Source organism: Zootoca vivipara, chromosome 9 (genome assembly GCF_963506605.1).
Source record: "Zootoca vivipara chromosome 9, rZooViv1.1, whole genome shotgun sequence".
NCBI classification, from domain to species: Eukaryota; Metazoa; Chordata; class Lepidosauria; order Squamata; family Lacertidae; genus Zootoca; species Zootoca vivipara.
The window spans coordinates 60,603,148-60,747,326 of NC_083284.1; the positions used below are offsets into that span (position 1 = coordinate 60,603,148).

General features: G+C 42.2%; 1 protein-coding gene across 1 annotated transcript; it reads right to left on the minus strand.

Moving 5' to 3' along the window:
• Positions 1-4,406: 4,406 nt before the first annotated feature.
• Positions 4,407-75,401, minus strand: GABRA2 (gamma-aminobutyric acid type A receptor subunit alpha2). Its single transcript, XM_035113167.2, has 9 exons — positions 75,315-75,401; positions 71,628-71,743; positions 46,049-46,116; positions 28,665-28,885; positions 27,436-27,518; positions 15,374-15,517; positions 13,480-13,632; positions 7,399-7,601; positions 4,407-5,055 (listed from the first exon to the last, which is right to left on the minus strand). Exons 1-9 carry the CDS (start codon positions 75,383-75,385, stop codon positions 4,759-4,761), a joined length of 1,356 nt encoding a protein of 451 aa, XP_034969058.1. The 5' UTR covers positions 75,386-75,401; the 3' UTR covers positions 4,407-4,758.
• Positions 75,402-144,179: the final 68,778 nt, after the last annotated feature.

Here is a 144,179-nt window from a genome sequence, read left to right on the forward strand (position 1 = left end):
AGAAATGCAAATGAATAGGTGGTGTGTGAATGCCTTAAATAAAGAATAAATGTTTGTAATAAACATTCACATTTAGCCCGATTTTTAGGCATGTCTTCTTGGAAATAAGTTCCACGATGTTCAAATGGGCTTATAGTTCCAGCTATGTGTGCATAGGATTGTACACTAATGTACAATGATAGACTGTATTAAATAGTTCTGTTTAAGTCAACTTTCCTAGCTTTGGCTTCTGCCTGTTTCCAACAGTTCTGACCAACTTCAACAGGGCTAAGATAGGTCCCTTTGTGCAAACTGAATTTACAAAACGAACGGTTATCCATAAATAGGAATTGCATTTTGCATGTATATTAACACTGATCCAAAGGAAGAACAGGAGGAACCTGCTTGTTTTTGCAGGTTTCTTTATGGGTCTACTGTTCCTTAAGAACGTGTGCCTTACTGAGTAACCAAAGTAAACTCATCCTTCTGCCAATTTCTAGAAGACAAAGTTCTGATTTTACACAGTTTAAGAGAGAAAATTCAGCTGTCCACCTAGATTACATGAAACATGTAGGATGTAAAATATAGTTGTTGTCCTCCTTAATTCAAGGCCCAGTCCTATGCTCTGCTGAGAGCTGTCAGCTCCCATGGAAATTGATGAGATTGAAAGCACATAGCATTTGGCCATAGAAGAGCTTGCACACTGCACACCAGCAACAAAGCTTCCTAGGTGCTGCTCTCACAACCCACTCTGGATCTCCTATGCTCTTTGTAGTGGGAAGAAGGCAACAAATGAACTGGACTGGTATCATATTACTTGGGTAAATTGTGTCTCTAACCACCTGGTCTACCCTTGGAATGAATCTGAGTTGGGTAGCCAAAAAGAGAGGCGTCGTGGCCAACAAAATATGGTAGTTATTTTCTTCCCCCGAAAAGCAGCAGTGGGCTTGTATATGCCCGATATTAATACGGATTGAGAATTCTCCCAAGAATGTCATGTTTAAACAGGACGAGAACTGATGAGATGGGCCTTGCTTGAAAGTCATGCTGTCAGAGCCCTTTGCCAAAATCAAAGATAAAATTGAATAAAATTTTCTATATTACTAGTATTTACAAGTGCTTTACATATGTACATATTTATATATTTATTTGTACCTGGAAAATTTAGCATCAAAGGGTATATTTATATTTTACAAATAAAACATTTTTTAAATGATATGTATAACTTTACCATGAATAACTGTATTTTTTTATTGCTTGCCTTCAAACCTTGCACAACTTTATCACACATTTTTGTACTACACAGATCTACGTTTTATATACAAAATAGGTATGAAAATAAGGAATTTTTTTCTATTTTAATGTTTCAAATAAAGTGCTCATTTCCCCCAACTACTGTTACTGAAGAGGATGAATTGATTAGAGGGGATCAAATGTATACATTATGGGGAGGTAATGTTCTATCCTTTCAACCTTTTCTCATTGTGTTAAGTATCTTACTTGATTTTGGTTGCAACCCTATACACGGTCACCTTTGGAGTAAGTCCTGCTGAACTTGGTGGGGTTACTTCTGAGTTTACATGTAAAGGATTGAACTATTAATCTCAGTAGATCTATTTTACCTCGATGTTCTAACCAATAAAATGCATTTGTGACCTTGCCTTCAATATTTCTCATGCAGAGTAAAGATCATAACCACGTTAAAGGAAAATGAAACAATACAGAAAATAAAACAGCAAATGGAAATATCGTTTGATTTTGTGCATGTGTGTTTCCACCTCTTAAGGTAATTTAAAATTGTTTTAGAAATATTTAAGCAGTGTTGTTAAACTTTGAATATCTAGTTATGCACTATACTCAAGTACTGTACAAAACTGCAATAAATGACACTATACGACTACATATGCTTCTACTTATAAAGACACCATCAGAAAGGTGGATCTTTTTTTAAAGGTCAACTAATAACTGCTAATATGTACGTGAATCAAAATACTTTTGACTAGCCAAATGTATTATTAAAATCTAAATACAGTACACAATTATTTATGGTAGTATGATTTACAGGGCCTTGGGGGGGGGTTATAAGGAATATTTGCAAAGGTTTCATGAGAATTAGTTAATGGATCAATATTAAATATTATACAAAATTTGCAAACAGAGACTCCAGTTTTGTTTCCGTTTGCATTTAAGTACTGGTGATGCACTGAATTTTCTTTTCTTAAAAAAAAGACCTCCCCTTAGCAAAATTATTTCTAATATATAAAGTCATTGTAAATTTATGCCAGCAAAGTGTAAGCTTGCAATTTACAAAAGCAGCAATAATCTTTAATCATGAGGACCCCCTCATGAAGACGAAATCCCAAAGAACGGTTTCCAGTGGCTGCTATGGATACGCGAAGTTAACCTTTTAAGGCAGATTTCATGGAAACTGTACTTCAGAAAAGTTGTATACATAATTTTTTTTATTACCAATAAGCTTTTTTGTGGACATTTGGCTTTTTCTCTCTCTTTAATTTATAAAAGTTTCAATTCACAAGACTGGATTAATACTTAAAATTGTCTCGTGAATGGCTACTATGTGCACTATGTTACTAGGTAACTTTGTAAACCTACAGCTAAGAATCTGGAATGTTGCTCTTCATGAGAATTCAAAGAGCAAATTGAACCATTTGCAAAACATGTTCCCATCTGTATTGGGTCCCTGGAATTTCTGGTGGGAGCACACCTGGAGGAATGACTTGCCTTTGTAAATGCATGGTCACTGCCAATACAAAACACAGCTATAACTTTTCTCACTATCGCCTCAAACAAACGGATCGAATCCAAAGGCCCACAAGCAGAATTAAAATAGCCAGGGCTTATCCACTCAACTTTTGCCCCACCCTTTCCAGGCACAGGTCCATGCTTTAAAGTTTCATGCTTGAGAGCTCTTCCCCCCCCCCGCCCCGGAACATAAACCTGCTCTTTAAAGCTGAGTGCAACAAACAGCAGTGGAGGAAAGGTAAGTGTAGATAAACTCTCACTTGTGTTGACCTGCAAATGTTTGCACAGTAATTTTCCTAGTGCTGTTAACAGGTAGGTTTTATAGCAGCTTTCAAGTTTCCACTACTACAAGAGCTTGCACAAATGGAAGGACGTATTTGGGTTCAGTTTCGCTTTTCTCACACGACGCTCCAGAGCATGGTGCCAAACAGCCCCTCCATGAGCAGAAGACAGCTTCTGCATGTAGGTGGGCAAGCTTTGAATCAATGGATTCCATTTGTACATTCAGCTGCAAGTAGTCAACTGCACAGCAACCAAGAGTAGTAACATGTGAACCAGCCCTAGGACTGCTCATCTGAAAGATCCAGAGTTTATAATTTATTTAGGAGAATAGTTCTCCTTTTGCATATCAACGAATTACAAAAAGAACTCTAATACCTGATCTCACCTCACTGTGCACTATTTACACCCCTGACCCTGAATGTTTATTTGGGAGTACGTTCTGCTTCTCTGTGCAACTGCAGCAAAAAAAAAAAAGGAAATATCCTGCTTTGATTGTTCTGTACCACTTGCCAGACAAGCACCCCTTTCTTGCTATATCTACCTGAATATATCGGAGCCAAAACAGACCATGCAATGCTATGTAAGCTCACCATAGAAAACATCTGTGATTAGCCAAGAAAATAATGTATGAAGACATTGTTATTAATTAACACTGCCCCAATCATGGTTTCTTATATGATTCTTTTTTTCCCCCATATTGAAAAAGAGCCATATGGCCCACCCCTCCTTGGCCCAAATCAGGGAATTGTTAACAGCTAGAAGAACTATTAAGGACTCAATGAAGATTGGCCAGTGTTTTTCACTAGGAGCAAGCAGGTTTGTGTTTTTTACTTTGGTGTACCATCACTTTTTAAAAAAACAAAAGTATGTTGTCAACTTCTACCACTGTGTGGCATGGAGAGGTTGGTTCAGCATCAATTCCCTTGCCCCCGATATCCCTCCCCCCACATTGCACAACTGCTTTTATAAAACACTTTAGCACTGGACAGAAAGAAAGAAAGAAAAAACACTTTTGCTACAATGATTTATATGAATCCAGCTTTGGGGCTAGGCTGGAAACTTTTCTTTTCTTGTGAGGACCTCCCCCCCCCCCCAGCACCCAATCCTTTTGCTTCAGGAGCAGAGTGCTGACTGCACCACAGATCTAACTGTTAATCAGCAACTTCAGTGCTTGACTCAAAAGTAAAGAAGTGCTTAACCCTGACATTCCAATAGCCTTCACATATATCTTGCATTCATAATGGTTGCGAATAAGAGAATACTTGAGCTCACCACACACCTGTAATATTTACATGGGCACTGCTACCGTAAGAAATTAAGGTTACTTCTTATAAAAAAAACCCTTCTCTTTTAAATGATAGTTTCTTTGCATTAAAGTAGAATCAGTCACTTTATAGAAAAATATCTTAAACTTTAAATTAAAAAAATAGTGTTACTAAATAGTTATGTAGGACCATATGCAGTTGTATGGATATAATTCAGCATTTTTTGAATACCAGTTTAGGAGAACTCACACGGAACGGAGAGCGGGCTATATTTGCCATGGGTGCCATCTGTTTACAGATCCCATGAATAAACTCTGTGCACCTCCTTTGGAGATAAATGGACATGATACCTATATACATTCTGTACATATCGGTTCACGGGTTAGCAGTTATTAGTCGTACTGTACATAGGAAAACAATCTGATTATAATGATGTTATACGCCCTCAGCATAGAGTTAAGGTTTGCTCCTAAAACCCATGTAAGACAGGTTCCCTGTTTAGATATGTGGCCCAGTACACTAGGTTGAAAGTACCAAATAAGACTGGGAAAACTATTCTTGACATCCTGTCAATTTTACTAACACTGTTGAAGGTTTTCTTTGCTTCCTGTGGCTTGGCTTCTGGCTTGGCTTTGTTGGGTTCTGTTGTGGTAGCGCTCTTGGAGATTGTTGGGAGAACAGAGTCCTTTGTGATATTTGGCGCATAATTGGCAACAGCCACTGCATAGGCATTGTTTTTCTTAATAACCGATGCCTTTTCTTTTTTCTGCGGGGGAACAAAAAAGGGAATTTGATTACCCAATCAGGGCACTTGCATTATGTCACAATGGTGACTAGTAGTTTTACTTACCCTTGCTTGAGTCCACCACCCACCCACCCCTGTTGGGTGTATGAAATACCGTAAGCTCCTTTTCAGGGGCATGTATACACTGCAACATTGCACAGGCATACAGCAAACTGTTACACTGAAAATCTTGCCCAATGAATACAGTGGTACCTCTACTTACGAATTTAATGCGTTCCGAATTCACATTCGTAAGTCGAAGCAACCCTATCTAAAAATTCGTAAGTAGAAAAAAATCCTATCTAAACCGCATCCAAGATGGTGGACGGAGCTCCATTCGTAAGTAGAAACATTCGTAAGTAGAGTTATTCGTACGTAGAGGTACCACTGTATGTGAAAGCAGGTTTTGCAGAAACTGGAGTTATTGTGACCAGGCTCTCTCTCTTCCCTCTGTGCAAATCTATAGCTGAGTGGGGATACACCCACATTTCACCTGCCTTCTTAGCGGACCTTAGCATACCTTCAGGTCTTGTTGATGCATAGCAGCTCTAATCTCAGGTGTTAGCTCTAATAATGTGGAGCATGTGTAATTCCCACATTGGCTGCAATGTGTGCCTAGATTCAGCAAGCCTCTTGGTAATCCTTCCAATCTTTCTCTTCTCCCCAACACACAAATAATACATATCTACAGAATCAATTGATAAAATTGGCGAGTTGCCACTGACAAATACAGGACAGAATTGAAAATGATGCTTTGTATAAGTGATGCAAAATCCTAAAAGGCTTATGAGGGGGACAGATGTTGCAAGGAATCTGACTGCACAGTCAATAACAGGCTTCCTCAACCTCAGCCCTCCAGATGTTTGTGGCCTACAACTCCCATGATCCCTAGCTAGCAGGACCAGTGGTCAGGGATGATGGGAATTGTAGTCTCAAAACATCTGGAGGGCTGAGGTGGAGGAAGCCTGGTCAATAACAAATGATCTCATAATGTTCCAATGTTCCTTTGGAAACTTCAGAATCCCCCTCTCTCCAAGGTTTTTTGTGAGCTAGTGCTTATGCTCAAACATAAGGCTATGTAGGGTGTCTCCAACAGTTGCTGCTTTAAATGCTAATACATCTTCCAAAATATCCGATTAAGATTTCCAATTTCCATCTTTTGTGATCCATGGGTATTATGGGACATATCCAGAAGACCTTTGTGATGTTCCTAATCTTAGAACTTCTCTGATGTTCAGTAAAATCTGATTCCTTAAGCCTGAAAATTTAATATACACATAAGTTCTACTTTCACATGAGACATGTATGTGGCAAACTAGTAGGCTGAGCAACAAGCTAGGCAAAAAACCCCACACCCTTTACCTGGTTGGTGTGGTGATCAGAGCATCCTGGGCAAAGTCCTGCCTCAGCTCTGACAGTTGAAGAAAAGGATGACCATAGGCCCCTATCTCTGCCTCATAGAATATCCACATTACATTGCCCTAGCTTCTTGGGAGGAAGTGTGGTAAACAACTATAATAAATACGTAATTCATTTGTGTCACACAGGGAAAAATAGCCCCCATAAAGAAGATGAAGTGAAGTGAAAAGTTCCAAATGAGGAGCTGGAACAGGACTCTTAAGTAGGGTTTAAGGCAGCTTTGCAGATTAAAATGGAGTAAAATAAGAGTAAAATTGCTGACTTTCTACCACTGACTGGTTTGAAACTAGCTCCAATGTGGACTAATTATTTTGATATTTTTATGCAGCTTTTCAGGGCAAAAACCCTCTCTCGGTGCAGTTTTCAGAAATAACATTTATTTTTATTTATTTTCATTAAAAAAAACCAAACACACCAGAGAGGTGTTTAAGCTAAAACAGCAAGTACCAGGTTTCTCACATAACAGCATAAATGTGGGACTGAAATATGAGGTGTTGGGTTTCATTAATCCTGATTAAGGGCCGTCATAGGAAAGTAGCTTTGGCCTCATTCATTTTCGCACAACAAACTGACGAAGATAATGAAATGCTGCCTTAGATTATTTTGGATATTTAACAGGCATAAATGGGCTATTGTTTAATTTGTAGACAGCCTTGGGACAATATTTGTTTCTCCAAAATGAAGCAGATGGAGAAGACTCCATATGTACAATTTAATTTCTGCTGAAGTGTGTGCTCAAACTGTCAGCTTCTTTTGCTCTCCTCTCCTGCGTCAATCTGCTCTGCCTTTATATTGATTTTAAGGCTTCAATTATTTTTCAGTAATAGAAAGCTATCAGATGTAGATGCTACTAAATTGATTTCTTAGAATTGGAAGGAACTTTAAGCATGTTTCTTTATCACTCACCTTATCGTTGACTACGCTTTTCCCATCCCACGCCCATCCTCTTTTTGTGAAGTAATTTACAGTGGCAAATTCTATCAAAGCAGAGAATACAAATGCGTAACAAACAGCAATAAACCAGTCCATAGCTGTGGCATAGGCTACTTTGGGCAGGGAATTTCGAGCACTGATGCTTAAAGTTGTCATTGTTAGCACAGTTGTGACTCCTGGAGAGAAAATGGAGGAAAATAAAGTGTTGGTCAGGGTAATTCAGAACGTTTTTTGTTTTTTTCAAAAGAAGAATATTTATCACCAGGGGCAAAAACTAGTGATTACAAATGATTAGTGTAAAGCTGCTGATTGCAGCTGATAACAACACTATGGGGGCTTGATCCAGAATTCAGTGGAGAGAGATAAAGCTCTACAGAAGTCACAGTTAAGATGCACATTGTGACTAAGAAAGTATGCAAGATTATATGCACAAAACTTGATACTATCTTTGTGCAGATACATTGGGTGGTATCCAACTAAACAGTTCCACTTATACAATGACTTTTGGCTGTGCAGTGGAACCCTTTTCCTCTTTCTGCACACTGAGTAAATCTGCCCCGGAGGATTGGGGAATGCACCAGAACAGATTTACGGGTTCTGCAGTGCAGTGTGGGTAGAAGAGAGGACAAGGAAATTCAATTGCACTACTAAGCACCCTTGTTTAGTTGCATACCACCCATTGCTTTTAGGGTAGCAATAATGTGACAAACTAGCACCAACAGATAATGTGCAATTCATGCTGTCTTCCCTTTGTATAACATGCAAAGTGGAAACTTCTGCTTCTCTCCTGCAGAAAAATGAACGAGCTTCACATATATCTGGCAAAATGAAAAGGCAGATGAGTAGGTTTCTGCTTGACGTGTTTCACAAGAACTACAAACAAGGTGGAGGCGGGGGCGGGGGAGGGGAGAGCACAAGTCAATTATTTCAGGAGTGGTTTGAGATATCAGGAGTTACCCCTCTGACCATATCCAATACATTATTTGAACTGCTAATACACAGTGGCTTGAATTCAGTGCTCTATGAATTCAGTGTTCTATGAATTCGGTGTCTTTCCATGCTGAAAAAAGTACAGGGCAAACAGGGCAAAGCACCAAATTCAAACAATATTGAGCTAAATGCATAGGTGCAAATAAACAGTCACACATTCCCAATATTTCCTTGGCAGCCATGTGTCTATTGTGGTGCTATTAGGAGGAGATTCTAAGGTTTAGAGTGCATTCCCAATTATACCTTTGAAACTGCAGCTTTACCAATCCCATATCTGACACCATATGACAGGCACCCCCAAACTCGGCCCTCCAGCTATTTTGGAGCTACAATTCCCATCATCCCTGGCCACTGGTCCTGTTAGCTAGGGATGATGGGAGTTGTAGTCCCAAAACAGCTGGAGAGTCAAGTTTGGAGGTGCCTGCTAACATCAGGTGATGGGCAGGTGGGCATGACTTGCCCCAAAGGCCTTGCAGCCCAAATGGAGAGGCCTGACATGCCTTATTAAGGCCAGAGCTTCCCCATTACTGTAATGAAAGCTCAAGAGAAGAACATGCAGATTTATTTGTTAGGTTGTAGGTATCTGCTATTTGTAAATTGAGGTGGTATTCCCCTCCCCCCCATCATATATATATATTAACAATTATAATTCATATTTATTCTTGGGATCTTTCTGTTGTAAGCCAACCCCATACCTTTTGTCTAAAATTTGTGATTGCTTTATATGTATTTGGGGAGGAAGACTCAAGCTTCAACAAATGAGCCTGCATCAGTTATGTGTAGTTTGTCCATAAACTGAAACTCGTGAGGTAGTTTTCTGGCTGGGTTTGGGAGCACCATTAAATAAATTACTTGATGCCAAGAGTCATCAAGTCTCCTCCAAATGACAAAGATAGTAATCCGAAAACAGCAGAAGTCCAATATTTAATACTCTTTCCATTTTTAGCTGTGATTTTTTTCATTCAAATATAACATACTTTGATTAAGTTTAATTAGACTAAAAAACTCTCTACATTATCTGGCCTCCCCCAGGACAGAGAACTATGCAAAGATGATTTGCCTGTGGCTTACTGTCTGACCTGCCTTTGTAAGAAAATTAGCAATGCTGAGGAAGCAGGCATAATTAGTACCCCCTAAAAAATCTCTATCGTATCACAGAGATGGCAATCTTTTAGAAAAAGTTCTTACCACAAAATATATGTATACCACTACAGACAGACAGACAGACAGACAGACAGACAGACAGACAGACAGACAGACACACACACACACACACGGATTCATTCAGTGAATTTTATAACATGTCTTCATATCCATCTGAGTATTATTTCTAAGCAACTTGGGGATCCTGTTAACACATCTGAAAACTCCAGTTTTCAACTGAGGGGCAAAGAAAAAGAAGAAGCAGCAGTAGTCACTATTTGGTCCTCATATTTTAAAATAGATTTCTCAATGCTAATAAAATTGTGCAATCGAGTTATAAATTCCAGTTCATGCGCTTGACCTCTAAAATTGAAATATTTGTGATCTACTAGTAAGTTGAAGTCTGCTATTTGAAAGAACATTTTGGCCAGGATTGAACAATGGCATGTAAACTGTTCTCTGCACAAAAGGTGAATTTGGACTTGTGCTTCCCAAATACCAATTTGGAAAGGAAGCTATTGTTGAACCGAGAACAGATTATGAAAAGCTGTCTCTGGCATGTCATGGGGTAAATTGCACCTGCTCTTTAAACAAGTCAATATTCAGCACATGTAGCCCAGGACTTTAGATCCTATACCTGAAAAACTACTTTGTGTACTAACAAAGTGGGTGAAGGTTTTGACTTAGATATCCTTTGTGTGCTTTTTTATAAAAAAAATCTAGTGTATTTAATGTGCCTGTATTTTGCAAGTTTCTTTAAAAATAAAATAAAGGTAAAGGTACCAGTTGCAGACGACTCTGGGGTTGCGGTGCTGTACTGGCCGAGGGAGCCAGTGTTTGTCCACAGACAGCTTCTGGGTCATGTGGCCAGCATGACTAAGCCGCTTCTGGCAAACCAGAACAGTGCATGGAAACACTGCTTACCTTACCTATTTATCTACTTGCACTTGACGTGCTTTTGAACTGCTAGGTTGGCAGGAGCTGGGATTGAACAACAGGAGCTCACCCTGTCGCGGGGATTGGAACTGCCGACCTTCCGATCGGCAAGCCCTAGGCTCTGTGGTTTAGACCACAGCGCCACCCGTGTCCCTTTTAAAAAAATAGTTGGCATTTAATTGGCAGCACAGAGTCATTGACTTGCATTGCTGAAAAAACACAAATGGCACAGATACCTTAAGAAATAAAAACAGATTGGAATCTTGAAACCAAACAATTTTGTGCCAGCTTTATGCCTAGTCCCTGGAGGCACAATCAAATGCTTTTCAAATGCATCTTCTATGAAGAACATAGTCAAGATTTATCCAATTAGCAGCACTGCAACTTTTTACACAGGCTAATTTGAAGCAAGGCAAAGACAACAAATCATTTGGTCGTAATTCATCATGGACACTTTAGGTCAGCCATATTAAACAGATGTCATAAATGAAAGGAACTGGAGAGCATGATTATTAAAACTGCCTCATTATCCCAAGTCCTTAAATGCAACCTACTGCTTATAAGTATATTATGTGAGCAAAGTGAAATAGAGAGGGGGGAAAGAGAGCAGATCTCAGATAAGAAATACTCAACATCTCAGTTTTTAAAAATAGTTTCTTTTTAGGCTGCTTCAGGACGTATTCCAATATAAAAAGCAAGCTCACTCATGTGCATAATGCAGAAGAAGAAACTTTTCATGGAAAAGCACAGTTGTAATATTCCACATTTGCTCATACCCCACTATTCTGCAAGCACATCTGCTCTTGGGTTCGAGAATGGTCCCCATGCAACTGTTCTTTTGATAATTGTTCTTGGATGATTCCTAACCCAGTGCTAGCATAGGGAAGCTACCAGGCTTTCCCCCTCCCTACCCCAGGCAAACACACAAATGAAGCACAACTTATGTTTCTCCGCTGTAACTTTAACTCAAGTGGCATCCAAGGAAAATATTGAGATTACTTCTCAAGTCAGAACAGCTAAGGAATGTTGAGGCAAGCAAAAAGAATGCAGATTGGACAGTCTCCTCTTGCCTCTGCATGGGATTTTCACTGCACTGAAACTGTACTGCCCTCCATCCATCCCATGGGAAGGTTGGATTGCTGGTGCTGAAAATCCCTATAAGCCCTGAAATCTCTCTCTCTCTCTCTCTCTCTCTCTCTGTGTGTGTGTGTGTGTGTGTGATGTTTGCAGACATGGGAGTGGTATAGGCTGAGATACAAACAATGTATTAAGTTGAAAGAAAAAAATGTAATGAAGGGATACGACTGGAATGAAAGGCACAAAAAGGAGTTCTTAAAATTGGGCTGAGTGGGGGAAAATGTTATGGGTTCAGTTTAGAAGAGCTTGCCATTGGCAGAAGCTTCCTCAACTTTTCCTGTTCATCCCCGCCCCCGCCCCTCGACCGTTAGGTCCAGTCACAGACAACTCTGGGTTGCGGCACTCATCTCGCTTTACTGGCTGAGGGAGCTGGCATACAGCTTCCAGGTCATGTGGCCAGCACGACAAATCCACTTCTGTACAGCACACGGAAACGCCGTTTACCTTCCTGCTGTAGTGGTACCTATTTATCTACTTGCACTTGACGTGCTTTTGAACTGCTAGGTTGGCAGGAGCAGGGACCGAACAATGGGAGCTTATCCCATTGTGGGGATACGAACCACCAACCTTCCGATCGGCAAGCCCTAGGCTCAGTGGTTTAGACCACAGCGCCACCCGTACTACCTGTAGTGGTACTAGTGATGAAACTCCTCTTGGTGACAGCTGGCTGGCAGCTGTCATTGCACCCTAGTAATTATCCTGGAGGAATACCAAGTCATGATGTAAAGGTAAAGGGACCCCTGACCATTAGGTCGAGTTGTGACCGACTCTGGGGATGCGGCGCTCAAGTCGAGTTATTGGCCGAGGGAGCCGGCGTACAGCTTCCAGGTCATGTGGCCAGCATGACTAAGCCGCTTCTGGTGAACCAGAGCAGCAATGGAAACGGCGTTTACCTTCCTGCTGGTTCCTCCCCCACAACAAACACTCTGTGAGCTGAGGGGCTGAGAGACTTCAGAGAAGTGTGACAACCCAAGGTCACCCAGCAGCTGCCTGTGGAGGAGCGGGGACGCAAACCCAGTTCCCCTATTTATCTAGTTGCACTTTGACGCGCTTTCAAACTGCTAGGTTGGCAGGAGCTGGGACCGAGCAACGGGAGCTCACCCTGTTGCGGGGATTTGAACTGCTGACCTTCTGATTGGCAAGCCCAAGGCTCTGTGATTTAACCCACAGCGCCACCCACATCATGATGTAGTATCGTTCTAATGGGACTTTGGCTGGAGGCAGGGGCACACGGGATGGTAGGTCAGCACTTTGTACACATAATAATAGCAAGCCGAAACATCCACCTTTCTCCTCTTTTAGAACAGGAACATGATTGAGAAATGCCCCTGCTGGTACTCAGACTCTGACATGGAGTCATCTCAATCTCAAAGCTGTATGACAAGTTCCTTATTGCATTAAAACACTGAGCTTCCTTTGGGCACAGGAGCACACCTGATACGGGATGTAGTCTCTACTCGTATGGCATAAAAATGGCAGACCAGAATTCAAGAGAGAAAGCTGGACTTGAAAACATTTACCATTGGAACTTTCCTAAAACCAAGGCACATTTTTTCCTCCCGCATTCCAATGCCAGCAGAATATTGACTCTACATGCTTCGCTTTCATATGTTAATTCCCCTTCTAACTCCCTGGAGCTCTGTGGCCCTTACCTGAAAATAGTATTAGTGACAAATAGCCACAGTTTGTCACACTGCATAATGAACTTCAATCACAAAAAAGAATGTATTCTTAAAAGAAAAGAATGAAAAGATAGATGAACTAAATGTGGTGTAGCTGGCACCTGTGAAGCTGAGCTGCCTTCAATGCTAACTAACACAACATCCAGGTGTCCATCACAATACGCACCAAAGACCGTCCTTGCTGGGACAGATTCTCTGTTCAGCCAGAATGACACCTGGGACAGGATGACTGTCATGATGCAGGGGAGGTAGGTCTGAATCACAAAATAACCGATCTTCCTCTTCAAATGAAAATGAGCTGTCATTACTTTGTATTCACCTAGAAATGAATGGATCAAATTAGGAGGAGTGCTAGAAATAATTATGAATTGCCTCCACAATAAACCATTTTTTCATGACAAGCTGAAGACACCTGCTTTAACAAGGAAAACATACTGCAGATTTCCACACACAGCCCTCTCAAAAAAAGCTGTATGTTGGTAAATCCAAACAAAGATTGAGCCCCACCCAAGCACACCTATAAGTACTAATTTCAGCAAACTTATACTTTTGCTTTCTATGCCTGGTGTTTTATAGTATGATACAGTTACTAGTAATGTTATTGTTATAGTTAGTTACTTTGTTTGATACTATTTTATATATTTGGACAAAGCTTTTGAATATTGGTCATTGAACATAGTAGTAGTAGTAGTAGTAGTAGTAGTAGTAGTAGTTATTTATACCCTGCCCATCTGGCTGAATTGATTGATAGTTTAATTTTGAGCAGCACACCCTCAAAGCATTAAAAGCTGAACCTAAAGCTCACTTTGGTCTAAAAATGGATTTACATGATAGGGTAGAGTACAGAATTAAATGCACAATTCTTTGGATCTCAACATTTTCCTTTACTCTGCAGTCTCTACAAAAGTGAATGCAATACTCTACTATTGTCTCCTTCTTTGGAGGTCTTTAAGCAGAGGCTTGACAGACATATGTCAAGAATGCTTTGATGGTGTTTCCTGCTTGGCAGGGGGTTGGACTGGATGGCCCTTGTGGTCTCTTCCAACTCTATGATTCTATGATTGTTGAATCATCTGGAGCTATGATTCCAGATGCTTCCTAGATGGAGGGTTATTGTGAAGCTTATCCATGACAGGTTTTTTTTTTTTTGTAGTGTCTACCTGACATTGTCATCATCAAAATGGCAGCCCATTTTTTTTAAAAAATATTTAATCCAGATTTCTGCTTACAATGGAAACTCTGTTAAATAAAAATAACCCATGTTCTTGCTCCTTAGCACACTGTTTTGGGCGTGTGGTTTGTCATGTGGTAACTTTTTGGTGGGTAGGCTCATCGGAACACAAGCCAGCCATTCTGATTCTGGTAGCCCAAGAGGTGCAAGCACACATTTTTGTACCATTTCCCACATGCAGAATGCACACCTGAATTTGAGTGATCCAGTTCCAAGTGGACCTATTAATTTTAAAAACAAAAAACACCAATAGAAATAGATACACCCCCCAAAAAAAACCTCGAAACATGGTAAGTAACATGAAACATGATAAGTAAAGATTGGCAATGTTTGTTCTTGTGAATGTCTGGCAATTTATTTATTTTATGTGCATAGGCAAATAAATATCTGTGTACATGCCACAAATAGGAAAAGTTAGTGGAGGGTAGGGAGTAATGATTATGGCAAGGAGCCACAAAGCACAGCACAGAAAAATTCAATCAATGATTATAGGTCACTCGGAAAGAAAGGCATCTAAAACTAAAAAATGGAGTATGTGGACATTCACATTCCAATTAACACAGAGAGAATTATATCTAAATGAGCCATTTTGCAACCTAGAGCTCCCATGGAAGCCCTCTATGATATAGCATATTATAGTCACATCAGTTAGAGACTCTGGTAATTCAGTGGTATATAAATACCTTAAATTAAGCTGTCACATCTATAATTTCCTATGTCCTCAAGTCAAACTGGCAGGGCCACAGAGTGTAGTCTGCATGTATGCCCAAAAGTGCACCAGTGGCTGAAGGGAAAAGGACTCAAACGGTTTCTTCTTTGTCTTACTAACCTGTACTTGATTTAGCTGTTTCTTCTCCAATCGTTTGCCCTATGAGATCATACTGATTCAACCTCGAACCATCCGGGGCCACTTCTACTGAATTAGATGCATTGAAGGTCCACTTGTAGGTCACTTCTGAAGATGTATATGCATCTACAGGGGGGAAATAAGAAGACACATTATCAGCTCAAAAGAGAGCAAGTATTTGGGAATAGCTGCTCAGAGAATTCAGCATAGCCTCTGATATTCACTGACTTTCTTGATCTCTTAAGCAGTAGGAACTTGGAAGTGCTTTGTCTATATAAGACAGGGGGGGAAGAGCCAGTGTGGTGTAGTGGTTAAGAGCGGTAGACTTGTAATCTGGGGAACCCAGTTCGCTTCTCCGCTCCTCCACATGCAGCTGCTGGGTGACCTTGGGCTAGTCACACTTCTCTGAAGTCTCTCAGCCCCACTCAGCTCACAGAGTGTTTGTTGTGGGGGAGGAAGGGAAAGGAGAATGTTAGCCGCTTTGAGACCATAGCTGCCAAGTTATCCCTTTTTTAAGGGATTTTCCCTTATGCTGAATAGGCTTCCTCGCGAGAAAAGGGAAAACTTGGCAGCTATGTTTGAGACTCCTTAGGGTAGTGATAAAGCGGGATATCAAATCCAAACTACTCTTCTTCTTCTTCTTCTTCTTCTTCTTCTTCTTCTTCTTCTTCTTCTTCTTCTTCTTCTTCTTCTTCTTCTTCTTCTTCCTTGCAGGCCATGGCCCAATTTCATGAGGGTAGGGGGAAAAGGATGGGAAGGGCAAAACCTTAAATGGATTGAGTGATGGGGGGAGAAGGGGAGAAGCTGTCAGCCAGCAAATATGTTGAGAGCCCTGGCCCTCTGATCAACTTAGCTGGGAGACAGGGATGGAGACACAGAGAGGGAGGGGGGGGCTGTAAAAGGGAGAAGGGGCTTTGAGCTCTGGACCCACCTATAAATGGCACATGGCTCTGACAGATTGCCAACAAGGGAATGTGGCCCTCAACAAAACAAAACTCCCCAATCCCTGATGTAAGAGAACACATAAAGGATGCAAAGCGGTTCTCCATGTGCAGAGGACAGGATGCAGAGATGGCTACAGATCAGTGCTGGCACCAGTGCACCAACCCATAACCTCCCACTCCCTCCATTGGGCCTGCAGTGTTCTCCAGGGGCCTGTGCTGCTTGTCTCAGCAGAGATGAGAAGCCAAACGGGGGAAAGAGAGAGGGCACAGCCTGGCTCCCTCCCCTTAACTGTCACTCAAGTGATGGCAGGCCCTATGCACATACGTCCAGCTGACACCCGATCAGAAACAGGTGAGAGAACAACATGGGAAGAAAGGGGCATATGGAGCACATAACTGCATCCCAAATTCCTTGCTTTACGAATGTGAAAATACTGGATATCCACTGTCAAAATAGATTAAGCACTGGATGTAACATATTTATCTCAAAGTTGATTTAAAAAGACTGTTCAATGTAAACATCCCCCAAGAACATCTTAGGGCAAGTGTCAGGAATCTCTGGCCGTCCAGATGTTGCTGAATTACAACTCTAGTCAGTCCCAGTAAGCATGGCAGATGGCCAGGTATGATGGGGGTTGTTAGATCAGCAAATCTGGGGGGGCCCAAAGGTTCCCCACATATATTCATAATTTCCCCCCTAGAAGTCTGATATCTGATGGGCCTTCAGGAGATGCCACGAAGCAAAGATATTTAAAGAATGGGCAAGTTCATATATGTCATCCAACAATGCAAAACATGGATTTAGTTGTATAAAATTGTTAGTTTTTTCCTATAGGCAACTGTTAATTTAGATTTAAGGGAATTCATGTTATTGTATCTGCTTTAAATCGCATTTGTTTGCAGTTGTGAAAGTAAGTTACCAGATTTGAATTACAGGAACTTTTGACAGAATAGACTCTACCAGAAACTAACTCACAAAACTTGCAGTGTATGAAATCAAAATGCATTTCCAAAACACAAACAATCCTGTATATACCAAGAAAGGAATAAGACTATTATGTATTAATTTTTATAAATACTTATATGCTACGTATTTCATTAAAAACGCTAAGTGGTTTAACAACAACTATACATTGCTATTACTATAGCTGATCCAGAATCCTTTGACATTGTGAGATGCCAGCTATAGATTCTCACTAACTGCAGCAGAATGGCATATGTCTGATCACTAATAGTAAAGGGCTTCATGGACACATCATTTAACTAGTTGTGATCATCCAGAGAAGAAATTGCTGTTTCAGTATGAATATCAATGTGAAAATCAGCACACCTTAATGTTGCCCAGAGATACCAACATAGACAACTGCAAACTATAAACCTTTAGCATCAGAGTACTTGGATAAATATACTATCATAATTCTTGTGGATGCAAAATTCATCACAATTTCTTTGTGCCTCGATTTCCTTGTGTCCTTATGTTCCACTCGTGAGAAGTCCAAATCAAGGAATTCAACCATAACCTTATCCCCTAACATGATCACATCATCAAGAATATAGCTCCTGAAGACTCAAACGACTTCACAGAATACCACATAAGCAGTACAGAAAAACGCTGCAAGCAGGTTGCAGAACTTCTTATACCATAGCTTGTGCAATTCTCTTCTCCACAGGTACAGCAAACCTAATCTTTGCACCTGCAATATTAGAGCCATTTCCACGTCAGATAATAGAAAACTCCCCACAAAACAACTGGAAATTTGTCCTAAAACATGCATTCCCTGTGTGTAAATTTCAGAAAGCCATAAATAATTTGGTTTTGGCAATGATTATGCTCTAGGACATCCAGCCTTCTACGCCATGAGATCGGTGTAATATGCTTCAACTAAATTGCCCTGATAAGCTAACTGGTTGCCAAATTCTGCACCAGTTGAAGTTTCCAAACCATCTTCAGAGGCAGCCCTACATATAATGCATAGGGGAATAAATCTGAACCCTGAGGAGCCCCACAGTGAAAGCTGCACAGAGCCGAAGAACACTGCCCAAGCATTACCCCCTGGAAAGGACCATACAAGGAGGACTGGAATCACTGCAAAGCAATGCCACCCACCCCCAACTTGGACAGTTGCTCCACGGCCAATTATGTCAAATGTTGCTGGGAGGTAAAGGAAACTTCCCTTCTTTCCTGACAGAAGTCATGATACAGGGCAACCAATACTGGCCCTAAAGCCTCAATCAAGACCCAGACTTGAATTAGAAGTTGGAGGGCTCAGAGAAGCCAACCTCAAATGAGAGCTGAGCTTTCAAAGCCCCTAAATTCATTTCCAGCTTCGATCAAAATGTGAATTCCCAACTTCCCCATTCTCTACCCTTTACTTACTTGTCAAGCAGCGATGGCTGCACATGGGAGAGGAGAAGAGGGAGGTATTCCACCCCATCATAAAGGGAGAGAAAGAAGGAAAACACGATGCAAAAAAAACTCTCCCACTGCTTCTCCTATCTTGGTTGCTGTGGTTCTCTTGCTGACCCCACTTATTGTATTGTATATAGACCAGGCATTTATCTGAAGCCAATCGGATTAAAGTTGCTCTGCACTTTCTATTAAGTTTCATCCATGAATTGTTGTTTCTACAGCAACTTTTCTCTTGTAAATCGAAACATTTTTGTTTCAGTTGAACAACATTGACCAAACTATGTTTTCAGTTTGCTTGGAAATAGAGACAGTGGATGTTTCGTGACCCACAAATGTGGCAAAAGACAAACAAACAAACCATCGGAGGTGTTCAGTGAAACAGCCCTTTATTTAGTTATTTATTGTTCATTTAAATTTACATAAACAATAACATTAAAAAACAAAGAATATATATATAGCACAAGAGTAATTTTGAAATATCTGACCTTTCCATTTTCAGAAATAAAAATGCTTGGTCATCTTATCTCCAAAATATGGCATTACATAAATATCCATGAGCTCTTTATTGTCTTAACTATAAACACAAAGGATCACAGTTACCAGATCAATTTAAAGCAGCATTATAATTTATTAAATATTAAGGTAAATAATAGCATGCTGCAATCAATGTCTGGGGCTTTCAGGGAAAATAAAATGACATTATCCAGGACATGCTGATAAAATCAACTTTGTTGTCCCTACCTTCCAAATGAGTGGCACAAATGTGATAATGAAAATGGTACCCATTAAGTATTAAGATGTTAGTCATGGGTTGTTGCTTTTTATTTGATTAAATAAACAAACCATATCTCTGTGTCTTGTTTGTATCTGCTCATGTAAGAAGCTGAAGCCATTTGGTGACCAGGTCCTTCACAGACATCATTATCTACTTGCCTCCTGTTCCTCAGGTTGACTGCTTAATACGAGTATTTAGTTGGTCACTCTATCTAGCACCAGGAAAAGGTGGGGCTAGTTTGGTTTCTGTATCTTGGGGTGTTTTCTTCTCCAACAAACTCCACTTCCACAGATGGGGGTGCCGCGAATACTTTCTTATCATTCCATTCTGTTTCTTCCATGTTTGGGTTGACTTCGTCTAGACCTGTGCATGAAATAAAGGACTGGTCAGTAGGCTACACCTTCTCTATTTTCAGTGGATAAACAGTGTTCAAGGTATCTTTGGTTTCGGTTGCAAATATGGAAAGCACAGCAGGTTCTCTGTTGTTAATGATGACTCTGCTTGTTTGAGGGAATGCAGGGGTATTTCCGTATTTCCATGAGTATACAGTGGTACCTCGGTTTACGAACACCTCGGTTTACGAACTTTCGGTTTACGAACTATCCTAACCCGGAAGTTAGTAAACCGAGGTGCCGGAGGTCTACTGAGCGTCCGATGCCTTCGTGGAGGCCAGGCCTTCGCTCCGATGCCTCCTGGAGGCCCGCAGTGAAGGCCCGGCCTCCCCAAAGGCATCGGAGCAAAGGCCAAACCTCCCCAAAGGCATCGGAGCGTCGGATACCTTCGGGGAGGCTGGGCTTCGCTCCGATGCCTTTGTGGAGGCCGGGGAGCGTTTCCGTGACTGGGCTGCATGGGCTGCTACCGGAAGCCGGGGACCGCTTTCGCGGCTGCACAGCCCAGTCGCGGAAACGCTCCCCGGCCTCCGGAAGGCATCGGAGCGGCTTCGCTCCAATGCCTTTGCGGAGGCCGGGGAGTACTTTCGCGGCGCTCCCCAGCCTCCGGAAGGCATCGGAGCCGGGACTTCGCTCCGATGCCTTCTAGAGGCCGGGGAGCGTTTCCACGACTGGGCTGTGCAGCCGTGAAAGCGGTCCCCGGCTTCCGGTTGCCAGGGACTGCTTTCGCGGCTGCACAGTCCAGTCGCGGAAACGTTCCCCGGCCTCCGGAAGGCATCGGAGCCGGGACTTCGCTCCGATGCCTTTGCGGAGGCCGGGGAGCCGCGAAAGCGGTCCCCGGCCTCCGCAAATGCATCGGAGCGAAGTCCCGGCTCCGATGCCTTCCGGAGGCTGGGGCTTTGCTCCAATGCCTTTGCGGAGGCCGGGGACCGCTTTCGCGGCTGCAGCCCAGTCGCGGAAACGCTCCCCGGCCTCCGCGAAGGCATCGGAGCAAAGCGGTTAATCCGTTCTAGGGGGTGTTTTTCCTCGTCTAGAACGGATTAATCAACTTCCCATTACTTTCAATGGGAAAGTTCACTTCGGTTTACGAACACTTCGGTTTATGAACAGACTTCTGGAACCAATTGTGTTCGTAAACCGAGGTTCCACTGTAATGGAAACCCTATACTAGTGGTACCTCGCAAGACGAATGCCTCACGCAACGGAAAACTCGCAAGACGAAAGTGTCTTGCGATGTTTTTGGTGACTCGCAAGACAAAGTTTTCTATGGCCGCGCTTTGCAAGATGAAATTCTTTTGCGGGTTTTTTTTTTTTTTGCCACGGCAAACTGCGCTTCCCAAGACGAAATTATCACAAAATGAAGCAACTCGCGGAACGAATTAATTTCGTCTTGCGAGGCACCACTGTCTTTTGTGAGAGATGCATATGCTGCAACGTATATGTAGGAGTTGTGAGCATCTTTTGAGAAACACTACATTCATGGCGCACCTAGGCGTCATGAAGTTGCTGCAGTTTGAGCCAGGTTCTTAAATTTCACATATAACATTGGCAATAAAGCAAGGAGGAGGAGAACATTCAAGAGAGGTGTAAAAAAAAAAAAGACACTCACCTTGTTACTCTGTGAAACTTGAAAGCAGGAGAGGCTGACCAGGACTGAACTGTGGTGTGTGCTGAGACTGCTCTCATCAGAAACCATGTAGAATTAAAACTTCAAATGAGAACTGGAGGTTTAGAGAGAGATGACCCACACATCTGGTTCACCGACATTAGGCAGCAGCAATGTTGGATCCATCTTGTCATTCCAAACCATGGGTTGCCTCTCTCAAGCATCCTGGCACAGGGTACTTTCCACTGTTGCTCTCCAGGATCAACAGGACCTCAAGTGATCCTTCCTAGAGTGATGCAGGCTTTCCCCAGTTTCACCAGCGAGAGCTATATAGCTGCCACTGTTGCCCCACGCCCCTTTACTTCCTTTGGGAAATCTAGTTCTTCAAAAGGGAATGGCACAAAGGAGAGGTAGATGCAGGCAGAGGGTCAAAAAGGCCCCTGTTCACCAATAGCTATTGTTAGAGCAAGCTGCTCACCAGGAGCTCCCCTTACACTGACCTACTGTGTCTTATAGGCTCCTCCAGAATAGTTCCTGGTGCACAACAATCTTCTGCAAGGTGTGCTGCTGTGGCTTCATTGCAGGATGAGTTAGTTGTTGTAAATGAGTGGTTGCCTCTGTTGGATCTGTGCTGGGATACATCTCAAAGTCATCTGGGTCAAGGGTAATTGGCTGAAGACTCATATTGCTGGTCCTTAGATGTTTCTTCAATCGTTGTCTCCTGCTGCACAGGGGTCATTTTTCTACCATCCAACAGGAATGGTGCTAGCTTCTTACAGAGCTTCTAACTTGTTTTCCCCTCAGCCCCTGCTTGCATGCTGAGCTCCTTTTTTTCTTGTTTTGAAGACTTTCACTTTTCCCCATCATGGGACAGAGGTTTTGTAACATCCCATCTTGCACATTTTTTAGGACAGTCAATTGAAAACTACCTCATCCCTGAACTGAGAATGAACAGTCTCCAAGGGCTGGGTTGCTCAGCTACAGATCTCAAAAGCCCCTACCCTATCCTTCAGATATATATGTGCCTTTTCCAGCTCCACCTCCACTCTGAGGCATGAAGCATTTGACAAACAAATATTTGTTCATCTGCCTTATTCTAATCAAATTCAGAAGTTTTATTGTCGTATTTTAATGACGGCTGATGTATTTAATGATTGCAAACCACTTTGTAAGACAATTATTCCGAAAAATGGTATCTGATACTTTAAGATGAATAAATAAACACCATCTCATCTTATTGCTCAAGCTCAGCTTCAATAATTAGGTGTGAAATGCAATAACAATTACATTCCTATTCTATAAAGCATGTTCCAGGTATCTGTGAGTAAACCACAATGTTGTTGTTTAGTCGTTTAGTGTTTAGTCATGTCCGACTCTTCGTGACCCCATGGACCATAGCACGCCAGGCACTCCTGTCTTGCACTGCCTCCCGCAGTTTGGTCAAACTCATGTTCATAGCTTCGAGAACACTGTCCAACCACCTTTTCTCTGTCGTCCCCTTCTCCTAGTGCCCTCAATCTTTCCCAACATCAGGGTCTTTTCCAGGGAGTCTTCTCTTCTCATGATGTGGCCAAAGTATTGGAGCCTCAGCTTCACGATCTGTGAAGCTGAGGCTTCATGGATCAATGCCTTGTCATGGCAAAGGGTCTTGAATAACTCAGAGAAGCTATGAGCTATGCCATGCAGGGCCACCCAAGATGGACAGGTCATAGTGGAGAGTTTTGACTAAACGTGATCCACCTGGAGAAGGAACTGGCAAGCCACTCCAGCATCCCTGCCAAAGAAAACTCCATGGACAAAGACAACAGACCACAATGTAGCATGATTGAATTTTACCCCTAAGTATAACTGGTTCCATAATTTGATCATCCAAAACCCACCTATGCTGGGAAATGCTGTTTTCAAAAGCTAAAACCTTTGCTTTTCCATAATTGAACTTTAAGCAAATGTATCTGAAGAAGTGTGCATGCACACGAAAGCTCATACCAATGACAAACTTAGTTGGTCTCTAAAGTGCTGCTGGAAGGAATTTTTTTAATTTTCTTTAAACAATTGTGTTTACAGTAGATTAAAACTGAGATAACAAAGCATTTTAGTCCACGTAAAGAGCAGAGAGCAGGGGGAAACTGCATAAGATACAAATTTTCCTATTACCTATTACCTGCTGATTCAGAATCCTAAACTGTGTTTTATATAATTGAGTTTTTATTTTGTTCTGTGTATATCGCAATGTTTTTTGTTGCTATGGCCAACGGCTGATGCAAATAAAGTTTCATTCATTCATTCCTATTACCTAGTTTTGGTAGGAGTCCTTCTGGGTCATTTAAGACAGTTCTGGGATCATTTAGGAACAAATTAAACCAAGTATACATCCTAGGTGGCGCTGTGGTTAAACCACTGAGCCTAGGTCTTGCTGATCAGAAGGTCGGCGGTTCGAATCCCTGTGACGGGGTGAGCTCCCGTTGCTTGGTCCCAGCTCCTGCCAACCTAGCAGTTTGAAAGCATGTCAAAATGCAGGTAGATAAATAGGAACCACTACAGCGGGAAGGTAAACAGCGTTTCCATGTGCTGCTCTGGCCACATGACCTGGAAGCTATACGCCGGCTCCCTCGGCCAATAATGCGAGATGAGCGCGCAACCCCAGAGTCAGTCACGACTGGACCTAATGGTCAGGGGTCCCTTTACCTTTACATCCTTGGTTAACTCTCTTGGTTGTTGGTTTATCTTTAGTAAACGTATTGCCACATCTGATTTGTGAAAGACTATTGGAATACAAAGGCAAAAGAAGAAGAAGCAAGAAGTCTTTTATCAACAAGAATGTCATCCACTTTCTGCCATAACTTGACCCTGGAGATATAATCAAAAGCTACCTTTAAATCCATGAAGGCAGCAAACAGTTTCCCTCACAAGGTTCTTGTATATTTTTCAGGAAGGTGACAGAGGATCAGACAGTGATCAAGGGTTGAACAATCTTCTCTAAATGCTGCTTGAGAATCAGTAAGCATATTCTCAGATTCTAAGAAAGAAATCATTCCATTGCTTAAGAACCTGGCATACAACTTCCCCTTCACTGATGGCAGGCTAATAGGTCTACAGTTTCCCAGATCACAAGCTTGATCCTTACCACTATTGCTTCTTCCAGCTAGAAAGGATCATGCCAGAACAATTCATTGTAGTAAAAAGGGCATCCAACAATGGTACCCACCAAGGTTGCCTTACTTTTGTAAGTTTCAGAGGGATATTAACCAATCCTTGGATCCTTCCCATTCTTGATCTGAGAAATCACAGGTAAGACTTCCTTTACAGAAACTGGGTTCCATTTTGGTGTGACTCATAGCACACCATCAAGTAGAGAGCCTAAATAAGATGTAATAATATCATCTGTGTCTGTAAAGTTGGCTCTAAAGTGGTCCTCAGACATGCGCTGAGATAGAGCGGTTTAGAGCTTGTGATCAAGAATGCAAAACTCCTGAGACCACTTGCCAGAAGGTTTTACGGTCTTTATTAAGGGAAGCATTTAGAAGCAGCATCCATGGATCACAAAAACCTGGTGCTTTTTCTGTGGTAATAAGGCCTTTAATTCCCCCCCCCAACTGAAAATAACAAAAGGAAAGATTACTTAGCCCTGACTTCCTATAAGAAAAACAGGAGCCTTTTAGGGCCTTTTCCCATCAAATTGCTCCTCATCAAACCATTGGACACTCTCAGCATTACACATTAGCATTTTCTTCTTTTAAAAAGGAAGCTTCTCACCCAAAGAGACGCTTTGGAAAAAGATTTCTGCTTTACACACTCTCAACAAGAATTCAAATTAAAGATTCAAACACATCAGTGTTTTATACTTTACACACTGCTCCCTAGGTCTTAACCAGAGCACATATTGTGCCTTCTTTAGGTTGTGTCCAGAAATTAAAATTTGAGGCATCCAAAGTCCTTCCTTAACTGACTAGACCAGGGTTTCCCAAACTTAGGTCTCCAGTTGATTTTGGACTACAATTGCCATCATCCCAGGCCACTGGTCCTGCTAGGTAGGGATGATGGGAGTTGTAGTCCAAAAACAGCTGGAGACCCAAGTTTGAGAAACCCTGGACAAAACAATGATCCTATTTAGTCACCAATACCTCCCTTCCCTAAGACCCTTTGAGGCTCTCCTGGTTGTCTGTGTCCATGTGTGGACTAAGAGTGTCAACAAAGGATTATTTCACTATGTAATTCTTAGGTGACTCAACCTATTTTACATTGAAAACTTGATAGAACTTATCCTGGAAGATGCTGGGGTCTTCATTACCGATCCTACATAAACCTCTCAGCTCAGTCAGGTAGAGAGGTCCTTCCCTAAATATCCCTGTCACTCTGTAGGCCTTGTTAATTAAAAAAAAAATCCATGTGACTGGGTTGCCAGGAGAGCTATGTTTTAGAATTTTTTTAAAAAAAGATTGCCCGGGGTTTTAACTGATTTTATATCTACTTTTTTGTATTGTTACTGTTGCTACGATAATTGCTTTTGTTTCTGATGTTTTTAATCTGTTTTATATTTGCTTTATGGTTCTCTTTTGTAGGCTGTCTTGAAAATCTAGATTAATATTTTTTTTTTACAAAAAGATTCACAAGGCAAGAGCATTCACATCAAAACAGACATCCTTTCTCTTGGGTGAGATGAGGTTGCTTAAATCTAACTGAGAGGCTGGTGCCTAAGTTCAAAGCACAATGTACAAAATGTAATTCACAACCACAATAAAAATGTATATTATTACTTGTTTGGTGAAGGACATTTTACCACAAAGGGTTACACAAAGTGTGATCTCCAAACTAGCTTCAAAATAAAGATGACAAAATGTCTGCTCAGATGTCACAACAACCCATGTGATTTTACAACCCATGGTTTTTTGTGTAGTTTCTGAGCCAAGTCTATACTTCTCAAAGGAAGAGCAAAATATTAGTGAGATATATTGTCACCTTTCCACCACACAAACAGAATTAAGCATGGACTCAAACCAATTAGCCTATCCTCATATTAGCCTGGTTCACACATCACTTTAAGCCATAGTTAAGCTTAAGCGCAGTGTGCACAGGGTGCAATGGTTTGGCTCATTTCTTTCTACAAAAAAACATGAACTGTAACCAAGGATTGTTCTTTGCTTGGGTTGAACATAACACTGAGCCAAACTATAGCAAAGCTCCAAACAGCCCAACAGCAGCAGGAGCTGGGTATAAACAAAGGGCCACAATTTTAATCCCATGCGCAATCACTCTACACATTCACCTTTAAAACATAGTTAAACTTAACTTTGACTTAAAGTGATGTGTGAACCAGCTCACTATTTAGTGCAAATGCATTTTCAGTTACACTAATTTTGTACAACTTAAAAAGCATATTTGTTGCATTAGAAGTGTTGTAGAAGATTTTACCTGCTACAGCTTTCATATATGTACAAAAGAACAAAACGTTAAGATAAACTTCAGCTTGTGTAGGGACTGCATTGGCATAATTTCAAAGCACATGCTTTTCAGATATATTATTTCATTTTCCATGCTGCATCAGATATGTAATTATTTTTATCCAGATGCTGTATTAACAATTGTGTCACTCTGCTATGATTTAAACCTATTGGTCAATAAATGACATCACATAGGAGGAATGCTGCAATTAGGCCATAATATCTTCTGGAAAAACAAGAACCCAGGGAATTAGCTAACATGTTCAAAGACAAAAGCACTGGAAATGAATTATTATATATATATATATATATATATATATATATATATATATATATATATATAACCAGAACATACTGTATAATGCAGCACAATGTTGCTGAAGCATACATAAATTGTGAGCAAGTCCAAGAGCAGAAATGAGATGTTGAACTGCATAATATATTTACTAGCTAGAGGCTGCACTTTTAGCCATGTTACTTACAGCTGCCAAATTTCAATGGGCACGAATGGGCATCCATAGGGAAGTCTTCTAAATGCATGGGACATTCAGCCTGGACAGTAAGCCTAAAAGGGAAAAGACCACTGTATACTTAAGTCTGCTATTAAAGAGTCATGAAAACCAATTCCATAAAAATAAACTGAATTTACAGATTGCAGAGATTAATTACACAAAATCAATTAAAACTTAACCCTCTATTCTTCCTTTATTTGTTTTATTTGATCCTTCAGAGGACACTGCCTCATCACAACAAAACGGTTCCCAAAACTATAAGGAAAGGCCAACTGAATGAATTAGCGAATTACGGCACTACAGGTTACCCAGTAACATTCAGTTCAAAAATAGGTGCCACATGAACACAGAAGTCCTATTAAAGGCACGTGCCTTAAATAAAACTGATAAATAATTTAATGTTGATTGCTTCAATAAAAGCATCCCCCAAAAAATAAATGCATCAAAGCAAAGACTCATCTAGCAAAACTAGAAACATGCAGCAAACCGGTTTGCCATGTCAAGCCATGGCTTAGCATGGTTCCCATGTTCCCATGGGCAACACACTAATTCCTTGGACCTCTGGCTTCTGTGCCAGGGCCAAGCCATGCTTTGGCTTATTGATTCATCTGAACTCAGGCTCATAGGTGTTCTCATTCTAGACAAGCCATGTGCTGCAAACAAGGTTTGTGCTTGGTTTACAGCTTGTGGTTGGGCTGAAAGAGTCAAACCACGAGCCTAGGTTCAAATGCTAAGCCCTGGATAGTGCAACAGCAGAAATATCAGTAGAGGAGTGCAGTGACTGCAGTCTCCTTTTTCAGAATCCACATGTTCATGCAAAATGAGCCAATATTTGCAAAATGATAAGTTTAAGTATTTTTTTGCAAATGTAACAGATCTCTGATCCACCTGTATTGGGGCATCTCAAAACTATTCATCTGCTAGTTTCACAGCATGCAATGGGTGGTATGTATGTGTGAATAGGCTATTAGAGAGGTCTTTAGATTATCAGGACCTTGGGGAGGATGCAGTTCTTTTCTGCATCCAGTACCTCTGAGAAATGGATGGCGTATTTTGCCATGTTAGGAGTCTGCTTACCCGAGTGTTTGCTGCAGGATGCCTTGAAATGGGAGTGTGAATAATAGGGATCATGCTGGCTTGAGGCTAAAGTGAGAACAGCTTACCAGGACAGTGATCAAAAGACAAAATAAAATGTGCACCTCATGGTGTATAAGAGAGTCCCGTCGTCTTGAATTCGTAGTAGCTTATTTGGCATTGTCATGTTGTGAGCTACTGACTTCTTTCCATTATGAAAGAATGTATCTGGAGTCCAGATTTTGCTGGCCATTAAATTGTTCAGTCGAAGAATGTTCATTGGACCCTTAAACTTTAATCTCTCATCTTTCCATCTTTGGCGGAAGAAAACATCTATTGTGTATTCCTGAAGTGGGGGGGGGGAATATTAAAAGTGTTTTAAAGTTAGTTACTATCGGTCCATCTCAATAAAGTAACAGTAGCACATTACCAACTTGGAGAAAAAGCAAGGAGAGGCAGGACAATCGATACATATTTAGAAATTGTGTGGTGTGTGTGTGTGTGTGTGTGTTTTGCTGCACATGTCTGCATGGCTCATTAAGTTTGCTGTGTACAATGCTTCCAAACTGTGTTTAAGTTTGGACTTTGGTGAGTCTGTGGTGGATAGTATAGCCAGGGCCGTCTTAAACGCCCCTGCCGCTGTGGTGCGCCGGATCTCTCCGGCGCCCTCCCGCCCCGTTTCCCAGCGCGGTGGGCGGGTGGGCACAGCGGCGGGCGGCCGGGCAGGCACAGCGCGATCTCTCTGGCGCCCTCCCGCCCCGTTTCCCAGTGCGGTGGGCAGGTGGGCGCAGCACGCAGCGCGGCTCCCACAGGCGCAGCTGCGCGGCGGACCGGCGGATCGGCCGGCCAGCGGGCGGGCGCAGCTCGCGGCGCCTTTCTGGCGGGCCGGCGCCATGGTGCCCTGCGCCACCGGGGGTCTACCTAGAGCCGGGCCTGAGTATAGCATGAAGGGGAGAAAATAACCCCAAAATGCTTCTCTTCATGCCATGATTTCATGAGGTTGCTGGTATCATTAAGAAGATATCCTAAACAGATCTGCAAGATCATAATGGGACTCAATATATGTTTAATATCTTTATTATATTCACTTCGCTGCATTCATGAAAAACAGATGCGGAAAAACTGGCCTATACATTAGATGCCATATTTTCAAACAGCAATAAATTTATCCCCTCCTTCAATTTTATTACCTCCTTCAAAACATTTTTCTCAATTCTAAACATTTTTGAATGTTTTGTTTTATTTTATTTTAAAGGGTTGTTTTAAGTCCTTTACTAGGATATCCCCCAAAATATTTACAAAAATATTAAATCCTGCAAAACTATGCTAAAGAATTTTGTTGCCTTAGCTATTCCCCTCATTAATAATACACACAATGATAAACATACAGCTTCATTTTATTACCTAATGTGTTCCAAGTTAATTTTACTTGCTAATGTGATTCTGTGATGGTTGCTTTGCATATCGACAGTCCCAGTTCCTTGCAATTTAGTAGAGTAATTGCAAAAAAAGCGAGGTCTTCTTGTTAATTTGTGCCACAGTAAATATTTTTAATAGGAGTACGGTACATGCATTACAGTGCAACATTTGATACGCTTCCATTCTGCTAATTTTCTTCTGGTAATGCAAGCTTCAGTTTCAGCAGCCTGGAGAACAGGGAAATATCTTCACAACAGGTAAACCTGGAATACAATCCTCCACACACTTACCTGAGAGTAAGTCCCATTGAGCTAAACGAGGCTTACTCTTTAGTAAGAGTAATGAATAGGATTGCACTGTTGGCATGGATATTTTTTGCCCCTCCTGATCCTTTTCTTTCATTTCTCACCTTGCATTCATTTTTCTCTATACCAGGGGTGGCCAACTCCCAAGAGACTGCGATCTACAGTTAAAAACTGGCAGTGATCTACCCCTTTTTGGGGGGGGGGGGTTCGAGTCAAAGTTGTTGAGTTTTTTCAGGGAGGAGGTAAAATGTTCAGCCTTTTTTTAGGGGAGCCACAGTTGTTCAGCTTCTTTGGGGGGGAAGCCAATGATCTACCAGTGATCTACTGCAGACGTCCAGTGATCTACCGGTAGATCACGATCTACCTGTTGGACATGCCTGCTCTATACCAAAAACAGGAGGCTTGTGCTAATCTTGCACTGCAGTAAGACACAAGCTCCTGTGTAGAACCAAATTGTGCAAATGACCCAGAAAGCCGGTATACACTCCATCTTGGTAGTCAAGATAGCCCTGGGACTAGGGTTCTTGTGCTACTCTCTTATCAGCGACTCTCTTATCTGAGAGGTAGATGAAAATTGGGAAGGTGCCTCTAAGCAAGCAGTGAGTTAATTGGGCTATTGTTGCCTGCTTACTTAGTTTGCTCTCTTTTTTAAAAATCAGTATTGCTTAACATATTAGCCCCTCGAGGACAAGTCATGGCAAATGCTCTATGTTTCAGCATCTATCCTGAGCCTGCAATGGCAGCAAGGCTCTGCAGGTTTTTCATAGAATTGTAGAGTTGGAAGGGACCACAAGGAACATCTTGTCCAATCCCCTGAAATGCAGGAATATTTTGCCCAAGGTGGGGCTTGAGGTTAAGACTGTCTTCTAAGTTTTTGCCTTCTTCGAAAGCACGTCAGAATGCAAGTAGATAAATAGGAACCGCTACAGCGGGAAGGTATAGGGACCCAGGTGGCGCTGTGGGTTAAACCACTGAGCCTAGGGCTTGCTGATCAGAAGGTCGGCGGTTCGAATCCCTGCGACGGGGTGAGCTCCCGTTGCTCGGTCCCAGCTCCTGCCCACCTAGCAGTTCGAAAGCACGTCAAAATGCAAGTAGATAAATAGGGACCGCTACAGCGGGAAGGTCAACGGCGTTTCCATGTGCTGCTCTGGTTTGCCAGAAGCGGCTTTGTCATGCTGGCCACATGACCTGGAAGCTATACGCCGGCTCCCTCGGCCAATCATGCGAGATGAGCGCGCAACCCCAGAGTCGGTCACGACTGGACCTAATGGTCAGGGGCCCCTTTACCTTTTTACAGCGGGAAGGTAAACGGCGTTTCTGTGTGCTGCTCTGGTTTGCCAGAAGCGGCTTTGTCATGCTGGCCACATGAGCTGGAGGCTATACGCCAGCTCCCTTGGCCAATAATGCGAGATGAGCGTGCAACCCCAGAGTAGGTCACGACTGGACCTAATGGTCAGGGGACCCTTTACCTTTACCTTTAATAAAGCACTAGCTTTGATCACTTTGGCATTTTTTTACATCCTTCTTGGGAACCCCTGCACCAAGCCACTTGCACAGGTCCTCCTTTTGGCCTGTGGATAATGATGATAATGAAAGTGACGACGGAAAGGCTAATGTTTTATGTCTGATGCACCGGTTCGGGGAAATTATAGAGCAGACACTTAGATTGAATGTTATCGGAACTGTGTAAGATGGCAGCTGCCAACAACGAAAGGACTTTGGATTGATTCGGCAGAATTACCGGCGTGTGAAGAAGTATTGTGAATTTATAGAAGGGAATCAGATGGGCATAAAATCCACACAGAGACATATCATTTGCTTTAATTCGCTTGTGGGAATAATCCAGAGGCTGTGAAGAACGAAGGATAACAACAGAAAGAACTAGAGGAATTATTGGAAGAATATGAAATGCAGTAAAATTGAGACGAGGATGAGCCCTCCAAGCCTTGAAGTCCCAAAAATAAATTATAATTTGGCAGAATATTTGGACTATTTGATATGCATATATATAATTTGGAATATGTAATGTGAATTAATTTGGAAAATTTAATAAAAATGATCTATATGAAAAAAGATAATGATAGTGACGGCAATAACAACGTTATTATATATACCCCACCCATCTGGCTCGGTTGTCTCAGTCACTCTGGGCAGCTTCCAACGCATGCAAAAACATAATAAAACATCAGGACAATAAGCAGTTTTAGCAGGATTCCAGAGTAAGGCTGCGTTGGGGGAGCCATAGCAGCCAGATGGCGAATTCCTGGCTGGAGTTAGGGAGAGTGGGTGGGTGCCTGTGGCAGGGGTGTTGGATGGGCTTGGGGCTTCCTGGGATTGATCAGGTGTCTAAGTAGATCCAGCAGCTATAACCACTGCCTATGAGCGCTGCCTATGAATTTAACCACTGAAGCCCTTGGGGAAAGATAAGCAGCCTCAGCAGTGGGCTGGCTGTTTCTGCCTGTGTTAAAAATGCAGGGAGATGACTTGAAGGCTTTGCAGGAGTGGATGGAGGCCATGGAGGAGGATGTGGCTCGGGAAAGAGATATGCAAGCTACAGTCTGTGAAGTTGTAAGGGGTTCAGGTGGAAAGTTAGAGAAGCAGGAAAAGTAGCTGCTTGCACTGGCTTCTCGATGTGTAAGAAAAGGGGACACTGTTTGCATAGCCCTAGGGTGCAACTATTTTTGGTCAACTTGCTTGGTCATCATCAGGATGGGATGATAAAGCTGAGGAGAGCACCTTGAATGAGGAAGGGGAAGTAGTGATGATGATGATGATGATGATGAGGGAATGAGGCTGGCTGCACATCCTTTGATGCAGGCTAAAGTGAAATAGTGTAGGGTTGGTGCTGCCCCAGCCCCGCCAATCTAGGTGAATACTATTCACGATGATAAATCTGGTGAGCTCATGGAGCTGGCTAAGTAATTTCATCAGTAGTCACGTGAAACACTGTTGGCCTGGCTGTTACATTTGTGGGATGAAGGAGAGGGTAGTTTGAGTCTCTTAATGGGAGAGGCAGTGGGCAATGTGGCTTTACACCACAGCAGCTGCATGGATCTCAGAAGATGCAAGGCAGTCACTGCTTGCTTGATTGTTTTATAGCCATGTATCAAGATGCTTGGGGAGCAATAGTTGAGATGGAGGTAGAACACCCCCATGGCATACTCTTGATAAAGCACAGGCAATGGCAAAACAAATGGGAATGCAGGTGGCTGCTTATTCAACAGTGTTTTGTAGGCCTGAGAATGAAATGTTTACAGCAGGAATGCATACTTGACTTTTATGATTCGGACTTCGAACTCCTACTAGCACTTATGCAAGAACAGCCCCAAGATCTGGGTGGGCCTTTTAAAGCAGTGCAAGTTCTAGCAGGTGTGATAGACCCCTGACTACCAAGAAGAAATGAAACCGATCCTCCAAGCTCCACAGAAGTTGCCCTATCAGGCTGGAGAAAGGTTGCTTCAACTCATATTGGAACAGGCTGTAGTGGCTGCAGTGTCAGGGGAAGCAAAGGGTTTGGCTCAACTCAGTCTGCTGGTGGAAGCTCTCTGGCCAACTGCAAGCTGCTGAAATGCTGAGCCCAGCTGGGACAGCTACTTGTGTAGTACTGGTACAAGGAGACGATGTGCCTAGAATTGTGCCTAAATGATATTTGTCTGCTTGTTCAAACGTTGCACCGGGAGTGGATAGCGGCAGTCACAGCCATCATAATCTGGAGGGTCCCAGGGTTCCTCTACTGACTGTATTCACACTTGTGCCAAGATGTTTCTGTACCTCCTGTAGACCACAACTCCCACAGCGGCAGTGGAAATCTCTACCTCGATTGGACCCATCAATCAGCAGAAAATACTGGCTCTTATAACTGCTGGATCTGCACACAGATGCCAGGGCAAGGACATTGTGGTTTCCCCAACATATTTCAAGCCATGGAATAAAAATGATTATTGTGTGGTGCAAAGTTATTTGAATGCTACGCTAAGCAAGTGCACCCTGTCCTATCTATCAGTACCCCAGTGTGTACAAGAGTTGCTCTCTAATCTTACCTTCTCAGTCAATACAATGAAATGAGAAGGGAAAATGTATCCTGAAGGGATTAGGGTCATACTAAGCAGATGTGGGATGGGTTCATATGATTAACCCCTTTATATGCCATCCCTCAAGCTGGAGGGATTTGTTGGGACCAACAAAATGCAACCTATAGTAGACCTGGTAAGAGGGAACCCATATGGAGCATGGGATCACCACCCTTGGGTTGTTTGCTGGAGCCAGGACCACTACAGACATGCTATGGCCTGGGACTAACTGGACCAGACCCCTGGGATTTACTGGGTGGGAACAAACGGTACCTATTGGGTATGTGGGAACTATGCCTGGCTGTGGTTGCCCCCAGGGTGGCATGGATGATGTTACCTGGGTCTGCCTTGGGTACCGTGTCAGTTGATGCCAGCCCTGTCTAGTGTCAGGGCATTAAATTGGCGAACCTGGAAAGGAAGATGGACTTTGATCAGTTTTTTAACCATGGTGATTATTTGATAGTATTGATTCCACCTGCTGGAATTATGTTCACCATGATGAAGGTCAATGAGTTTGCCGAGATATTGCAGGCAGCTTTAAACACCACTGCATTGGGGTTGCCTGCCCTAAATGAGGAAACTGTGAAAGCAGCTGTCTTGCAAAACAGGCTAGCTTTATATAGGATTGCAGCTGCTCAAGGAGGGCATTGTGCTTTTATAAAGCAGGGGTGCCGCATACATATCCAGATAAACCTAGCTTCCTAAATAAAATGATGCATGCTTTGTATCAAGATAGCACTAAGACAGCCAACTTGGAACAAGAAACGTGGAGGATTGTGATATAGGTTCCAAAGGCTTGGAGGACGGTGGCACCGCTTATTAATTATTATTGTCACAACAACAGTGATAGGGTTGATTTTTTGTTTGTTTTTATATTGTTGTGGATTTTGCTTGCAGCTGAGTAACAAATGCACCACACAACTCCCCTCCTTTGAGACCCCAAGGGAACTGCAGAAGAACACATGCATATATCGTTAGGGTTATCTTGAAGGGGCGGCTTGTGTAGACTCAAATGGTGCAAATGTCCTGGAAGGTCTGTAGACGCCACCTTGGTAGTCAAGATAACCCCGGGACTAATTGGTACGAGCTGTAAAAGGAGATCATATATGCTTATCTGCTTGCTTTGAAGCCTTAGTTTTGGTTTAGTTAGTTGGGAGAGAGGGGAGGTTTCTCATGCTGACTGCCTTATCTGAGAGATGGGTTGGGAAGGTGCCTCTAAGCAAGGGGTGTGTTAATTGGGCTATTATTGCCAGCTTACTTAGCTTGTTTAACATATTAGCCCCTCACAGACAAGTTATAATGAATGTTTGCTGTTTGGGAGTGCAGCAGGGCTCTGGGGGCTGTCTTTCACTCTGATGTTTTTGACATCTGTTTTTGGAACCCCTGCACCAAGCCACTCACACTGGCCCTCCTTTTGGGCTTGTGGATCAGGACAGTTCTTGTTGAACTGCCACCCTCTTCAGTTATAGCACAGAGTCAGACTTGTTCAAAGTCAGAAGTGCTCTCTCTATAAGGTGAAATCTATGAAATTTGGTTGGGCGCACACACGATTGAATTCGAAAGTTGACAACTAACCTAAAAGCATCAAGATGAAATTTGGCTGAGCCTTCTCTACTCCTGTATGCAAAATTAAATATAAGAGATGTTCAGTTTTATGGAAGGTTTGGATGTGAGTGTGGGATATGAATATGTTCCAAATTCAATTCAGTGTAGGCCATGGCAACATTCACCTTTTGTTGCAGATGTTCTGTTATGCATTTGTATTCACTAAACAGCATCTCATAAATCTACTTGGTACAAGTAGATGTGAAATATTGGCATGTGTAAATTTCTGTAAGTGATAAAAGTATATGCCCACCTCCCTTGTGGCTGATAAATCAGAGTGAAATCCAGCTTCTCATCAGTTCAGTTATCAATGCTCTTGGGTGAGTGGATGAATCTGGAGACATGCGAATGACTAGTCCAAAATCACTGTAGCCTCGCCATTTGATGTTAGGGGTGTTTGGATCATACTTTTGGTAAACACAGACATTTTCATATATATTTTGCTTACAAATTATTGCAAACACACACAGTTCCTTGGCATACCATCTTCATAGTCATAAGGCAATTTAGTGAAAAGCATTTCAAATTTAATTTTGCCTTGTTTTAGTTTCAGAACTGTTAATAGCATTACTGTACCGTATCAGAAACATATCTAGGAAGCTAATGAAGCTGTTTCGCGCAAACAGCATTTTCAAAAACAAATGTTCAAAGCACACACTTCTGCGAGGTATCTGAGCACAGATGTTTTATGATATATACCTGAGTGAGACACACTCAGAAAAAGTGGTGTGGCTCCCTCAATTCATTTTCCTGCTGAGTAATTCCTCACTGCTCCCTTTTAGTGAATTCTAACCTTTGTGCCAAACATCGATAAGGATTCTGAAGAAAGTTCCTTAACAACAGTAACTAATCAAACTAGATTTAAGCTTGTTGGTGTCTTTGGTATCTTCTCTCTCTTACATCGTAGATGTTGATTTATATTATGGATGCACATTCTGTATTATTTTATTAATACTATTGCTACATGTTTGTCATGGTCTTTTGGCCAGAACAATAAACTTAAAAACTTGAACAACAGTAATTGGAGATAGACAAATTTGTCAATTTCAGTTTATCACCCCACCCCCCACCCTGGCTTAAATGCAGTTTGCCACATTTCTGCATCAGTTTGATTTAAAAAAAGAAAAGTTCTCACAAAAATCCATCAGCATTCTGCATGGATTAGGTAGGTCCGTGTTGAAAAGTGAACCAAACTGAATTTCTCTCCCATCCTTAATAGTAACAGTGCATTCCTCAACCAGTTCCCAAATGGTGAGAAGTTCCAGGGGTACAGTACATACTGAACTATTCTATACATCTCTCTCATATATTTAGCACAGGGGTCTTTCCAATGTCCCAGTGCACTCTTCAGAATTGTCATCAGGACCTCATAAGCGCCAAGTAGCAAAATTATGACTAGGTTTTCAACAGAATAGAAGTTCTAAAAGCCTATTCTAGTATTACATGAGCAGCGTGGGAACCACTGAGGCACAGTCACACACACACACACACACACACACACACACACACACACACACACCCAATACCACAAGGGTAGAATAAGAAGTCTATGTGGGACGAATCTGTAATATGCCTCACTCTAACACCATCTGCATTGCCAAAACTCTCTAGTGAATTGCCAGAGTGGGTCTAAACTCCTGTCTGGGCAACTGCAAATATGCCTTGCATGACCAAGACTCCTCTAATACACTGAGGGGTCAGTAAAAACCCTCCCTTCTTGTTGCAGTGAAACTGGGGCTTCAGAAAGAATCCAATGCACGATGGATTTAACAGTTAAAATACTTTGGACAGCACCGAATTCCTACAACATGGCAATGAAGACAATGGGGGCAGGAGGCACCAAGACATTTTCTAAACCCACCCTTCTTTTCCCTGATTGCAAGAAAATGTGCTGTACATAATTCTGAATGAAGTGAATATGCAATTAGCTATTTAAATCAGGACTTAATGTTATAGGTTTCCTTTGTCAATTATGGTGATTAACCGTTCAGAGTTACTGGTTTGTTTTTCTGTTTTGTGTTTTAGGGGAGTAACTTTCTTTTTAATTTTTTAAAGTGAACACAGCTTTTCCTCTCAGGCTAATGTCAGAATAAATTTACATCACTGGCCTCTTTGCAATTCTTTAGGGCTTTTTCATCACAACACTAAGCTTACACATTTCATAAAAACAGCTACAAGACAGCTGAATCTCCAAAGGTGCAATCTGCTTTATCCTTGCACTTTGCCTTCCTTTTGATGGTCTCTATTATTCTACATAATAAAGCCGAAAATGATCTCTGCATCCTTCACTCAAAGCATTGTTACTAATGCACTGCGCCTAAACTTGTAAAGCAGTTATTGAAAGTAAGGTTAGATTGGGAAACAAATAGAGACATCTGGCTTACTTCAAAGGAGTCTGGGGGGCAGAATACCATCCAGTTGCATGTACCTAGTACACCGTGAAGTGAAAAGCAAATGGAGAGAAAAGGACTGCTTAGCTTTTGCCCTTTAGTCTACTTCCTCCCGAAACTTCACCACACCACCAAGCAACTTTTATCTCTGCAAAGTTCTAGATCTACTGAGATAAAATGGGTCTACAACATGGGTAGGCAAACTAAGGCCTTCTCAATCCAGCTCGTGGACAGTCTGGGAATCAGTGTGTTTTTACATGAGTAGAACGTGTCCTTTTATTTAAAATGCATCTCTGGGTTATTTGTGGGGCATAGGAATTCATTAATTTCCCCTCCAAAAATATATATAGTCTGGCCCTCCACAAGGTTTGAGAGATGTACCCACGGCTGGTAAAGGTTGCTGACCCCTCGTCTACAATACTGGTGGGAATACACAGCTGAGGAAAACAGAGTTTCACTGCATGCAATTGCAGGATAACATGAATCTCTTTAATGTTCCAGGCACAGATGCATATTCCTGCATTACAGGGGGTTGGACTAGATGATCCTCAGGGTCCCTTCCAATGCTACAATTCTATGATTTCATTACTCTAGGCATGAAGTAAGAGGTGTCTACTAATATGCAGGGCAACCTATATTATTTGACATGGATTTAAGCTCATCTTAAGTAAGACCATTTGGGTTCTTACCTGTAAAGGGGATATCCCTACATGTAAAAAGATGGCCTCAGTGGGACTTGAGCTCCACCAGGTGGTTGAAGGCAAATCTGTAGCTCCAAATAGAATCTTCAAAAATACCGTACCTATCTCCTCTGAAATTCTCAGTTTTCCATTATGACAAGCCAGAGAAGGAGAAGCAGAACAGATAACAGGAACAGCCAACGAAAAACAAACAAACAAACAAAAAACACTCTCTGCTGGATAAATAACCAATAAAAAGTGGGGGGGGACTTAGACGGACTAGACCATGCATAGTTAAAAAAACTCAGGCAGGAAGAAAAAACTATATAACAAGGTGAAGCCCAGAGGTCATATTGTTACATGCACAGAAATCCCCTTCGTGAGGTGGGTAGGAATGTCAATTCCAGATGAAAACCCTGTCTGATGGTCTCCAGGACCCAATGGTCTGACAAGATGGCCTGACATCTGTACAAATAAAGGGAGAGAAGACCTCCTATAGGGTGGGTTTCAGAATTGATGCTTGTATCTTCCGAACTAGTTAAATGAACCAAATCTAAGGAACGTTTCTTGTTGCTGGCTTCTGGTTCCCCTGCGAGCTTTATTCCAGGAGCAATATGAGGACCAAACTTCTCCCTCTTCTGTTGGGTCCTAGAAATCAAAGGGCCTGGTAGGATTGGTGGAGGATCTGGTAGGACTGGTAGGATCTGAAAGGAGCATCTGTCATCCTTCTTACGGGCTTGAGGGCATGGCCTTATTTTCATTCTTTGATTCACAAGCACATCCTGGAGTGTAGCAGCTCTTAATAGTATGCCCCCCCCCCAATATAGATTTTCATAGCTGAACTGGAGCGGAAGAGAGCAACCACCTCCCAGTGGCACAACCAGAGAACTCTCCTTACCAAGTCACTTGCCACCAACAAACAGTCTGAAAACTGAATCACATCTGAAATAAATGCTGCCAACTTCTAAAGCTTAAGAGAGTATTGAGCTTCGGTTTAGCCTCATCCAGCAGGTCCTCCAGTCTCAAGAGAGAAGCTTTGGCAAAGATGGGGGCAGAAGAAGTTGCCCACACCACCGGTGTCACTCCCGCATGCGCTCACTTGAGACCCAAATCCAGTTCCTGCTCTGTAGGGTCCTCAAGTTGTGCATCCAAGTCCTTAGGATGAAGTATGTGATGGGCTGGTCCTGTCACCGGTGCATCAACAAGCAGCAATTTATCCTTGCAACTGATCCATGATTTGTTGCTCCAAACCTTTAATAATCGTTGCATTAGCCACGGTTGTGTTGAAGAGGTGTATCCAGTTCAGACTCAATAACCTTAGGGACTAAGGCAGGCAACTTCACCATCTTGGGCTTGGGTTTAGGATCCAGACATACAGAACTCTGCTCTCACCCCGCTGCTGCTGCTGCTGCCTCCACCTCCCAGCTTGTATAAATTCAGCCTGGACACTGAAGACACCACTGAGGGGCCTTGTCTGGCACTCAAAGATGGAGGGTGGAAAGCTATTTAAAGGCACTCCACGCACCAGAGCCTTGTGAAGCTTCCATTGCCAGAGTTGCTTTTTGATGCAAGGGAGGTGGGAATTAGTGGAAATTACTATGTCTGCCTCTTTTTTGCCCTGCACAGGGGCTGAAGTAGAAGCTAGCTAGCACCATGAGAGCCGAGAGGCCCACAAATGCTGTTTGCAGGGAATGGCAGACTTCTTGAGAGCTTTCGCCAAGTTGTGTGGCAGTAACTGAGAACAAATGGGGTTGGAGAAAAAGGAATATGGAAATGAAGTGCCCGCACACAGATAAGGATCTTCAGGCTGAGGTAAAAACGGCTGGTCCTGCCATGGAGACAGAGAAAGAACGAACGATACTGGGTCAAAGAGACAAAATGAGAATGGAATCCAGGGCTAAGGAAAATGGCTGGCAGAAAGGAAGGGAAGGAGAGAAAACACTTCTCTTCTTTTCTATTCTATTTTTCAGAAACAGAAGGAGGCAGCACATAAACAAACACACAAAAACAGAGAGAGGAAACAAAGAAAATAAAACTACAAGCCTGAACCAACAAATGAAATCTCAGAGAGGTAAGAAGGAACCGCTTTATTGAAGGCAAAATTGAAAACTGGGGATTCCAAAGGAGAGAGAGTGACTTTTGAAGATTCTATTTGAAGATTCTATTTCTTTCGCCTTCGAGCGCTTGGTAGAGTTCAAATCCCACTTGCGGTCATCTTTACAAGCACAGAAAAAATATCTGACTTATGCTACCTCATTTCTGTCTCTCAAAAACATGTAGCACCCATACTCCCCCCTGTTCATGTGGTAGATGTCAGGAAACACAAGCTGTGCATGTCCTATGCAATCTGCACAGGAGGAAGGAAGAGAAGCAACATGGTGAAGCCAAAGCCTTCGCTCCAATTCCTTGTCTCCATTTTCCTTTCCCGCCCCATATATTGCTTTAGGATTAGCTTAAACATATAAATAAGCATGTGTCTACATGCCAGATTCTGGATTTCTTTCATCACTTTTTACTGTATACTGAATACATTTTACTGTATTCAAGAAATGAGAATCCAGGGGAGGATAAGTACAGATGAAGTGGCAAGTCTAGAGAGTGATGGGCTAGTTTCTCTGTGGTTCTCTCTGAGTTCAATAGACAAAGGTTGCAAGTTGCAATCCAAGTAAAAAATTGCCACATCTAGGTTGGAGGGGTGGGGAGAGCTTCTCCTGAACTTCTCTGTTCCCACCACCCATAGGGCTGCCAGACTCAATAGCGGACAGGACTTCTGTGCCTTTAATTGCCCTGCTCTCTTTTAAGTCTGGAACACCTTAAAGAGAAACCAGCAGACCCTTTGCTTGGAAATTAAACAAAGGGTCTGCTGGTTTCTCTTTAAGGTTTCCACTCAAAAGAGAGCAGGGCAATTAAAGGCACAGAAGTCCTGTCCTCTATTGAGTCTGGCAACCCTAACCACCCATCATAATGATAGGCATTTTCTCCAGAACTCTAAACAGTTGTAGCTGTGGGAATGTTCAGGGTGGCAAGAGAGGACATATTGTTTATTAATATCCTTCCTAACTTGCGCTAGCAAGTTCCTTTGCTTAGCAGAGTGCATTCCCCTTTACACAGCAGAAAACGGGTTGCAAACTCATGTGAGTTTCTTAAGACAATGCGCAATTCAATCTGGCTTGTCCAGATTGAAATGTGTTCTAATATTTTCCTGGTAAGACCCCTTGAATCCCTCCTAAAAGAATAAAGACACCACAGTCTTATTCATAAGCAATAAAAAGAAAGTTCACTCACAATCAGGCAGAGCACAGTTTGATCCCTGAAGGCAGGCTGAAGGCTTAAAGTTACAAACGTATAAAAACAGGTTTACCCCATAAGGGAGATGGCCTGAGGGACTGCTTGGCTGGAAGTTCGCAGGACGAAAAGGAGATGGAAAAGGGGAGAGAGTGGTAGCATGCCTTGGCCTTTTACCAGGTCTGGAAAGGTCAAGCCCACCCACTAGTCGCATGCCAGGAAGGATGCTCCAGGCCAGGAGGAAAAGGAAGTTTCAACTAGCTGGACCAAACATTCCCTTGCATTCCCACTCTAGGAAAACAAGGAATGTTGTACTTGACTGCTCTCAGTGGATTACATTCCACAATAGCGGTAATTCAAATAGGGGGAAACATGGCCTTGTTTATCATAGCTTCATCGGTAGCTTACCTGTGTATCCGCTTCTATTTATGTATTAGGCTCACACTTCATTAAAGTGGTTTGCAGCAGCAACCTGTGAGGTAGATAGCTCAACTGGTAGAGCATGAGACTCCTTAATCTCAGCGTCATGCGTTAAAGCACCATATTGGGTGAAAGATTCCTACCTTGCAGGGGGTTAGATAAGATGGCCCTAGTGGCCCCCCTTCTACAATTCTGTGATTCCATGTTTGCCTGACAGATAGTGACTTGACTGAAGCCAATATAGATGCCTTGTGATTCCATGACTAAATGCATATGAAGTGGCTCTGAACAATGGATAGTCAGAAAACCAAGGAAAGACAATGCCAAAATAATAATCTTATGCTATAAAACAAAGAGGTTTTGTTTTTGTTTTTTTAAAATTAAAAAATTAAAAGAAGCAAAAAATAAAACTGCCTACGAAACCTAATTGCGTCTCCTTTCCAAAGAAATATTCATTTTCCCAACTATACTGAGAAGCTGAACACAATATTTCTAAGTCACTGCACACCAAAAGCAACCCTACTCAGAAGATCTCTCATTAATTTCCCTTTTAAAGTATGGGGTATATTATTTCAAGTTTGTCCCTGCATAGAATTATCTGGAAGCTGGCTATTCAACATTGCCAACATTTTTATTTTTAAAAAGTGGAAAGTAACTTTCACGTTTTAGAGTTAATGTCAGCCCTTGGCATTAGTAAACACTTTAACCACTTTTATATAGCTGACTACTGAGACCTACAGCTAATGACTGTGGCTGTCATTTTGAGGCACAGATTTTCATTTCCATAAGTGCTCTCTAGAGAACAATCATTTCCGTAAATGCTAACTAGGATTCTGTTATCCATTGCTGTGTGTCTTATGTTCTCATTTACACCCAAGCAAAGCAAGTGTGAAATGCTGCCAAGTGAATTCTCCACCCACCTCACTAGATTTTTTTAAAAAAAAGTGTTTCACACTTAACATGTGCCGCAATGGCAAATCAAGCCCTCAGTGACCAATATCAATAAAATAAGTGTCCGCTAAAGTAAGATGTAAGGCTTTGTGTCATATGGATAAAATTTTGCTATTCACTTGAGTAACTGCTATCCTTAATCATTATGCATAAACCACATATGCTCTATAGCCAGTTGTCTTCCTGAAGTGCCTTATTCAGTATACGTTACTTCAGCAGGGGTTTGGATAGTGTAACAAGAGCCCTTCCACTAATGAGAAATGCCCTGGACAAATTCAAATGGCATATAGTTTAACACTTGTCAGGTGAAACAAGGGACACTGGTGTAATGAAAAGGAGCTCAACAAGATACTAATATCAATAATTTGTGTTCATGTTAGTGAAGAACGCGTTTTGACTGAAATAAAAACATGTGACAAATTCAGCGACAACTGGTGACAAGAGTTGCATTGGCTAAGTGGAGTCGTTTGTAATTTTTGTTTAACAAAGGGAGCGCTGTGATTAAGGAAGCCAATGCCCTGATCTCACTACCTTCTGTCAAACAGCTGCTTCAGGAAACTATGAATCTCAAAAGCCTTTTCATTCTTATTTATTGCTGGGGTTTCTAATAATGAAATTCATAACAACATGTTGTCAGTGTGGTAGTTTTTATGGGCTCTTGCGGTTGCTTACTATTATATTTGTATTGCACACTTCTCTATAGCATAGCTGCCAAGTTTTCCCTTTTCTCGCGAGGAAGCCTATTCAGCATAAGGGAAAATCCCTTTAAAAAAGGGATAACTTGGCAGCTATGCTTTATAGCAATTATGTACGGATCTGTGGTGTTTCTGACTTTGGTCTACAGACTAGAATGATCAATTACTTTTCCGTGGATGGCAGAAGTATACACTTCCTGGTTGAAAAGCAAATGTCATCATGTAATGAAGCTTCCTAGTCAACAAATTAACGAGGCCGAGGCCGTTTCTTGTTTTTTATTCTGATCCTGGTAAGCTACTTTGCATATCAATTACCCTTCCTTGGTAAAACTGTCACACTCTTCATCCCACCAAGAGAAGCATTCCGACTTCACATTAAAGCCCTTCAAGCGAAGCTGTTAGTTACAACTCTGAATATTTTATTCTTGCCAATAATGGCCTCTTCTTGCGTTGATCAAGTACACTGTCTGCTGCCCATGGTTTTCTCTAGCAGAACATTTGATTATTTCATTAACACCGTGGGATATTAAGATCAGCTTGCATGTGATCCTTATGAGAAGAGCTCAAAGTCTCATGGACTCCAGGATGGCAATCTTCTCAAACTGCCAGATTGTAGATTACTTAAAAGGCATGTCCTAAACTGCCTGCAGGGTCTTCCGTCTTCAGCAGTGCCTGACAGAAAATGCTGCTGTAATTGGATTCTGTGAGCCTGACACTGGGTCAGGCTTGAGTTTTGCTCTCCAAGGTTGAAAGAGTAATTACTACTGGAAACAAATGTGTAAGTGCTAGTTTGATATCTTGGACTTTTACCTGGACTGATATCTCGCCCCTGGTGTGGTAAAAACGGTTGCTTGGTTCTACCTGTACGGAAATGAATCCGTAACACACCATGTGTGTGTCACACATTTGTGTACCATGTGCTTCCTGGAAAGTCAAAATGTCATTACTGATCTTCTTTTGAGTGACTCTTTCAGAAATATTATTTTTTTCTCTTCCCCTCCCACAGTCAATGAATTCACCTCTCCAAGCACATATGCCTGTAAACACCCTTTATAGCTAAGCTATGTTATCTTTGTTATTAGAATCAGACCGTTTGTGTTCTAGCCCCAATTTTAATGTATGCATTTAGAGAATGGTGTCTCCAAATGGTTCATTCTTGGAAACTGAGAGACCTCACTAAATGTTCCTCAGCAGCTCACCAATATATATTGCCAGTACACAGTGATAGCAGTTACAGCCAGTCTATTATTGGAATGGGAAGCTGCCACGCTCAGCGGCTGATTCTCATTTTCATAGAACTAGAAGCCTGCAGCTAACAACACTGGCTGATAAATTCCAGCACACCCATCCTCTCCAACATCCCTACCAGATGCTCCATCTGCAGACTCCTTCACTTTATACCACAGTGGCTACAACTGAAAATGAGGTTGGCCAATCAAAGTCCCTCATCTTCATGGAGCTTTGTTTGATATGGAATGGCAACTGGCCCTGAAGTCCAGAGTGCTTCCCTGATACTCAGATTTCATAGCTATGCCTTGGAAGTTCCTGGACATCATCACGATAATACAGTAATACAATTTAGCATACTGGTTCCTTGTGAAATTTCTGCAAAATGGTGGTGGTGGTGGGGGTTATATCTTTTTAACAAAATAATTTCATGCCAAAATTTATTTTGCTTTGGGGACTCACCATGTCTGTATCTGAAACTGGTCCAAAGCTGGTCACATATATGTTTGTGAAGACTTCAGTTGTACTGTCTGGCATAAGAAAATAAGAACAAGTGTGAGGATGTATGTTTTTCCCTTTTTACAAGTATGCTGAGAAAGGTCCTATGGTGTATTTTCTTCAATAAATGCAACAATAAACAAGCATTTATTATTATTATTATTATTATTATTATTATTATTATTATTATTATTAAATACAGACGTGAGTAACTTGGTGGTCACTGTAGAAGCACATCCTAAAATTGGACCCAGTCAAAATTCTGCACTTCTTGTTGCAGGAAGCAAACAGACTTGAAATATCATATTTGCATAAATACATTGAAAAGTAAATCACCCCAAAGGCCAATAGATAGATAGACTGCACTCATGTTGTTCTGTATCTCTTGACTCAGAATGTGCTATATCTAGGGATAGCCTTTTTAAAATGCTGTAGAAATCACAATATTTTATATAATTATTTTGGGTTCTAGCTTTTGAGATTTAGAATATGCATTTACTATAAGCATATGCCTGGAACAGTAGGAGAGGGAGGCTTATTTTTAAAGTAAAAATTAGGAAAATCAACAAGAGACAAAAAAAAGCTAAAGTGAGCATGCTTCCTCCCTTTCAGGGTACAGTAGAAAAATTCCACACTTTTTCTCACTCTCAGATGCTCCAGTTTAGATTAACATATTTCCCATTTTAACCAACACCAAAATAATTTTCAAGTCTGGTTAGGGGCACTGTAAATCTAAAAATAAATTGCCTGCTATTATTATTATTATTATTATTATTATTATTATTATTATTAACTATTAGATTAATTCAAGCAAGAAAACTTACAAACTAATTTAAATTAGCTAATTTTCCTCATTAATGGCTATTTAAGCATCACACACTTTTTTGGATTTTGGACATTACAGGAGACCGCTGCATTAGGTCAAAGGTCTGTCCAGTTCGGTATGGTGTTCTCACAATGGCAAACAAGATGCCTGTGGTTGTCCGCATGCAGGATTGCGTGTAAAAGTGATTGTGATTCCCAGCTGCTGGCATTCAGAGGCACATTGCCTCCAACCGTGGAGGTGGAAGAGATCCATCATGTACACTTTGCTGCAATACAATTACTACATCTAAACCACAGCTTTTTACATGTTTACATACTGAGTCCCCCCTTCCTCTTCCTCCAGATATCCATGCACTACTTTGCACACACAGCTCCTTCAAAAATGAACTGTTCTATTTCCTTCTATTCAGGGGGAAACTCTGTTTATGCATCCGTAGGCAGCTGGTGAGGCTCTGCCTAAGAAGCAGAATTCATGCCTACACAGATCCACTAATCAGGGTGTGAATGTTGGCTTTTAAAATACCTGTTTATGCTTCCTCAAATATTTGAAACAAGGGTAGAAACAAAATGGGAATCCTACATTTTATTAAAAATGCAATGTAAGATACATATTTATGTTAGTGAGAAGGTAAAAATTTCAATTACAGAAAAAGAGATGTTGCTATGAGGTAGATCAGGCATCCCCAAACTTCGGCCCTCCAGATGTTTTGGACTACAATTCCCATCTTCCCCAACCACTGGTCCTGTTAGCTAGGGATCATGGGAGTTGTAGGCAAAAACATCTGGAGGGCCGCAGTTTGGGGATGCCTGGTCTAAGCTGTAAGGCTCTGGTGCTTGGAATGCCTTTAAATAGCTTTCCGCCCTCTTTGTCTTTGAGTGCCAGACAAGGCCCCTCAGTGGTGTCTTCAGTGTCCAGGCTGAATTTATACAAGCTGGGAGGTGGAGGCAGCAGCGGGGTGAGAGCAGAGTTCTGTATGTCTGGATCCTAAACCCAAGCCCAAGATGGTGAAGTTGCCTGCCTTAGTCCCTAAGGTTATTGAGTCTGAACTGGATACATCTCTTCAACACAACCGTGGCTAATGCAACTATTATTATTAAAGGTTGGAGCAACAAATCATGGATCAGTTGCAAGGATAAATTGCTGCTTGTTGATGCACCGGTGACAGGATCAGCCCATCACATACTTCATCCTAAGGAGTTGGATGCACAACTTGAGGACCCTACAGAGCAGGAACTGGATTTGGGTCTCAAGTGAGCACATGTGGGTGTGGCACCGGTGGCAGTAGGCAACTTCTTCTGCCCCCATCTTCTGCCCTCCAGATGTTTTGGAATACAATTCCCATCCTCCCCAACCACTGGTCCTGTTAGCTAGGGATCATGGGAGTTGTAGGCCAAAACATCTGGAGGGCCACAGTTTGGGGATGCCTGAGATAGATACACAGAGAAAAGCAACTCATCATTTTACATGTAGCTTCATGAGACAGATGATAAGACTTAGCTAACACTGACAAGTTACTGTATATTGACCATTCTAGTTGGGATTCTTGGTTCCATTCGGGGTTTTTTTGAGCTTTTACTTTTTCTTTATCCTCCCTTTTTCTGCCATTGTTGTTTATTTTCACTCAGCATACCCTCCAACATTTCTCCGATGAAAATAGGGACGTTCTATTCAATAGTAGTAGTAGTAATACAGCAATAATAATAACAACAACAATTTTACTATTTATACCCCACCCATTTGACTGAATGTTACCCCAGCCACTCTGGGCGGCTTCCAACATATATGAAAACATAATAAATCATTAAACATAAATAAAACCTCCCATCATTGAATTCAGTCGGTCTTACTCACAGGTAAGTGGAATGAGAATTGCAGCCTTAGAGTGCAGTCCTAACCATGTCTACCCAGAAGTAAGAACCATAGTCTGTGACATTCCATCAGAGCAACAAGGGCCAATTTCCTGGTTGAAGATCAAGATAGCTTCTGAGATATAGAGTTGCAGCTCTTATTTAAGGCTCAGACAGAAAAGGACTGCAACTGAAACATCATTTGACAGGCGGAGGACTAAGGACCCTGCCCTTGCCTCTCTCCACCTGGCCGAGGGTGGGGCCTGGCAGGCTTCATGAGGACTGCAGCTGCTGCTCAGCAAAGAGGGCTCCTCTTTTAAATTGTATTTCATTTTTATCAGTGTCATTTTAAATGAGACCATCTTGGCTGTGAGCCCCAGGAGACCTGCACCGTGCCTTGCTGGCCTTTTCCCATCTGGCTTGGGTGAGTGGAGGGCTGACTGACTCCAGCTACAAAAGCTGAGGCTGTTGAACAGATTCTTGGGCTGGAGTATTGTTCACGGGGGGTTTGAGACAGGTTGTTGCTGTTATTGTTGTATCTTTGGTTTTGGATCTTATGATTTATGTGGAAATTGTTTCCACTTGGTTGTGTACTTTTTGATGTGTTTTATTTATTGTTTATGGCTTTTGTTGTGTTTATAATTGTGTAAATCTTCTCATGCCATAAGCCGCCTTGAGCATGGTTTCAACTATGGAAAAGCGGCATACAATTAAAATGATGACGATTTGACCTCTGGTGCACGGAGCTGTCCAGGTTACCTTGCAGAGGCAGGTCCCTCAAAACAGAACATCCCTAAACATTTTCTAGGGAATAATAAAACTGTTTTCATGAAATCTACATTAACTCCCAATATGTTCTTTTATACACTTCTCTCTTTTCGTTCATGCCCTTTTTCCTATGTGGCTAACACTGTTCAGAGAGGGAGGGAGGGAGGGAGGGAGGGAGGGAGGGAGGGAGGGAGGGAGGGAGGGAGGGAGGGAAACCATGCTAGCCCATAGAAAAATGCCAAAAATCTACAATAGGACAATACCTTTATTAGGACCTTACAAAAAGTCCCAAAATAGTCAACTAGCTTTTGAGTTTTCCAAAACTGTTCATTTCCCTACATGTTAGTCTAACAAGAAGGATGAATAAAAAAATGATGGTGTGATGTTAAAGCCACAACTCTGCAAACTGAAACAGTCTTAAAATGGATTCCAGCAGTTGTTGTGCAGACCTAATTAGATTAGCCGCTGCTGGGTGATAAACAGATTTACAGGTTGCACTAAGGGCTACTAGAACAAACAAACACAAAAGGCTGATTCTGCCATTTTAAAGATCTGCCTATAGCACTAATCGGAACACAGAGATCCCTTGAGAGGCAGAGAACAAAGGTAAGTAAAGATTAACATAGTATTCATTATGTTAGCAAAGCTAGAGATTAATTTCAGGTGTTCACTAGGTAAAAAGTCAATAGAAACTAAATTGGGTTGCCTAGGAAACAGCATCTCCTCCTTTCTTGCTACCTGATACGGATCGCAAAGCCAGTGTAGCAACATCACAACATTGCCAGTCAGTCAGATCTGGTGACCGACAGTTTTCTTTATTACATTTTTTGGGGCTATTTTTATATCATTTTCAAGAAACATTATTTTTTTAAGTAGGGAAAAATTAAAAATAACAACAAATGGGAAAAAATACAATTTGTTGTTGTTTAGTCGTTTAGTCATGTCCGACTCTTTGTGACCCAATGGACCATAGCACGCCAGGCACTCCTGTCTTCCACTGCCTCCCGCAGCTTGGTCAAACTCATGTTCGTAGCTTCGAGAACACTGTCCAACCATCTCGTCCTCTGTCGTCCCCTCCTCCTTGTGCCCTCCATCTTTCCCAACATCAGAGTCTTTTCCAGGGAGTCTTCTCTTCTCATAAGGTGGCCAAAGTATTGGAGCCTCAGCTTCAGAATCTGTCCTTCCAGTGAGCACTCGGGGCTGATTTCCTTCAGAATGGATAGGTTTTTTTTAATAATTATTTTTATTAAGGATTTTCGTGGGTTACAAAGGTAGTGCAGTGTCTCATGCATCATTTTTACATATCAATTTTACTTATTGAGACATCATGAGGAAGGGGGGAAAGAGGTGGATGGGATGGGGAGTTGGGTGTGGTGGAATGTCAATGTTTCTGTTTTTCTTGAGATGTGTAGAGGTTCGGCGTCAGCGTAGCTTGTGCAGGTTCTCTGTTTGTTCGTGCTTCTCTGTTGATGAGAGAGGTTGGGATTCGTTTTAGGGTGCGATTGCTCATTTGTGGTTGGCTGTGATGATCTTTAGTTTCTTGTGTGAGTGGAGGGAGGGAGGATGTTTCGATTAGGTTAGCCATATTGATTTGTATGCTGACGGTACGTTTTTGTTGTTGCCTTGTTGGGTTGTATAAGTGATGAAGGGGAACCATACTGGGGTGAAGGTGTCTTCTTCTGTTTGTCCGCGTGTCAATTTCAGCTTACTGGTTAGTTTTTCTAGTAGGGCCGTTTCCCATACAGCTTGGTACCATTGGTCCATGTTTACCCCTGACAGGTCCCTCCAATGCCTGGCTATGATGTTTCTTGTTGCTGACAATAGGTGGATTATAAGTTCTTTGTGATCCGAATGAGCGTTGTTATCTTGAATAGGTTTGATCTTCTAGCAGTCCATGGGACTCTCAAGAGTCTCCTCCAGCACCATAATTCAAAAGCATCAATTCTTCGGCGATCAGCCTTCTTTATGGTCCAGCTCTCACTTCCATACATCACTACTGGGAAAACCATAGCTTTAACTATATGGACCTTTGTCGGCAAGGTGATGTCTCTGCTTTTTATAAGACGCTGTCTAGGTTTGTCATTGCTTTTCTCCCAAGAAGCAGGCATCTTTTAATTTCGTGACTGCTGTCACCATCTGCAGTGATCATGGAACCCAAGAAAGTAAAATCTCTCACTGCCTCCATTTCTCCCCCTTCTATTTGCCAGGAGGTGATGGGACCAGTGGCCATGATCTTAGTTTTTTTTATATGTTGAGCTTCAGACCATATTTTGCGCTCTCCTCTTTCAGCCAGATGGGTGGGGTATAAATAATAAATTATTATTAGTTCACCCTCATTAAAAGGTTCTTTAATTCCTCCTCACAATACAAGAACATAATAAAACCATAACCTAGCATTAAAACGTATCATTCAAACTCTGACCGTAAATGAAGATATTATGTGTCTGCTTAAAAAGGGCACACTCCCACACATGCCACACAGTATTGAGAAGATGGGGTTTCAAAGCTTAGAGGCCCCCACCAAAAAGGCTAGTTCTGCAGTGGCTACCAACTTATGGCAATTGTCCAGTTAACCTATAATGCTAAGCCAAACGATGGCTTAGATGTGAATGCGTAAGCACGAGAGTATTCACAAATGTGATCATCTTTGGAATGGTCCTGGTTGCAGGTGAGCCCCCAACCCAGTTCCACCCCCACCCTGGCATGGGCGGAGTAAAGCCTTCATGCCAGAGTGGCACCACGATCACCCCAGGCCTATTGGCCAATCAGTTTTGAGTGGAATGATCGTGGGGGGTTTAAAAGCGGTAGCGCGATGTGTGCTGAGCACCTGCTTCATGCTGCCAGACTCCCGCCCACCCTCCCTGTTTTATGTGTGTCCTCTGGCCTTGCTTTGGACTTTGGTTGGTCGCCTGTCTTGGGTCAGGGGCCGGGTAGGATTTTTTTCTATTTGGCAAATTGGCACTGGCCACTTGGTTTTCGACCACCTCTTAGCAATCGTCACAACTTTGTAAGGTTTGGTTGTTAGGCACTGGCTCATTGATTTGTGGGGGAGGGGAGGTCAGCCATCCCCTCCATTTGTTCGAGGGTATTCCGTTAAAGGAATCCAGGGCCTGGATCTTGTCTGAAGTCCGCTTGAGGGGCTAGGGCCATGCCAGGCCTCTGGGAACACCGAGGAGAGCTGCAGGTAGGGTCCCCCAATGTGGCTCCCTCTTGGGTGGTTTACCTCACTTGACTACCTGCAAAGGGGGCAGGAATCGGATATAGTCTATGCCAATGCCTAAGCCAATACCGCTCACTTTTCTGTAATTCAATAAAGTTGGGCCCAAAATTTTGCCCAACAACCTTAAACTAAAAATTCTGTGTCTGTGTGAATTATTTTAATAAGGGGCTGCTTTGAGGCCTTGCCACGCAATAGTAATTATGGCACTTTGCTTCTTTCCCAGTTGTCCTGTTATCATGCTACCCAGAGCTAAGCCATGGTGTCATTTAGCATTACTTCTGAACTTGGTTTCAGAGTTTGTCTCACTCCACACAAACCACAAAGATCATTCTTGGGTAACCACTCATAGTAACCAAATAACCAATCAGATTTAGCTACATAATGAAGCCAATTCAGAGTAAGAGAACCAATCACAAAACTGGAACGCAGGCAAAAGGGGGGGGGAAGAATTCCAGGTGCTTGAAATTATATTTATTTCAGGCCCAAAGCCTTTCAAAGCAACATTTGGGGAACATTTTTAGCAGCAATTCTTACCAAATGCACATGGGCTCTGGAATGAATCTTATTTCAAACATCTCTAGAGTATCTTCCTTGGTTTTTGTTACCAATTCAGAGTAAGGGCAGGAAACATTGCCCATGTTATGAATTGGCATTCTATTAGAAGCCGCATTGTGGTTGCTGCACCCTGAAGACTTCCACCTCTGTTCATAGCCTTTTTTTCTTTCCTCATGAAAAATCATCAAAAAGTGACAAACGTTTCACACGGAGTGAAAATGTTTGTCAATTTCCTTTCAGCCACTTCAGAGTTCAACCCTACTGACAGAAGCAAAAATGGAACCCACCCACTCCCCCATTTTACAATGTCCCTAGAGCTCTTGAAGAAGAACAAATGTACAATTTGCAGCTTGTAGTACAAAGGGAGGAACTGGTGCTAAATTCACAGCTTGGTTTTAATTAGGGTTGAATAGGTGGAGTGAAGGGAAGAACACAGAGGGAAGGGGGAGAGCTGCCAATTTTCGTTTTCATACCACAGCTTCAAAATAATGCTTGGTGATCAAACCTTCTCCCTTTGCCTCTTGGCTCCCAGGCAAAGCCAAGCAGAGCATGAAGCAGCGAGGCAGGGAGAAGAGCTTTTTTGGACTGCTGCGGATTACTCCTCCACTGCTCACCTCTTGGAATTGCAGGGAAGTAGGGCACCCTGTGGGCTTCATGTGGGGAACTGAACCCAGGTCTTCCAGGTCCTGGTCCAACACTCTAACCACTATGACACACTTGCCATGGCAAGCAGCACAGCTGGAAACCTGAAGTGCTGGTGGGAGCAAGGTGAGTCTGCAGGGGGGGAGGCAACAGCAGCACATGTCAAAGGAGTCAGGGTGGGCATGTGCCCTACTTTATAGATGCCACTCCTCTCTTTAAAGTACTGTCCAGTTTAAAGGTAAAGAACCATCAGAAAGGAGATCAGGGGCTTTGAAATTGCCCATCCATAGTTACTGCTTGGACAACAGGCATACAAGTCTTCTCCCACTATCGTGAGTTCGTATTTATTAACCGCTTTGAGTTTTTTCACAATCAAGTGGTACTGTATATAAATCTTATGAAATAAATCTGTTGCTTTGTATTGAATTTATATACTATCCTTCATCCAAAGTTCACAATAACTGCAGTCATTGTTTCTTAAATAAATTAAAAATTAAAAATAGGGCATGTAAATTTTTTTGTGCCAATCTGCACCTGCTTTGGGGATGGTGTGGCTCAAGTGGCTACCCCAAAGGGAGTTCTTGAAGGAAAGGAGGCCTTAAGAAACACATTTCACAAAAGCGAACATAGGAAGCTGCCTCAATAGCTCGGTCAGTAGAACATGAAACTCTTAATCTCAGGGTCGTGGGTTCAAGGCCCACAATGGGCAAAAGATTCCTGCATTGCAGGGAGTTGGACTAGATCAGGAATCCCCAAACTTCGGCCCTCCAGATGTTTTGGACTACAATTCCCATCATCCCTGACCACTGGTCCTGTTAGCTAGGGATCATGGGAGTTGTAGGCCAAAACATCTGGAGGGCCGCAGTTTGGGGATGCCTGGACTAGATGACCCTCATGGTCCCTTCCCACTTTACAATTTTATGATTCTATGATTCTAAACGAAGTCAGACCAACTGCCCATCTAGCTCTGTATTGTCTTTCCTGCATGGTGCTGGCCCTGCAGGGTTTCAGACAAGTTTCTCTTTCAGCCCTAACCACAGGTGCCAGGAATTGGACCTGAGACCTTCTGCATACCAAAGCATGTGGTCTACCTCTGGGCAATGCCTCTTCCTGATGTGCTACCCCATTCTGTTTGGTCAGCACACAAGTCAAAGGAGTTTGGCAGCCTTCGCAGGTTCATCGGCCAGTGGTGCTGCAGGAGAAAGAGAGCAGCTCTATCGTATTAACACTCATGGTATTAACACTTATTTCCACCTTCTGCCTACACAGCAGCCTCCAACAAGACAGGGAAGTGATGGCGATCTAAGAGTGAGCCATCAGGCTTCATGGATTGGAAGCTTAGTATCCATGAAGTAGTCTTGATTCTGCAACGCACCACCTGCTCATAGCTGTCAAGTTTCCCTTTTCTCGCGAGGAAGCCTATTCAGCATAAGGGAATTTCCCTTTAAAAAAGGGAGAACTTGACAGTTATGTACCTGCTCTGTAGCACTGTGTGCGCTGTTCATGATTTTAAAAACAGAAACTTAAAATCGAACATCTGGAACATTATTTGAGCAGTGCTGTAGCCGTAGCAGACTCAAGAAAGACACCACTGCTGGGAAACTATTTTAAAAATAATAAATAATTCAATATCTGCCTCCTGAAACAGCCTGCGTCAACCAGCTACCTCAGTGTTACAGACGGCAAGTTCATGCATTCTTTACTTGATGACCTGGCTATCAAATTATGACATGCATGTATCTGTAGAATAGCATTCCTGTCAAGATATGACAGGTGCCCGTTATCTTCACATTCTGTAAACAGATGAAGACCTCTTCTTTTTTGTTCCATCAGCCTTTCCTAGCTGGGTAAATGGGAATTTGCCACAAGTGTGAACTTGTTAGGGACTTAATCTTGCTTTCAATGTATTGGTTGCTTTTGTGCGTTTAACTGTTTTTAATTATTTTATGTTGTTTAGAAGGTGATTAGTAAATCAAGTCTAATAATAATAATAATAATGAAATGATGATGATGATGATGTATGAAAACTTCCCCCGCTGGTAGAGCTTTCGTAACACCGCAAAACAATATTTTCCAACGGAAAGAGTTCAAGGGCATGATGAGATATCAGGTGATGGGCATGCCTTTGTGAATCAGCTTACAGGCACCATTAATTCTAGCACTGTCTGCTGGCACCCAACTATGTTCCTACTGAACACAAGCCCCTACCAACCAGACTTAAAGGCCAATGTCACAAGTTGCACTTGCTTGATTTAATTTCACTCACGGTGAGTGCAAGTGGCAAGGAATTAGAGATGAGAGTAAACTAACATGACAAGAAATATGAGGGAACAAGGTTAAAAGATACAGAGAGGAAAGAGGCAAATCAAGAAATAAACAAAGAGAACAAAGGAGGAAAGTACAAAGGAAAGGAGGAGGCAGCATCTCTGCTCCTCAGTAATTCCACCATTATTTAAATAAACAGCGTTGTACTGTATGCGGCAAAAGCACCATTTAGCAGGGGAAATAGATATTTCAAATCACGTGTGATTATTTGTCAGGAAGATCTATATTGATCACGCTGGTGTTGCACATTGAATGGCTGTTGTTAGAAACAATGAAACAGACCTATGTATGCATACCCAAAACACAAATATATTTGCTTAAAAATGGAGTGGCTCTTTTTGCATCTATTGCTAGAATGATTATACAGTGTTACCTCAGTTTATGAACACAATTGGTTCTGGAAGTCTGTTCATAAACTGAAGTGTTCATAAACTGAAGCGAACTTTCCCATTGAAAGTAATGGAAAGTGGATTAATCCATTCCAGACAGGTCCGCGGAGTACTCAACCTGAAGCGTACTTAACCCGAAGCAAGGGTGTAATTGGTTCCCGAAGTCTGTTCATAAACTGAAGTGTTCATAAACTGAAGCGAACTTTCCCATTGAAAGTAATGGAAAGTGAATTAATCCATTCCAGATGGGTCCGCGGCGTTCGTAAACCGAAAATTCGTAAACCGAGGTGTTCATACCGTAAACCGAGGTTCCACTGTAATTCATTTTTTAAAAACCGCAACATCTGAGCTTTAAATAATGGTACCGTAATATATGACCAGGAATGGTCTTTGATACTTCCTGTGAATCTTGTAGCCTCCTCCATTGAGATTTCTCCTCCCCACTCTCCAAAATTAAAATTGTTGTGCCTGGTACACTGTTTCCTTTACTATGTTAAATATATTCACTGTGAAGGAAAATGGTTGCTCTCTGAATACTACCCAAATTGTTTTGCTACGCTAATAGAAAATTATATGCAACAGATTTACAACTGTGCCCACCCTATGCCTGTGATTAAGCCCAGTAAGTTGTTTAGTACGAGCAAGAATGAAGTACGAGCAAGAACCTAGGGAGAAGATTCATTCCCTACTTTACAAAAGACTGCAAACACTTTCCATGCTCCACTAGGAAGTGGAGAGTTCTAATTTCAAAGGATGATGTAGAAAATAGAGAAACAGATGAGCAAGACTCCACACCCCACGCCTTTCAATATACACTTAAATTAAAATAACACAGAGATTTCCAAGCGTTTTAATGATCACTCAGGCATTGACAACCATTGCAGTTAATGTAGAGCACCACTTTTCACAAGTTATGTTTTGTTTCATATATCACAGCAACCCCTTCAGCAAGTGTGAGAAAATATGTTTCACTGCTTGCCTGCCTGGATATTAGCCCATGCCACCTTGCAACCAGTATTGGATTTAATCCCATCATGACCTGATTGACAACAGTCTGAAACTCCCACCACCCTGTTCTACCGCTTCCTTCACTATCCCACTCCCTTATTTAAGTCTGATAATTTCATAGAAAGCTATGTACATCTCAACAAATGCTCTCTCTCTGGCCTATCCTATAGCTAGCTCTAAGAGTTATGGAAAGCTATATTAATTTCACCAACCAGTGTTTTGTTTTTTAAAAAATGAAAATACTACTATGTGTTGTAACATGGTGTGCTTATACACTTTTACATAGGAACACATGCACTTCTATATAAATTACACTGACAAGCCTTATCTCCAATCTTGTCAGTTCTACTGACAATGGAAGACAGTGGAAGTAAATGGCCATACCATAAATGCCAGTGAGCATGGAAAAAGTGGGAAAAAATGGCTAAAATCGGGAGCTGTGCATTGCAATAGTGACCAAGAGAAACTTCTCTGTACAGTAGAGACAAAAATTAACATGGGAAAAAGTTCTTCCTAAATGTGTGAAAAAGTCTGTTGGAAGGATGGTGGGTAGATGAAGTGCTTTTAGGGATAATGCATCTGTTCACAGGGCAACCAAAATTAAATATGTTTAAAATGCAGTTATAAACTGTCCTTCCTTCATGCACATCAATTTAAACACCTGAAACATATACATTTTAAATTACATTTATAACAGAAGGAAGTCTCGTAAATGCTTTAAAGGGCTTATGTGAAATCTGTCTGTTTCATAATTATCATGTTTTAAATATCATTTTTAAAAGACTGTAAAATTTCAGAAAGGGGAGTCTTTCTGAATGGGAATTACTATATCAAAGCATAGTTTAAAGGGTTTTTTTACAATTAAGGGTTGGGGCAGTTCTCCCAAATTACACTCTAAATGCAGAACGCCTTACTGCAGTAGTGTTTCATTGCTTTAACAATCTGTTATGCAATCTGGAAACAGTTGGATTTGATGTCTTTGAAAAACCTCTTTCCACAGAAGTGCAGTTCTGCCCCACTTTTGCCTCTCAGCTTTTTGTCTCTCCTTAGGAAAAAAACACCTGCCTTTCAAGAGTAGCATATATTCTGCTGTACCTGATAAAAATCAGTGGGATATTACTGATGTTTTGAAACATGTGAAACATCTATGTCTTGGGAAACAAAAAATATTTATGATTACTAAAATGTTATGAATGACCTGATTGGAAATACTTCTCTCTGAATAAGATTCTAAGTCTCCCATACTTTAACATAAATACTTTAACATAAACTGTAGCCCATATTGTTTTCAACAAATGTTTCCAACAACTTGAGGGAAATAACTTAATACTTATTTTTTGGTTCCCTTCCTAACATTTTGTACACTGGAAAACTGTTCTTGAAATCACACATATATTCCACAGAATTCACTGAACAAAGAAAGTGGATGTTAAAATACAGAACCAAAAAAAGCTCTTTTTTAAAAATGAAGAAAAGCAACAACGATCCTTCTGGGAAGAACATTTTGAGAAATGGATACCCAAATCTATTTCAAAGTACTATGAAAATGAAATATCTATATTAATGAATTGTCCTGTTTTCGTTGCAAAATGATGCTAGAAAAATCTACTTGCTGTTGTGCAGATTTGAAAAATTATATTAAAAACATCAAAGTAGGGACTTGTGGTGCAAGTTGTCCTACCAAGGAAATCAATGTTTACCCTGTTTACCCAAAGTTTGGATTAAAATCAGAAACATCATCTGTAATAATGGCATTTGAACCTGCTTATCCTTGCATGGTCTTGTTGTTTAGCTTCTCAACAAATCATAAAATTTCTACTGATCTCCTGTCATTGGAAGCATGGAAACACTGTACCTTCAAGCAATATCAAAAGCTAGCCTAAAAAAAAAGACTTCAAGTTTAGACTAGATATTTCTGCTTAAGTACACAGAGTATTCTGTGCATCTCAAAAGCTTATTTCCAATTAATTTACACACTGTTGCTAGCCCAGGAAATGGTAACATTTGGACTGACTCTTTCTTCTCTTTCAAGTGGAAGATAAATCAGTAATGAAGTATATGCCTTTGTTGCCAGATTGTATCCATTTATATTCTTGATGCTCATCCTCACAAATGTATCTGCTATTCTTTGTTAAAAGGTGGGGCATATACTTCACAGCTTTGGAAGCAAGAACAAATACTATCTTTGTGTGGCTGAAGAGTACTGTGTTTTCTTCTTCTTCTAATAAGGTATGGATGATGGCAAACTAACATCTGGATGGACATCACACAACTACAGCTTCATGGAAGTCTTGCCGAGTCTTACCAGTACAAAGAATTTTATCTGACCAAAAATTGCAACGGCTGGCAAAGCCCTAACAAAGGATTCTCCAGGCTTTTGCAGACACTTCCACTTCTCATACCATTTTAATTCTTTTTCTTTTCAAATCCCCAAGTACTATTTAAGTTCATTTGACATTGTTCTGACATTGTCATATGATCTCCATGGGCATACTTCACTAATTCTGCCTATAAGTAGTGAAAAATGTCACTCAAAATATGATCTCAAAACAGTTCATATCCTTGAAACAGATTCCCCCTGCCAAACTTACTTCTGAATCAGTTCACTGTGTGCAATGCCCATCTGGCAAATTTGTGAGTGTGGCTGTGCATGTAGCAATTTGCAAGCACCACAGTAAATAGATCAGATAATTTGAAATGGTGAAGAAAACAAGGATAATGAAAAGCTTCATATGCAAAATATTGTTAAATCAGGGGTTGCCAACCTTTCCGGGCCCATTTGCAAACCAAAGAGACTGGTGTTGGCACCACAGGGCAAGGCACAAGCTATTCTATTGGCAACAAGATAATAATTCTTTTAAGCCAAATTTCAGTGTGGCCTGGGGCTCTGTGAGAATCAGGGAAGGGTGGTACACTGTTGGTGACTTCTATGTTCACTTCACATAGAACTAATGTTCAAAAGTTAACAAGGAGAATCATGCAGTTGGCAGAAGATTGTTGAAAGGTATGGCAGTCTTTTTCTAAGACATTTTCCTACAAGGTTTTGAGGACAGCATATTGCTGTGATATACATGTACTACAGATGAACATACCAGGAAGCAAGACACTGGAACTACGATAAATATGTTTGGGATCAGGGTTTAGATCAAAAATAAATATCCTCTTTGGAATGTCAGTGTGCCTATCTCATCCACAAGATGGAGAGTGTTATAATCCTTCAGAATTGCAATTTTATATCTCCCCCCAAAAAGATGAGAAATAGAAATGTGTTTCTTCCTGGTGTGTTTGTGGCTAACTGACTTCCATTTTATAATGATTTATCACTCCAACATTTACTGTGGCTACTTGGCCCCTGTTCAGTTTGGCTGTGAAATAAAAAATATTAGCACCTTTAATATGAAGTGGGATGGCTGAAAACTTATTTGCCTAATGATCAGTATGCAATACTGCCATACTGAAGTTTGAGAAGTAGAATAGGCACATCAACAGAGTTTAACCAGGATGGAGTAACGTGAATCAAGGTACATCCATTAGGTACTACTGTACTTATGAAGGCAACAGACCTATTCGTTTGAACCAGGGGGCTTCTCCAATTATGTATAAGGTAGAACATATGTACAGTATTTTAACATGGAAGGCCCCAAATTCAAGGAGGTCACATAGCAGCTGATGGAAAAGACCTCTGCTTTAGACATTGTAAAGCCATTGCCTTTAAGAGTGGTATTATATAAGGCAGTTTGCTCCAAGAGGCCCAGATAACTCTTCCTTTGATGACATACCATTATACAATTTTCTTGGGACTTTGGCTTGTATGACAGAATGTTGTTGTTTTTTACTTCCTGCTGAGCTTTCATTACAGCTTTCTGTGCCTGTCAGTGAGGTTTTGAACTTTTCTCACATACTTATTCTAGACCCTCCAAGTGTCCCTATTTTCAAGGGACAGCCCCAGATTTACAGAAGCCATCCTGGATTCTGAATTGATCCTGGAATGTGCCACTTTTCCTTATGACATCCCTATTTTCACCGGAGAAATGTTGGAGGGTATGTTACAGTATTGTCTTATACTACACTAGCAATGCAATCCTATGCATGTTTTTTCAGAAGTAAATCCCATTATGTTCAATAGGCCTCAGTTAAATGTACAAAGAATCACAGCTCTATTGCTTTTATTGAGACTGATTCCATCTTGAAAGTGAACGATAGTGACAAGAATAGAATTTAATATCTATATTTCCTACTGAAGAAATAGTATTAGCAGGTTAGTAAGTATTGCTACAGCGGGACTGGCTCCCTCGGCCAATAACACAAGATGAGCGCCGCAACCCCAGAGTTGGTCAAGACTGGACCTAATGGTCAGGGGTCCCTTTACCTTTACCTTTAAATATTGCCTGACTGTGATCCTAGTTGTTGTAGAGATGTGTCATGCCTAGCTAACTGTGGTTGTAATAAAAGAAGCCCACACTTGTCTTATCATAGCCGTTCATGTGAAGGATTTCCTGTCACTAGAGGTTAGCATGAGTACAACATTAGATCAGTGTACAGTATTAATCCCATCTTTAGAAAGCTTGCGGATCCTATTCTGGAAAACCTCACTTAAGGAAAACAACTTCAGTGATCATATGTCCTATGGACAGGGCAATTTTAATATCTCTATTTAGGAACCGGATATTGTATTGATCAGTACACCGCAACTCATAAATCAGTGCGTAATCTTATTTCAGTGCTTCAACTAAACAAAAGTATTTTGATCATATTTTAGGCCAAAAATAAATAAATGTGTAAGAGTGGAAGATACCATTGCTTTTAAAGCTGGCTTCATTTTTTAGTTCTAAAATTAGCAATATTGTAAAAGTAAAAAGTATGACATTTTAGGAAAATAACTTCTGAATTTACCCATCAGCTTCAGCAGCACGGATTTGACTAAACAACATGTAGGCATGCAATGCTAAACTTTACACACACCTTTTTGTTAATTTAAATGTACCGTAGACCTTTGTACAGCCAACCACTTTCTCACTATGTCTTCCTTAACTTGGAATGTTAGCTTTGGATTCCTCAGGTGGATCTATACGAACACTGTTATCAGCTTGGACGCCAAATTCATTTCAAAATGTTTGGCATCGTCAAAGCTGACAGGACCAGCACTAAGCATGTGTTGAACAGGGAAGGCCTCGTGCACAGCAGCATGCTTGCAACAAATTACTTCATACCAGGATTTCTAGAACTAAAGTGCCTTTTTGGGACCACACCAAGAGTCTAGAACTGTGACACAAATTGTCCCGAATGCCCATAGGAAGCTCACAAGAGGGCATGATGGAAATTGCCACACCATTTTGCACGCCCAAAGTATCAAGTACTGTACTCTGAAGTACACCGTCTCTGAATGTAGAGTGTTCTCTTAAATGCTGACAATGGACAAATATGTCCTACGCTTGAACACATCTAATCCTTTCTTAGACAATGTTTTTCACTAGATAAATATTGGAGGAATTACGTATCATCAACCAGTTTCACAAAATTGGCTTTGATGGATTTTGAGTAAGTGTAAAAAACAAGAATAAGTCTTCCCTCTATTAGCTGATTAAAAAAATAAAATAAGTCATGCATTAAAGAACATGGGCAAAACACAGAACAAGATGGCAATTCTCAGAATTCCATAATTAGAAATAATTAGACTATTTAGTATTTTAGTTCCAAAATGCCTTGCCTATTGCTACAAACAGGTTATTGCATAGTCAATGTGTTGTAGAGCAACCCAACAGTTCAGCCATTGTATCTTACACAGCTGCTTGGAGACTGAGGCGCCTCTGTAAAAAAATACTCAACGGCAAAAATGAAAATGTATATTCAGAACTTAGTATACAGATTCTCTAAACTTTGCAGTTTGACATTTTTATCTGTTTGCTTCAACACCTCTCATCTGCCAGAGACAAATTTGTCTATGAAGACAAAGAGCAGCAAGGAATAAGAGGAATGTTTACATATAGTAAGGAAAAGATGATGGCCAACTGTTTGGGAAAGTTATTGGACTTCTCTTCTGAAGGGTTATGATTAGGGAGCAAATAAATCAGCAAAACACAGCTAATGCATAGGGCCATAGACAATGAGCTCCCCTCCATATGTTGCTGTGCTCCAATCAGCTCCAGCTACCATGGCCAACAATCTGGAATGATTGGAAATGTAGTCCTGAAACATCCTGCGGTTCCTATGTTCGCTACTCTGGCATACATTATCAAAAGATGCTTTTTAACAGTTGGGAGACATTTCATGTTCAAGTTTCCTTCTCTTAGTGACACCTAGTAATTTGTGTATAATGCAACACAACATAGACAGCGGCAAAGCACGCCTTCCTAAGCCATAGGCCATGTGGGCAAAAGTTTAAAAAATGACCAAGTTACTTCCAAAAGCATACTGGCTTTTCAACAGTGAATTCTAGTTTACTGGCTGTCATGAGCATTTTAGTTTACACCTGAACTAATTAATTGTGGTGTAATCTACACACTTTTTTTGGGGGGGGAATGCTGTGAAAATGTTTTTTTTTAAAAAAGTTTTGAAAAATACATTGAATTTGGCATGGCTCACTGCCGCCATCTAGTGTCACCTTTGTATATTGCACTTTACAACACATTTAAAATGTTTTATTTGCAGCTGTATAGCTGAGTCCTGTGTTTCTTTTTCATACTGCAGAAGCAAGATATCAACTTAAAGTGAGAGTTACTATAGGCAAGCAGAGTAATGGATCTGGTTGTGGGAAACTTACAAGAGAATTCCTTCACAGTGATTAATTTAGACATGAGTGATTTACTACTTTGCACCTCCACCTTTGCAGTCCCGCTCCAGAAAGTGGCAGATTCTGTAGACCACACCATCTATGAGCAGTGCTCTCTACCCTTCCTATATGCCCTCTATATTCCAGTGCCAACATTTTGAGTACAGCTGTGCAGAGTTTATATATATATATATATATATATATATATATATATATATATATATATATATATATTTGAACCACTTTAAAATCAAAGCAGAATAACATACCACTCATTTTTTCTCATATTAATATAAAGTACAGTGCTTGCTTTCACATGTTAATATGTGCTGCCCTTGATTCCCAGAACTTCCTTCAAGAACACCTAATTCCTGCCTGTCTAACTTCTTCCTCAAAACCGTTTTCCCCTTTGTAACCCAAGAAAATCCTTAATTACACACACACACACACACACACACACACACACACACACACACACACTGTTTTCCCCATGCATTTTTTGGCCTAATCCCTCTACCATCAACCCTTGAAACTAAGTTTCCATATAACTGTGTTTTGCTCATATCAGCCCCATGTTCCCCATGACCCTCTTTCCTTTCCTTCCTTTGATGCTCTGCTCTCCATACAACTGAAAGTTAGGTTATAAAACCCTTGGGACAGGGACACTCCCCTTCCTTTTTTTATTACAGATCATATGCTCATTGTCATGCACATGAATCACAATAATAGGTTTTTATCTTATTTGTTTATAACAACAACGTATTATATAAACAGGCCTAGGGTTAAAGTTCTTAGAGAAGCTCATTCGACTTAAATGGGGAATCTCTCGGGGATAATTTACCCACACTTGTTTTTTTTCTGCTTTTTCACTGGTGCGCCCGACACATTTTGCAGCTCACTATCTGCCACTTGTGATGAAGTGGAGGTGCATGCCTGGGGATCATTGGATCTTGACTGTTTTCATACACTAATACCTCATCCTGTAGAATTCTATCAGTTATGTTTTATCTGCACAATAAAAATGAATTTCAGGAACCAAAATGTGTGGGGGGTTTTCTGTGCTGCCTGAGCAAGAGCAGTGAAAAACATTCTAGTTAATTGTTAAGCAGAGGTTGGGTGGTCATCTGCCATGGGTGCTTTAGCTGTCATTCCTGCATTGTAGGAGGTTGGACTAGGCAACCCTTGGGGTCCCTTCCAACTGTATCTATCTATATATATATATATATATATATATATAAATGTAAACTGGCCATGTCCATTGGTTTCCACTTTTCACCGAAACCGCTTGAGCGATAGCGATGAAATTTAGACACAACGTCACATGCCACTATATGGGGTATACAAATGTCACACCTGCGCAAGGTTAAACCCCATTTTTAGGACCTAAAAAGTCAGCCAGGAGACCCTGTCGAGCATGCTGGGAAAAGAACCAGGTTACAAAACATCACCCCCTAGCGGTGGCTACACTGGTACTGCAGCTACAAAACCTTCACCCTCTATCAGTGGCTACACTGATATTGCAGCTAGAAAACTTCCCTCTCCATAGCACCTCGGCTCGCCTTTACAGACTAGGCCGAATGGAAATGGGGAATCGCCTGAGTGGGGGTTGGGGAGAGGAGGGGGCGGGATACGTCATGGATCAGGACAGCATGGGGGGAATCACAGGGATGAGCCACAGCAACACGTGGCTGGGCCAACTAGTAATTCTATAATTCTATGGTTCACTTACCCTAGCCCACTGCCCTGCTCACAGTTGTGAAGAATATTCTTACGTTATGAATGGTTTGCATCGCCATTAAGAAAAAGAGGTCAGAATAGGCCAATATATTATGGGGACTGTCCCTGGATCTTCTTCAAGTTCTCAAAGCTCTTAACATAGATCAATGTTGTCATCTGAACTAGCCATATGTTTAATTGATAATCAATCACAATCAGCCCATCATTTGAAAAATAAGACTTGCACCAAAATGGCAACTAGACATTCTGTTTTGGTGACTGTAATCTTGGTTTGAAGCCTAGATTATATATCTAAGTTTCTAACTAAAACCACCCTGTTTAGGAAGCCTTTCTGGCCATGAAGGGCCTTTAGTGCCTGTACTGATATGTTTTGGTATTTTAAGTTTGTTGAACTGAACTGTTTTTATTGCTCTGGTGATTTCTTAAGACTACAGCTAAACCCCTGATGTAACTGTGTGCGGTTGGATGGGGGAGGAAACAGCTCTGTCAACCTCCGCTGGCCTCCACCATGCCTCAAATGTAAAGCCCCCCTCCCCTTTCACGTTCCAAAAACATGGTGGGTAGATTTACTGCAGCTGAAATCCCCCCTACTGGTAGTCCATTGAAAGCTCCAAAGTTAGGCATTATGAGGGTGAACCCAGCCCAGGATCTACTGCAGGCTTCCTCAACCTCGGCCCTCCAGATGTTTTTGGCCTACAATTCCCATGATCCCTAGCTAGCAGGACCAGTGGTCAGGGATGATGGGAACTGTAGTCTCAAAACATCTGGAGGGCCGAGGTTGAGGAAGCCTGATCTACTGGAACTTGAGCCATCCCTACCGCCACCACTTGAGAGCAATGTGCTGAATGTGAGTAGGGTTGCCAGACTCAATAGAGGACAGGACTTTTGTGCCTTTAATTGCCCTGCTCTCTTTTGAGTATGGAAACCTTAAAGAGAAACCAGCAGACCCTTTGCTTGGAAATTAAACAAAGGGTCTGATGGTTTCTCTTTAAGGTTTCCAGACTCAAAAGAGAGCAGGGCAATTAAAGGCACAAAAGTCCTGTCCTCTATTGAGTCTGGCAACCCTAAATGTGAGCCTGACCAGTATGCAAGCTCCAGGCTGGCACAGCACATAGCAGGGTTTTGCCTCCCAACCCAACCTCCAACCTGGTCAGTGTGAGCAATGGGGCTGCAGATGCAGTGGGACTAAATGTTTTAAATAAAATAAATGCATTTTCATGGAAATAAAGATGGTGGTTACAATTGGAGCTACCAAGAAGGCCAAAGTGGGGCACTTATTCAGTGTTGAGCTCCATACTGTTGTCAGACATTTGTCTGGCACCTCCATATGGTAGTGCTAGGCCTGGGTGTGCACATATTCACACATCCATCTCAATCACAATTTTTGCCATGAATAGTTAGAATAGCACAAAATATCTAGCTTTAGAACTTAACAGTAAGGCAAGCTTCTGTTTTTTGTTTTTGTTTTTTTAAGAAACTGGGTGTCCCCCTTCTAACAGAAAGAGAATAAATCCAAAGAGACGGGGGGGGGGGGGCAGGAAATTACTGAGCCCTTTGTAGTAACACCATTATCAGTATGAACAAAATGTTAAGACTGTGAGAACATATTAAACCATCTACATTCTTAAACAAAGAACCAGGAAGTTGTGACAAAGCCGTACTGCAGCAGTACATGGAAGAAAACATCGGTTCTCCATGGCAACAGAACTACTTGGTAACTGGAGTGAGGAAAAGCAACCACAGAATACTACAAAAACAGGCATAGTCATCTATATTGCTGCACTATAACATGCTTTGGCACACTTCTAAGAAAAAGAATGAGGAAGCTTCCCCACAAGGAAAACTGGTTTTCTATATTCACCCATCATCAAAGAAGAAATCAATCAGCTATTTCAAAATTGTGCACCAACAAAATATTCTGTTTATTTTATTTTCCCACCATGCTAAATGCCATGCATTTCCAGCACATGCAGAATAGCTTTTGCCTCGCCTCCTTGCATAAAAATAGCACTTGTTGGTTTCAGTTCTATTCTCAGCAAAACTGCTCCAAAGACTGCATGTAGAGATTGCTTACAATTTTTCTGTTTAGATTTCATTGCAGGATTTCCATCAATAAGAAAAAAAAATGAAGGTTCATATATAAGGAGTTAGCATTTCATTTCAGAGTGGGGTTTTTTTTTGGGGGGGGTTAGTACTCTTGGGTTAGAAAAAATCACCTGATCATAGCAATTTATCTAAATTTTATTTAAGCCAGCATAGCAAAAGTGATTATATGATCATTATCCCTTTATGCCCACCTTGCACATTTATAGTATCATCATCTTGACATGCTCATTCATTGCAACTTAAGTACTTCCCCAAAAAAGCTTCCCCCCCCCCGCATTCTATTATAACAGCTGGTGAACCCAGCATCTGGTGCGGGACAGATAGTCCTCTTGTACGTTTCTGATTGCGGACTGTGGTCAGCAAGCTTCTGGGCGTGGTTTGGTTTTGGATATATTCAAGATGAACTTGCAACAAACAAGCTACACTCCATTTTTTAAAGTATCTTTTATGCTTTCTATTTTACATCTCACAACAACTCTAATGGTTTCATAAGCACCAGTAAGTCATTCATTTTAAAGTAAAGGGGTCTGTGTCTTTGGTAAACCGGGGAATGGAACCTGTGGTCCTTCAGGTAATGTTCCATGCCAACTCCTGTGAGCCCCAACCAGCATGGTTAATGGTGAGGAATGAAAGGAGTAACATCTGGAAGGCCACATGAATGTTCGTACTCAGGTCAAATGCAGTGCAGGTCATCTATCTTGAGTGTCACCATTGCTTCATGAGAAGTGAGAGCGTTAAGAGAACACACCCAGGACTCTGCAGCTGTGTGTTGCAAGGGAGGAATTGATAGTGGTGGTGGGCTGCAAGAGTCTTTGAAGGAAGCTTTATTCATCTTCACATTGAGAAACTCCTGATAAACTTCTGAGGAACACTAAGATTCCTTGGAACAATTTGAAAACTACTTAGCTGAGGTAGATTAGCTTGTTTCAGCTAACTGTGCCTGGGTTGCTTTGCTTTTGATCCTTGCACAAGGATAAAGAACAACAGCGGGGGCTCTTTTCTGCTCGAAGGCTCTTCTGCTGGCTGCAACAATATTATGTGCTCTCCCCCCCCCTTTGCTTTGCTTTTGGGGCTGACTGCTGTTTCCAGGGCTGCCATCAACAGTCTGCCTTGCATTTATTTGAGAGCTGCTTTGGCCAGAGGCTGGTGTGGAAAGGGCAGGAGTGGAAACACTTTGAGACTGGAAGCTGAGTTTATTTGTCTTGCTCCTGTCACCCTGCAGGTATGTATGTATGTATGTATGTATGTATGTATGTATGTATGTATGTATGTATTGCTGGATCATCACCTACTCGCTGGATCATCACCTTGTCGTGGTGAGTGGGCTTGCATGTTCCTATGACCCTTGTGAGCGAAGCCATTGGGAATCTCGTACTCCCAGCAGGGTTATCCAAGGCGGTAAGGTCAAAGGGAAGGAGCTAGACAAAAATGATCCAAGAAGTCCTCAACGGCAGAACAGGCGGGTGATAACAAGCAGTATGTTACAATGGCTGTGAAGGCGGATGAAGGCTGCAGTAGATAGGAATCTACTGGTTTGTCGTGACTACTTCATGCCATCAGAACAGAGCCCTACTGCGAAGACTGTGCATTGGTCAGTGTGCACTGATCTACACTCATAAAACAAACTCACGCACAGGCGTCTTCCAACCTTACTATATGCTTGTGAAACATCGACCACTTATAAACGCCATCTCCAACTCCTCGAAAGATTCCAACAATGGTATCTCCGAAAAACTTTACACATCACTTGGGAAGACAGGCGAACTAATATCAGTGTACTGGAAGAAGCAAAGATCACCAGTGTTGAAGCAATGATTCTTCAACATCAACTTCGTTGGACTGGTCATGTTGTGTGGATGCCTGATGATCGTCTTCCAAAGCAACTACTCTATTCCGAACTTAAAAATGGAAAGCGTAATGCTGGTGGTCAACAAAAGAGGTTTAAAGACTGTCTCAAGGCAAATCTTTTAAAAATGTAGCATAAACACTGACAACTGGGAAACACTGGCCTGTGAGCGCTCCAGTTGGAGAACAGCCTTTACCAAAGGTGTCATGGGCTTTGAAGAAACTCAATCTCAGGATGCAAGGGAGAAACGTGCTAAGAGGAAGACACGCTTGGCAAATCCACACTGTAATCAACTCCCATCCGGAAACCAATGTCCCCACTGTGGAAGGACGTGTGGATCCAGAATTGGCCTCCACAGTCACTTACGGACCCATTGTTAAAACCGTGTTTATGGAAGACAATCTTACTCGGCTACAAGTGACCGCCAAAGATGTATCTGAGAGCTGCTTGAAGAAGAGGTGAGAGCCAAAGGGCTCTTGTTATGTAGCTCTTTACCTGTGGTATGCAGCCTGTGACAAGAATCTGAAGAACTTGATGCTTTGACACCAAACTTTGCAGTTCTAGCTCAAAATAGTTTTGATCTTGAATCTATGGCACAAGCAGCTCTGTGCCCTCAAGATGAAAGAGGTTTGGGTAACCTAAACATCCTGCTGTGGATAAACAGGTCCCACAGGATTGGAGGGGGGAGTGACCTAGTTGGTCTTCTTGAACAGTCTGTGCCATTAGCTTATATGTTTATACACTATTTTTTAACCATTGTAATTGATGGAGGCGATTGAATAGCAAGAGATAGGTTGCCATTAAGTTTTAGCTTTTTAAAAAGAAAAGTTGTTTGACATCCAGGAGAAAGATGGACATTTAAATAATTTGTAGGAGCCATTTCCAAATTTCATCCTCTTTCTTTCTGAGCTCAGGCAAAGGTAACCCATAACAGAGCTGCCATTTATTGACCTTAACAAATGCCTATAAAGGGGAGGGAAAAACCACACTGTTATTTCACCATGATGTTATTGGGAATCCTTCCAATGATTTCAGTGGCAGTTTAATGGTCAGAGGCTTGACCCCTGTATAATATAAAGTACCCACATCAGACCCTTGGGGTGATTATACTATTTATATAGGATTACTCAGTTGTAATGATCTCCTGTGCAGTCAAAAGCAAACAGATGTACCTTTCCCTGTTTATTTGTTTTGTAACATAAAAACCCTTAGTAAAAACTATTTTCTTTTAAAAAAACAACAATCAAAATAATGCAGGCCATGAACAAAATGGCAAACATCAAATGCTACAAAAATGTCACACTTTCAGGAATATAAACATATTTCAAATGTTTAGATGCCAGAATCAATCTTCCTGAACTTAGTATCAAAATAGTAAACACCACCAGATTCTGGGTTCAAGAACAGGTCAATATTCTCAGGCAACATTATCAACATGTTAAGCACCAGAATTCTAATTACCCAATGAGGTCTCTTGTTTTTCAAAATGAAGTGTTATTCATTACCTCCTAATCCAGGTCTCAGACGATTATCATAACCATCCAGAAGCCTATCTAGAATTCTTGTAAAGATTGTGATGTTATTTTTTGCTTCATCTTCAATGGGGTCAACCGATGCTGATCTAAACAGACATTTAAAAAATAAATAAAAAATCTGTTAAGTATATTCTATGTACATTTACTACACTGTTAGTACTGATTAGCTTTGAATATTCTGTGTATGTATTTAATGCAAATTATTTGAAGATGCCACCTTTTTCTTAGCGAATAATCAGCGTTCTTCAGCTTTTCATTTTTAGGACCCAACTTTAGCCACCACGCTTCATCATGTGAGCAATGTTAATATTTACCATTTCCCTTTTCTTATTCATTCACCATGTCCTCCTCTGTTTTATGTATGCTTGCTTCTTCAGCCAAGCCTATCCAAAACTTTCCTACTAGATATTTAAATCCCCACCCCAGCTGGGTATGCTTTTTCTCTTTCTTCCAATTTCTTCTCTGGCAATCAAAGAAAATAAAGTGGCTCACCACTGTTGGAGACAGAATACTGGACAACTTGGACAACTTGGTATGACCTAGCAAGGCAACCTGTGTGTGTGTTAAAAAAACTTAAAACAAATGAAAATAGTGGCAAAATCACTGGTGCGACCTATTTTACTTTTGTCCACTTCCTTACAACTTCTCTGAGGATTACAAGCCAACACTTGAAATAAGTGCTGCAAACAAGAGAGGCATCCAATTGTATGTACAGTACCTGCAATACCTGAAGCACGGAGTAAGGTGAAACTTGTAACAGCAAACTCAAGAGTAGATCTTTGTCCACTAAGCCCAATACACCATGGGGCACAGGAAGTTGCCTTATATGGAGTCAGGTCATTGGTCCATCTAGCTCAATGATGTCTGCCCTGACTGGGGATTCTGCCATCCCAATCTAGAGATAAGTACAGGGATTGAACCTGAGACCTTCTGAATGCAAAGTAGATGCTCTACTACTAAGCCACTGCTGTTTTAACAAAAGTTCAGGTCCTTCCAAGAATTGGATCACTGTCAGTCAGGACCTCCTGCTACCCACTTCCTTTTCCAAGAAGCATTGTAGCAAAGCAGCTAACGAAGACTGGAAAGAACTGGCTGGTAGGGACCTCATAGGACTCATAGGCCTCAATGCATTCACTGAGTGACAAGGCCTCAGAAACAACTATTCATATGCATCCCAGTGACATGGGTTGCAAACTGTAAGGTCGTTGCTATTGACACCTGCTACTGGTGCTCCTCCACAAGGAAATGGAGAAATATAAACATATTTGGGAAAGCGGGGAGGACCAGCAGGTAATATTTACATGGTTATTTTTTCTATAAAAATGTTTGTTTGTTTGTTTGTTTTAAAAAAGCAGAACTGCAATGAAACTGGGGCACATACTACATTTGTTGATGAGAAAGACATAAAATACTGGAATTTTGGAAAAGACTGGAAAATTCTGGTCTTCTTTATTATCGTTAAATACAATTGTATCATTAAATACAATTAAACAAAATACTGCAGCTATTTCTTAATAATGAACACTTGCATGGGAAGGAATATCAGGATGTGAAAGGCATGGTTTTCATCCTGGACCACCTTTGCCATCTTCTGAGAAGGCATTCTGACTATGCTTTCACTCAGTGACCATGTAGCACACAAGACATGGAGAGAAGCTGTCGTGATAAAACTGGCTTCTGATGTTTGTAAATCATGGATAGTTGCAATGAGATAGAAAGGCAGCAAACCACAAGAGAGTCTAAAATATGTATGGATCTTAAAACGAATCCTGCTAAATTATTGTAGCAGTAGTGGTAAAAATATTAATTCAATGGATTTCCAGGATAATAAACATTGGGGGCAAAGAAGAAAAAGCTTAAAATTCAGTTTTGAAGATGCCATGGAGAAAAAAGGGAATAAAAAGTAATCTGATCCCCCTTCACCCCATTCTGAAAAACAGCAGCAAACACAGTGACTTTCTTCATTTGTTGTCCACTAAAGGCTGGTGCTGAAAAGCGAATGTCTCTTAAACTGGGAAAATCCAAACCAAGGCCTTGAAGTATTTCTTTGGACGTCACTTTTGCTCCCTGTATGTCTCTTTCCCATGAACCTTACAGCAACAACCAAATTTTTGCTTGAAATTTATTATGCTTAGATGCCCCTTTCATACAAGTTCCAAGTATTCAGCTAGCATAAAAAGAATATGATATACATTGTCTTTCCCCAGCAATCTACAGTTATTTATGACATTTGGGTTTTTTGCATGCATGATTAATGCTATCCTCCTTCTGAGGCAATTTCTGTAATGTGAGCACAGTTTGAATTAAAACAAAGTAAATAATCAAGTAAGACAATACTACTTTTATATGGATAAAACATTATTGAGAAATTTAAAAAATAGGAATATTCAACAACATGGACAAAGCATTTAAATGTTTTTGGGGTGTTGTGGTTTTTTTGCAGTTTGTGGTATTTCAGGACCCTTCTCTTACAAGTAATTATTTGACTCTAGTATTTCACATGTGAGCTGTCAATAAGATTTAAAATACTATCGTGAATACTTGTGTGTTGTACACAAGTAGATATTTTTACCAGTATTAAAAAAATACTAAATTTGTAGGCAAATTATTAGACAAAAAGTAACACTGGTAATCCTATTAGTTTGAGTCTAATCCTGAAAATTATAGAAGAATGTAGTAGTATTTAGGTACACATGTTGACTCCTTGGTAGCAATGAGACTTACTCACTTGAGTAAAAGGACCAGGCCCACTGTGGCTTAACTAATACTGCAGCATCGTTGCTGGCTAGATAAACCGAAAACATCAAAACCTAAAAGCAGCATTTAATTCTAGCCACTGAAATATATTGCCAATTACTTGGCTAAAATTGGATGCACTGCTTTTCCCTATCAGATGAGTTTCTTATGATTTTGAGGAAAATAAAACACAGAAATATGTTATAGTCAGAATGCTACTGCAACCCAAGCTGTGATCTATGAGCAAAATGAAGTTAGAAAGCATCATTAATTGGATGCATAGAGGTGCCAGGTAAAACCAAACCTAAGCATGCATTTTAAGTTGCCTCTTATAATGCTATTGTTTTAGATATATAGCTTATTAAGCAACATCAAAAGTTGATTAATGAATCAGGTTATTGTTTTATTTTATGGGATTGTGGAATTGTATACTATCTCCACCTAGAGGTTTAAAGATTAAATGTCTCCGTGTTCTGTTATGTTGACCAAAAATACTCCCCATTCCAACCCATGTCCACATGCAAAATATCCCATTATCTTCAGTGTTTTGGTTTATTTCCTGTTCCTTATTCTCCATGAGGACTGGCGTGATATAACTAGTGACACAATGACTCCAGAAAACATTGTATAGCTTCAAAGGCTACACAGAAAGATCATATAGTCAGTGCTCTTCTTTCCAGAGGCAATCACGAAACTGTCATTTGGTTTTTAGAAAGACTTGTTTAACAAGTTATTAACATTTCAACAACCTCAGGACTTCCTCCTTTACTTCACCTGTGCTGCATACCAACTAATCTTATATTTAAAGAACAGCTTTTTTGTCCATACCCCAGTGTACATGAACGGAGCACGGGAACACTAACTAGCAGCAAACAAGGCAATCTCTGTTGCTGTTGATCAAGAAGCAGAACCTCCTCTCACCTTGCAGAGAAGCACACCAAGAAAACGAGAAGAACCAACTGCATCATGTAGAACATCAGTTTCCTCTTCATAGCTGCTTCCTTCCCTCTTCCTAATGATGTAAGAAGAGGAAGAGAGAGAGAGAAAAACACTTGGCTTTGAATCAGTTTCCAACCAAGCGATGCCTTCAATTTAAACCAACAAAAAGATGCCTCTTCAATGAAGACTTTGGATCCATGGGTCGCTGAAGCACTCCCCCGCTTAAAAAAACAACCACCCCACACTAACAACTTATTACATCTCCATCCTCCTCCCAGATCATGTGTTGTTCTACATGCAGTGCATAATCAAAACTGACATATGAGCAGATGCAGCAAATGTTGCTTTTCCTCTTTATAAAGAAATCCAAGACTTTCCTCTATCTTTTTCATAAAGTCCATCAGTAATTCCTTGGTTGTTTTCGCTACATCTTCAATAAAAAAAATTTTAGGAAGATGTGGCAGGGGTGGGTGGGGGTGGAGAGAGGCATTTGCAAAGGGGTTCACTGACACTGCTGTGAACCGAGGCAGTCCAGCTCTTTCCGAATGCTGAACATGTTTGACAGCTGCTTAAAGATAATAACTGCCACAGTCACGGAGATGGATGTCCAGAGATAGAATTCATAGAGAGGCGGAATTCACAAACAACAGCAACAAAAACAGTCACGGTGCAGCGCAAAGTTGCAGGAAACCCCCCCCCAGCTTCCTAATGTCTCACTCAAATAGGATGAAGGGGGGGGAGGAAAGATTCAAAGCCAAAGCATCCTCTACCCCCACCCCACCCCCCAATGCAAAGCAGGCATAAACACACATCTCCTTTTCATTCTTGTACATACCCCCTGGAAACCACTCGCTCTCCACTCATTCCAAGGGAGGAGGGAGAGGGACAGAAAGAAGAGGGGAGGGAGAGCAAGTGGGAAGCCTACCTTGGGAGCACCAGGAGGCGCTCAAAGGAGCAGCCAAAACATAAATGATAATAATAATAATATTAATAAGGACTTGGCGAGGTTGAGGAGGGAGTCCTCCCTAGCGAGGCTCCGGAGAGTGGGGGGAGCTCAAGAAGAAGGAAACTTGGCAGAGGGAGGGGGGAGGCTTCCAGACGACTGCAGCAGCCCCTGCGAAGAGAAGCGGACCCAGAGCGGCGGTGTGTTTGCGTGTGTGTGTGAGTGAGTGAGTGAGTGCATGTGCGCGCGCGCGCAAAGCAGGCGAGCAGTAGCGCGAGGCGGGCGTAGGGCAGCAGCAGTCAGTCAGTCAGTCCGGGTATATGGGTATGTCTCTCTCTCTCTGCGTGTGTGCGACCGCGTGCGTGTGTGTGTGAGGGAGTGAGGTCGAGCGGCGAGCGCGCCAAACGCGTGCTCGCGCAGGCAGCGGATGCAGCTGGCACGCGCCCCGGGGGATCCAGCGAGGAAATGCGGGAGGAGGAGGGTGCGTGGTGTTTGGAGGGGGGGGGCAGTGAGGGGGCGGAGCCGCAGAGAGAGAGACCGTGAGGGGAAAGAGTCGTTTGTGCTGCAGCTGGAGCACCGCGGGGCAGAAGGAGCCCCGAGGCACTCGGGAGCGGGGCGGGTGACGGGGCGTCGCCTAGGCCGGGCCCTAACGCAGGGCGTCGTATCGACCCCCCCCCACGCTGCCTTCCTCTTTGCCTAGCAACCGGGCGGCGGTGGAGTCGCCGTCTGGCGGGGCTTTTTTTGGGTGGTGGGGGTGGTCTTTTTGACTGTGAGGGTGAGGTAGACGCCTCCCCGGCGTGCGTGGTTCTAGCTCGCGTGGCAACGGCCCGGCCTGAGGCGAGCGTCGTCTCCCCGTGAGGGAAGGAGGAAGCAGCCGGCGCCGTTCCCCCACTCCTCTTCTTTTAGCCCATGGCAAAGCGGGCAGAGGCAGCGGGGTTAACCTCTCAACTAAACCTGGAGGGGGGGCGGCGGAGGAGGAAGGAGATGGGGAGGCCGGTGGGGAGAGTTGCGCTTCCCACTCCTGCCCAATTGCAGCTGCTCGCCCCGCACCCCCAGCCCCCTTGGCGGTTGCTCGGCTGCTTCCTCGCGCATCCCTTTCTGGCTGATCTATCCAGACAGGTTACTGCAATCCCGGCCGGCCGCTCACACGCCCAAGAAACGTGCTCTTCCAAGAAGTTTGCATCGGCACGAGACGGCGGGAAGCAGGGAGGGAGAAGGTTTCGGGCATAGCTGCCAAGTTTTCCCTTTTCTCGCGAGGAAGCCTATTCAGCATAAGGGAATTTCCCTTAAAAAAAGGAGAACTTGACAGCTGGGGGGGGGGGAGGACGTCCCTCTCCGTGCCTGCTTTGCACTAGCAGCAGTTGCTGGAGAGTGAAGATGTTGGAGAATAGATGGGCTGGAGGAGGAGGAGGCGGCGGCGGCTGGGGCTGTTGCTTAATTTAGCCTTTCACTTGTCAGATCCATGTGCACCAGAGAAGCTGTTTCAGCCTCTCTGGGTCTCCGCCACCCTGTTCTCCTGTGCTTTGCCTCTCTTTGATCTCGCTCCACAAAGTCTCGGTGTTCCCCCCACCCCACCCTGATGAAATGCAAACGAGGGGAAAGTGGGTCTTGCTTGCAGCAATGTAGACTGGCATTCATAAGGTGCACTCAGAAGGGGGGGTGAGCAAAGTATAGAAAGAACTGCTTCCATTGCCTCTTTCATTCATCACCCCCCCCCAATAGCATAACAGGAAGCTGTAAAACATGCTGGTGATGAGAGAACAGAAGACTTAAAAAAAAAAGTATTTCCCCATTAAAAAACATGGCATCATGACCTCCATAAGTGCTGCTGATTCTTCATCAATCTAGTAAACCATGAACATGTATAAAATATTGTTGCACCCCACCACAATCTCTGAGTGGTGCAGGATTCCAGGGGTTCCAGTGCACTTTACCCAGGGTTTGTGCTTCCTTTTGGAAATGAGGCACAGTGGAGACTGTGGTGTCTTTATGAAACATGGTTTATTTACATATACAGTGGAACCTTGGGTTGCGGACATAATCTGTGATGGAGGAACGTCCACAACCACAGCGTTCGCAAGCTGAAGCACCGCGTCTGTGCAGTGTGTGATTTGGCGCTTCTGCACAGGCGCGAGTGGCGAACCCGGAAGTAACCCGTTCTGGTACTTCTGGGTTTCCCGCGGTCCGCAACCCGAAAACACGTAACCTTTAGCAGGCGTAACATGAGGTATGACTGTATATACAACCTATGATGGAGGGGTTCACAGCATTAACACCTGAAAGGGGTCTTGCTTATCCAGTAGTTGCAGTCTTGAATCCAAACAGAAATCAGCCATGGTACCTCTTGACCTTCTACTCCATCTTCTGCCATTTACAGCCTGCAGCTTTTTGCCTTCTGCTTCTACCTGACACACCAGGAAAAAACTTCAAGGACTCTCAGCTTTTGTCTTTCTAACTATGGTAACTAAAAAAGTGGAGGGAGGTGCCCCTCCTATTTGTCCAGTCACAGAGTCCCTTTCATGTAGCTTTCTCAATGGGCCATTACCTTCCTTTTGTCTTATTAATGGATCATCTCCCATGCCATTACCTCTTCAAGAAACTGGTCTGTCTTATATCTTAACTTTTGCACAATCCAAGGGTTCAGTGTTTGGTACCCAGACACTCATAACGGGGGAGTCTAAAACTCATAACACAGGGGAGTCTAGAACACACAAACTCATAATAAAGTATCCCCTTAACTTTTAGACTTGGATGCAATCCCCTCAATGCCTTTAAGTCAGGAGCAACAAATTTGGATGCAGCAGGAATTAATTCTTATTAATGCTCCCTAGCTTTTGTGTTAGGTGTTCCTATACCACAATCCTCAAAGCCAAGGATAGGGAATTGGGAGTTCTTGATAGTAAAAGAGAATGTAGAAATATTATATAGTGTGTATATCAGAAGCTGAGTAGCAGTGAGATACAGCTGTGCCTCGATATGAAATCTATTGAAAGAAGTGTGAAGTGCATAGAGAAATTAATCGAGTGGGCAGAAGAAACAAAGCTATTCCACCCGGAACAGGCTGGCTTCTGTAAAGGTCACAGCACATCTGGCCAATGCCTTGTTCTATTTACTCTGATTGATAAATACCTAAACAGGTTCAACTGCAAATTATACGCGGCTTTCGTGGACCTGACCTCCGCTTTTGACTCCATTCCCAGAGATAGGCTATGGCAGAAGCTGAGTTACACCAACATAGATAAGAGACTCCTCCTCCTTCTAATGGAAATTCATAATGACATATTGGCCAGAGTAAAATTCGGCCCTCTGGGAGCTCTTTCCGATTCTTTCCCTCTGAATAAAGGGGTCAAACAGGGCTGCCTTTTGGCCCCTTTCCTATTCAATTTCTATATCAATGACATTGTTACAACTATGAAGGCCCTAAACCAATCTGCCCCCTCCTTAGAACAGCTCAAGATCCCCATACTACTCTATGCGGACGACATGGTGATACTTTCATTAACCAAGCAGGGCCTAAACAACATGCTCAGAGGGCTCATGACATACTGTGACACCAACTCCCTCAAAATCAATTTTGCCAAAACCAAAATTCTTACCTTTGGCACGAAAACTCGGAAGTCATTCTGGAATTTTGAGGGCCACCCCATTGAATATTGTTCAGCATTCAAATATTTGGGTATCATCTTTCAGCACGGGCTTAGCTGGTCAGCTCACCTAAATATGACCATCCTGGCCGCCCGCAGAACCATCAAAGCCTTGGAGTAATTCTTCTATGCAAAAGGTGGCCAGCTGGTTCCACCAATTAGAAAAGCATTTATCAGCAAAGTCATCCCGATATTACTGTATGGGGTTGAAATTTGGGGGTGGAACTTAAAAATTTTACAACGGCTGGAGATTCTACAAAACTCTTTTGCACGAAAGATACTGGGTCTCCCCAAGGGCTCGGTTGCTGCACAGTTAAGAACAGAACTGGGCCTCCCCTCCATTGTTGCGAGAGCCCACATTAGAATTATTAGTTTTTATTGTAAACTAATAAAAGCCCCAGGTTCCCTATTAGCCAGGCAAGCCTTTTTAACTTGTTCCCATAGCTACCAATGGTCCAAGGACATGGAGACTATAATTACACGCTACTCCCTCCCAGAATTCGACACGCTGTCATCCTGGGACCAACATAAAATCCGGGCCTGGATTCTTACAAGGGATGAGGCCATGGACCGGGCAGGGTCAACCACAGCCCGCCTCTCTACGTGGCTTCCTAAAGTGAAAGTGGTAAGATCACTTGCCAACTACTTGACAGACCTGACGGAGCCTAATTTGAGAAGAGCGTTTACTATGGCCTTTTACTATGGTATAGCTTCCATTCTATACCCACGGCCTTCCTGCAGGGGATTTACTCTAAGACCCCTATTACTCAGCGCCTATGCCCATGCACAATGAATGAAATAGAGGACTTCCTACATTTCTTTTTCTACTGCCCCGTTTATGAGCCAATAAGATCTAAGCTCCTCCTCTTGATCCCGTCCACCATTACATCTAAGGAAGACTGTTTGAAATCGCTTCTTGTGGATGCAAATCCCCAAATTTCACGTGGGGTGGCAATCTTCATAGTGCAGGCTCTGAAACTCAGGGCTGCCCTGACAGGGTAGTGTGTCCTATGCCTGGACCTGTTTTAATGCTCTCTTTTATACCGTGTTTCTCATATTATAAGACATGTCTTATATTTATTTTTTCCTAAAAAAACACACTATGGCTTATTTTCAAGGGATGTCTTATTTTTTTCCTCCTCCTCCTGCCGCGGCTGGCATTGCTGCTGCGCCTATCACTATGTCTTATTTTCGGGGTATGGCTTATATTCCTTGAATGCTTAGAAATCCTGCTATGGCTTATTTTATGGGTATGTCTTAAAATATGAGAAACAGGGTATTTTTAGCTCAATGTGTCGAGCCTATTTTGGGCTATTTTATGCTTCACATATATCCGCATATTAGATTTTTGGCGCTGGCACCTAAACCTTTGCATCATTGTCTTAGGGTAATTTAAATGCTATTACGCCAACAATACCACCTTGTATTATGTTTCATTGCTTGTCTCTGGCATTTTTGTATTGTTTTATTTTGCTATGGCTGTATGCTAACGCAATAAAGATTTGAATTTGAAATATTAAAGGATGTATAGCTCTGTGTGTCAAAGGGTATATGGAATCCCATAAAAGGGAACAAATACCATCATGTGATCTTCGTGGGTGAAAATATTAAGCCTAAAAAATAATATAGTACAGTACTGGAAACATATTATTGCGCCCTAACCCAATCTCTCAAGGTGGTGTCACTGCGGAGAAAAATATTAGGGAGGTAACTAAATAAGAAATGATGGGTGGCTTCAACTACCTACATGTTGGGTAAATGTTCATTCTTGTTATGGCAAACAGACAGCCTTTCTAGATTGGACAACATATGAGTGCTCCATAGAACAGTGACTTATGGAGCTAATGAGAGGGAGAAATAGCCCTTGACATAATCTTCACTATGGCCAGGGTCTGGTACTGAAATGTACATGTAGCCAGTTACTTAGGAATAATGAGCATCGTACTGTCAAGTTCAACACATATGTAAATGGAAAATAATCCAGGAACTCTAGCATTATACCTTCTTAAAAAAATTAAAGGAGGGAACACCAGCTTCTCTTTTGGCTCAGATGTTAGGTAAAGGTAAAGGGACCCCTGACCATTAGGTCCAGTCGTGACCTAACTCTGGGGTTGCGCACTCATCTCGCATTATTGGCCGAGGGAGCCGGCGTATAGCTTCCAGGTCATGTGGCCAGCATGACAAAGCCGTTTCTGGCAAACCAGAGCAGCACATGGAAACGCCGTTTACCTTCCCGCTGTAGCGGTTCCTATTTATCTACTTGCATTTTGACGTGCTTTCGAACTGCTAGGTTGGCAGGAGCTGGGACCAAGCAACGGGAGCTCACCCCGTCACAGGGATTCGAACCGCCGACCTTCTGATCAGCAAGCCCTAGGCTCAGTGGTTTAACCACAGCGCCACCTGGGTAAGTTAGTGTTTATTAAAGCAAACATTTGATAGGGTAGGCCAACAAGCTTTCAAACTTCACGGAACTGTTCACGGAGAGGCGGGTTGGAGGAAAAGGTTTGGTGCTGCTCAAAGATTTACAAGGTAAAGGTACCCCTGACCATTTGGTCCAGTCGCGGAGGACTCTGGGGCTGCGTGCTCATCTTGCTCTATAGGCCGAGGGAGCCGGCGTTTGTCTGCAGACAGCTTCTGGGTCATGTGGCCAGCATGACTAAGCTGCTTCTGGCGAAACCAGAGCAGTGCACAGAAACTCCTTTTACCTTCCCGCTGGAGCAGTACCTATTTATCTACTTGCACTTTGACGTGCTTTCGAACTGCTAGGTGGGCAGGAGCTGGGACTGAACAATGGGAGCTCACCCCCATTGCAAGGATTCGAAGATTTACTACCTGCCACTGATTCCAATAAAACATCATTTGAATTACATTGGATTCCTTTTGTCTTTTGCATTGACTCTTATCTTTATTATTGTATCGGTATGCTGCTGTGATTATGATTAAAGTTTAGAATTGTAATTCTTCCCCCCCCCCTTCTGTTTATTTTGAAGAACAGTTTAAGACTTTCCATATCAAAGAAAAGGTCTTTAATATGAAGGAACAGTTGAAAGGAAGGAGACTGAAAGTGTTAGGATACTTAAATCTCTTCAGAATGGTTGAAGGCTATTAGAAAAGGTTAAACAAAATCAGGAAAGATTAAACATAGGATGTTAGCAAGTCTTGCCCCGGATGAAGAAAATCAAAAGGGGCACAATCTCTGGTAAAAACAACAACATTGTAAATAAATGTTAAAGGGAGCAAAATAGAATTTGCTTTACCAAAAACATTAACATAATAAGCAGTAAAATGTTGTTTTATATATGAAGCAGAAAATGGGTGGGGTAGGTGCAAAGTAGTTGTACCATTATGTGAAATGTAATGAGATGAAAAGGGATAGGGAGATTGCAGAGAAGCTGGATCATTATTATTATTATTATTATTATTATTATTATTATTATTATTATTATTATTGCCATGGGTCTTTACTGGGGGGGGGGAGCTTGAAAGATACATGCACTTGGAACAGAGATGTTACCAAGTTTCATAATTTTTTGACTGGGAACATGAAACTCGTTGATTCGTAATGTTTACCTTAAAAACAAGATGGATTATTATTTCCCTAGAGTTCCTTACAAATGAGCTGGAGAAGAACTCCCACACATACACTCACCCTCTTAACCTGGCTGGCATTCTCCACCTCATTCTTCTCCAGTTTAGATCTCTGATCCCTGGAATACTGTTGCAACCGTGACTCAGTTGCATTGCACCGAGCAGTATTGGATTTTTATCAGTGCCAATATTAAGAACCAGAAGAGTCGATGAGCTGCTTTTCTGAATACTCACTGGAACAGCTTGTAAATACTGAGCCAGTTTTGAGCAGGGCTGAGGAAAGCGCCTGCCCATAGAGGGAAGTGAACATTGAAGTTGATTGAGGCGCTGTGTTGGGACAGGGGCTATTCAATCTATTCATAATGATCTGGAGTCAGGAGTAACTCGGCCAAATTTGAAGATGATAGCAAATTTACTCAAAACGGGAACCCCAAGCAGAACTGGATTGTATGGGCAACAAAATGGCAAATGAGATTGGATTGTAACTAGATGCAAAGAGATTCATAGTAAAAAAATAATAATTAAAACATCAGCTTCACATATAAGTGGAAGGGGTCTGAACTAAGGCAAGATTGTTTGAACATATAGCACCTATCCTGGCCCAATTGCAATGGCAGCCAATTAGTTTCTGGGCCCAGTGCAAAGGGCTGGTTTTGACCTATAAAGCCTTAAACAGCTCAGTACTACAATACACCAAGAATGGCCTCTCCCCATATGAACTGACATGGACCTTGCAATCATCATTCTTTACATTCCTCCTTTGCAAGAGATCCAGAGGGTGGCTCCCTGCTTGTGGAAAGTACTCCCCAGTGAGGCTCACCTGGTGCCTTCATTGTATATCTTTAGTCAGCAGATGAAACTGTTTCTCTATAACTTTTAGAAGTGGGTGGGATTTTTTAAATGTATTCCTATTTCCTCTTGGTTTTAATGTACCCAGGTGGAGTTTAATGTACCTAGGTGGGTTGCCCTGGGCAGGATAAAGCAACTAACAAATTTAATGATAATAACAACAGCAACTGAATTATCTCTTCTTCTTTTTTGCATCTTTTTAATGAATTCCATATCAACAAAACATAAACTAAAACAGTGCTATCAGAAAAGTATCTCTAAAGTAAATAAGAAATGGCATTGTTAGAATATCAAGGAATCTGTATACATTCCAAAAAATAATAATAATCCTTAACCCACTTCCCATCCCCTCCTTCCATGGTTCCTCTTATCACCTCTTTTTCTCCCGTTGTCTTGGTTCACCCCATCTATCTCAACTACTTTTGTAAATTTACATTCTTTCTTGCATTGCTGAAAACCTTACTTGGAAATCCTGCTAAGTTGATTGTTTGCTTATAATACTTTCCCATATATTCAATAAACAATATCCCGTCCTCCTTTTATCTTTTGTCATTTTGATTTCTTACTCTAGTTGTCATCCCTGCTAGATCCGCATACTCTTAACAGTTTATTGTGCCATTCCTAATTTGCCAGTACCCTATCTGTTTTCCACTTTTGTGCTAATAACATACGGCTGTTGCTGCGTATAGGAACAGATTTCTCTCTTTTTTGGTAACTTCTGTTGTTATTAACCCCCCAACAACAACACTTAGGGGTTTTTAAGGAAAGGATTCCTGAAACTTTTTGTAGGAGCCCATCTGGTCCCCAGGCTTTTCCAGATTTCCTCTGGCTTATCACCTGATGTACTTCCATCATGGAGATGGGCATATTTGTACTTTCACTCTAAATATTTCCCAACTTACTTCCCTCTATATTCTCTATAAGTTTAAAGCCTTATTTCTCTTTTTTATACAGATCTGTGTAAAACCTCACAGATTCCTGTCTGATTTGTTTTGGATTGTTTATGTGTACTTTGCCATTTATAAATTCATTAATTACTCTTTATCTACTCTCTTTTTTAAGTAGCCAGGCCAGTAACTTTCCTGGTTTATTTGCATATTCAAAATTCCTTTGTTTTACAAACTTAGTTTTCCTTTCTATTTCATGGTTTACAAGCATTGAATATTGTATCTGTAACAATTTAATCTGTTGGAGTTTCTCTTTATTTCCTGGACCTTTAACCAATTCTTTCTCTTTCTTTATTAATTTGTCAGATATTTCCAGTTTCTTACATTCCCTTACTTTCCTCTGGTATGCACTTTGCTGGATAAAATAATCTCGTAAAACTGCCTTACTTGCATCCCAAATGGTTTTAAAGTCAACATCTTGATTACAATTTAATTCAAAATATTCTTTAATAATTTTCTTGCCTTTCCCTATCGTATCTTTATTAGTCAGTATATCTTCCTGTAGCCTCCATCTTTTATATGCTAGTTTTCTCCCTGGAATGTAACTAGTATTGGGTTATGGTCTGAGAGTGTTCTCGGTTGTATTTCCACTTTCCTTGCTCTACGAGCCAGATCTTTTCTAACAGCAACTGAATTATCAGGGATGAAACCTTGTGATCTTGGGGTATACCTCAATGAAATCTTCAAACTTGAATGTCTTGGTCAGGAAAAAAAGCAAATTCCACGTTAGGGATTATTTTTAAAATTCCGTGTTTGGGATTATAAAACAGCCAGAAGAATAATTAATAGCTAAAATATAAATCTGCTACATTTGAAATAAAGAACTGAACTTCCCACCTCATAGAAGATTATAGATCTGAAAAAGGGTACAAAATCAATGAGCCCTGTTCATGTGTTTATCAGGTTGTGATGAGTGTGGGTGGGTGCTGCAGAGAAACCTGTATGCATGGCCCTGTACTAGGGATATGCATTGGATATAGAGAAATTCTGAAATGAAGCACAATCTGGGATCAGGTACATTGCAGGTACGAAAAAGAGGCCGAAAAGGGGGGGGATACATATAAGTGATTGCTGGAAGTGAAAGTTATATCACTTATTAAAAGCTTACTATACTGTCAGGATGGAAAGCTGGGGAAAGGGAGAACAAAGGCCAGTGTACGTGATTCATGCCTGCAGAATAGAAAACCTTGCTTGCAAATTTCATCCAGTTCTGCAAAAAAAAAGCAGTTATAGACATTTCCTTTTAAATAACAAACATTAAAGGTGTTCATCACAAAAGCTCCTGGATCTATTTGTGTGTGATTTGACAAATTGCTTTCCACACCAAGGTGTGTTATAGTACTCAGAGTGGTCCCTGATGATATTACTATCCTGAGCACCTTTTAACCTGAAACTGGCCTTTTCTATTCCTGTGCAAACTGCAACATGGTCTTGGGAAAAACCCACGAATGCTGTAGAATTAGCTCAACTAAAATGGTTCCGAAAGGTTTTGTTCTCATCTTTTATGAAACTTACTGTGCCAATTAGCAAAGATGCATTAAACATAATGGACTTCAATAGAATCAATAACATTAAAAGTATGAGTCCTAGAGAAATAACTGCATTTGTATAAAACCCTTGTACAAAATACCAAGAGACTGTTGCAATCTCCGTCCCTCCCTCTACACACACACACACACACACACACACACACACACACACACACAAAATAACACAACCCCCATTCCTGCTCATGTTGCTTGCCAACACCCCACTCCACCCCACTGACACCCCTCATTCCTTTACACCTGCCCAGCCTCTCCTTCCCATCCCTTTTCATCCCACCCACCCACCATCCCCACCCCCTCACCGCTCACCCCTCTCCCATGACCTCACTGCTCACCATACCCCACTGGCTGGAGAAAGGGAAAGAGGGTTCCCCCCCTTCCTCTCCCCAACAATAAATAAGGTGATAAAATGAAATAAATCAGGGCTCAGAATCTCTTCCAGACATCTCTGTCTCAGGGCAAGGGACAATTTTCAGCAGCTATTAGCAGTCAAGGGACGTATATGATACGCCAATGTACCACTTTCCAAGCACTGACAATTTAAGTCAAATGTGCAGTAGAGGGCAGTGCAGCGCACACCACACACACACAAACACACACACACCATCATGAAGGGTGGTGAAAAATACAACTGGGTAAACCTCCTTCATTCAAATTGATTTCCCCAGATGTCTTTCCTGTAAAGCATGAGAGAAAGTAGGTGGACCTGTAAATTCTCATCTAAATATTTCTCTGTTTACTTTTTACACTTGCATACCAAATAAAGTTCAGGGAATTGTAATTAGGCAGCCCACACACCAAGGCACATTTTGATGTAAAATTACAGCATTAAGATGCCTTTTCATACTGCAAATGAAGCCCAAATTGGGGTTTTTTTAAGTCCACTTTCTAGCATTTTATCTATCATCTATCTATGGAGAAACAGTTAAAAACTTTGTAAAAAACAAAACAAAAACCCCATTGTTTTCATTGTTTCCACTAGCTCCACTTGGACCCAGTTGTATGTTGCTCCTAAAATAATTACCAATCATCAGTTTCAGCTATGGGTCTGAAACTCTTCTCTCTGAAGGACAGTTTTCTGGATGGAAAGACCTTTTTGCTTACATGAGCATTTACTTCCATGATCCCTCACCTATAGCCTGCAATGGTAGAGTCCCGCTATAGATTTGCCACTTACCGGTAAGTGCAACAAAATTAAGTAAAAACAAAAATATAAATCTAAGTTCAGTGTTTAGTCCATGCCTAGGGACCAGGCTGTTCATCTTGCAAAGCCTGAAGAACTTACTACATATATGCTCTTATTCAATGTATACGTGTTGCATATATACATGTTGGACAAAATATGTACATGTTGGACAAAAGGATTTGTGACAATCTCTATTTCAAAGATGCAAAAAGGATAATCCTGCACTTAAGCTTCTTATCTGAGATGCACACGACAGATCAGGAAGGATCAGCCTTCATGATTTGCTTCATTTTGCTGGGTAATCCATTTTTAAAAAATTGAATACAAAGGATAAGAATATATTTACTTCTTTCATAGAGTCTTTGAAAAACTGCTGTTGGCTTAACTTTGTGAATGTTCTTTTTAGGGTGGAGACAATTTGTTTTTTGGACAGCACAAAATATATCCCACTAATTCAAAATCCTATGTCTTTGCATTGTAACTATAGTCCCACATGCAAGCTGAAGTGGGGGAAAGAAAAGAGATAAATATCACAGCTGATTATCAATCATTATTTTTAGATTTTAGATTATTTTGTTTTGCTACTGAAAGGAATTATTTTATTTTGTTTTGACTATACCAGACCAACACGGCTACCTACCTGTAACTAGATTATTTTGTCTTCTTCAAAATGTCCTCTTAAGCTAAATGGATAGATGTTAAGGCTAGGCTGAGAAGTCATAAAACAAAATTGCGTTCCATTATCAACTATGTTGTTACTGAAGGCTATACAGTGGTACCTTGGTTCCCAAACACCGAAAACCCGGAAGTAAGTGTTCCGGTTTTTCGGAAGCCGAATGTCTGATACGGCTGTTGGCTATTGTTTCTGGGGTGGCTGCAGCAATCAGAAGCCATACCTTGATTTTTGAACATTTTGGAAGTCAAACAGACTTCCGGAACAGGTTAAGTTCAAGAACCAAGGTACCACTGTATTTGGCGCTTTTGGTTTTGCTATTTATTTTGCATTTTTGTTTTTGAGGCTTTTTCGGTTAATTTGTTTTTGTAACTGTGTGGAACCCAGTTCAGCTGAATGTTTGTTTGATTGATTGATTGATTGATTGATTGATTGTGTGACTGCGGAAATGGATAAAAGTCCCCCCTCCAAACAAGTAAGAGCAAGTAAGAAGAAAAATTAATTTTAATTTTCATCATCTACAATACTGTCTTATTTATTTTATAGTATTTTATAGTACAGTACATTCTGTTTTCAGCAGAATAGAAATAAGCCCTTACACATCGGAAGGCCAAAACTGTGAATCTAAACTTATTAGTACTATGTATGTCCAAGATGATATTTAAAGTCATAGAAGTTCAAAGGAGCTATTCGTTTCCTCTGTTGGACCTCTGCATAGTGCTATATTCCTTTAATGCACAATGAAAAAGCTCTGCATGAAAGTGTGCCCCAGATATAACTGCAGAGTAAGCCTTCATTCTCAAATCTAGTTCATCAGAGTACTTAAAAGAGATCGTAACCTGAACTTTAATTCCCAGTTAGGATTTTCTACAAGACATTTTAGGATATAAAGCCATTGTCTCCTCGGTTGTTTCCAACATCAGTGCAAAATCCCCTGTTGATGAACTAGATTAATTTTTTTGCAGCATATAGGATTTTTATGTCAGGTGTTAATGTTATGTAACTACGACACTAATGGCTTGCAACTGATCAGTCTTTAAAATCAATCACAGAAGTGTCACAGATTAAGAAACTGCAGTGTTCATAAGGTTGCGAAGTTCTCTCTGTAGCATTCATTAAGCTGTTAATCTGCTGATATCTCTGGCAATTTCTGTATTGGGTGGGGAAGGACTGTAAAATAAAAACATTAACAGATCAATCACAGCTGGGAAATTCCTTTATGGCATTAAGGCATTAAAATGCTGCTGCTATATCAGGGGCAGATTGGGGGGGGGGTGTATTTGTTTTTTTCTATTAAAAAAACCCCAACCATTCATGTGGATTTAAAAAATATAGTTCTCAAGTCACTGTATATCTCTGGAGTTAAGATGGGGAGGCTGTGGGTCTCCAGTTGTTATTGGACTCCAACTCCCATCACCCCCAGCCGGCATGGCCAATGTTTCCCATCGCTGCTCAAGATGAACAGGCCAGTGGGAGATAAGGACAGTAACAGCGCCACTGAATAAGAAACTGGTTCAGCATGGAGACTCCATCCAAGCAACATAATCAGACATTCCTATGCACTTGTTCTTTTGATAGCCTCTTTGCTAAGTACCAGCTTTAAACTCAAGGTGACTATGACGTGCTCAATGCAAGATTACAGCAGACTCTTCAAGTGTCCCTATTTTCTAGGGACGCCCCTGATTTAGAGAAGCCATCCCAGTTTCTGATTTGATCCTGGAATGTCCCACTTTTCCTTAGGATGTCCCTGTTTTCATTGGAGAAATGTTGAAGAGTATGGAGTTATCCAACCTCCAAACTGTCTGAAGGCAATCCTGTATAGAGAAGGTGTTTGGTGTTTTTTTTTTAATGTTTAATGTTTGTTTAATGTTTCATTGTTGGAAGCTGCCCAGAGTGGCTGGGGCAACCCAGTAAGATGTGTGGGATATAAATAGTAAAATTTTCATTATGGAAAAATTTCATTGGAGAAATGTTGGAGTGTGTGGAATATATATGGCATTATGATTTTAACGTATTTTTAATCTTTTGTTAGGGATGCGGGTGGCACTGTGGTCTAAACCACAGAACCTAGGACTTGCTGATCAGAAGGTCGGCAGTTCAAATCCCCATGACGGGGGTGAGCTCCCGTTGTTCGGTCCCAGCTCCTGCCCACCTAGCAGTTCAAAAGCACGTCAAGTGCAAGTAGATAAATAGGTACTGCTCTGGCAGGAAGGTAAACGGCGTTTCCATGTGCTGCTCTGGTTCACCAGAAGCGGCTTAGTCATGCTGGCCACATGACCCGGAAGCTGTCTGCGGACAAACAACAGCTCCCTCGGCCAATCAAGCGAGATTAGCACGCAACCCCACAGTCGTCCACTAATGGACCTAATGGTCAGGGGTACCTTTATCTTTAATCTTTTGTTGGAAGCTGCCTAGAGTGGCTGGGGGAGCCCAGCCAGATGGGCGGGGTAGAAATAATAAATGATTATGATGATGGTGACAAGTGTTGGCCAGAGTTTGTAGCAATGTTTACAGCCAACTGTTATTTGCACAGTCAGGCGGAGTCCCCCCCAGTCCCCAGGGCAGCCCTGAGTGGAATAAAGACACAGGACCACATATTTATGGGATTAAAATTGGCCACAACTTTATTAAAATTCAGATGTAGGAAGACCTTGGCGCAGGCATTGGGCGTATATCCCTCCCAGCCCCCAGGCGGGGTGGGGTGATCTTCAGGGTTGTCCAGCATGAGTGGGGGTTGAGCTAACTCTGGAGAACATATATTCAAGCAGATAGCCCGCCCCCCCGATCGCCGCCGCTGGAAGGGGAGGGCAATAACCAGCCAAGTGGCATCGCCAAATGCCCCCCCTTCAGGCCCAATTACGGGAACCCTGTTATCACCGCCGCAATAGGGCGGGGGGTCACTGCCCCCACGCCCCTCCCTTTTATGTAAATGACTAAAGGATTCCGCCCAAGACCTGCATTGCCAAAGTTGTGACGAATTGCTACGGGAAAGGCGAAACCTGCCAATGCAGGGAAAGTCCTTTCCAGCCCTTTAACAGCAACCGGTCGTAGCAGCGCCTGCGTGCGTGTACGCCTGTGGAAGAAAAACCTGAAAAGCAAGAAGCCTGTGGAAGTAAATAACCTGCAAAGCAAGCAGAAAGTTAGGGAGTGGAGGGTGGGAAAGCTTTGAATCCATCGGCTGCTTCCAAGGAATGGCTCCTCTTCTTTGTGTGCAGGTAAGCCTACCTGATCCTACCTGGCCGATCCCCCTGGCACGCCCCCTTCAGCCGGATTGGTCGGCTAACTGAGTGGGCGGCAACTCCAGCCTCCAGCCTCAGGTAGGCAGTGCCAGCCTCCAAACTTCCAAGTCTGCCTCAGGATCCCAGGGGGGGCTGCACGCGACTGCGCAAAATGCGCCTCCCCTTTATGTTGGGGAAGCGGTCATTGTGACCATTTGCGGCAGTGCCGGATTACCAAATAGGTAGGCTTCCCAATACAGGACTGCCTTCAGACGGCTCAGGAGTCGAATAACTTGATTGGTCTTCTGGTGTGGATTACACAGCATTGGGGAATTAAATCCTTCACTGCTTATCTTGTTTGGGTTACCTTTTCTTTTAGATAAATGTGCCGCCTATAGACCTCAATGTTGTCATGTTGCTGTATGTGGCTATAATCTGAATTAATTATAAGAAAATGGATTCTTTAGCAGGTTTCACACAAATTACATTAAACGTAATGTATTGAAACTAGATTTAATAATAATAGTTTGAGTGGGCTCACTGATTTTGATGGGTCTACTGGATCACTCCGCATCCGAACCTGTAAGATGATTCCAGTATAAATGTTTTACGTTGTTTGCCTAACGTGTGGGGGGGAAATACACAAAGCATTTTAGACGGAGGGCTCAAGCCACGTTTTCACCTGCATTTTGAACCCAACCCACTTTGTTATGGTGTGTCACACAGCACTGGAATCGCAAGCTCGCCTGAGAGTATGAGGCATCCTCTGAATTATCAGTGATTATTCACCACGGTTATCTTAAGTTCAACCTGAATCACTTGAATATCACGACTAATCTGGTGTCCTTAGATACGTGATAAAGCTTCCTTTGAGAAATAATTATAAAACAAATCATAATGCAGGGTATGAATTACAGTATGTACATTTTGTTCCATCTCTCCACTTAGACTTGCATAGAAAGTAATTTAGCCAGTTCAGCCATTGTTGCTCAGAAGGGATCTGCTATCTTTCCAGTTTGAAGAAAAATTACCACAATTCCATTTTGTGGGCACCTCTGCTATTAGGATCGAGTAATAAGAACCGTAAAATGTTTCTCTGTTGAGCTATTTAGAAATAACGTTGACCTCTAGCTCAACAGGAATCATTTAAAATGAGCCGAGCTTCTGTAATGTAAAAATTACTTAATTTTGTATGAGGAGGGCAACATTCAGGTCACAAGTAAATAGTTTTAACACTAGGACACTTGAGTCTCAAAACCGCTGGAGGCAGTAGTTATAAAATATATCCCTTTGGAGCACACTTAGAACATAATGCAGAAAGGTGACTTGTTACGCATTTCTGGCTCCAGCCTTTGTAAATTGAAGTGTCATCTTATTGGTACTTTCACTTGCGTATGCTAGTTTGATTCCAGTTTACCTTATTAATTTCCTCACTATTGGGGTCTTAATCATTATCCCCACGAGACTGCTCATGTTGCCATCTCATGAAGAAAGTAGTGGTCCCACAGAGGGCTTTCCAGGACCCAGAAGTGTTTAACAGTTATCACTCACTGGTGAATATCCTCACTCTGGTCAAGGTGCATGAAAGGGTGGCTATCTGGACCTATTTCAATTCAGTTTCAGACCAGGTTGGGGCACCGAAACTGATTGAAGACATTTGTTCGGACAGAGATGTGGATGTCAGGACAGGAGGGCATGTCCTCATTGATCTTCCAGTGGCTTTTGAGACAATTGCCCGTGGTGTGTGTGTGTGTGTGAGACTGCTAATATGTACATAAAATATCAAAGCAAAAGTACATAAAACTGGTAAAATTACTATATATCAAAAAGTTATAATCAGAACTCAAGTAACTATTGGGATCCTTTTGGAGCAGCTCTGGGAGATGGGGTATTGATTTACAGTGTCTCCACTGTTACCTCAGATACTGCTTCCAAAAAGTAGTTAGGAGGCACTATTGCTTGGCCAGGGATGCGGGTGGCGCTGTGGTCTAAACCACTGATCCTTGGGCTTGAAGGTCGGTGGTTCAAATCCCCGCAACAGGGTGAGCTCCCATTGCTCTGTCCCTGCTCCTGCCAACCTAGCAGATCGAAAACATGCCAAAAATACAAGTAGATAAATAGGTACCACTCCGGTAGGAAGGTAAACGGCATTTCCACGTGCTGCTCTGGTTTCGCTGTGTTCCATTGCGTCAGAAGAGGCTTATTCATGCTGGCCACATGGCCCAGAAAAAACTGTCTGAGGACAAACACAGGCTCCCTCGGGCCGTAAAGTGAGATGAGCTCCGCAACCCCAGAGTCGTCTGCGACTGGACTTAACTGTCAGGTCCTTTTATTGCTTGGCCCCATGGGAGTTGCCTTTCATCATCCCAAAGGGTTCCATCTTATCCCCAAGCTATCATATTTTTCCATGTATAAGACGCCCCCATGTATAAGACAACCCCTATATTTTTAATCCAAAATTAAGAAAATGCACTATCCATGTATAGGACAAGCCCTTTTTTAAAACTTCAAAAATTTAGGAAAAAATATAGACTTATGCATGGAAAAATACGGTATTTAACTGGGTATTTAACTGGGATCTGTCATTTGGAGATTTGGAGTAAAGTGTTGTCAATATGCAGGTGACACCCAGATCTATCTCTCTGTTCCATCTCAATCAGGAAAGGTGGTTGAGGTGTTAGACTGGTGCTTGGACGTGATGATGGGCTGGATGCGGGACAATAAATTGAAGCAGAATCCTGAAAGACAGAGGAGTTATGTGTCCCAAGGTCTTACGTTAGGAAGGTAGGGAGATAGCCTGTTCAAATGGGGTTGTACTCCCTTGGCAGGAGCAGGGCTACAGCTTGGGGCTGCTCCTGGATTCAGCACTGTCATTGGAGGTTCAGGTGACCTTGGGGGCTAGGAGTCCCTTTGTCCAGATGGTTGTGCTGGTTTACCTTAAAACAGGACCACTCAATGTATGAACCTCCAGCCAGAATGTAGCCCATTATTCATGCATTGTGGCATCTCAGGTGCTTGAAGGTGCCCCTGCAATGCAATTTTGCTCTTTTAAGTAGGCAGCGTGAAATATTCCATGTAGACCCTGGAGAGGCACCATACATGGTTGTTGGCCTACATCTAACTGAGAGGGTCACAAGTTGTGCAGATGTGCTTCAAATACTATTACAGTAATGAAACAGCAGGTTGCAGCAGCACTTGGATCTGTGCTTTGAAGACCAATTGAAAAGTGATTGGGAAAGAGGGTGCGTCAAAAAATGTCCACCCACATAACTGTAAGTTCTCAAAATAATGGTCTTTACTGGATGATTTGTGTTAATCTAGTGACTCAGAGGCATTTACTTTTGCAAGAGCTCAGGATGAATTATTGTCACCATTGACTAGGGTGAATACATTTTATTACCCCTGTTCTTGCACTTAGTCTGATTATTATGCTGCTTCAGACTTCTGCTACCTCTCTCTTGTCTTATGCTTTGGCTCTAACTACAGCAACCTCATAAAAGCTTTGCCTTCTGCTTTGTCTCATTTGAACAGAAGTCAGCTCTTTTTCTTCTTCTCTTTCTGGTCCCCCCCTTACATCCATGCCCATGTGGATTATAAAGCAGAAGTCTGGGAGCCATACATTGGCTCCTTTCTTATTTCAGCGTGTCCTCATTTACAAGGGCATTCAACAGTCAGGAAGAACAAACAGAAATTTTAAGAGGCAGAGAATCAGCTTTCACTACTTCTGGATCTCTTTCTCTGCATTTACAAATGCAGTATGACTTTCAAAGGTACAAGAGAGAATTGCTGCTCCTGCCACTTGTGTGGTGTACGGCAACAAGTTACCTGGACAGGAAGATGGCATTCTCACCAGCTCCACCCAGGAGGTAGTGTGGCGTTTAGAGTATTGGACAAGGACCAGGGAAACTAAGGATCAAATCCCTACTGAACCATAGAGCTCACTGAGCCAGTCACTTTATCTCTGAATCACAGCCTATCTTGCAGGATAAAATGGGTTGGGGGACCACGTATGCCACCTTGAGCTCCTTAGAAGAAAGTTGGGGTATACGTGTGACAATAACTGCATTAACCATATAACACCAGTCCTGAAAGACCTACATTGGCACCCAGTACGTTTCTGAGCACAATTCAAAGTGTTGGTGCTGATTCTTAAAGCCCTAGATGCCCTTGGCCCTGTATACCTGAAGGAGCATCTCCACCCCCATCATTCAGCCCGGGCACTGAGGTCCAGTGTCGAGGGCCTTCTGGTGGTTCCCTCACTGCAAGAAGTGAGCTTACAGGGAAGCAGGCAGAGGGCCTTATCGGTAGTGGCGCCCCCCCCCCCCCCGTGGAACACCCTCCCATCAGATGCCAAGGAAATAAACAACTACCTGACTTTTAGAAGACTTCTGAAGGCAGCTCTGTATTGGGAAGTTTTTAATGTTTGATGTTTTATTGTGTTTCTGTATATGCTGGAAGCTGCCCACAGTGGCTGAATTTTTATTGTTGTTATTATTAACTAAACCTTTAATGGTGCTGAGCTAGGAACCTAGGCACTCATAAGGTGAACAGGCTCACCCCACCCACCTTGTCCAACCAAGAAATCCTTGGTTTCAGTGCCTGGACTGATTATTTTCTTCCAAAACAACTACTCTATTGCCAACTTAAGAATGGAAAGCGAAATACTGGTGGACAACAAAAGAGATTTAAAGATGCTCTCAGGGCAAATCTAAAAAAGAAAAAAAAGCAGTATAAGCACTGATAATTCGGAAACACTAGACTGCAAGCACTCCAATTGGAGAATAGTCTCGACTAAAGGCGTCATGGATTTTGAAGAAGCACGAATTCAAGATGTAAGGGAGAAATGAACTAAGAGGAAGGCATGTTTGGCAAATCCTCATTGTGATGAACTCCTGCCCAGAAACCTATGTCCCCACTGTGGAAGGATGTGCAGATCCAGAATTGTCCTCCACAGTCATTTACAGACACAATGCTAAGACTGCGTTCATGGAAGACAATCTTACTCGGTCATGAGTGATCGCCAGTAGAGAGACCACACACACACACACACACACACACACACACACACGATGTCCACCAAGCAGAGGGAATGTGTATTCAAATGTAGCCATAAAGCTGCTGAGTAGTATTTGGGGTACTAACTATCCCTTCTTTCCCTTCACAGTTGGCTTTGCCCTACATTGCCCCCTAGTTCCATCTCTTTGGGCTGTTGCCTCTGGGGGGATGACAAGAGCAAGTGGAGCAAGCAAGGGTGCAGCGCCTAGCGGTAGTGTATAAAGAAAAGAGCAATGTGGTTTCCTTGAAAGTTGTTTCTCAGGCACATGAAGTTGACGTCCATGCCTAGGCAAAGAAGCAATCAATATAAAACTGATCAATGCAGAGGATGAATGGAAATCGATGTGTCTCCTTGCTTTGGAGCAATTGAACAAACCTGCATGTTCTGTGCAAAGCAAAGGGAGAATGGGTGCAAGCTGAATCGTGGAAATAGTGATGGTTGTGAAGCAGAGTGGGTGTAGCAAATCGTCGTCGTCGTCGTCTCTTCTCATAGAATGGCAGAGTTGGAAGGGACCCTGAGGATCCAACTCTCTGCAATGCAGAAATACACAGCTGTCCCATACGGGAATCGACCCCGCAAACTTGGTGTTATCAGCACCATGCTCTAACCAACTGAGAAGACAAAGAATGTGTAAAATAGAGGGATTTCCTTGTTACATGCTGGATCAATCACAGCTTCCCAAATTGCTCCCCTCCTGTACAGTCATACCTCGGTTTAAGTACGCTTTGGTTTGAGTACTTCCAGTTTAAGTACTCCGCGGACCCATCTGGAACGGATTAATCCACTTTCCATTACTTTCAATGGGAAAGTTCGCTTCAGGTTAAGTACGCTTCAGGTTAAGTACAGACTTCCAGAACCAATTACACTCATACTTCGGGTTAAGTACGCTTCAGGTTGAGTACTCCGCAGACCCGTCTGGAATGGATTAATCCACTTTCCATTACTTTCAGTGGGAAAGTTCGCTTCAGGTTAAGTACGCTTCAGGTTAAGTACAGACTTCACCAATTGTGTACTTAAACTGAGGTACCACTGTACTCTCTCCCCCCCTTATAACATCATTGTCAAAATGGCTAGATATCTCCTTACAATGAGAAGAGAAGTGATTAGTGCAGAAATGGGAAAACATATATTTGAACACAAATAGAGGTTTGCCTAGGACCATTGGAAACAAAGGTTCAGAAGGCAGATAAAGACAGCATGTGAGTGAGTGCCTAAGAAAAAGAGAGAACAGAAACGATCCCATACGCTAGCAAAGAAAACTAGCAATAAGGCCATAAGGAGAGCCCTCCGGGATCAAGCCAAAGGCCCATGTAGTTTATTATCCCGTTCTCACAGTGGCCAACCAGCTGCCTCTCTGAAGCTTGCAAGTAGAACCTGAGTGCAATGGCCCTCGCCCCACTTGTGATTCCCAGCAATTGGTGTTCATGGGCAATCCACATAAAGTAATCTTTATGGAGCGAGGACAAAATCCCTAGGAACTAAAGGCATGCTAAGACAGTAACTTCATTGATCAAATGCCTAAAGTGTGCTCCCTATTCGCAATGGACCCAATCCACCATAGACCTAGGCCTGCTTATGTCCAAACCCAGCTTGCCATGCTGTCTGCAAATATTAGCCACCATCAGCTGCCCTCATTTTCTTAATTTGCACTAACTTACAGGGTGATCCTAGCCATTTCTACTTAGAAATAAGTCCTATTATATCAAATGGGACCTACTCCCAGGGGTTAAGATTGCTGCTTTAGTAATTATTTTACACACTTTGATTTTGTTAGCTACCTTGAACAGTTGAACAGAAAAGCGGGATTTTTTTTTAAAATAAAGGAAGAAAATGTGGTGCTCTCTCTATTTGGGTGGGCGTCCCAAGCCTCGCTTATACACATTGAGCCTGTAAGGAGCAGCTGCTAGGGCATGTGTGCTAGGCTTGTCTATGGAACAGAAGAGTAGCAGTTCTGAAACTGATTTCCCAGTGAGCTAGACTGGGAAGGAGAGAGGGGGCATACTGGGCTGGCCTTCTCCTCCATCCTTCTCCTCCCCTCCTTCCCCCTGCCACTTAGCAACCATTGATTTCTGTAGTCATCCAGTGATGAATATGCATATGTGAATCAGCTCTAACACAGCTTTAAAAGAAAGAAAGAAAAGTAGAAATAAATTCAATAACAGAAGCTGCAAATACATAATAGCAGAACTGCATGTTCTGAAACTTGGGAGTTTACACCCTTGTGTGAAGTTAATGCTAATCACCCTGGGGGCTTGCTTTCATCATGTTCGCCTTCCGCAAGAATAAGAAGCGAATTGTTTCGCCTTCCAGCATGTTGTTTTCTGAGTCCATCTAGCGTACAAGTCTATTGGTCTTTATTAATCATTGATTCAGTCTGGCTGGCTACAGGGGGCTAAAAAGCTTTCTCTTTGTCAATATTTGTTTCAAAGAGCTGTCTCTCATGTGCTGATGTATTATTTGCTGTTTCCAGTAATTGGTCGCTTTGCATTCCATTTGTCAATCCACCAATTTTCAGGGGAAAGGTATGGCATCAGTTACATTGGGCCACCAAAGCTCAGTTATTCATTTCCTGCAAGATTCTCCAAGTCTTTAAATCAACCCTTGTCAAGTGTTAATGCCTTCTTCCTTCATGGTGAGGAACTTCAGAGAACTCCACTTCAGCAGCAGAAATTGGCACGCCCAACTATATGCCATACGTATCTGTCTTTCTACACCTAGCTGAAACAATTTGCTACTTTACCAATTCAAATGAAGGCCGCCAGCCATGTGCTCTGGCCTGCAAGGTGATACCCCCCTTTCAGAGGGTATAGAATTGAAGCCTTACAGCAAGAATGCCTGGCTTCCGTACCTTTCCACACTTTTCGTAGATTCTTCCCAGCAAAAAGGACACAGTTGATAGAATTAGCATTGCTCTTGTGGATGATGCTTAAAGGAACAGGATGGCAGAAGTCATGGGCAAGGTGATTGAGAGAGTGGTGGCAGGTCAACCACAGACACACCAGGAGGATATAGAATATCTAGACCCATTTTAGCCTGGCTTCGGACTTTAGTTTGGTTCGCCTTACTCTCCTTGGTAGATGACTTTTTTCAGGAGGCAGAGATGAGGAGCAACATCCTGTTGAGATTCCTCAGTGATGTGCCACACTGTGATATCTTCCTAGAACATCTCAATGGGCCAGGAGTTGGTGGCACTGTATCACAGTGGCTTTGCTCCTACCTGCAATGTCACAACCAGAGAGTGGGAATGGATGAACCCATCAATTTCCATTTTTCTCACTTTCTTATTTTTCCAATCTTAAGTTCAGTTCTCCACATTTATGCATAAGTTTGTGATTTTTTTTTTTAAAAGACCTCATGGAAATCCAGCAGCATATTGGTGCAAATTGGTTCTTATATACACATTTTGTGTGCAATAGACACACTTTTGCAAGCTCTTTCCCCTATTGTATGCATTTTAGGCTACTTTCACTAATATGTGCATTTTGAGGCACACTTTCTCCCAATATACACATTTTATACCTTTTATTCGGTTGTAAACCTGCATCACAAAATTGGGAGGAATGCAAAATTTAAATGATAGGTATGTCTTGGTTTCCATATTGTTGGGGCAAGTGCCAATTAGGTGGGTTCTCATTAAAATTCGAATTGAATACATGTTCTCCACCTCCTTGACCAGAACCATAGCATTGGAGGGCTTCTGTCAGGCTTCTGTGCTGGTCGCCCCACAGGGATCATCTTGACCCGTGTGCTGGTTAACCTCTATATGAGACCACTGTAAGATGTCACCCAGGAATCTGGGCTGTAGTGTCATCAATAGGCAATATGCTATTTTTTCTAGAAAAAGAAGTGCTGGATCTCACCAAGAACATGTCACTTGTTCTCTTATCATGGCAATGGCATCCACCTGAGAGGGGCCGGAACTGAGCTCCGGTGAGTTCTGGATGAAAAAAATAGCCCTGTCAATATGTATTGTATATGATTTCTCTTCTCAATTTCTCCTTTCCATTTGAATCAATATAGACTGGACCAATGCCTGGAACCAGTAAAAGGCTGGATAACTTTTGAATGCTGAATCCCAGCAAGATGGAAGCGTCATGGGTAGGAAGTTCTCAAGTCTTGGAATTAGGAAGGCAACCTGTCCTGGATAGGGTTGCGCTTCCCCTGAAGGATGAGGTACATAGCTTGGAGGCGCTCTTTGAGCATAGCTGCCAAGTCTCCCATTGAAAATGCGGGATCAGCTGCGGCGCGGCACCTGTGGCAGCAGGCAGCTGATAAAGGGGAAGGAGCCAAGTCTTCAAGCTGAAATCACTGAAAACAAAAGCTAATGTTTGCAAGAGGAGGGGGAAAAAAAGATTCCAGCAGCAGTCCTTTGGGAAGAACTAAAGCCAGTGTTTCACCAGCTGACAGTTAATCTGAAGAAACAATAAGTCCCTGACCAGAGGGAAGACTTCTGGTAAATATTGCGATGACATCTGAGCATTTGCTCTATTCAGACGCAATACTATAAAAACAACCACTATGCTATGTAGACATAGCTTCCTGTTTCATCCTGCCCTTAATGTGTCTTGTTTGCCCACAATGACATTCTTGCATAGCCAAGAATGACTTTGCAGGATTGTGACGTCATCAAGATAACTGCATGTTCCCCTCATTGGCTGGGATCATGTAGCCCAAAAAACCAAAAGTGGCAGCAGAATTCCAAAATAGCAGAAAGGGAAACAGCCATGAACAGTAGTGAAAAATACATATGATTCAGGATTATTTTTGAGGAAACCGTTGAAGATATTTTGAAGATCTGGATTTCCCTGTTGGGAACTGGTGCAAAGTGTGGTGAATCAATGGACCACTAATTCTTCCAGTTGTGAACTAACTCCACCCACCCAGGTTAGCCATTGGATCCTCCTGGGGAATAATTCAATGAGGTTTACGTGCTTCTGAGATGCATAGGCTTATGATATACCATAACTAATACATAAGAGTCAAAGCAAGATCTCTTAACACAAACTGTAATATGAAAGTAGCTTAACATGCATTTGCTCAAGTCTTCCTCATTTGCACATTGTTTTTTTCCCCCCTTTGGCACCCAAGCAAGATGAGGTTAGACAATAATACAATCCCATGCTTGTCTCATAATGTTAACATGGCTGTTGGACCAACAGAGATCTTCTGGTCTCAACAATGGTAGTCATAATTATTAATAAGAGTCACATTTAACGTCCTCCCAAGGTAATACTCTTTCTACTCAGAAACCTCATCTGTGAACTGAATGTGGCATTCATTAATCATTTCTACTTAAGCACACTTTCATATAATTGAACCTTGAACTAAATGGGTGCCAATAGCTTAAATTCTTTTCTTTTCTGCTTCTGGCTTATTTGTTATGAAATAACAACAAATTTATTTACCAGTTGCATTTTTAAAGAGGTGCAATAATTTCCAGTGCTTAAAAAAAACCCCCTGCTATGCTAGAACTTTTACTACTGCTTACAATTATTGCTGCTAGTGTATGGCCACTGCCGGGGTGGGGGGTGGGGTGGGTAATGTTCTATGTTAGAGATCATTAGGAAGGATATTGAAAATAAAATGGCTAATATTACCATGCCGTTAGGTGAGATCTCACTTGGAACTCTGTGTCGGCTCAAAAAGAATATTGTAGAAGTAGAAAAAGTTCAACGGGCAACAAAAATGATCAAGGAGTTGAAGCAACTCCTCTATGAGATAAAGTTCAATATTTGTGGCTTTTTAGTTCAGCAAAAAAAATTGAGCAAAAGGGGACATGATAGAGGTGTATAAAATTATGTGTGGTGTGGGTAACAGGATAGGGAGCCATTTTCAGCACTCCTTCAAAATGCTAGATAGAACTCAGGACCATCCAATGAGGCTGAACATTGGAAGATTCAAGACAGACAAAAAAGAGCACTTCTTCACACAGCACATTGTTAAACTATGGACTTCACTCTCACCAGAGGTAATGATGGCCATCAACTTGGATGGCTTTAAAAGAGGATTAGACAGAACTATGGAGAAGAAGGCTATCAGTGGCTGCTAGCCATGATGACTATGTTCTACCTCAGGCATCCCCAAACTGCGGCCCTCCAGATGTTTTGGCCTACAACTCCCATGATCCCTAGCTAACAGGACCAGTGGTCAGGGAATATGGGAATTGTAGTCCAAAACATCTGGAGGGCCGAAGTCTGGGGATGCCTGTTCTACCTTCACTGTCAGAGACAGTATGTTTCCAAATGTCAGGTCCTGGGAATCACAAGGTGTCCTTGTGGCCATCCTATAGACCAGGCATCCCAAACTGCGGCCCTCCAGGTTTTTGGCCTACAACTCCCATGATCCCTAGCTAACAGGACCAGTGGTCGGGGAAGATGGGAATTGTAGTCCAAAACATCTGGAGGGCCGAAGTTTGGGGATGCCTGCTATAGACACTGAGAGAAGAGGGTGCTGGACTAGATGGGCATTTGAACTGCTTGAGCAGGACTCTTCCAATGTTACTATGTTCTACTACTCTTAACATCTAACATTTATTTACCAAGCTGATGCTGCAGTCCTATGTACGTTTACCTTGTAATAAGTCTCATTTGACTCAGCTTGGCATACTTCTGAGTAGACATGGATAGGATTGCACTGTGAGATTGTTATTGTCCAAAAAATATAGGTGTGATATAGTCCCCACCTGGAGGACTTGCAGGTGCTAGCTGGCTATCAACATGCCAACTGATATGTGATGATGAACCGGTTTACATGGTCAGTGTTTTCAGCTTTGATAGCAGTAACCATTAATTGGAGAAGGAGGATTAAGTCAGCTCTGCTGAATTAATCAAGAGAGTGACATTGGAATGAAATTTTCAGGCATGGCCACACCTTCTGGTGACATGAATCTGGCTTTCAGAAGGATAGCTGCAGTGGTTTCCCAGCAAGGACAACCATTGCATTTGTAGGGTAGATAAAAAAGGGAATAAATTTCCCCTAGGGTTTCCTGGGCAATTGGTCTGAACTGTTAATTATTTAAGTTGACATGGGATGACTAGAGAGCCAGTACTTGAGAGTGATAGACTTAGATGTTGGATATGTGGGTTGAAATTACAGATGACTCTTGAGCCTAACCCAGGATTCCTTGAAGTTCCTTGAACGAAAGTTTGGAGAAATGTGAGAAATAAAATACTCAGAGTTAATAAAAGTAACAAAGAATTTTGAATAACAGGGATATTGAAAACGGAGTTTCTGCTGTGAATCAAATGTGAGAAATATGAGTATTCAAGTTTGCACAGCATGGACATGTAAATGCTCAAATCCTGAGAAGATTAATTTCAGCTATATGTCAAATATTTTCCACACTATATTTCTCCTGGCTTTCTAATATCTCCTTATTAGACCTTCCTTGACTTCTAACTATAAACTACAGAGAAAATGTGATCTTGGTGACAGTTATGCGCTGGCATATTGGCCTTTGGGCTAAGCTCATCCCTTGTGTAAGAGCAATTGCAATGAATCTATACTGAAAACTTGAGTTAAATTCACAGCTGGTGCAAGTCATGAAGTAATACTATACGGCGCACACTGATTTATTTGTCAGTGAGCATGCAAAATGAATAAATTACATCCAAGATCGCTGAAGCAACACTTCACAAAACTTATTTCACTTTAGAAAGTGCAACTTAGGCTGAGGTTTCAGCCATGCTGTCTCTATAGTTTTTTTGCCCGTGGGATCAAATGTTCAAATTCTGCAGCCCCCCCTACCACATGGGGAACTGCAGTCTTTATCTGCAAAAATTGTTTCTTTTAAGTGGAGGAACCACCACTTAATGGTAGAGTATGTGCTCTGCATGGCAAATTTTCCATATTCAGTCCTGGAGGTTAGAAGACTATCTGGTGGTTCCCTCACTGTGAGAAGTGAAGTTACAGGGAACCAGGCAGAGGGACTTTACAGCAATGACGCCCTCCCTGTGGAATGCCCTCCCACCATATGTCAGGGAGATAAAGAACTGCACAACTTTGAGAAGACATCTGAAGGCAGCTGTGTATCAGAAATTTTTTAATGTTTGATGTTCTATTATGTTTTTATATGCACTAGAAGCTGCCCAGAGCAGCTGGGGAAACCCAGCCAGATGGGTGGGGTATAAATAATAAAAGTCTTCTTCTTCTTCTTCTTCTTCTTCTTTTTCTTCTTCTTCTTCTTCTTGTTGTTAATGGATCACCTGCTAGGTGTGTGTGGAAGGCTAGGCTGGCTGGCTCTTCCCTCCCCACCCCCCACCAGTGGCCACACCTGAAGCAGCGCTATCAATAGCAGGGCTGAAGGAAAGGGTTTCATTCTCCAGCTTCACAGATTGGGGTTACAGTAAATATGCTGAGTAATCTGAACATATATCCAAAATTAGAATACTGCATGCATTTTCCATGCAGGGGAGGAAACAAGTAAGGTTGGCTTTCCTTTAAAATATGTGTCATTACCAAGGACATATCAGAGACCACTTTATAAATTTATTGCACTTGGTAGAGCATGCTAAGTCAATTTCACCTTGAAAATTATAAATCCCCGTAAGCATCATAGCTGCCAAGTTATCCCTTTTTTAAAGGGATTTTCCCTTATGCTGAATAGGCTTCCTCGCGAGAAAAGGGAAAACCTGGCAGCTATGGTAAGCATGGTATTAATTTATGTCTCGGCAGCAGTGTAAAACACTTTTTCTAGTGTTGAAATATTGATGTGAAAGGACTTTCACTGGAACAAAGTTTCAATGAAAGTTTCTTCTAGCCTATCTAGAAGGCTCAAAACAGTGTGTGCCTATGGAACAGGTGACTCACCAAGCTGAATGCAGTCCACTGGGCATTTATTGTGGCCTGCCACAGGCTCAGTGTTTCTTTAGGTTTCTTATTTTTTAGAAGTCTTGTATCCCACTTTATGTCACGCCCACCTCAAAGTGGTTTCCTTATGCAAAATACTTCAACTACAACCAAGTCAAGAACATACAAAACAAACATAATAATTCATAGCAATTCCATTCCATTTAACAACAGTACAAAAAAGGGGGGAAGAGAGAGACAGCATAGCTGCCAAGTTATCCCTTTTTTTAAGGGATTTTCCCTTATGCTGAATAGGCTTCCTCGCGAGAAAAGGGAAAACTTGGCAGCTATGGAGAGACAGAGAAGCTGGAGAAAAACATAGTAGGCCTGCAAAGGTAGAGAATCCCTACTACCGTAGCAAAAGAGAACAGAACCTCTTGGCAGAGAGTTTTCCATTCTTGGCAGCCATCTTGGTTGTCAGGCTGGACAGTAAACCATGGACTGCAGATCAGAAGAAAGTGAACAGATTCTACAAGGTGCAGAGGGGCTGACAAAATCACTGCAGGTTACCAAGCATGACCTTGACCCCATGTGGGTTGCAAGAATAGCACTACAAGCATGACCAGCTTGCTAAATCTCCATTGCTTGCTGGTTTGAAATAATTCCATATCCCATTGTTTGGGATAGCACAAGCAGTTAAGGACTCAAGTAAGCCAAATCACTTTTTTCCACTAACCTCCCACCCTCCACTTTTCCTTTCCCATTGACACTCAAACTTCTGTGGCTTTGGGGGGCAAATGAGAAAGCTCATGTGTTTCTTGCATATTGATTTCTGGTTTTGGAGCATGCCTGTTTGCTTGCTTGTTTGTTTAGAGTGGGTAGTTTTGTACTTCTGCATAACTTGAGATTCACCTGGATAGACTGATACTTCACACTTCTTTGTTGGTGGCCCCAATTGGGCATGGGGGGGCACTGAGTACAGTATTATAGGGAGTGATAGCACCATCCATGTACACAGAGTTTCCAAGCATCACAAGAGGACATTAACCAGATATCACTTTCTGGTCTAATGCCAGATCCAATGGGGAAAGCAGCAAGGGAAAGTCTGGCCAGATGTTTCTGCACCAAGTTAGCCACTCACTCTAACCAATGAGACCTGATTTTTGCAGCTGAAGGCAGGCAGCAGAAATTGGGCTTGAGCCCCTGACAGGGTATCATAGTTAGCGAGGCTGTGCTCAGCCCCTTGGAACACGTATTGTGTGGGACGACAGATTGTGAGAAAATTTGAGTGATTTTGAGGACATTTTCTGCAAGTGCTTCCCCTTGATAAAATGTGGACTTTGTGTTTGGTTTCTGACTCCACCAGCAATTTAATGAATATTACACATGATCCTGGATATCTGATTACTTTTCTTACTCTATCCCCCCCCCCCGCCTGCAACTTAAAAGTTATGGTAAAAAATCATTTCAACCACATGTGGTCTGCAAAATGCCTTCTCCCATTTCTTCTGCCCCAGACTCTGCGGTCAGCAGGGGACGGAGGGCCTGCATGGTGTTCCTGTCCAACAGTAGAGATCTGTTGAGATTCTGCCAACAAGTAAAAGCAATCTTGTTCTCCTAGGCATTTGGAATAAAGGAGTGAAACCACTCACTGGATGGTTGCATAATTCATAGGTGGATGGGTGGGTGGGTTGGTAGCTAGGTAGGTAGAAGACCTCTGTAATTAGGACTATCACTGTGAGCTGCCTTATGGCAATACTTGACCAGAGTTTTGAACTTGATAAAGGAGTGTTAATAGCCTGTGATATTCAGGTGAAGTGTCTCCATCAGAGATAATTGCTTCTTCATGCAGGACCACTCTGGAATGCTCAGAATAGGGAAAATGGTAAAAAGGGAGGAGGGAGGGGGGAGGGCATACTTTTCCTCCCACATCAAAGGTGGATGTAAACCATGGGTAGGTAAACTAAGGCCTGGGGGCCGGATCTGGCCCAATCGCCTTCTAAATCCGGCCCGCGGATGGTCCGGGAATCGGCATGTTTTTACATGAGTAAAATGTGTCCTTTTATTTAAAATGCATTTCTGGGTTATTTGTGGAGCCTGCCTGGTGTTTTTACATGAGTAGAATGCGTGCTTTTATTTAAAATGCATCTCTGGGTTATTTGTGGGGCATAGGAATTCATTCATTATTATTTTTTCAAAATATAGTCTGGTCCCCCACAAGGTCTGAGGGACAGCGGACCGGCCCCCTGCTGAAAAAGTTTGCTGGCCCCTGATGTAAACTAAGGGTGTGTATCTTTCATGTGAGACACAGAGCTCAGCTTTGGAATCTACAAACTCAGAGGATGAGCCTTCTCTCTCTCTCTCTCTCTCTCTCTCTCTCTCTCTCTCTCTCTCTCTCTCTGGAGAGCACTATTTGGAAGATCTCACCATTTGGAGAAGTGGGGTAAGCATAATTCCATGTGTATGAACATATTTAGTTATGCTCACTCCACTTCTCAGAACACACACACACCTCTCAAAATCTACTGCTATACCCTGATAATATCACATTTTAAAAAGATAATTGGAATAATCCGCATTAAAATCATAATTACTGCAGTGGAACTGATTGAGGTGTTACAAGGAAAATATCTATTAATTCTTCTCTAAGTGACAACAGTTAATTTGATGTTCACGGTATTATTATCAATCACTATTAAAAATGGCAACTTTGCAATGTGCTCCTTCTACCAGTTAATGTCCCAGGGTTTCAATCTTTTAACAAACTGAATGAAATAAGATGTTAAAAATGGAGAACAATGGTGGGATTTTCTGTAATAATAATTTTGTAAAAATAATGACCTCGTTTCCAATTAAAGTAGGTGAAATACTTGTTCCTGAGATATCTTGGTTTATAAATCTCACCTCTTAGGATCAAAGCTGAATCGCCTCACTGGTACCTTCCTCCATTTCTATCGAACACACACACATGCAAACTTATATATTCACACTTTAATTACAAGCCTAACAAAATCAACTTTTTTATTGTTGGAACAACATTGGAAACGGAAAGGAACTGGAAAGGCTGAAGTTCCGGTCTAGTCTGTAGTAATGCATTAACAGTACAATCCTATACATGTCAAGTTAATATGAATTCAAAGAAAGTGGGTATATTACAGACTTGTATCCTTTCTGTATTCTTCACCTGATTTCTTAAGTCCAGCAACCAAAACTCAATCTAGTCTACCAAAGACCATTTTCACCATCTATTACATAGCCCTTGACAAACTCAAAACCAGTCTCTGTAAGGTTGCTGAAGGTCAGCAATCAGGAAATGAGGGTGCAAGTCACCTGTTCATTTCTATCCCTCAACCCCATAACCCCAACTCCCTGTAACCCAATATACCCTCTTCTTACCCAGACATTGACAGACAGATCTTGCTATTATACACTCCAGGTCAGTGGCAACAAGTTTGATCATGGAACAAAGTGGATAGCTAAATGAAAACATTAACATTGTGTGCTTCAGCTGTAAAAAAGAAAAAGGCAAAATTCATTTTAGGAGCTGTTGGGAAAAGAACTGATAATAAAACTGTCAATTTTGCAATGCCTTGATAGAAATTTACGGCACAACCACCTTTGAAATACTGTGTGCAGTTCTGGTTGCCACCTCTCAAAAAGGATGTTTTAGAGAGGTATAAAGTGTAGGTGAAGGGCAATCAAAGTGATTAGTGACACAGGGTAAGTCCCCTAAGAGGAAAGGTGACAACATTGGCAGCTATTTAGTTTAGAAACAAAGGCCAGTAAAGGGTACATTTCAGAGGAATAGAAAAATATGCATGGACAGAGATGTGGGTCTCCCTCGGTCTTGTAATCTTAGAATCTGGGGTTATCCAGCAAATCTGAATGGTGGAAGATTCAGGACAGACAAAAGGAAATAATATTCCCATTGTACATCATAAGGAATTTGGTACCATAAGCTATGGTGATGACCAGGAACTTGGATGGCTTTCGAAGAGAATTATACAAATTCATGGAGGATAATGCTATCAATGGCTTCTAGCCATCTATCTTTACTGTCAGAAGCAGCATAACTCTGAATACCAGTTGATAAAAACAGCAGGAGAAGGCTATTGTGCTCACGTCCCACCTATCTTGTGGAATGCTTGTATATGGGCTACGCAAGACCTGACAGCCAGGTGATAGCTGGGTCATACTAAGCTCCTTTCAGAGAGCTAATGTGTGCATTGCTTTGCAAAGTGCTCTGCAAGACCCATGCAATAATAATAACAATAATAACAATAACATGACATCATTGTACAGGTAATTAGCAGATGGGCAGCTCTGTCAAACTTGCTTTACAGAGTCCAAGAAGACAGGCTCCTCCACCAAGAATTTTACCATCTAAAATTAAACACAGAGGAAACAACAGAGGAACACCGAAACAACAGTGGAGAGATGGGGAAATAGAGAAGTAATGTTCCATTATTTCAGTTGCATGGACTTAGGCTTAATTACAGCAGGAACTAGGAGGTTCATGAAAAGGGTTTTTTAGAAGGATGATTCAAGTGAAGTAGAGTGGGGCATCAGACAGTTCTGAGAAACAGCTCCAAGAATACGAGGCAGCAGGGGAGTAAGAACGAGAGCCCACTGAGGGAACGCTGCTTGCCAAATATCCTCCAGGTGCTTTCTCGTTCATAATGTGTAGATTTTGCTGGTAAATGTGCTTTCAGCATAGTATTAATGATGCTGGGAGACAAAAGCGCTGGCAAGTTTCAGTACGCCATGGTCCTCCAAAAACACATTAAATCCAATGGAGAAGCATAATGGAATTTGGATCAATCATCGGTAATGGACTTATGTATAATTCAGTTTCCCTGAATTACCTGAGCCTTGCTATGCCGTTTAGCAGGGGTGATATTCCACTGACATTTATCAGCAATCATATTGAAAAAGCAGGACATTCTGAATAGAAACACTTTTTTCTTTTTCTTTTTGGCCCTGGAGAGTGGATAGTAGATTTTATGCTAGAACAAAGTCTAGATTTGGGGGCTTGATTCTAAAACATTTCACCGAAAAGAATAAAACTGGCAAATTAGGGGTTAACACGCTTTAAGAAGATATTTACAACAAAGGTGTGCTGCAAGGAAGCAAATTTATGTTGCATTAACAACAACAACAACAACAACAACCATTGCAGCAATATTGGAAGGCAATGCTTAAGATGGAGCAATAATTTGAAACATAAAGGAGAAGGTCAGAATATAGAAACAAGTGAGTTAACAATGAGCAGGTAGTGTTGCCTTATGGTTGCTGATGGCAAAGCTTAAGCGGATTTGAATCGTGCAGAATCTATGGCAGGGGTCGGCAAACCTTTTCAGCAGGGGGTCGGTCCTCTGTCCCTCAGACCTTGTGGGGGGGGGCGGACTATATTTTGAAGAAGAAGAAGAAGAAGAAGAAGAAGAAGAAGAAGAAGAAGAAGAAGAAGAAGAAGAAGAAAGAATGAATTCCTATGCCCCACAAATAACCCAGAGATGCATTTTAAATAAAAGGACACTTTCTACTCATGAAAAAACACCAAGTAGGCCCCACAAATAACCCAGAGATACATCTTAAATAAAAGGACACATTCTACTCATGTATAAACATGCTGATTCCCAGACTGACTGCAGGCCAGATTTAGAAGGCCTTGGTTTGCTTACCCATGATCTATGGCATTAGCAGAGTACTTTAATTTTTTTTATTACATTTTTATCCCACCTTTCCTCCACGGAACTCAAGATGGCTTACAGAGTTCTGTTCTTCCCCAATTTATATTTTATATTCACAATAACCCTGTGTGGTAGGTTAGGCTGAGGGACTGTAAATGGTATTAAAGGCATTAAGAATGTGTCTTTTAGGATAAAATACATTGAAATGCATGTACACCGGGATAAGAATGCTATGAGGGTTTTAAAAAAAAATGAAGCAATGGAATTACAAATATGTGAAATTGTGAAGTTGCCACAGACCAGATATAGTCTGTTCCATCCATTCCTACAGGCTGTATGGTAGTCTGTTTTGGGAGATGCAAGAAGGGTAAGCATAATATTCTTATTTCTTCCACTGTAATATACAGTGGTGCCTCGCTAGATGAATTTAATTAGTTCCACGGGTCTTTTCTTATAACGAAAAATTTGTCTAGTGAATCCCATAGGAATGCACTGAATTTTTTTTTATTTTTTTTTTTTGCCCATAGGAACGCATTAATTGAATTTCAATGCATTCCTATGGGAAACCGCGATTCGCTAGACGAATTTTTTGTGAAACGCATTCGTCTAGCGAGGCAAGCTCCGCTCGAAAAATCCTTTCGTTAAGCGGAAATTTCGTTAAGCAGTGCATTCGTTAAGTGAGGCACCACTGTACATTCATCTTAAACAACTGAGTCAAAACGAAATGAAGTGGAAGGCACTATGAGGTGGCAGTGGTGGCAGGAGGAGCAATAACTGCAGTAGTGGTAGTAGCAGGGGCAGTTAGCGCAGCCGTGGCAATGGAAAGGCAGTTGTGCCGTGGATGGACTGGTTGGATGCAGAGAAATGGTGGGAGGAACCAGCTGGGGAGCCACCAAGGGAAGAAGGCTCAGAGCCTGGGGAGTAGTGGTGCGACAATGGTGAGTGGTCAGAGGGAGACGAGGGAGATGACTGCGGGGAGGAGGTGTTGGAAGCTGAGGAGGTATCAGGGCTTAGTGAGCAGGGAGAGTCAGACAGAGAGAAGTCCAGAATCAGAGGCAGAAGCTGATGCAGGAGGGTGGGAGGAGACAGGTCAAGAGGCAGCAATGAGTCAGGCTGGGGAAGTCACGGATCGCCCCCTCCTGCTGAGACAAGCTCCCCTCCCCGCTCCTTGTCTCCCAGCACCAGAAGAGGGTGGAGGAGAGATTGGTGATGCACAGACCCAGTCTCTGGTTGCTTGGGGGGAAAGGCTTAGGCAGCTGTGGAAGGATGAGGACCTTCATGTGACCATGGCTGCATGGATGTTACTGGCCCAGAGGTGGAAAAAAGATAAAAGTTCCCACCAGAGAAGAATGGCAGGTGAAGTTAATGGACTATGCTGAAATGGCTAAAATGACCGGAAGAGTCAGAAATCAGGGAGACCAAAAATTTAACAAGGAATGGGGAAAATTTATAACTTATCTTGAAGACCATTGTAAACAGTTAAAATCGTTAGTAGGGTTGGAATATAACTTGTAGTTTAAGGTTGAATTCTGAACATAATGGAAGAGGTAAGGGGTTTGGAATATCATAAAAGATACAAGAGGAATTGGTTAATAATAGGACCCACAAAGGGGAGTATGGAAGTCCAGGAGATTCCTTGGGATCTTGTTGTTATGATTTATGTTTGGTATATTTCTGAAAAAATTTAAGTTGAAAAACCAAAGAATTTTTTTTAAAAAAAAAGAAAGAAAAGAAAGATGAGGACCTTCAGTCTCAGCAACTGCTTCAAGAGGTACCAAAGATGTGTTGCCATGCTCATTAGGCCTGACATTCCTGTGCAGAACGTGTTTTTGCTGATAAAGACATAACTCCAGCTTGCACAGTGTGGTTTACTGCTGCTTGCTCCTGACAAGTGGTGGTACTCTCCAAGGTGCTGAACTGAAATAAACATCAAAGCCAGGTCCCTACTATGAGAACTTTTCAATCTTAATTTCAGCCAGGAAGCGGAAGATATGGGAAGGGAGAGGCAAGGATAACAAACAACAGGCAGCGGAGAACAATGAGAGAGTTAAGATATGGAATGTTCAAATGGAACAAGTTGCCGGTCTTTAAGTTTTGTTTCAGTTGAGGAGGAAGAGTAAGGGCCAAGATAGGGAAACTTTTTCAGTCTGAGGGCCACATGCCGGTGGTGGGCAGAGCCAGAGGAAAAAGTAGGTGGAGCAATGAATGCAAATTTTATGTTTGTGCAGTAGGCTAATTTCTACACACGCTCACACATCCCTCTCCATCCTCCTTCCAGGCAATCAGGAGCATTACGAGAGTTCAAGGACACATTCCAGCCAGCCAAAAGCAATCAAGGAGGGTGCCAAGGAGGGCTGTTGGTCATTCTGGGAGGAAGTCTCATTAGGAGAAGCAAGAGAACTGTGGCAGAGTCTAATAGAGCAGAATAGCTTTGGGCATGTCTGCAGTCCAAACAGGCAACTCATCCACATGAGAGAGGGAGAGGGAGGGAGAGAGAGCGAGAGAGAAAACCCCACTGATCTGCTTTGTGAGTGTGGTAGAAGAGACATGAGAGAAAATTGGCTCTCTGATTCCCTTTATAAACACAAGCCAAGCAGGTACTTTTCATAATCTCATCCACTATATTCTTGCTTTTGGGGGGCGGGGGAGAGATGAAATGTGCTCTTCCCTTCTGCTCCTTTCATTTTTTAAAAGCAGTCTGTGCTCTTCCCATCGCATTGCTGTTAAAAGCTCCCTTGCTTTTAAGTTCTCATGTGACTAGAGGTCCCTCTTTCTCTTTCTTCTTCATCTGTTCACTGGGTTTTATTTTATTTTTATTTTTCCTCCAGCAGATGAAGATGCAGTTTGTGGACCCTCACTTAAATAAAAATTAGCAGAGCTCAGCAAATTGGATATCAGCTTTCTGTTTTATGTTTTTCACCTGCTGTTAGAATGACCCAACTCAGGAAAATATCAGCAGTTGCTGGCCTCTTTTCCCATCCCCCCCCCACAATAGAGACACAGTGATGTTAAACATAGAAACCCACCACAATCTGATTCATGTAGGAGCAATGCACAAGGTCACTACTTAGCCTAACCAAACCTGTCGGGTCTGCATTAAAGAACAACACATTGAGTAGCATGGACACGATCCTATCAAAGTCCAGCACTTACTACACATTGATTTCAAGTAGGAAATGTTTAAGATTGGCTAGCTGTCCCAATACCACAGCCACTTGGAGCATAATAGATGGTCTTTAGTTCTATATTTCACATTGCTTTCTGACATACGGGTTCCTCCTATTTCAGACAATTGAAAGAAAAAGTATGAACACTTAAAACGGACAATCTAATACTTTATGCTTTGAAAATGACCCAGACTTCTATTTCTCACTGTGATCCTTGCTGTTGAAGCTTGGGGTGTGAATGGATTGGATATGGGAGTGTGAGAGGGGGCTCCATTGTTCATTCTGACAACAGAAATCCCAGCTGTAGTTCTTGGGTCAATAAGCAGAAGAGGATGTGTATAATTTCACAGTATGAAAAAGTGTTCCAGTTGATATCTTGTCAGATGAGTTACTTTCCTCTTTGCAACTCTACCTGGTATCTGAACTCGTTTCAAAAAAAGCACCCCACACATGTTGGAAGTGTGAGAAATCTCATTCCTTTTTCATAGCAGGAGCACAATTCTGCCAAGGTTATCAACACTTTGAAGATCCATGGATTTCAATGGAAGGGCTAGAACATATTATTGCACACTGAGAAGATGTTTCATTGGTCGTGTTTAGGGGTTTGGTTCCCCTAAGGGAAGAGGAATCACTGGGAACATGAACATTTGAAAAAATATATCTATTCTATCATCTATCCTATGATAGACTATGCTGAAATGGCAAAGATGTATTTTCATTCAGGCCCAGTGACTTATGCCTGCTACCCCGGACATATTGTTTTTTATGGACCCCTAACAACAAAGTAGATTTGAGGGTTTCCGCTGGAAGAAGCACTGTGCCTAAGACATAATCCCTGCTAAGTCTACTAAGCAGAAGACTATGCCTTCATAATGAGATTCCTATCAAGGCAATTGATGTTACACATTGAGCAGCTGCTTCAACTAATATATCTTTGCTCTGTATTTCCAACATAATTTTTAGGGCAAACTATTCCTAATGCACTTTCCTCCTGACTGAAGTTCTGAAACTGGAATAGCATATGGATGCAATATTAATGAATCACTGAAGCTAAGATTCCTTTTTTCTTTTTGTTAATGTCACCGTGTCTCACGAGACAGCATACCACCCGTTTCTATTTCCCTTGCGCTCACTCGCTACCGCCACCAGAAAAAGAAATCTAGTTAGCTTCAGAACAGCAGAGTTCAAAGCCTGCGGAAACAAGACGCTCCAGCTTAATAAACAACTCTTTGAACCTTCTAGCTGAGATAGAACACACTTCCAAAACAGCTGTAAAGTACCGTCGTCCCAGCTATTTCTTACATAGGACTTGAGCAAAATGTTCCATTTTGAAAATCAGTAATGAGCTTGAGCAAACTGGAACAGTTGAGTGCATTCCAAAAGCATTGTCTTGGAAAACTCTGTGAGTGCTAAGAATTTCATAATGGGCTTCTTGGACTATGTGTCCTGTATCACATTAAAGGTAAAGGGACCCCTGACCATTAGGTCCAGTCGTGACCGACTCTGGGGTTGTGCGCTCATCTCGCATTATTGGCCGAGGGAGCCGGCGTATAGCTTCCAGGTCATGTGGCCAGCATGACAAAGCCGCTTCTGGCAAACCAGAGCAGCACATGGAAACGCCGTTTACCTTCCCGCTATAGCGGTTCCTATTTATCTACTTGCATTTTGATGTGCTTTCGAACTGCTAGGTTGGCAGGAGCTGGGACCAAGCAACGGGAGCTCACCCTGTCACAGGGATTCAAACCGCCGACCTTCTGATCAGCAAGCCCTAGGCTCAGTGGTTTAGCCCACAGCGCCACCTGGGTCCCTATATCTATGGTAGTTAAACCTAAAAATCTAGTTTGAAGGATCTGGGAAGATTATGAAAGACAGCTAAGGTGATGTTTGTCATTGCCCTGACTTTTTTACCTCCGTGCTCATAACTCTTGTTGGCAGCAATTCACCATAGCTGCCAAGTTTTCCCTTTTCTCGCGAGGAAGCCTATTCAGCATAAGGGGAAATCCCTTTTAAAAAGGGATAACTTGGCAGCTATGAATTCACAAGAAATCCACTTAAGTGCTGACAAGAAACCAGATTTCTTTCACTTTTGTCTTGAAATTACCATTGATTCAATGCACACCAAAAAAGAAGACAAACTCATGCTTTCTTCTGTTGTTAACACACTATTTTGCCTAAAGCTAAAATTTCAGACACATTTAGAAGGTCTTGCTTAGGACACAGAGTGCTCTTTTTCATTTTGCTTGCTTGCTTTAAAAACAAACACTCTCTGATTTCTTTCTTGCAAAACAGAACACTTACCATTCTGCAGAATGCCCTATGCCCCCACAAAGGTAGAACCAAGCTAATCTCTAAAGGAGGAATAGCCAGCTTCTTAAGGTCAGGTGCAAAAACAGCTTTAGCACTCAGCTGACGGGGGACAGATTCACACATCATGCTAAGTGGAGTATTAGGGGAGCACTCTGAAATAGCCTTTTTATAGCCTAGGCTCATAGAAGATGTGTAGAATCTAGTAGCTACTGAGACTTGAGGCAAAGGTTGTTGCTACTGGGGGAGCAAATGGCTTCTACAGTATGGCCCCAACACAGTGTTGCTTCAAGCTCTTGAAGACTCAACAAAATCTTCATGAGAGGGCCCTGGGATAAGGAGGATTTGATTCAGTTCACATTTAAAGGTGAACCTCCGTAATTCAGTTTCTGAAACAATATGAGAACCAAAGCGCATTCTTTGAAATGCTTCTCCAAATTTTGAACTGCATTTCTCTGGTCTGGCCAAATAGTGTGTACAAAATTGCATGTTGTTGTTGTTTAGTCGTTTAGTCGTGTCCGACTCTTCGTGACCCCATGGACCATAGCACGCCAGGCACTCCTGTCTTGCACTGCCTCGCGTAGTTTGGTCAAACTCATGTTCGTAGCTTCGAGAACACTGTCCAACCATCTTGTCCTCTGTCGTCCCCTTCTCCTAGTGCCCTCAATCTTTCCCAACATCAGGGTCTTTTCCAAGGATTCTTCTCTTCTCATGAGGTGGCCAAAGTATTGGAGCCTCAGCTTCACGATCTGTCCTTCCAGGGAGCACTCAGGGCTGATTTCCTTAAGAATTGATAGGTTTGATCTTCTAGCAGTCCATGGGACTCTCAAGAGTCTCCTCCAGCACCATAATTCAAAAGCATCAATTCTTCGGCGATCAGCCTTCTTTATGGTCCAGCTCTCACTTCCATACATCACTACTGGGAAAACCATAGCTTTAACTATACGGACCTTTGTCGGCAAGGTGATGTCTCTGCTTTTTAAGATGCTGTCTAGGTTTGTCATTGCTTTTCTCCCAAGAAGCAGGCGTCTTTTAATTTCGTGACTGCTGTCACCATCTGCAGTGATCAAGGAGCCCAAGAAAGTAAAATCTCTCACTGCCTCCATTTCTTCCCCTTCTATTTGCCAGGAGGTGATGGGACCAGTGGCCATGATCTTGGTTTTTTTGATGTTGAGCTTCAGACCATATTTTGCGCTCTCCTCTTTCACCCTCATTAAAAGGTTCTTTAATTCCTCCTCACTTTCTGCCATCAAGGTTGTGTCATCTGCATATCTGAGGTTGTTGATATTTCTTCCGGCAATCTTAATTCCTGCTTGGGATTCATCTAGTCCAGCCTTTCGCATGATGAATTCTGCATATAAGTTAAATAAGCAGGGAGACAATATACAACCTTGTCGTACTCCTTTCCCAATTTTGAACCAATCAGTTGTTCCATATCCAGTTCTAACTGTAGCTTCTTGTCCCACATAGAGATTTCTCAGGAGACAGATGAGGTGATCAGGCACTCCCATTTCTTTAAGATTGCATATAATGTGGTAAAGTATGCATAAAAATGCATGTATTAGTAAAAAATAACATTAAAATGCATCATATTTGGGGAAGTTGTTTTGCAAAAATGTGTATATTAGCCACATTTGCATATAAACATGTGAATATTAGGAGACATTTGCACTAAACTGGCGTTAACTTTTTATGAAGACTTTCAAAATAATGATGATGATCATTGTAAACATGTGGAAATATGGAGAACTGAGCATAAGATTGGAAAACTGAGAAAAACTCAAATTAACAGATCCAGCCATCTTTATGACAGGCAGATCTGGTCCACAGTTGGCCATCTCTGGTTGAAATTTGCTGAAGCCACTCACATTTTTGAAGAAACCCCATCTAAGCTTGGAGGAATGCTTAGTTACCTGTAAATTTCTCAGGGGATAAGGAAGATAGACTGTAGGGTTTGGAATACTGAAATACATAGCACCTAGGAAGTTTTATTCCCTCTTTTATATTGGTGCCCCTGAAATGTCCTTGAAAAATACTGCAGGTCTTGGATCAGGTTTGCGCCCCACAGCCTGTAGGAGGTTAATAGGTCTGCTAACATCTGAACCAGAATCCAAGTATTATAACAGTCAGCAGGCAGAGTGATTGAAAACAGCCTTCACTTGACAGCCATCACTTCCCTAATGTCCATTTAAATTTCTACTGACGTTATTGGAGGTGGGTGAGAAATCATATGATATGAAAGTAGCTGGTCCAGTGAATGGCCTGAGCAAATGATGCCATTTTACTGCTGGAGCTAAGTGAGAGTGGTCCTGAATGCACAGGAGACTGCCTGAAACCCACCTGCAAATGGCTGAAGCTCTAGAATAAACAGCAGCACATACATTCAACTAATAATAGCTGTAGTAAGATCTGTGTGCAGATGCTCTAAACCTGGTTGCTGAATATCATGTTATGCAGCTCACAATTCCACTCAGGCCTCATAGGAAGACCCAGATGGCGGACGTGCTAAATAGTGACGTTTCTGTTCTCAGCTCTGGAATCCTGCATGTGAAAGGATCTTTTCGTCAGGCACCTCAGACTCACAAGATGCCTTTCCAATACATTCCATGTTGGTCCCCATGCCAACAGGAAACAGTGCCACAAGATTGGACAGTGGCCCCTCAGAAGCACTCAAAGTTTCTCAGAAGAGACAGCCTTCCAAAGACTGCAAAAGGTGCTCTGCTGAGACAACAGTTCTGCTCCAGACAGAAGCTACACTGCTCTGTCCAAGGTCCTGGTGTGACTCAGCTTTGCTGGATGTGACGCTGCTTTGCCTCATAGGGCTCTGCCTTGCCTGCTTGTAAGTGCCACAGAAGAAGGCTTCCTCCTGTGAGACTCAAAGGGGAGCAGGACACTGAATACGCAAAGAAGGGGGATGTTAACTGTGCCCACGCCCTCATTCAGATTTAGCACAACACCTGAAAGAGCTTACACATGAATGGGGATCTTGCTTTTTGGAGGTTCACAGACAGAGTTCATTAGTGTTTGTTTACACCAAGGATGTCCAACCGGGCGATTTACCAGTCGATCGCGTGGTGTCCCTGGTCAATCCTTGTCTATCATGTGATCCTGTTTGAATGCCCCCCCCCAAATTCTGGATGGACAATTCTGGTCAACCCCCCCCCCTCCAAAAAAAAAGCTCAACAACTGTGGTTGTTGACAGGGTAGATCACTGCCAGTCTTTTTATAGTGGGAGTAGATCGCAGTCTCTTGGGAGTTGGACGTGCCTGGTATATACACATGCTGTGAAAAGGCATGCCAAATGTGCCCTCCCAGCAGATGTCGAACAGATAAATAGCTATGTGATATTTAAAAGACATCTGAAGGCAGCCCTGCTCAGGGAAGTTTTTTTTTTAGTGTTTGATGTATTGAGTTTTTACTATTTTTTGTTGGGAGCATCCCTGCTCCAGAATCACTTATTTTTTGTTTTTGCCCAAAGTGGCTGGGGCAACCCCGTCAGATGGGTGGCATATAAATAACATCATCATCATCATCATCATGCCAGTCAGTGATTTCTGCTCACCCTCTACTCACATACAAGAACCCCACTTTTAATATCCACACATGCCTCGAGAGAGGCTGCATTTAGAGAGGGCCCAAATTTGTTAAACTGGCTTTTTTATTGGAGACGCATGACATTACAAGATAGCAGCCTCTGCCAGCAATTACTTGCTTGCTTGATGAAAAGTCAGGTGCATAAATAACAGGCTAAGTGAATGAAAGAATCGCACGCAGCGAAGAGAAATAGCAGAGAATGCAGACAACAGAAGATGATGCTGGATGTTCTCTGGGATTCCAGAAATGTGTCAGCTTAAGCTACAAGCCAAGAGCTGTGAAGGAAGCTGTAAACAGGAATTAGCATCAAGGACCAAAAAAACCAACTAAGTGTCAGGAAGGTAATTCAAATCCATAGTAATGGAGAGATTAAAATGGATATACTGAAAATGTGCTGGAAGTTAAAATGATGTTTTGTGCCCAGAAACATGGGGGGGGGTTGTATTAAAGAAAAGGATGCTGAAAAGATCCTGTTTCAATAAAAAGACTTTTGAACAGACACCAGCCATCATATAATGATTTGTCACTGGTGCTCTCAAAGGACTTCTGGTGCAATTCATCCAGCTGCTGCTCTAACACCAGCCACCTCAAATGCCAGCTACATTTGCTGTTAAACCTGCTGGCCCTCGGAGACACAGCTTTGAAGTAAAGTAGTTTTAGTAGACAGGCATGTTATTTGCTTGGTTGGTCATCTAAATTGCCAGATAGACATGTAATGGCGTCCTCTAGAGGCCTGGCATGGAAGCTGCTTAAGATCTTGCCAGAAGTGCTTTGCTAAGTCTGAGCCGTTTCAATGTGAGCCGTAAATGGGTGGCAGGCTATTTCCTGCCAGGAGCTGTAGCAACAGTTTTAATTAACTGTAGCAGTGTTAGTGGTTATTGCCATCCTTAAAATATCCTGGCTCCTAGGTATACCTGGCTTTTGCTGGGGCTTAAGTCTTCGAGGCCTTGGGTCACATCTTTTCTCCAGATGGCTTTTATCACTATCTCATTCGTTCCACAAGATGATTCTACCATTGATTTTTCTGTCCTCATTTCTTTTAAATGTTTATCTCTCTCATCTGAATTTCCCACTGCTTCCCTCTTGCCTCATACTGCCACACTTTCCTATTAGGTAAAGCTAAAGGGACCCCTGACCATTAGGTCCAGTCGTGACCGACTCTGGGGTTGCGGTGCTCATCTCGCTCTATTGGCCAAGGGAGCTAGCGTACAGCTTCGAGGTCATTTGGCCAGCATGACAAAGCCGCTTCTGGCGAACCAGAGCAGTACTCGGAAATTCCGTTTACCTTCCCACTTGGAGTGGTACCTATTTATCTACTTGCACTTTGATGTGCTTTCGAACTGCTAGGTTGGCAGGAGCTGGGACCGAGCAATGGGAGCTCACCCCATCGCGGGGATTCGAACCACCGACCTTCTGATCAGCAAGCCCTAGGCTCTGTGGTTTAACCCACAGCGCCACCTGCGTCCCTATATATATCCCTATTATATCCCTATTTATTAGTCTATTTCAGCTGGAATTTCCACATCCTTTCTTCAGAATCAGGTGTATTTGTTTTTTTGTTTTTAAAAGCACTCTGGAATATCCCCCCGCCCATGTACTCTGGATACTAGAGACCTGACTTATTTACCCCTATATGCTCTGGAGCAGGGGGTCAGCAACCTTTTTCAGACCATGTGGGGGACCAGACTATATTTTGGAAAAAAGAAAGAAAGAACGAGTTCCTATGCCCCACAAATAACCCAGAGATGCATTTTAAATAAAAGGACACATTCTACTCATGTAAAAATATGCTGATTCCTGGACCGTCCGCGGGCCGGATTGAGAAGGCGATTGGGCCGCATCCAGCCCACGAGCCTTAGGTCGCCTACCCCTGCTCTGGAACATGTAAGTTTGCCCCTGAGATCTCCACATCCTTTGTTATCATAGTGTTTGTTCTTTTCTCCTGCTGCCAGTCTGCTGCCACACCCTGTTGGCTCATAGTGCTTGAGGGAACATGTTACATCTCTGTGCCTATCAGACAAAGCCCCAGAGGAGGGCAAGGGCTAGAAGCTTACTGTTCAGAGAGTTGTTTGTTCTAACACTTTTACAAGATCTGGAAATACGGATGGGGGGAGAGGAACAAACAAAAACAAAATGAGGCTCATTCTAGCTTCATCTTTCTCTTCATGTTAAAGGGCAACCAACACAAACTGTATCCTATCGAACCTCTGAGCTTCAGTAAAGTGTATCTGTCACCCAGCTCCATGCTTGGGTCCTACAGCCCATCACCCCTGACTTTCCACCTCCCACTGTCCTCAAGCACCCTGGGGCCTTATTGGCAAAATGAGGCATATAAGGTTGATAAATAAAATAAATACTGCAGTAACATAAATAAAAACAGAGAACTAAAAACTGGAAACATACACTGTAGTATAGATAGGATATGCATTAAAATAAATTTAATAATTAGCATCAGATTTGAGTTTGCTTTTTAGATCTGTCATGGGAAGAAATAGAGTATGGAGAGATACTATTACTATATATCAATACCTATTTTGATACTGTTATGAAAACCCTTTGTCTTCCTTGGCTTTAAGGGATATGAAGATAGATTTGGTTTTCTCTGGCCCTTTTGCGTCACTGTTAATGTTATCCATCCTCTGATTCATTTCCTAATTTTCTCAGATTTGGCCAAGTTCAGTACTACCAAAGGCAAAGGTTGGGTTATACTGACTGACTGACTAATTGCACTGAAAAGACCATGGCAACTCACAGATAAGTGGCAAGGGAGAGCAGCAGCAGAAAGCATCATCCGCTTTAACAGGGCCTTGCTGCAATCTGCATGGGGATGACCTGGGTTACGGTGTAATGTGATCAGAGTTATGGAGCTATTTATATATATAAAGAGCTTCTCCAGCACATTATTCATCATTCACATTCCATCTCCAGCCACTCTTCTTCCTGGGCTCAAGTGCTCTTATTCATCACTTGGGGGCGTCCTTGGCTGATCTGAAAGAGGTGGTGGGACACAGCAAAAGGCAATCGCTTGGTTATGCATTGTGCATCCGTCGTACGGCTAACATTTCTGCCCCCACGTTTTATTTCAATTCTTCGAAAGAGGACAGTGTATCACACATGCAGTATCAACATACTGTACAGTAGAAAATTCAAGTACGACCTAAAAGAAAGGAGGGGAAAGATTACAGAATCAAACTCACAAAACTCTGAGGCAGTTTGCACCTCACATTAAACCATAGTTAAAAACAAGCTTTGGTTTAATGTGAGTGAGTGACGTGCCAGGAAAGGGGGGCAGAGGCAGACTTAGGGCAGTAGGAGCAGTGCAGCCACTAGGCGCACAGCCAAGGAAGGCACCTTCTCAAAACTTGGGAAGCACTTGCCCAGCTTTGGGAAGGAGGCGTGGGGGCTTTGGAAGGGTCCTAGAGTCCTCTTGCCTCCTTCCCAAAGCTGGGCAATGACCAGGCTTTAGGAAGGTGGTTGGAGGGCTCTAGGACCCTGCCAGAGCCTCACACCTCCTTCCCAAAGCCTGGCTTTACCAGTGCCACAAAGGCTTGGGGGAGGGCGTTAGATGTTTGCCTTGTACAGGGAGGGAGGGCAGAGGCTGGCTTTGCATGAGAAGATTGGCTTCTAGATTGCAGTTTGCTTGAGGAAAATAAACCACAAGTGCTGGTTTCACACAGAATGAGAAGCAAACTTCTGCTTAGCTTCCTCGCCAGCATGGCTGCCGCAGCAGGAATAGCAAAGGAGCAACAGGGCAAAGGAGCAACAGGAGTGAGATTGGCATGGTACGCTACCAGATCTATAAGACTGGCTCTGCTAGTGCACCTGGACTCTGTTGATGTCACCACCACCCTGCCACACACCATCAGGGTGTGCAACCGTGACACCATAGTCAGGTCTGTGATGGCAGTGGTGGCTCTCAAATTTGGCACCCACCAATCACACTCTGTTCTACATTACTGTTGTGCCACTGGGGTCCAGTGCAGCCGGACCAGTTGCACAACCCTAAAACCACCTTTGGTGACAGGGGGCACTCCTTCTCATTGGCTGCTTCTAAACCCCACACATACTTTCCTGGAAGTAAGCCACACAAAACACAGTTGTAGTGACATCCAAGCAAACTTGTGTGAGAGCTGTGCTGTGTAAATGTTTATGATCATCCTAGCAGAATCTGGGGAAGAGCTCTCACTGGACTCTTATGGAATAGAAGCCCATAGCTCAGGGGTGGCTAACCTATGACCCCCCCCCCCGATGCCACTACAGCTCTCATCATCCCTTGCTAGCTGAAGCTTATGTGAGTTGTAGTTCAACAACACCTGGAAGGTCACAGTTAAACACCCCTACCATAGCTGGTATGCGTGGCCCTAGCTTTGGGGGGCTTGCCTGATTACACCCTTCAATTGTTGTGAGCTGTTTCAGTGCAAGCTAAAAGGAAACCTGCCTCTGCTTGAGAGGGCTATATCAATGTTCCAGCTCATTCACACAACCTAGCTGGGAATACTTTTTGAAGGAGGAAGCAGCAAGCACCCTTTGAACTCCAGCATTGAAGTAAGCCGAGCATTCCATGCAGAAGCTGGATTTGTACATTACCCCTCAAATGGTAAGGAAAGCTCATGCAGCTTAGGCCAACACACATACCAATACTCACAGGAGGCAGAATCTGCCTCACATATGGTGCTATGTGCCAGGAAGAGGTGAGGGGGCGCTGAAAGGTTTCTAGGGTCCTCTGCAATGCCAAGTTTTGCTGCCCAGTAACTGTGTGAACTGGGCCCAGATCTCACAGTTTTGCTTGATAGTTGCATATTTGTAGATAATGTTAAACACTCTTTTATACCAAGTTTCTGAATGTATGCATATGGGAAAGAAGATTCCACGATTCCACCCAGTAGATCAAGTATTGAGTAATTTAAGTGCAACTGAAGTTTATAAGTACTACTAAGATAGTGTTATGTTCCCCTAACATCCATTGTAATGATATGGACCCACACAATGCTTTTAGATCACCATCTCAACCTTTCTGAGCTGTTGCAATATAGAGAATTCATCTGACTACTATATGTCATGCACTGTTCTGAAATTTACAAGCTGCCCATTATCATTAGATCATATTCTTCAAATGATGTCTCTCCATTTTTTAAAATCAAATTTATGTCAGGAATAAAAACACTTTAACAGACACATTAATGGATGTTGAAGACTGGACAATATGAAATCTCAATTAAAATGGGAAATTCATTTAAAATGGGAAACACATATATTAAGAGTAGACTGCTGCTATTACATTCTAGGCAGATGATGACTTGATTAGTCTACTATTTCTTATATCATCTTTTCTTTTCTTTTTAACCTAGGGAATGATCTTTGCTATATGAATGGAGTAACAGCAAGTTATCTTCTGCTGTGATGGAAATAATTATAGATTGCACATGTACATAAAATTATGTTAGGGACCAGGTGTTCTTCATTGGGAAACATTAATGAGTGGTCCTGAAGGCATCTGATGATGAAAATGTCAGTAATATTGATCAAGAAGATTTAGAATTCAAGAGCACCACAAATTCCACCACTGTGAGCTGTGGATTCCTAATGAAAGATGAAAGAAGACTTTACATCCCACTGCCACACAGTAACTATGCCACTACAGCACCCATAAAAGACAATTAGATGGCTCCTGATCACAGTCCTTTGCCCAGAGCAGCTGTGCTCCACAGTTTCCCAGCTCAGAGAGTATCAATCAATCAATCAATCTCCTTTATTGGCAGAAAAAAGTGCATCGTATACATGGATCAGAGCACAATATAGTTAACAAAACATAGCAGGAGATACTTTAAGATAAAACTGTCCGGACATCATGAGGTACGAAGATGGCTCTTAGGACCTATGGTGACATAATTTCATAGCGCTACTCAAAAATCTTGCCACATTCTCCACAACGTCATTACTACAATTGTTCAGCAGATAAGACACCCTGGAAGAGTCAGTGCGATAAATCCCCTCCTTTAAGAAGGGGGTCAAATGCTTCTCATATATATTTTTGCATAAAATGGGCAATAAAATAAAACACGTGTGATGGATTCAACCTGTTTCGTGCCACAGGGGGAGGATATTTCAGAGTATGGGATTCTCGAGAATCTACCTTGCAAAACTGCAGACGGTAAGACGTTAAATCTTGCTAGGGAAAGAGTGCATAGGTAGGGATCGTAAGGCTGGTTTAAATATGGAGTGTCCTGGTCAAACGAGGGTGGAATTCCCAACACCAATGGGGAACAGGTTTTGTTGGCTGCACTGCAAAAGGTTTGGAATTCAATCTCTAGGATTCCGCACTTGGTTGTCTGGAATGCTTCCAGCCGCGAGAGCATAAGCAGTGACTCGAGTGATAGGCCACAGGTTCTGATTTTGCTCTCAATGCAAGCTAGCCATTTGGAGTGGTGTGATTCTGCCAGCATGTGGAAAACTAAAGAAGATGGATCAGACATGAAAAGTAGGCATAGCCAGAATTTTATAGTGGTGAGCCATGCTTTTGGAGAGTATTTTATTTTATTTTATTTATTTATTTGTGCAATATGTTTATACCCCATGTTTCCTTCCAGGAGGAAGGTAGGTTTGGCTGAGAAGTATGAGTGGCCCAAAGTCACCTAGCGAACTTAATGGCTGAGCAAGATTTCAAGCAATGTCTAACACTATAACCACTACATTATACTGGCTCAATCCTGGGCAGGGTATCGCTGAAGATCTAGCAGCTCAGCACCTGCTCTCTAAAGCACTCCAGTGACAAGCTGATAACAGACAATCCCTGGCTACATCAGACAGTGTTTCAGAAACCTCTGAGGTGTGATGGAAATAGATTTTGCTGATATGGACGGTGTGTATGGAAAGGGACGATGCTAGGGTTTTTTTGCGCCCTAGGCGAGATCACCTTCTGGCACCGCCCCCCCCCCCCATTAATAAAAAATAAAATAAATAAAACAAAAAATATAAATAGAAAAAATTAAAAAGTAGAAAAAATTAAAAAGTAGAAAAAATACAAATAAAATAAAAAACAGCTGAAAGGCACGGCGAGGTGGCCCCAGGCTCGCACTCCCCGCGCACCTTTGAAGATTCGCGCGGGGAGCGCAAGCCTGGGGCTGCCTCCTCCGCGCCTGTCAGCTGTGCCTGTTGAGCGGCTTCAGGCCACTGTCCCGAGGCAAGCGCGTGCCTCAGGATAGCGGCCTGAAGCCGCTCAACAGGTGACAGGTGCAGTGGAGGCGGCACCGGGGGCGGCGGGCAGACTGGCCAGCACCCCCTCCATTTTGGCGCCCTAGGCAGCTGCCTAGTTCACCTAAATGGACACGCCGGCCCTGTGTGTGGACATTGCTTTTATAGATTTGATTTGTATTACATGAACATATGAAATCTTGCTTGGGGATTATAGGGTTAACTTGCTGTGCCTGCCCTGGTGCTCAAGTGGAAGGAGAGAAATTCATTGAGGGTGTAAAGGTGGCAGGGCCAGCCCAGGACATTTTGGCACCTGAGGCAAACCACAAAATGGCATCCTTTTCCCCACCCAGGGAAGAAAGGGTGAGTGAAGATCTACTGTACATCACAATCTGCTGCGCTGCATCTGTGGTTCCTGGTGCCTGAGGTGGTCACCTCACCTTGGCTCGTGGCCTTAAAAGGTGGGCATGTAGCTGGCCTGAGAGCTGGGAACCAAAACCCACCAAACGTACAAGAGCCTGTGATCTGCAGGGACAGGTAGGTTGAGGTTATTCCTAGAAGTAGCTTTCTTTGAGAGAGTTAGTTCAAGGCAGATCTCAGCAGTATAAGGAGGAAAAGTACACCGTTTAAAGAACAAAGAAGGAAGAACTGCAAAGATTCTTTAGACAGAATGTTACTGTAATATATCATCTAGTTTTCAAGGAAAGAGGATTTGTGTCTAAACCTTTGTTTGTTTTGTTCCTTCGCTCCATGGGAAAGCTACTTGAATGCTAGCAACCTTTCCTGGTTATGCCTATATTATAAGAACCTCTTCATTTGTCTTGCTCCATTACAACCCTGCGGACTCCATTATTCCGCCGCTTGTGCCTTAAGCCAAGATCTATGCTACTTGAGTTGTTCTTGGGGAGACACAAGGGAATTATTTTAGTCTGATTAGGCAAAAGGGAGACTTGTAGAAATATCCACCCTTTTTCTGGGTGGCAGGAAGTTCCTGAATGGGGAGGGCGCGCCTTTGTTGTGGCTAGATCTCCCTCACCATCATGGCACAATATCTTAGGGTGGCTGGGGTCCTGTCACAGAAGCCATGTTTTCTTCCTGAAATAAAATAAATTGGAGACACCCGGCGCTATTATACCCAAAATATTAACTTTTTTAAGTGTGTGAAAGTAAGAATGAGTAGTGACTGGAAAGAGACAGGCCATCACCAATGATAGGCACCTCATCTGAAGAAGAATTCAGTTGGATCTCTTTATCGGGAATGATGTAATGCTGCCAATCACAGCAGAGAATGGTAATGGATCAGAAATGGGCATCTTCGTGGTGGAACATCTGCTCTGCAGGCAGAATGTCCCAGGTTCTATCTCCTGTCTGAAACCCTGGAGAGTTGCCACCAGTCAGTGTAGATAGTACTGAGCTAGATAGACCAATGGTCTGACTCAAATAGAAGGCAGATTCCTATGATCCTGTGACTTGCGCAGCCGTCTATTCACACATACGCGTGAACCCAGAACAACAACCAACAAACACCTATATAAACGAATACCAAATGTTTCATTTGTGCAACATGGCAGTCATTTTACAGCTTGAAATGCCAGTATACCAATAAAACCTAGCAAGTTAGTTAGTTGTTATGACTTACACAGGCTACACAACCCACTTTGCACGGACCATAAACTTTAGTAGTTGCTGAGATAGGGGATAGAAATTGCCTTATTTGGGAGTGTAGACAGGTGCTAGAGAACCAAGCAACTTGCTCTGGAGACTTAACTTTGATGCCTCCAAATTTGAATTTGGGCTTTCAAATTCATTTTATTGATGCTCTGAAAAAAGATCACATAGGTTTCTCCTTGTGCAAGTGTCCTTTGCAACTTTACTCATAAATAAGCCTTTTTATTATTTTTATGGAACTTGCTCCTAAGTGTGCATAGAATTGTGGTGTTTGGCAACCTGACCACCCAAAAGGAGGCCTTTCTAACTGAGTTATCAGTTATGCCGGAGGCAAAAGAATCCCCACTATATATTGTGATCTACTTAGAACTTTTGTTGATATCTTTTCAGATGGATATGGGCCAAAAGCAATGCACTCGTCAATAATGCATTAGCTAAAAGCTTAATAAGCACAGTATAACCATGAGATAGGAAGTGCTTTGACATCGCTGGCTGTAATATGGAGAGTTATGCTACTCATTTCACATGGGGTTGGGGGACCGATTGTCTCAGTTTGGCCGTATTCTGTGTTTAGAATCTGGCTTCCTTAGGCAGAGATGGAGAGCTGCAAGCACAAACAAGTGCTGAGCCATGACACACACTCACACACATACCTGCAATCCAACACTTAGTCCTAAGCTTTCCAAAAGGTTAACACTTTGCCATTCGTTTCTTAAGGAGTGGGGCTAGATCCAACCTCCCTTGCTCCTCTTTACACAGTAAACAGTTGACTGCCAAGTGTTCAACTTCCTGAAAAGGTATCATACACATGCAGAGAGTAAGATAAGACTCAAAAAATAAGACAAAACAAGAAATAATACCCATGTAGAAAACAAACAAATAAACAAACAAAACAAAACAAAAAAAGATATTGTGTACATTACAGAAAGGGAGGAGGGACTTGTTACTAGTTAAGCAGATCTTAATCTATTATGGTATTTATAAAAATGAATTCCCAATATTGTTAAAGTTGTCCATGCCAAGTCTAAAACAACTTGATCAAGTGTAGCAAGTTTGAGAATAGCTTCAATCTGATTATTAAAGTGAGATTTTAAAGCATTTTTATTTTTACAGTTTACCAGTCTTTTTGCTGTAGTAAGGGTGTGGACGGTCCATTCATATTGTCCCTTTGTTAGATTTGAGAAACACAATGAAGTTAAAGTGGGGCTTCACAGGGCTTTGAGCCAATTTTCTCTTCTTCTTCTTTGAAATGAAGGTTGCCAGAAAATAAGTTACACTGAACGCCATGGGCCTTGAGTTTTTGCAGGGAAAGCTCTTGGGCAAAATAATAATATTTTTTTTAAAAAAAGATGGTTGGTTTAAAACATGAACCATGCCTGGAAAGTCTGGAGGAAAGATAAGCGTGGATAAGCCCTTAAACAAAAATGCCCTTTTTAGGGAGATCTGCTTTGCAAAAAAAAAAAAAAAAATGCAATAAAATCCTGATGCATTTCCATGGGGATTTAAAATAATGATAATCACAAACTTATGTGCAAAAAATGGAGAAGTGAATTATGTTTGCAAAATGAGAAACTCAGAAAAACCAAAACTGACAAAGTCACACATCTCACACTGCTAGTGCTGCAAAAAGGGGTTAACCATCTAATGCACATATGCCAGACATAGGCACCAAACCAAATGATTAAGGTTGCCATAGATCAGCGTTTCTCAACCACTGTTCCGCGGCACACTAGTGTGCCGCGAGACGCTGGCTGGTGTGCCGCGACGTGCGGCGACGAAAAGGGCGATTTGCATTGTCACGTGCCTGGCAGCCGCCAATAATCAGCGCTGACCCGCCGGAAAGCAATATTTGGCAAGTGTTTCTTACAGTCATAATTATAATATAGGGTGGCACAGAGTTAAATTTTTTAACTTTTTTAATGGTGGTGTGCCTCGTGATTTTTTTCACGGAACAAGTGTGCCGTGGCCCAAAAAAGGTTGAGAAACACTGCCATAGATTACTGGGTCTCTTGAAAACTCCCAGGCTCTAAAACTCCAATAGACGCCCACAACTTTCTCTGTTAGCTGAAGAACTGGAAATCATATTACTATTAGAAGCCAGCCACCTTATTAATAACAAGAGAATGATGACATATTATCCACACCCCGTGTGCCACCATCATTCAGACACACCTTCCTGTCTCTGCTCATATTTCTTTCTGTTTTATTTCTAAAACGGGGGGGGGGGTTGGGAAACAAGTTCCTCCCCAGTAAGAGCAGCGATGAGATGCTTTAGCAATTACCCACCATGCTTACGGACTGGAGGGCAGAGCCCTTATTCAAAGGCTGCCAAATTATGCACATCCATCAGACAGATCTTTAATTACCATTACAGCTAACCACTTGACACATCTTTAATTAAATCTCTGTCACTCTGGTGATGTACAGTTCTAATCACCCGGCACTCTAAAGATGATGTATAATAAAGGTAGTTGTCTCGATAATATGCAACTGGCCAGCTACAGACTAGGGATAATGATAATTAGACATTTTCAGGTACATCTTTTGGAGATGAGTGGCTCTCAGGATTGATCTTCTAACTTTGTGGGTCTGTGGGTGAGTGAAAAAGCCTACTCCAGGCATCCCCAAACTGCGGCCCTCCAGATGTTTTGGCCTACAACTCCCATGATCCCTAGCTAAGAGGACCAGTGGTCAGGGATGATGGGAATTGTAGTCCAAAACATCTGGAGGGCCAAAGTTTGGGGGTGCCTGGCCTACTCCCTCATATAGGCTGAAATAATAATAGGCGTCTAGTTAGGGAGGCTGTGGCTTAAAGAGCCTGTAGAGCAAGAATGGAAAACCTCTAGCCATCCAGGTGGCAAGTTGTCAAGGCTGAGGCCTGGTGAGCCCAGCCTTTTTGCCTGGCTAGCACCATCCACTTTGTGGCTTTTACTGCAGGCTTGCTTACCTGCAGCTCTCAAGATAGGAACTTCGGAAGCTGCCTTCTTCTGTGGCAGGCAATTTGTCCACCTCTCCTCCTCCTCCTCCTCCTCCTCCTCCTCCTCCTCCTCCTCCTCCTCCTCCTCCTCCTCCTCCTCCTTCTTCTTCTTCTTCTTCTTCTTCTTCTTCTTCTTCTTCTTCTTCTTCTTCTTCTTCTTCTTTGCGATCACTTGTAGCCGAGTAAGATTGTCTTCTATAAACACGGTTTTAACAGTGAGTCCGTAAGGCCAATTCTGGATCCACACATCCTTTGACAGTGGAGACATAGGTTTCCAGGCGGGAGTTGATCACGGTGTGGATTTGCCAAGCGTTCCTTCCTCTTAGCACATTTCGCTCTTTCGTCTTGAGTTTGAGTGTTTTCAAAGCCCATGACACCTTTGGTAAAGGCCATAGCTGCCAAGTTCTCCCTTTTTTTTAAGGGAAATTCCCTTATGCTGAATAGGCTTCCTCGTGAGAAAAGGGAAAACTTGGCAGCTATGGTAAAGGCTGTTCTCCAATTGGAGCGCTCGCAGGCCAGTGTTTCCCAATTGATGGTGTTTGTACTACAATTTTTTTAAAAAAATGCCTTGAGACAGTCTTTAAACCTATTTTGTTGACCACCAGCATTACACTTTCCATTTTTAAGTTTGGAACAGAGTAGTTGCTTTGGAAGATCAGGCATCCGCACAACACGAGCAGTCTAATGAAGTTGATGTTGAAGAATCATTGCTTTGACACTGGTGATCTTTGCTTCTTCCAGTACACTGGAATTAGTTTGCCTGACTTCCCAAGTGATGTGTAGGCCTAAAGTTTTTTGGAGACACTGTTGATGGAATCTTTTGAGGAGTTGGAGATGGCGTTTATAAGTGGTCCATGTTCATAGCTGCCAAGTTATCCCTTATTTTAAGGGATTTTCCCTTATGCTGAATAGACTTCCTCGCGAGAAAAGGGAAAACTTGGCAGCTATGCATGTTTCACAAGCATACAGTAAGGTTGGTAGTACAATAGCTTTGTAAACAAGCATTTGGCTTTCCTGTGAATATCCCAATCCTCAAATGATCTACACTGACTGGCATTACCTCCCCAGAGTTTAAGGCAGGAATTATTCTCAAACCTATCTGGAGATGCTGGGGATTGAACCTGGGACCTTCTGCATGCAAGGCAGATGGTCTGTCACTGAGCTTCACCCCAACATTGTTGGACTCCAACTCCCATCAGTTCTAAGAAGAATGGCCAGGGATAATGGGAGGTGTGTGCTCCACACCTGCAAGAAACCACACCAGCCATCCTAGTGCACATTATTCTCCAAAGATGGAGGAACAGAGGACCCGGAGATGATGAGCTTAGAAGAGGAGGCAGCCACTGGGTGTTCCAGTGTCAAGCACAAAAGGTCTTTAATAGAGCCACTCCACATCCTGCTTCCTCTGCTCTCTGTTATCAGGGGAGATGCCCTTTCAGGTTCTTTGCTGACTTAGAAAAATTACTTCAAGTTATCATGAGCCATATAGATTAATTTTTTTTTCCCCCAGAGAGAGAAAGAGAGAAAGTGAAGAATCACAGACGGAGACTTCCAACACAATGACAGCAACACATTAGGGAAATTATTGCTTGCTAGTGTGGTCATCATTGTTCTTTCTTTGGATTGACTTGAAACTAGCAGGTTCTAGGCCTTGTCCCGAGCTGAGCAATGCACACAACGGTGGGGGAATTGCCCATTATCCTGTCATACAGCATAAACCTTTCCAGATTGAGTAATGCCTATTGGTCAGGGGTCCCTTTACCTTTACCTTTTTATGTCCTTCTTATAAATAAAGCGATGACAAAAGAGCACAGCTTAAATGCTATTTTAAAAGTCACTGGTAGCAATACATGCAGGTTCCCCGGAGAGTGTGATTTTCGACTAATCCGCAAAACATACAACAAAAAGGAACTGACTTTTGGAGATGATGCAAAGGATGCAGATTCATTAACCTACACTCTCAGCAACGTTGGGCACTGCCCTTCTCTTCCTTTGCCCTTTTCTTTTCTTTCTTTCTTTTGTGGAAATGCAAAGCCAACAATGTCTCACTTTTGCATGAGCAGAGCAGAGATGGAGAACCTTTTTCAGCTGAGGGCAGCATTCCCTACTGGACAACTTTCCAGAGGCCACAGGCCAGAGGTGGACTCTTTCATCCATCCAGGTAAAACAAGAGCATTATGAGAGTTCAAAGACATGTTCCTCTCAAGCAAAAACACTCAAGGAGGGTACAAAGAAGGCAACCGGGGCGAGTCCCAGGGGGCAGGTAGAGAGGCCTAGAGGGCTGAGATCCATCCTTCTTCCCAATTTAGCCCAACTGTGATTCCAGATGGCTCTTCAGGGATGTGACTACCACATCTGGCTCTTCTATGAGTGCTATTCACCTCCTGCCTGAAATCAGCTGCTAAGTGGTGCCATTTTTAATTTGAGGGGGTTAAGGAGTGGGTGAGATTAGAAGCAAGGTTCAATGGATTGTTCTCAGGTGCATTTAGGATTAAACTGCAAATGGTTTCAGAACCTTCATTGTTGTCACTTTTTATATCTCATAATCACTGCACCAAAAATATCAACAGAGTTCAAACAGTCCGAGAGTGAGAGAGAGAAAATTTATGCACCTGATTTGAATACCTAGGCACCTTTTATTGTTTATAACAACACTTACTCAGATTATTAAAGTGGTACCTCAGGTTACGAACACCTCAGGTTACAAACACTTCAGGTTACAGACTCCGCTAACCCGGAAGTAGTACCTCGGCTTAAGAACTTTACCTCAGGATGAGAAGAGAAATCATGCAGTGGCAGCAGGAGGCCCCATTAGCTAAAGTGGTACCTCAGGTTAAGAACAGTTTCAGGTTAAGAACGGACCTCCGGAACAAATTAAGTTCATAACCAGAAGTACCACTGTATTTTAAAAGAAACAAACCAGTAACATGGCCTGTGGTGATCTTCTAGAATCAGGTCAATGTGTAATCTGATAGAATATGGAAGTCATTGTTCCTCCCGTGCCCCTTAAATGGTGCCTTTGCCAGCCCACAGTAATTTCCAGTTGAAAAGTGTACTATTTTTTGTTACTTGTGTAGGGTACGCTCAGCCCTGCTTGGCACTCTTGATGATCGACAGGGCAAAGTATTTAGCACTCCAACTTGTTGCAGGTAAGCGATAGAGATGAATCTCTGCCTTCCATGTATATAAGTCAATTCACAAATGAGGCTGAACTGAGATTCTTCAAATGCTGGTATAAAAATAAATTTATTGCAGCATGTGACATTGGAAGAGTCAATAATTATACAGAATCTTTAAAGAAAACGTTGGCTGAAGTAGCTAGAAGGTGGCGGAGCCCAGCCGCTTATCAGGCAGACCCTCCATGTAACACTGTGTTAAGTTTTTTTTTTTTTTAAGAGAATTTAAATCCTAAGTGGGATGTGGCTTATACATGAACTTGAATAGAGTTGGGGCAATAACACAACTCTGTTTAACACCTGATCCCACTGTGAATGGTTCACTTTGAGAGCCATTTTTATCTGCGATTGTTGCTGTCTTATTATCACGGAGGAGCCAAAAGATGTTCACAAATTCATCTGGGCAGCCAATTTTCAGAAGGACAGTCCACAGGGCATTACAATTTACAATGTCGAAAGCCTTAGTCAGGTCAATAAACGGCATATACAGGGGTTGGTTTTGTTCTCTGCATTTTTCTTGAAGCTGTCGAGTGGTGAAAATCATGTCCACTGTCTCCCTAGAAGGCCGAAAACCATTTTGGGAGTCAGGAAGGGTCACCTCAGATATTGTTAAGAGATGGTTTGCTAAGATCCTTGCAAGAATTTTGCCGGCCGCAGCTAATAGAGAGATGCCTCGACAATTGGAGAACAGTCTTTACCAAAGGTGTCATGGGCTTTGAAGACACTCGAACTCAGGACACAAGGGAGAAATGTGCTAAGAGGAAGGCATGCTTGGCAAATTCACACCGTGATCAACTCCCGCCCTGAAACCTATGTCCCTACTGTGGAAGGATGTGTGGATCCAGAAGTGGCTTCCATAGTCACTTACGTGTTAAAACCATGTTTATGGAAGACAATCTTACTCAGCTACGAGGGATCGCCAAAGAAGAAAGATATATGAACTTGGCAGTACGGTTTCTGCTTCTGTATAACTGCTTCCCATTATCCTTCATTATTTTAATGGAAGCCTGTGTGGTCCAGTGGACAGTTTTATTTGGGGTGAATCTACACACAGGGGAAAAATCACTATAAATAAGTCAGAAATCAGATTGTTATAACAAAAGGGGGGGAAACCTATGGAAATTCACGTATTAAAAAAATCCTACTCTCTGGCGCCATCTGCTGTTGCATATTTATAGTACATTCAAATTGTTGTTTCTTTAGTAATGTAGCTGAGTCCTTGCATCAGGGAGACCTGAATTCAAATCCTACCTTAGTTACTGAGGTATCCTTGTGTTGACTTCTTCCCTGTCTCTGCTGCACACTGACCTGACTTTGCTGTGCTATTTGTTTCTTCAACAACACCTGAAAACAGGGGCAGAACAGCAGGTGGGGAAACCCCCAGCACTTGGTGGGAAAGGGTTGCAACATGTCATGGGGAAGGAAGAACTCGATTGACTTGGAGCTACCATTTGTGCCAGCAGTCTCATGCCTCTTCCAACATTTAGTTGCTGGGTGGCCAAGGCAATTAGCAAGCTGTTCTGCATGGTTTCCCCAGTGGTAAAATGGGAGCAATAATAACCACCTACCTGAGAGGATGGAAATGAAGACTGTGAAGTCTTTGGCACAGTCAAAGTGCAGTATAAATGATTAATCACAGCACAGAGACTGGAGAGACCTAGCAATCTAGTTTATGAAATTGGGACAGAAAACCACACGGTTGAACAGCACGGCATCTGCAAATCACCCCACTTTCCAGAGGTGACAGAGGTCCCTTGCTGGTGGAATTCTGGCTCCTTCTTTCAACTTGCATTGACCTTTTACATTTAACAAATTGGAAACCACATCGCTCCCCCGCCCACTAAACCTCAAATCTGGAAACCATAGAAACCAAAGCAAAAGTACAGCTAAGAAGTTCGTCATTTGACTCGCTTGCTGATCTCCATGGAAACGTTTTGGTTGCCTGTTTTAAAACCGAAAGACTTTCAAAGCAAACACATGACCATTGCTTGAGAGGCCTGTGATGTCATCAGAAAAGCTGTAAGCAGAAGTAAATAATGCGAGGTATTCCTGGAATGCAAAATGCCTCTCACAGCAAAGAGCTATTCATAACTAAGTTTTAAATCGGTAATTATAACAATAACCTTTCTTGTGTTATGTAAGTTTTCAAAGAAAGGTCTGGAGGAAAGACGTAACGCCACTTTTAGACTCTGCCTACTAATTGCGGGCCATGTATTTGTGGAGGCATTTTTAAAAAATAGAAATAATACCACATTCATATTTTCTTGGTGAGTATTATATCTTTGACACCAGGTGGTGGAACTGCCTGTAACACTCAATACTGGACACTTAAAATGGCAGTCCTCATGAGGTTTATTTCTCCTTCATCGTAATAATAATAATAATAATAATAATAATAATAATAATAATAATAATAATAATTTATTATTTATACCCCGCCCATCTGGTTGGGTTTCCCCAGCCACTCTGGGCGGCTTCCAACAGAAAAATGAAATAAAATAATCTATTAAACATTAAAAGCCTCCCTAAACAGGGCTGCCTTCAGATGTCTTCCAAAAATCTGGTAGCTGTTTTTCTCTTTGACATCTGATGGGAGGGCGTTCCACAGGGCGGGTGCCACCACCGAGAAGGCCCTCTGCCTGGTTCCCTGTAACTTGGCTTCTTGCAACGAGGGAACCACCAGAAGGCCCTCGGTACTGGACCTCAGTGTCTGGGCAGAACGATGGGGGTGGAGGTATACTGGACTGAGGTCATTTAGGGCTTTAAAGGTAATGTTAGACAGGCTTCCCATTCTGTGTTTCTACCAATATGGTGGCAGAATAGTGGAAAAATGCATGATGACAACATGACCTAAGTAAAACTGTGGGTGTTCCCTAGGGAGTGGCGTACTTCATTTGTTGTGTATAGATCAGAGCCGGATTTAGGTTTGATGAGGCCCTAAGCTACTGAAGGTAATGGGGCCCTTTATATGCCCAGCTGTCCTTTGTCAACAACAAATTGTCGCTGTTTTTCCACATTGAATATGCTATATGGTAATTTATGGACCTAACAGGTATCTAAAGCCATTTGCCCATGTTTCCATGCAACCAGTCCATGCAGAATGTAGGCACCCTATATATAGAAATGAGCAAACCAGTGATATTTTAGGGAGCAGGGTAGCAGGTGGGGCCCATGACTTACATCATAGGAGCCTACACAACACAAAACATTGTAAGTTATTTTATTTGTTTTTTAACTCATATTTTGGAAATGTACATCCAGGGTTTTTTTCCTTTACATTTTTTTGGGGGGGGGCAAGAGAGTGGGGCCCTAAGCTATAGCTTGTTTAGCTTATACGTAAATCCGGCACTGGAAGAGATCACAAGCTAGTCAGTGACCGCAGGCACACACCCAAATTTATCAGATTTACACCCTAGATTTCCAAGAGAAACCCCATGGAAGGTTCTGATGTTACCTTTTCCCCACTGTCTAGTCCAGTGTTTCTCAACCTTTTTTGGGCCACGGCACACTTGTTCCGTGAAAAAAATCACGAGGCACACCACCATTAAAAAAGTTAAAAATTTTAACTCTGTGCCGCCCTATATTATAATTATGACTGTAAGAAACACTTGCCAAATATTGCTTTCCGGCGGGTCAGTGCTGTGTAATGGTGGCCACCAGGCTCGTTTGCACTGAGCTTTGGGAAAGAGGAGGAGAAATATTGCTTTCCGGCGGGTTAGTGTTGTATATTGGCGGCCGCCAGGCACGTGACAATGCAAATCGCCCTTCTCGTCGCCGCACATCGCGGCACACCAGCCAGCGTCTCACGGCACACTAGTGTGCCACGGAACAGTGGTTGAGAAACGCTGGTCTAGTCTTCCTACCAGTGCTGCTGTTGCTCTTATGGCGACAAATGGGTTTCGTCAAGTGGATTTCATTGAGTGGCATTCACTGCTGTTGTTTCTTTAGTTCCGGGGAGAGGGGAGGGCTCTAGTTATGTGCATTCTAATTAGGGACACACTTCACTGGGCATTTCCATAGCAACTGAAAACACTTTCAACTCTTTTTTACATGTAGTTTTCTCGCAGAGTCACCTAACAAGATCCTTTCATAGCCAAGCTAACCATAAACAAATATTTAGCATCATAAAGGAGATGATATTCATGGAAAGATGAAAACCTTTTTTTTTTAATGCATCCGTTGTCTATGATGGAATTTTCTCTCTCAATTCTAGAAGTTTTGTTTAAGGTTATGTCATACAGTTAATATGGTTTTAGCTGTTTTATCTTGAACAATTATTTCAGAACTTCATTCACTTTAATTCTATTCTGCCTGCTTGTCCACCTATTCCTGTGGTCCCCAATATGGCACCTGGACATACCACGATGCCCTCAGAAACTCCCTTAGGTGCCTGCCAGTGACTTTTGTCCCTCCCAATTTTATTTTTATTTTTTAAAAAATTTTGCCTGTTTGATGGGGCATTGCCTGTTTTTTGGGGGGGTCCTCTGGGTTTTTTGTTTTGTTTTAGGGGCTATTTGCCTGTTTATTTGGGGGTGGGGGAAAGATTCTGATCATTACCAGTTTTTCTTCTTTGAAATTGTGTTTTGTGGTGTCCCTGACAATTTCTTAAATTTCCAAATATGCTCCTGGGTCCAGAAAGTTCGAGGACATCCGATCAGGCTCAATTTGACAACACTGCTGGCACCCAAAATCCAGAGCAAAAATTCTTAAAATGTTTCTGCACTCAGATGTACAATTTGTATAAAAATGCCATCATAAAAGCATAAACTTATTTTAAAACTAAAGAAATGAGGGTTGTTGTACATCCTGAATTCCCCGAACATGTCCAGGATTTAACCGGCAAAAATAGCGTCCTGCAAAATGTTCAGGATTTTGAGGTTGGCAACAGCTTTGTTTTTCCTGAATTTTACTTCTAGAGACATGGCAGCCCTAATAAAATATTAACCATTAGAGGTTGGATAAAGAAATTCTGGCAAGTGGCTAACTGAAATGTCAGGTTAAGGGGGTGGGAAACAATTAAGGTCAACATCTGAGGAAGCATAGCTGCTTTCCTTTCATTAGATTTGGGGGAATTAGATATTTGATATCCCGCTTTATCATTACCTGAAGGAGTCTCAAAGCGGCTAACATTCTCCTTTCCCTTCCTCTCCCACAACAAACACTCTGTGAGGTGAGTGGGGCTGAGAGACTTCAGAGAAGTGTGATTAACCCAAGGTCACCCAGCAGCTGCATGTGGAGGAGCGGAGACGCGAACCCGGTTCACCAGATTACAAGTCCACCGTCTTAACCACTACACCACACTGGTGGTGTAAGATCAACTGCTTCTCTGTTATAGGATATAGGTGTTGGCCTGGAAGGATATTACTAATGTTTATTACATTTTTGCATGTTTATTTGAATTCATCTGGACTTTATATAAAACAGGAATATGTTTAGGTTATTTTTTATATTTTCAGACAATGAATCACACTTTTATATATTGATCATTTAAAAAAAAACCCAGCAGAAATATTAACACCATGAAAATAATTTTTAACATGGCTTCCTCTTCTTGTGTTTGATAAACCACCACCATTTATGGTTTTGAATGGGTGATGCATCCACTGTTCCCAGTGCCTTTTTGTCCAACTCATCTTTTTCTCTTTTGGCTGTTTGAGAGAGCCTGTGATTGTTCATTAATGAGATACTTTAGTCAATTCAAGCAGACGAGCTCCCAGGCCTCTACTTGCCTCTGACATTAGTCATCCATTCAGCAATCCTTTCTTTCCCAGTCAAACAGCACTGATTGTGAGTGCAGAATCTTTTTAAAAGGGAAAGGTGAGCACCCTTCACTTTACTGAGGTTTATCCTTCGAAAGATTGCAGAAAACTCTTTGCCACTTCTAAATGCCAAAAAAAGGCTATTGTGTGCCAGACTCGCACACAACTCATTTCAATCCATTCAGAATTCCTTGAGAGCATGAATTTGCTAAAGTTGCTCATTGATAACTTTCTTCAGGCTCTTTCCCCCCGCCTATCCATTCATCCTTTGTTCGGCTGCTTTTCCTACCCAGCTGAAAATGATCGGATCATTACTCATTCTTCTCTTTCTCAGTGGCATGTGATTCTGTGTCTCAGGGAGGAAAGTATTTTCTTTTATTGCTTTGGAGTAGAATCTGCAGTCTTCCACCCACAAATGGAGGCTCTGCTTTTCTTCCCAGATTCATAAACCTGAAGTATGAGGTTTCAAGTGGACCACAAATGGAGAAGAACAGGTTGATCTGTGCATCACGGCAGCTGATGAAGATGAGATCCAGCAGGGTAGCAAGTGGGGAGGAAGGAAAACCCACACAATACCAATATTCTGGTACCACACAAGCGCAAATCCAACTATTTGCACTCGGTCATAACAGCTTTTAGGAGCAACTACAACAAGAAATTAAAAGACGCCTGCTTCTTGGGAGAAAAGCAATGACAAACCTAGACAGCATCTTAAAAAGCAGAGACATCACCTTGCCGACAAAGGTCCATATAGTTAAAGCTATGGTTTTCCCAGTAGTGATGTATGGAAGTGAGAGCTGGACCATAAAGAAGGCTGATCGCCGAAGAATTGATGCTTTTGAATTGTGGTGCTGGAGGAGACTCTTGAGAGTCCCATGGACTGCAAGAAGATCAAACCTATCCATTCTTAAGGAAATCAGCCCTGAGTGCTCCCTGGAAGGACAGATCGTGAAGCTGAGGGTCCAATACTTTGGCCACCTCATGAGAAGAGAAGAATCCTTGGAAAAGACCCTGATGTTGGGAAAGATTGAGGGCACTAGGAGAAGGGGACGTCAGAGGACAAGATGGTTGGACAGTGTTCTCGAGGCTACGAACATGAGTTTGACCAAACTGCGGGAGGCAGTGCAAGACAGGAGTGCCTGGCGTGCTGTTGTCCATGGGGTCACGAAGAGTCGGACACGACTAAACGACTAAACAACAACAACACAACAAGAGCAAATATTCTAAATCATCACCTGAGCTGAGTCAAACCATTTGCCCATCTCTGTCAGTATTGTCTACACTGTCTGATAGTGGCTCTCCGGGATTCCAGTCAGGATTTCACTTCCAGCCCTACCTGGAGATACCAGGAATTGAATCTGGCGCCTTCTTCACAAAGTGAAGCTCTAATATTGAACCACAGCCCTCCCCCAGTTGCTCTTCTCTGAGCTTTGCCAGTTTGCTTTCTGCGAAATGGGCATTTTATTGTGTTGTGTGGAGGTCAAACATGTGGTTACACATTTGGGGCTCAGACCCAGCCTTTGCCTTGGACACAGCTTCTTGTGCTTTGTGACTTGCCATAATCCTCATGGCAGCCATTTTGTGACTAACCACACTGTTCACAGCAGCCATTTTATGATGGTGCCCTTGATACTTCCTTAGATTTCTAAATGTGCTGGTGACGCCATTCTGGACATTCTCCCCCAGCGGTTTCACATAGATGATAATGTTTTCCTTGCCTCAGTTCTCCAGTGCTGAGAAGTCCAGTGTGTATGTGTTTTTCCCACCCCTGTTGTCACTACAGCCTCGTTTACACAATGTTAAGGGTGTGTGTAACATTTCAAAGCAAGGCAACAAAAACCTGGCCCTTGCAATTACCAAGCCAAGGCAAATGTGGAGCAGCTTTAAGGATTCCCTCCACAAAGTCAATAAGTCTAGGAGATAATGTAGGAGGTACTTAGATTCGTAGGGTTAAAATAAGTTGCATTGCCCCTGAAAACTGATTGATAAACCTACAATGTGCTGTATTATCTATAGCTGTTCATTTCAACAAGCACTTGCTGAGATCCTTCTCTCTGTATTCTTCTGCATGTAGGTTATCCCTCCAGTTTTCTTTTGAAGATTGTAGCGCAGCATTTTTAATTAAAGAAAACTGTCCTTGATTGATCAAACAAACAAGAGTGGTGTTTTATTTACAGCCATGATCCCATTTCCAACAATTGTCAGCATCTTCACTTCCCCCCCCCCCCTTGCTATTTGTCATCACTAAATCCATTCACCTTTGATTTTTCAAACTATTCTTCTATTTCTTTTCATTCTGCATGGAGGGATTTACCAAGTACAAAGGAAAGAGCTTTCTAAATTGCCTTTTTATGGTATAAGAAATCAATGTGCTTTTGTAAATATACTTTTCTTCATGTCCTCAACATCTAGTATACTAAATCTCTGTAGCCAAAATGCTTTAACCAGTGAGACATAAAACTTTTGCAGAATGTGTATGATATCAAACTACTGTAGAAGGCAATTTTTATTCCCTAATATAGGGACTCCAATTCCCATCAGCTCCAGCCAGCATGGCCAGTGGTCAGAGTTGATACGAAATGTAGTCCAAAATATCCAGAGGGCACCAGATTAGAGAAAGCTGATCAGTCCAACCCTCTGCTCAGTACAGGGCAAAACTACGTCTTCTCTTAGGCTGAATTGACTTAGGCTGTCAATTCAGCCTAAAAACCTCCAGGGAATGAGAGACCGCCACCTATGAAGGCATTCTGCTCCACTGCTGCCCTTCCTGTTACAAAGTTCATAGAATCAGAGAATCATAGAGTTGGAAGGGACCACAAGGGTCATCTAGTCCAACCCACTGCCCAAGCTGTCTGCGGACAAACACCAGCTCCCTCGGCCTAT

Coding starts and splice junctions, on each gene's coding strand:
- GABRA2 (XM_035113167.2), bottom strand. CDS start 75,385: ATGAAGAGGAAACTGATGTTCTACATGATGCAGTTGGTTCTTCTCGTT. Junction 27,519..28,664: donor ACTCTCTTATACACCATGAG/GTGCACATTTTA, acceptor TTTCCCTTTTAG/GCTTACTGTCCAGGCTGAAT. Junction 7,602..13,479: donor CCCAGCAAGGACGGTCTTTG/GTGCGTATTGTG, acceptor TTTTCTCTCCAG/GAGTCACAACTGTGCTAACA.